Raw genomic sequence first — 106317 nt, 5'->3', positions numbered from 1 at the left:
AAAAAAGAATTTGCCCCCCTGAGGCCGCCCCCGGGCCTGCGGGACCCTCTTCCTCGCAGCCGCCCCCGGCGCTGGGGGCGTTGGCCGGGGCCGGACTCTGCCCCCTGAGGGGTCTCTCTGACTCTCGCTCCTCGACGGGCGTTTATTCCCCCGCCTCGCCCGGCCCTGGGGGTCGCGGGGCCCCCCCGCCGCCGCCCACCTACCGCCTCAAGATCCGGGAGGATTCGGGGGGCGCAGACGGCGGCCGAGCGCCCCCTGCCCGTCGGGGAACGGCTGTGGGCGCGGGGCGGCGCGCGGGGGGCGCGGCCGGGCGCGGGCCGCGGGGCCACAACCGTTAAACCGGCGGCTCGCGACCCCCGGGCTGTGGGGGCGCCTGTGCGAGGGGCTGCGCGGGCGGCGGCGGCGGCGCTCCAGGCAGCGTCTGTGAGCGCGGCGGCGTCTGTGAGCGCGGCCCGCGTCACCTCGGCGCCCGCCACACGCGGCCCCGGCGCGCCCCTTCGCCGCCGCCTCCCGTCAGCCCCCAGCCCGCGACCCCCGCGACGGCCGGGGGGCTGCAGGGTTCCGCCCCGACGGCACTAGGCTTAGCCCACCCTGCCCGGCGAGGACCCCTGGAGGGACCCCTGCAAGGGCACCTGCAAAGACCCCTGAGAGGACCCCTGTGAGGACCCCTAAAGGGACCCCTGCGAGGACTCTGAGAGGACCCCTGAGAGGACCGCTGTGAGGACCCCTGTGAGGACCCTGAGAGGACCCCTGAGAAGACCCCTGAGAGAACCCCTGCGAGGATCCCTGCGAGGACCCCTGAGAGGACCCCTGTGAGGACTTCTGCCAGGACCCCGAGAGAACCCCTGTGAGGACCCCTGAGATGACCCCTGTGAGGACCCCTGAAGGGACCCCCTGCGAGGACCCTGATGGGGCCCCTGAGAAGACCCCTGAGAGAACCCCTGAGAGAACCCCTGCGAGGATCCCTGGGAGGACCCCTGTGAGGATCCCTGAGAGGATCCCAGAAAGGACCCCTGGAGGGATCCCTAGGAAGACCCCTGAGAAGGACCCCTGAGAGGATCCCTGCGAGGATCCCTGAGAGGACCCCTGAGAGGACCCCTCTAAAGCCAGGACTGACCCCAGGACCTCTGATGTCGGCCTTTCCCGGCTGCTGGTGTGGTGGGGTGAAGAAACTGCGTCCAGGGCAGACTCCTTGGGAATAACTGGGCACGGGAAGCCAAAAACAAAGACAAACCAACAGCAGAAAACGGAAGGAACCCGATGTTTTCCGATCTTTCTGCAGAAAGGTAAACGGGAACCCAATGTTCAGTTTTGCTCGCACTTGCCTTTCCAGTGAAATATGTTTCGCATGAGGAAATTCAAACAAGATAACGAGATGCGGACATTGAATGTTTGAAAGGGGGCTTGTGCGGGGCCAGGTGGGTAGACTGTGGCAGGAGAAAGGGAGGCAGACACGGCCAGAGGCTGAGACTGCAATTTGTGTGGGGACACTTTCAGGTGTGACTGCCCCACCCCCCACCCCCAAGAAGGGCTCAGTAGCAGCAAGAGGCCCTCGCCTGCACTCATTTGCAATAACTCCTGGACAAGCGGGAAGCAATAGGCTACCGAGTTTGGGTGGAAGCATGAATGAGTAAATGAGATCTAATAAATGAGTTTTTGTGGTGTGTACTAGTGAATTAGTGGTGCTGACATAAGGTAGGAAACAGCAAACGGGGGGAGGGGAACGATTTTAGACTGGGAGTACAAGTAAAAGATGATTAGTGGGGCTGGAGCGATAGCACAGTGGGGAAGGCATTTGTTTTGCACCGGGCAGCCGACCCAGGTTCGATTCCCAGCATCCCATATGGTCCCCTGAGCACCGCCAGGAGTAATCCTGAGTGTAGAGCCAGGAGTAACCCCTATGCATCACCAGGTGTGATCCAAAAAGCAAAAAAAAAAAAAAAAAAGATGATCAGTTAAGGTGTACACACACACACACACACAAATATATATATATATATACCAGTATATGTATGTATAGTGTACACAAGCATATCATATACACACATACATATGGCAGACATAAATTGGAAAATTAGAGGATACCAATTAGGAAAACTTAACTCCTTCCAGAATAGCAGAGAATGTGAAAATGGGAAGCTGTGCCAAGGAAAACATTCATCTAAAATGGGGTTATTGAAGAAATGCTTCTTGGGAGAAGGGAAAAAAAGGGGATCATATAAGCCAGGAAGTATCTAGGTAAAGAGAATTCTAGGAAATGACATATCAGGGTGAGAAAAAAGTTTAAGTTCTTCCAGAAACTGGTGTCTGACCAGTAGGACTGGACTATAGACTACAGGAAGAGAATGTGGAAGGTGAGCTTGGAGATACAGAAAGAGGCCACATCTCCTTCTTCCAGTTCAAAATCAAATTTTCTTGGCTCTAGGGAGGATTGAATTTTATGTTTGAAAAATTTAAGGGTTTAAATAAGGTGATAATCTGAAAGGCGTGGAATCTCACAAGCTCTTCCATGCAGTCAAGTTATTTAGCAGTTTAGACATAGGTTCCCAAGACACACTTATCATGGAGACTCAGCTGGCAATAAGAGATGGGAAGCACAGAGTGAGGTGTTATGAGTGGGTAGTGCACTTGCACGGCAGACCCGGGTTTGGTCCCTAGCATGGCATATGGTCCCCCAAGGTCTGCCAGGAGTGATCCCTGAGCACAGTGTAGAGTAAGCCCTGAGTACATCAGTGGTCGCCCCCCCCAAAAAAAATGTCCTGTAATATGAGGCACCAGAAGTCAGCAAAAGCCAATTCCCCAATGTAGAAAATTTTCTATGTAAGATTCAATTTTCACCAGTCAAGTACAGTTTTTCCCCAAGGGAGAAATAAGCTCTTTCCCTCCCTTCCCAGGAGCACCACAGTATCTTCAGGTGCAATCAGGAGTGAAGCTCCTGTTTGTTTTCTTTTTCTGAAATTAAATTCCAGCGTTTATTATTATCATTACCCTCATCCTCATTAAGCCACTAGCTATTTGTAGTTGGGTTTTAGGTATGCACCAGTCCCACCAAGTGTCAGCTTCCCTCCACCATTGTCCCTAGGTTTTCTTCCACCACACCCAACCTCTAGCCTGTCTGTGTTCTCTTAAAGGTGGTAAGCAGGGAACCAAAGCAATAGTGACGATATTAGCCTGGAAGACTCAATCAGCAATTTTGAGCTGTATAAACTCTCTGAAAAGGAATTTAGAGAGGAATTGTTGAGGATACATAGGGAGCTCAAACAAACAATGGAATAGACCACCAGTAAAGCACAAGAGGATGCGAGGGCAGAAATGAGGAAAATGCAAACAAATGACCAATCTGGAAAACTTGGTAAGTGAAATTAAAAACTAAATAGAAGACCGGGGCTGGAGCGATAGCACAGAGGGTAGGGCATTTGCCTTGCATGCGGCCGACCCGAGTTCGATTCCCAGCATCCCATATGGTCCCCTGAGCACTGCCAGGGGTAATTCCAGAGTGCAGAGCCAGGAGTAACCCCTGTGCATTTCAAGGTGTGACCCCCAAAACAAAACAAAACAAAACTCAATAGAAGACCTCAAAGCAGAATAACGGCTGCTGAGGACAGAATCATGAGCTGCAAGATGAGGTGAAGAAAATGTCCAGACAACAGCTGAAGATGGAAAAAAAAGGCTGCAAAAAAAACCTAACGATAATAAGAGAACTTTGGGATGAATGGGAAGAGGAACAACATAAGACTTACCGGGGTACCAGAGAGGTAGGCAGACAACCCTGATGAAGAAGCAACTGTCGAAGCCATCATTGCCGAGAAGATCCCAGAGCTGAAGAGCTTATGCACCAAGATTTAGGAGGCCCAAAGGGTACCAGCTAAAAGAAATCCAAAACAAAAACCTCCAAGACATATCTTAATCAGAATGAGAAAATTAAAGATAGAATACTGAAAGTAGCAAGATCAAAGAAGGAACTTATATACAAAAGAATGTCCTTAATAAGGTTTACAGCAGAATGATCAGATGAAACTCCCTAGACTTGAAGACTGTGGTGGGATATAGTGAAAAAAATCAATAAATGAATACCTCATCAAGAGTACTTAACCTAGCTGGAGTCTCATTCAGATATGAAGTAACAACACACAACTACACAAATAAACAACTCAGAAACTTAATGGACTCAAAACCATTGTTACAAGAAGAGCTAAACGTGCTACTTTATGACAAGCTACACAAATGCACCAAAGTCCTGCAAAGATGGCACAAAACTCGGTAACTATAATCTCTCTCAATGTCAGTTGTCTAAATGCATCAATTAAAAGACAGTGGCAGGATAGATTAGAAAATGGAACCCATCGGGGCCGGAGCGATAGCACAGCGGGTAGGGCATTTGCCTTGCACGAGGCCGACCCGGGTTTGATCCCCAGCATCCCATATGGTCCCCCAAGCACCGCCAGGAGTAATTCCTGAGTGCAAAGCCAGGAGTAACCCCTGAGCATCGCTGGGTGTGACCCAAAAAGAAAAAAAAGAAAAGAAAAAAGAAAATGGAACCCATCACACTGTGAGAAACACATTTAAACAGTCAGAGCAAGCACAGACTCAGAGTCAAAAGTTGGAAGACAATTCTTTAAACAACCTCCTCAAAAAGTTCGTGGTGGCCATACTAGTATCAGATGACATTGACTTCAGGCTGAGAAAGGTTAGACAGTGAAGGTCATTACCGTTCAAGGTTATATGTACATCAAGAAGAACTCACATTCCTAAATGCTTATGCACCTAATGACGGACAAACAAAATACTTAAAAAATACAATTGCTAATAGACTTGAAAAAGACACTGACAGCAACAGAATAGTAGTTGGAGAATGTATTTGGCCTTTTGAGGATGAAAGGTTTTATGTATATGTGTATGTATATGTATGTGTATATGTCCATGTATACTAACCCACTCTCCTATTCAAATAAAGTATTTCTTTGTTGAGCTGTTATAGTCTAGTTCATCTATCAAAATGGGACAAAGCAAAGCGGTCACCATAACACTGAAGCTAAAGGTGTCTTCAAGGATGAAACACCACTGACTAATCAAGTGGAAGCAAAGATAAATAAATAAATAAGGATATCCTGTGCTTATCCTCCTTCTTCTGGCTTACTTCATTTAACATATCTTTCAGTTCCATCTATGTTGCAGCAGATTGCATGATTTCATTATTCCTTACTGCTGTATAATATTCCTTTGTGTATATACACCTCTTATAGCCTAGTTCTCCCTCTCGGAGAACCTAACAAGGTACCGAGAGCATCCTGCCCGTACGGCAGAGCCTGGCAAGCTCTACATGGCATATTTGACATGCAAAACACAATAACAATGATGTGTCTCATTTCCCTTACCCTGAAAGAGTCTCCAATGTGGCACCGCTGGGAAGAACGAACAGAGAGGCTGCTAAAATCTCAGGACTAGGACAACTGGAGACGTTACTGGCATCTGCTCAAGCAAATTGATGATCAATGAGATGACATTAAGAAGCTTCTGTACGTCAAAGCAAATCATGAACAGAATAGAAAGACAGCCCACAGAATGAGAAAAATTATTAAACCAACACCCATGTAGTAAGAGGTTAATGTTCAAGGTATATGGTAGAACTACAAGAAAAAAAAATCCAATCCCATCAAATAATGGGGGAGAAGAGATAAACAGAAACTTCCTCAAAGAATTACAAATGGCCAAAAGGCACATGAAAAAGTGCTCTATATTACTAATTATCTGGGAGGTACAAATCAAAAGAATAATGAGATTTCATCCCATGCCACAGAGATTGGCACATATCAAAGAAAGAAACCAGTGCTGGTGTGGATACAGAAAGAAAAGAACCATTCACTGCTAGTGAAAATGCTGATTGGTCCAGCCTGTCTGGAAAATAATATCAACATTCTCCAAAAAACTAGAGATTGAGCTTCCATATGATCCAGCAATGCCACTCCTGGGAATATTCTTTAGTGGCCCAAAAACACACATCAGAAAACCTATCTTCAGTCTTGTATTTGTTGCTGCATTATTCACAACAGCCAGAATCTAGGAACAATCCAAGTACCTGAGAAAGATGAATGGATAGAGAAATTATGGTATGTCTATACAATGGAATACTATGCAGTTGCTAGGGAAAAATGGAGTCATGAAATTTGCTTATATATGGAGGACATGGAGAGTATCATGCTGAGTGAAATCAGAGGGAAAGTAACAAATAATGGTTTCACTCATTTTCAGGATATAAGAAAAAACACATAGCATGTGAATAATACTCAAGACAGTAGGTCTGGCCAAAAGGACTGGTCTATGGTAGGAAACTTGCCACAAAGGGTGAGGGGCAGGGCAATTAGGACAGGAAAGGGGACAGTATGACAATGATAGTAGAAAATGAACACTGAACAAAAACTGAGTGCTGAAAGGAAGTAAAGTGATATGCAAGATACCCTTTCAGTAATAGTATTACAAACCACACTGCCTAAAAGGAAAATGAGTGGGGGGTGGGGGAGGAGTGTCTGCCATAGAGGTGGGCTGCAGAAGCAGGAAGAGGGAGAACATGGGAGGGAAACTAGGGATATTGGTGGTGGGAAATGTGCGTTGGAGTAGGGATGGGTGCTGAAACATTGTATGATTGAAACCCAATCCTGAACAACTTTGTAGCTATATATCTTACGATGTTTCAGTTTAAAAAAATTATTAAAAATAATTTGGCCTTTCTACAGAAACCCCAGTGCAAAATACCAGATGAAGAGACAATAAAAAATATAATGCTATTATAAATGGGTGCTGAGTGATAATGGGAATAATTTAATAATTGGACTAGATAAAATATTAATAGTTAAATGTGTTCATGCCTGGATTTAAACTTTTGACAAAATTTTTTCAATTTTTTTTTTTTTTGCTTTTTGGGTCACACCCGGCAATGCACAGGAGTTACTCTTGGCTCTGCACTCAGGAATTACTCCTGGCGGTGCTCAGGGGACCATATGGGATGCTGGGAATCGAACCCGGGTTGGCTGCCTGCAAGGCAAATGCCCTACTCGTTGTGCTCTGGCTCCAGTCCCAAATTTTTTCAATTTTTAAACGATCATTTTTTTTCTTCCTTTTTGGGTCACAACCGGCAATGCACAGGGGTCACTCCTGGCTCATGCACTCAGGAATTACCCCTGGTGGTGCTCAGGGGACCATATGGGATACTAGGAATCAAACTCGGGTTAGCCTAGTGCAAGGCAAACGCCGTACCCGCTGTGCTGAACCTGTACATTGCCATTTGCAAGGCAAGCATTTTACCCTGTACTATCTCTCTTTCATTCTACATATTTATTTTGGTTCAACAAATAAAAGTTTAGAGAATTGATGAAAAAGGAAGCAAGAGCAGAAATATAAGTCTCGAAAGATAATGTCCTATTGTAAGCTTTTATTTACAATTATATCTTATATCTAATTTAACTTTACCTTCACAATTCTTCCATTTCAGTTAATAAAATGCTTGGTGCTAGTATCACACAAGCTACCAGCTTTCTTCAAATGTGCAGTCTGGTAAGGTTGCAGATACACAGACAATGCCAAGTCAATGATTGTGGTATGTCCGGAAGTACAATGGAAATCCTGCAGAGCTATCAAATGATCTTAGCAACCCCTTCCAGTAGTCTGCCTCTAACATATCCACAGGTACTACACTTGATCTTAGCCAAAAGGCCGAGAAGCGATCTAACATATCCACAGGTTAACAAACATTTGTAAAACTTCTATGGAAGATGTATCACACCCTCACACACAGGGCATGCACAGGTCATTACTATGGTAATTAATATATATGAATTATGTGATTCTATTCAGCTCTGGTGAAAGGAAAAATGTTTTTAGTGACTATTATAAGACAGACGTTAAGGATGCAAAGACAAGAACAAACAGGCTTATATGACTGATGCACAGTTTGCAAGAAAGAATGACAATCTAATGAGTAACAAGTAGGTTATATATCACATATACTTACATAATCATACTATAAAATTATAGAACCTATTTAGTTCTATTTATATACAATTTACTTCCACTTACATACAAATAAATATATTACTTACTATATACTCCTATATGTGTGTATATATGCAGTGTATATTTAACCTTCGTTTTTTGGTATATATCTTCCTGAATTTATATACTACTGCACACATACACACACACACACACACACACACATACACACACACGAGTTAGAAATAATTACATGAAATAGAAGTTGTACAAAATAATTCTAAGAGTTTGGAGGGTGAGAGAAAATGGACAATGGGAGAATTCTCAGAGGAGCTAAGAACTAAGCAAGGTTCTCAGGAATAAATTCATTTAGGGGCCAGAGAGCAAGTGCAGAAGGTCAGGTGCTTGATTGCATGCAGAACCCCTGATGCAGTTTTCTTTGTAAAGGTCTTTTACTTCCTTGGTTAAGCTGATTCCGAGGTACCTGATTTTCTGGGGCACGATTGTGAATGGGATTGCTTTTTTCATGTCCCTTTCCTCTGCCTCATTGTTTGCATATATGAAGGCCATGGATTTTTGGGTATTGATTTTGTAGCCTGCAACTTTACTGTATAAGTCTATTGTTTCTAAGAGTTTCTTAGTAGAGGTTTTAGGCTTCTCTAGATATAGTATCATGTCGTCTGCAAATAGTGAGAGTTTGATTTCTTCCCTTCCTATCTGGATGCCCTTAATCTCTTTTTCTTGTCTAATAGCTATCGCAAGTACTTCCAGTACTATATTGAAGAGGAGTGGTGAGAGTGGGCATCCTTGTCTTGTGCCTGATCTCAGAGGAAAGGCCCTTAGTTTTTCCCCGTTGAGGATAATGCTTGCCGTAGGCTTGTGATAGATGGCTTCGACTATCTTGAGGAAAGTTCCTCCAAACCCCATTTTGGCGAGGGTTTTCATCATGAAAGGATGTTGGATCTTGTCAAATGCTTTCTCTGCATCTATTGATATGATCATATGGTTTTTATCTTTACTTTTGTTGATATGCTGGATTATGTTGATTGATTTCCGAATGTTAAACCATCCTTGCATCCCTGGGATGAATCCCACTTGGTCGTGATGTATGATCTTTTTGATGAGTTGTTGGATCCTATTTGCTAGTATTTTGTTGAGGATCTTCGCATCGGTGTTCATCAGGGAAATTGGTCTGTAATTTTCTTTCTCATCAGAGAGATGCAGATCAAAACAACTTTGAGATACCACCTCACACCACAGAGACTAGCACACATCCAAAAGAACAAAAGCAACCGCTGTTGGAGAGGATGTGGGGAGAAAGAGACCCTTCTTCACTGCTGGTGGGAATGCCGACTGGTTCAGCCCTTCTGGAAAACAATATGGACGACTCTCAAAAAATTAGATATTGAATTCCCATTTGACCCAGCAATACCACTGCTGGGAATATATCCCAGAGAGGCAAAAAAGTACAATCGAAACAACATCTGCACATGTATGTTCATCGCAGCACTGTTTACAATAGCCAGAATCTGGAAAAAACCCGAATGCCCCAGAATGGATGACTGGTTGAGGAAACTTTGGTACATCTATACAATGGAATACTATGCAGCTGTTAGAAAAAAGGAGGTCAAGAATTTTGTAGTTAAGTGGATGGGCATGAAAAGTTTCATGCTGAGTGAAATGAGTCAGAAAGAGAGAGACAGACATAGAAAGATTGCACTCATCTATGGTATATAGAATAACAGAGTGGGAGACTAACACCCAAGAACTGTAGAAATAAGTACCAGGAGGTTGACTCCATGGCTTCGAGGCTGGCCTCACGTTCCGGGGAAAGGTCAACTCAGAGAAGCGATCACCAACTACATTGTAGTCAAAGGCCATGTGGGGGAAGGGAGTTGCGGGCTGAATGAGGGCTAGAGACTGAGCACAGCGGCCACTCAACACCTTTATTGCAAACCACAACAGCTAATTAGAGAGAGAAAACAGAAGGGAATGCCTTGCCACAGTGGCAGGGTGGGGTGGGGGGGAGATGGGATTGGGGAGGGTGGGAGGGACACTGGGTTTACGGGTGGTGGAGAATGGGCACTGGTGAAGGGATGGGTTCCCAAACTTTGTATGAGGGAAGTATAAGCACAAAAGTGTATAAATCTGTAACTGTACCCTCACGGTGATTCTCTAATTAAAAATAAATAAATTTAAAAAAAAAAAAAAAAAAAAGAACCCCTGATGCTAACATTGCATTCCCAGCACTGGTCTCTAGAGCACCACCAGGGGTCTCTCCTGAGCACAAAGTCAGGAATAGCCCCAGGGTTGGCCCAAATCCCTCCCGACAAAAATTTATGTTTAGAAAAGAATATCCCTTGCAGGCAGAAGAAAAAACTCAAGACATACAGAAATAAAACTGCATCAGAACAACACAGTAGTAAGAGTACTGCAGAAACAAAATACACTCAGCATTTAGCAAAAGAAGTATGAATTTTTTGTCTTCTCTATTAAATGACAGAGACACTGACAGATTTTAGATAGGGTATAATAATATACATGGGGACGAGGCAATTAAGTGACAATGTGGAAAATGAGGAAAGTGGTATGCAGCAGACAATGAGACAAAACCTAGAGGACCAGTTCATAGGGCTTTTAGAGCAAGCAGCCTAAAAACACTGTTTCTGTTGCTTGTTTTTTGTTGCTGTTTGTTTTGTTTTGAGGCAGTGTCCAGCGTCCAGCGGTGCTTAGTGCTAAATCCTAGCTCTGCACTCGGGGATCACTCCTGGCAGGCTCAGGGGACCATATGGTGTGCTGGGGATTGAACCTGGGTCTGCAAGCTCTGCCCCTTACCCTCTGTACTATCTCTCCAAGCCATTCTCTTTGTTTTTAAATAAGGTGGGTAGATACCTTGATGACCTCTCAGCCCATATATTTGAGATATAAGGGAGAAGTGATTGTAGAGGCTGTGAGAATGAGGTGAGAATAGGGACAATGCCAGATAGGCACGTAGGCAGTCCTCAAAAATGAGGGGAGGAATTGTTAAGTCCCATGAGAGGTAGAGGGAATGCAAGGGATGTAGAGTGAAGGTAGTGGGAAGGGACAAAAGTCAGAACAGGTCAGATGATACATTATTCTAGGTAGGTAGTTGACTGTGAAAGCTTGCCAAGGATCCTAAGGACTTGAATCAAAGGGTATCCTGTGGAATTTGCAGAATCCTAGAGACAGGTAAACAATTTTGAGGAACAGGTGAAGGTGAACAAAATTCATAGCGGTGTTAATTCATGAGGTTAAAGAATTCACATTCTAGAAGGAGATTATACTAGAAAAAACATCAAGAAACAGTTTTGAAGATGAATAAAAAATAGTGTTACAGATTTCTTACTAAATTTTGTAGAGGAGCAGATATACACTCTAAATAGATTTGCAAATATTCGAGGTTAGAGATGGACTGGTTTCACTACAGAAGTGAATAGCAGAAGTAGAATAAGGGAAGGCCACTAGAGTTGAGGGAATTGAACTGTGAGTCCAGACCAGATTATTAGACCATTCACACTGATTTTTAAAGATTTTAAAATTTTAAAAGATTTTAAAATATTAAGATAAAAATGAAATCCAGGTACTGAAATCTGCACTGATTTGGGGGAATTATAGAAAGCCTATGAATGCAATAGGTGCTAGAGAAAATCTTTATAAGGACGGAGTGTGAGAGGTAGATAAAAAGAAGCAAAAAAAATATTAAGCTAAAGAATTTGCTATAAATACCCTAAGTGCTTACTAAATGCTTGATATATAATTTCTAAAACATCAGTATTTTTTTCCAAGACTAGTTAAATGTCCAGTGGTATACCAAATATACCTTTGGCATCTGCAGATGCCAAAGGTATATTTGATGTTGAAAGATCATACATGTTGTAAGATTTCCTAGAAAAAAAAAGTTAACTTGAATATTGTGAATCTTCACTGACTATGTACTCTTATTAGTACCTAGCTGTATGTATAAGTCACTCAGGGTATTTAAAATTTTGGAGCAGAACACTCTGTATAGCAACATTCTTTTACTGAATTACTTTAAATGATTTAACTTACACTGGGGTCAGCCACGTGCAAGGCAAACGCCCTCCCCGCTGTGCTATCACTCCAGCCTTTTAACATAGAAATACTCTAAAATCAAATTTGGGATAATATTAAAATTTATAGAAACAATTTTCAAACTAGAATATTCTAAGGCTCGAGAGATAGTACAGCAGGTAAAGTGTTTGCCAGGAGAATCCTGAGCACAGAGTCAGGAGTAAGCCCTAAACTCTGCCACATGGAGCCCCAAAACAAAAATCGAAAGCAAAGCAAATTAAAAGAAAAAACACCCAGAAGAGTCTATTCTTTGTGAAATGAATAGGGAAAATATTTTCTAATTTTCTTTCCACAGATAAATTCCAGATAAGTTCCAGGCAGTGAACTGCAGGGGGCACCAACTTGAGCTTCTACAAAGCACAATACAATGTCATGCACGAATGGAAAACAGACCCACTTTGGAAGCATCCAGGCAGATCTCAACCGGCTGCATCACAGAATAAGTATAATGGATTTTATCTAATTTCTCAGCCTCTGCATTTCTTCAATGGTAAAATTATAGCTGGTAGATTAAATGTTAACCTGTGTAAGGCAGATTAAACACTATGTTCTTCAGTGTTTACATGCACATCAAAAACATCAATAAATGCAGATTTAGATTTTATAATCTGCAAGAGCACAAATATGGAATTATCTTAGCATATAAGCACAGGCACTGGTCAAAAAAAATAGAAAAATGGTAGTAATTACTCAAATATCAAAACATTTCCTATACAAAAGTAAAATAACATGTTAGTATATTATAAAATAGTTTCTCAGAGTATAATCCAAAAGAAGTCTACATCAGAATCATCTGTGAATGTTGCAAACATCTAACTATATATATATATATATACACACACACATACACACACATATATATATCACATATATATATATATTTGTTCTCTTGCCCATAACATTCCAAGAGAGAATTACCGTGCATGCATGTGTGCATGTGTATGTTTATGTGTGTGTGTGTGTGTGTGTGTGTGTGTGTGTGTGTGTGTGTGTGTGTGTAGGTGTGTGTGCACTACTGGGCTAGACAGCAGCTCAGAATGCTGAAGCACATGCTCTGCATGCTGGAGCCCCAAGTCTGTCCTTGCCACTTTGTGGGGCTCTGAACAATGTCACACATGACCCCAGAGGACCCAGGCAAAGGTAGCCCCCAACACCACCTAGTGTGTCCCCCAAACGAAATAGGATATTCTTTTTCTTCTTTGTTCATATAGTAGGTGAAAAAAGTCTCTTTTCGCGTTGATGTGAGTTGAAAAAAATTTATGTTTGTTAATTTTGTGTTTGTTTTCATCTATGAATTCCTTTCTCATTTCTTTCACTCTTTCCTATATTAACTCTTTGTCCTATTTTGAAAATATCTTCAGCAGTTTTCTTTACTCGTATAAGATATCCATTGTTTCATCGATAATTTCTGCTTTTGAATTCTACTTGAAAGTTTTCCCTTACCACAAGATGTTAAATAAACATTTACCTATGCACTTTGGAACAAAATATAAAATCCAAGTGCATAAAACCTATTTATTCATCCATGACACAAATACCAAATCTCCCCTGCTCAAGGCATTGTCCTAAAATGCTGGAGATAAAGCAAGCAGCAAGATCACCAAGGTTCCTGCTGGCATGGAGTAATATTCGAAAAGGAATATGATAATGTAGCATATAATTTAATATGGGATTTTCAATAAAAAGAATTATTTAATAATGTTATTATAAGTAAGTAAACCTTTAAAATATATTCTTACTTCATGCCTAAAATAAAGTATTTTAAATGAATTTAAAATGTATTTTGGTTTTGTTTTATTTTCTGGGCCACACCCAGCTGTGCTCTTGGCTCTGTTCTGAGATCACTCCTGGCAGGGCTTGGGGGACTATAAATGATAAACATGAATTTTTTTCAACTCACTAATGTCATAGAACCCAGGCCAGCTGTACCATCTCTCTGGACCCTAAAATGTATTTTTAAGATGAAATCATGAAAATAATTTTTAAATTACATAAAAGAGAAATTTAAATAAATTCTTAAAAGATTAAAGCTCATTAGGATAAGACCTCAAGGCAAGTTTGGAAATGTTTTAAAAATGGAATAGAACAAGTAATTTTGAACAATAATCTTTATTAGTTTACTTTCAAAGGTACATACAGTCCTGAGCTATTGCATTTATACATTTATCATTTACTTTTTGAAGTCTACATATATTTTGCTCCAAAGTCTCTGGTGAGTACATTTCATACAAATTAGGTACATAATCATTTCAAATATTATTCTTATCCCTGATATAACAATTGATTCAGATCATCTCACCTAATTCTAATACATTAAAGGCTTTAGGATATTTCTTCTCAAGTTAGCAATATCTTTTTCAAAACGGCAAAGATGGGCAGTGCAAGAGCTGACTCCTTAAATCCAAGTGAAACCTTAGAAAACTATGTTGATTTTTGTTGTTGATTTATTTTCTTGATCAGGTAATTGGGTAATTATCTGACCAACTATATTTGAGAAGAATAGTAAGAGTAACTATCTCTAATCTCAACATTTTAGCTATTGTAAAATGTCTTCATTTACATATAAGTAGTCCATAGTTATACCGATAAGAAAAATTTACCTTGATCTAATGAAAAAGAGGACAACCCAATGTAAATATATCTGTTTAAATGGATAAGTATTATAAAGCATGTGAAACAGTTCCTCCAGACTCTCCGAAGGAAAACACACAGCTGATAAACATTAAATTTATATTACCTAGACAGAAACGTTTATCACTGACAAATTAAAAAAGACAAAAATTAAAGACAAAGGTCCTGTGATCTTTGAGAAAAAAAAAAAAACATTTATCCAACATTATTTCCAACTGTGGACAATAAATACTTTCATTCCTGTATTTTAAATTACTACCAAAATATTGTATCTTTCTACAAACAACAAGAAACAGGCATACAGTGTCTAAAAATGGTTTTTATCTAACAAGAATGTCAAGTCTTTGAAGGTACACTCAAACTTTTTTTTCCTGAATAAGGTCACTATGATCTTAGGTTAAAATTACAGTAAGCAGTTCAAGCTAATGGTATATTGCTTAGATTTGAAAGCAAGCAATTTTGATCATGTTTAAAATGTAAGTATAAATGTGAAGCTATGTTAGAAACAGTTATGAACACTTCTTGAGAACACTCACAAGCTAACAAGTAATGCAATAACTGATTTACAAATAATGAAAGGCCAATGTTACAGGTAATGTTTGGTAAAAACCCAAAAAACATCATTAAGATATACAAAAGAATATGATGATACTGGCATTATTATTTGGAACTTGAAAACCTAGCAGCGAAACAAATTGTTTGCATATAGTGTAGTGCAATGAGCATTAGTTCATAGGACTCCCCAGATCTTAAACTTTTATACATAAACTAGCATGGAATCCATTAGCATGAGTGATTTAAAGATGTCCAGAGAAGCTTATCAAGAACTGCTGGATGTTATCACCCGCATCGCTGACTCGTAAACAGGCTCATGCAAAAGTGTGTTCTGGATAACTCACTCTTATGGCGCCCCAGTAACAAGCTCGGATAAGGCAAATCAAACCTAAGAGATAAGCAATGGCCCAAGAAACATAGGTTGCATGAAATCGTCTTGCAAAATCTTGGGTGCCAACCTAAAATAAAAACAAAGGTAAGAAAATTTGAAAATATATCTACTTAGTAGATTCATGTTGGCTGACATGAGATTTTTTTATGCAATATATCCTTGAGGCCACAATGTCCCTATAAAATACTGAGTTGGTATATCTGCTGACTATACTGACAGATTACGATTTGTAAATGAGCACTTACCACCAATTTTATGAACTAAATAAAAACATCCTCTAAAGCAATGCAGAAAAGTTGAAGAAGGCTGGTCTAAGATATCAAATCGCCAAAAGGAATCTTTGTAATACCTTAGTATTGGGGGGGAGAGTTTGTACAGCCTGTAAGGTGCCTGCCTTGCAAGCTGATGGCTGACCTGGGTTCCATCCCCAGTGATGATTCCCGAGCATAGAACTAGGAGCAAGCTCTGAGCATCACCAGGTGTGCCCCCAAAACGCAATAAATAAATAAATAAATAATGCTGGAAAGGCTTAATATTGTGTGACCCAAGGGGAACATTGCTAGTGATGTGGAGGTAAGTAAAACAAAGGTACTTGGAGTTGCCAGTGAGATACTACAGCAGGGCTAGTGCTTGCCTTGCATGCAGCCAACCCGGATTTGTTCCCTGGCATCCCATTAGGGTCCCTAAATGCCATCAGAGTAATTCCTGAGTGCAGAACCAAGAGTAATCCCTGAGCATCAATGGTGTCACCCCAAAACAAAACAAAAAAAGGTATATAGAAAGTAAAGGGCAACAAAAGAGATGAATCCCTCGCTCCTCTTCTGGAATAATCCCCTATTCCACTATCTTTCAGTTTAGTCTCCTCTAAAAAGAAGCCATTCTCCTGTTTAAAATAATCTCTAAACTTGAATAAAGAATGATGGCTTTTCAGACCTCTGTGAATGAATGTTGCTTTGGTTCTCACCGTGGCAAAATTGGTACTGACTACATAAAAACAAATGGACTTTTTTGTTAAGTGGATGATAAATTTCCCAATGTCCAGGACCTTCAGAGAGATCCAAGATATCATATAACTTGTAAAGGCAAGATCCACTGGATCTTGCAAAAAATAAATAAATGCAAAAGGTGGTGGTGGGGAAATGGGATATGATCCATGATCCAAATGACACAGCATGTGCCAAGGATATTCGAGGCCCCGAGTTCAATGACCAAGCATCACTACATAACCGGAGTGACCTCATCATTACTACTATTAAAGAAGTTAAAAGTGTCCAAACAGCAAGGAGTGTAATACTCACTGTTAATCCAACGCCAATGAAAATACAAATCATTCCAATGGTGATATATGCGCAGCAGCGTCTCCGGGGAAGTGCACTGCCCACAGACGAGCTGCAAATTCATGGAGGGAAAAAATGAGGATTGACATAATATTCCTTGTTGAACCGCTGTGACTATTTACATATGGCTTTCATCACCAATACTGTCACTTATTTCTTCTAACTTTGAGAACATGCAAACTTAAGTCATGTAAATTTACTGAGATGAAAAGGGAAACCGGATCCAGGGACATGCCCCTGTCCTGTCCTTGGAACCACATGGATTCCCAAGCCTGCCCAAAGTGGCCACCAAATTAGCACTGCACTGTAGCACTGTTGTCCCATTGTTCATCAATTTGCTGGAGTGGGCACCAGTAACATCTCCATTGTGAGACTTGTTGTTACTGTTTTTGGCATATCGAATGTGCCACGGGTAGCTTGCCAGGCTCTGCCGTGCTGGCAAGATACTCTCAGTAGCTTGCTGGGCTCTACAAGAGGGACAGAGGAATTGAACCCGGGTCAGCTGCATCCACGGCAAACACCCTACCCACTGTGCTATGGGAAGATGATAAGAGGGAAATTGGTAATATGTTACTGTGACTCCAAAGTTCCATCCTTGGTCTTTAATAATATTCAAGAAAATCACTGGGGCTGAAGCAATAGCACAGCGGGTAGGGCGTTTGCCTTGCACGTGGCCGACCCGGGTTCGATTCCCAGCATCCCATATGGTCCTCTGAGCACCGCCAGGGGTTATTCCTGAGTGCAGAGCCAGGAGTAACCGCTCTGCATTGCCAGGTGTGACCCAAAAAGCAAAAAAAAAAAAAAAAAAAAGTCACTGCCATCCCGTTGCTCATCGAGTTGTTCGAGCGGGCACCAGTAACATCTCTTATTGTGAAACTTATTGTCACTGTTTTTGGCATATCCAATACACCACAGGTAGCTTGCCAGGCTCTGCTGTGCAGGCGCGATACTCTCGGTAGCTTGCTGAGCTCTCCGAGAGGGGCGGAGGAATCGAACACGGGTCAGCCGCGTGAAAGGCAAATGCCCTACCGCTGTGCTATCGCTCCAGCCAAAAAAAAAAAAGAAAATCACTGTAGTTAATGTGGCCTTCTGCCAGGAACCAATGCCTGGGAACGGCCAGAAACTTATGCCTGGGAACCAATATGTCAGTACAGACTGACCTGTAACTAAGGAACAGCTGCTTCTTGGGAAAGGTTGCAGAACAATGCCCAGGGAAACTGCCACCAGGGCCCACATCCAGTTTAGTTAAATGTTTGCATTCTTTGCTATTCTCCCATTCTGCCCACTTCCTCATATAATCAATTATAAGAGACTAGCTTAGGAGAAATAAAGTTGAAGCTTGCTCCCATTCTTGTGTCTGCCTGTGGCTGGCTCTTTCTTCTTGTGTCCGTCTCCTTTTCACTCTCACACCCTCTCCCGGTTACCCATGTTGATCAAGTCCCGTGGGTCCGGATGGCCTTCCAAGTTAAAAATGTTCTTTGCAGGGAAGAATACAGTACATGGGTTCAAGTACATGCCTGGCCTGTGGCCGGCCCTGGCTGGGTCCTCAGCACCACGTGATCCCCAGCACTGTGCATCTGCTGAGCCCCGGCGCTGCATCTTCAGGGCCTCCGCATTGAACCACACCTGGCCTGTTGCCAAGGGTCACGGGGAGCGCCCAGTGGACCTCATGAGCACCATTTAGGAGATACACCACAAGATAAATCCCCCCCTCCAAAAAAACATCCATTCCATGGAAATGGAAAGATAACAATTCTACTTTATAAATCACTGTATCACTGCATCACTGTCATCCCGTTGTTTGTCGATTTACTCAAGTGGGCACCAGTAAAGTCTCTATTACACTCAGTCCTGAGATTTTAGCAGCCTCTCCTTACTCTTTCCCAATGATTGTAGGCTCTTTCAGGGTCAGGAGAATGAGACTTATCATTACTGTTTTTGACATTGAGTATGCCACTTTATAAATACCATTTGATTTTTAAAAAAATGTGTAGATTAGTATCCAGTATAAAAAAATGGGAAAAATAAGAGTGAAAACAACGAAGAGAAAGCAACCCATGAAACCTTGGATCTCACTGTTACCAGCCAAGCCTTGAGCCTTGAGCCATAGCCCAGCCTGAGCTTTATATGATCTTTGCTTGACTGGTTTTAATTTGGGGGTCAGACCCATTTCTGTGCTCAGGGGACCATGAAGTGTCCAGAACTGAACCCAGGCCTCAGGCAAAAGAGCTCTCTGTGTCCTGATTTGTGATTTTTAATGCCTCAGAAATTTTTACTTTTGCCATAAAAATATTTATATTTGTATGTATTAAAAATGTATCTCTTAAGCTCTCTCTCTTTCTCCCTTCCTCCCTCCCTTCCTCTCCTCCCAGACAGTGCTTCGGAGGCCTGGAGAAACCTCCTGGTGATTCTGTGCCAACCAGCTTCAATGTAGGCATCCCAGAGCATAGCCCTGTCCCCATAGAGTTGCCTGAGCCCACCAGGAGTGATCCCTGAGTGCAGAACCAAAGGGAAGCTAGCCCTGAGCACAGACACGTGAGTCTTCTCCCCAGAAAGAATGTGATGCTGCTTATACCCTGCAGTGCCAGGAACTACCCAGGTCACACCCGGCAGTGCTCGGGAGTCTTCAGGCTATACTCGGTGATGCTCGGGATCGTGTGGCACCAGGAGTCACATCGGGGTTGGTCCCATACAAGGCATGTGCATTAACCCAGGATTGCCCAAATTGTTCTTATTGCTTTTTTTTTTTTTTTTGGTTTTTGGGTCACACCCGGCAATGCACAGGGGTTACTCCTGGCTCTGCACTCAGGAGTTACCCCTGGCGGTGCTCAGGGGACCATATGGGATGCTGGGATTTGAACCTGGGTCAGCCGCGTGCAAGGCAAACGCCCTATCCGCTTTGCTATTCCTCCAGCCCCGAATTGTTCTTTTTGGACAAAATTTATGTCATTTATAAGAGCATAGTTCACATATCACGTAATTTTTCATGTTTTGAAGTTATATTATTTGGTGCACATAGTTCAGAATTTTTCTCTCATGAAATAACCATAGTAATCATCATTCTTTTTATTTTTAAGCCTATGAGAGAAGTAAAGACTAAAAAGCTGTCATGGAACAGTACCTTCAAGGTCAGTTTGTTTGGGGGAGGATAGTCGGGGTTTAATGGCACCTGACTCACACATGGCTGATCCCGTTTGGTCCCAGGGACGGCAGCAGTCATCCCTGAGCTAGGTCAGGAGTCAGCCCAGAGCACCATCAGGTGTAGCCCAAATACAAACACAAAGAAGTATTCATGTCCTTGTACGTAAGAAATATTGCATGGAAACAAAATGATAGACAGCTCTGATCCCTGATGGGCTGCTACTGCCAGGGTCAAGTTGAAGACACAAATCTTACTGCAGATGACTTTCCCAACTCACAGATGAGGAAGAAAATCAAGGAAGCCATTACAGCTTGAAGGGGAGTATCAGGAAGCTATGCTCAGATTTTTTTTTTTGCATAGCCACTGACGCTAACTTAAACACAGAGCCATGAGAGAGGCTGGAAAGTAAGTTAATTTCCCTAATTTTTATTTCCAAAGGTCTTATTTTTTTTCTAAATCTACTAGTTATTATTTGTTAATTAAACTTATTTGAGAGCCGGAGAGACAGCACAAGGTAGGGCATCTGCTTTGCATGTGGCTGATCCATATTCGATCCTCAGCACCCAACATATTCCCCCAAACACTGTCCGGAGGGATCCCTGAGCACAGAGTCAGGAGTAAGCCCTGAGCATTGCTGGGTGTGGCTCCAAAAGAAGCAAACAAAAATTTATTTGGGGATAATTGTAGACTCATAGATCTTGTCTCCAATGTCTCCCATTAGTAACTTGAGGGAGGCTGGCAAGCATACGTTCCACATGATGCTGTGACTTCTGGTTTAAATGTAATCATTTGGGCTTATAATTTCATTCAATTTGGGTATGTCCATAGATCCAAATTTTCACCATCCCAGTCAGGACAGAGAATAGGGGCCAGAGAGGGCTCAGCGGGGTGAGTGTGTGCCCGGCCTCCAGGAGGCCCAGGCGAGACACCCAGCACCATCACGTGGTCCCTTAAGAACACAGAAGATGCTGTAAGCACTGAGCCTGGAGTAGCTCTCAGGATGCCAGATGCGACCGACCCCTTCATGCCCAAGGAAGGCACAGAATAAATCTATCCTTACAAGGATCCTGCTTTTGTTTTTCATTTTTACTTACTTAATTTTTTTTAGTGAAGCAAGATCATTTTAATTAAATAAAATTTACTTAGACATAAAGGGAGAGAAAGAGAGAAAATAAGTGTTTTAGGGAGAATATGGACTTCTCAGGAGTGAAAACACAGGGCAAGGAGATAAGCTAGAGGCTGGAGCAATAGCACTGTGGGTAGGGCGTTTGCCTTGCACGCAGCCAACCCGGGTTCAACTGCCAGCATCCCATATGGTTCTCCAAGCACTGCCAGGAGTAATTCCTGAATGCAGAGCCAGAAGTAACCCCTGAGCATACTGGATGTGATGCAAAATAAAGAAAAAACAAGAGACAAGTTAATGAGACAGCATGGCTGTGGGAGAACATGGTCTCAAAGAGCAAGGCACAGGTGGATGCTTTTATAACCTCATTCTACCTGTATTGCCCACAGGTTACTAAACTGTTCATTTCTAAAAATTTGACAACTGAATAGTATTTTCTCTTCATTCTTCATCCAAGCACTAAAATGAGGGTTTGAGGTGTCTGGTATTAGAAAGCCTACTTGCCATTTCCTCTTTCTTTCTGGTACCCAGGGATTCTTTATGATGAGATTCACTAATACAAAAAGGAGTGTTTGTTATGGAAACTATAACATACTCATATTTTTATATGATGGGATGTGAAAAGCAAGAGTTTTAATACACAAAAACATGGACAGTGAATCCCCAAAAGGAAAAGATGATGTAGTGTTGCTCAAACTACTCTTCAAATATTTTACTTCCCTCTTATACCACTCGCTCATAAAACACTAATATTATGAAGAGGACCTGGAAAATAAAGGTGTCAAGCTACAATATTTGCAGTCATTTTTTTTTTTTTAACAAAGACAGACAGAGAAGGCTTTTTTAGATGGGAGTTAAGGACAGTATAAGACGTCATTTTACTGATAACAGTAAGCTGTTCAAATATGAAAATATAAACATTTTGCTCAAAAAATAAGCATCAGAATAACCTTTCTGACAGAGGAGGGTCTTGTTGGTTGGTAGCAGAAACAAGGCACGCCTCAATTCACACTGTAATGCTAAGCAGATGTTTTCCAGGGAGATGGGAAAATGAAAGGAGCTAGTCGGGTCATGCCAGACTTAGAGGAGTAAGGTTAAGGAAACAATCAAGAAACTGTTTTGTATATTTGTGGAAGCAGAATTTATTAAGAGTAGGACCTAGAGGTGTGTGTCTGGAGGTGAAAGAAAACATTAGCAATATGTCACTAGGCAAAGTAGGCAGATACCGAAACCAGAAGGAAGCCAGGAGTAACTCCTGTGCATCGCCAGGTGTGACCCAAAAAAGCAAAAAAAAAAAAAAAAAAAAAAAAGACAGATTGCTAGGTCTTGTTATCATTTGGAATGGAATAAACATATTCTCAGATTAATGACTTGGTTGCCTGAACAAACGGGAGGAGATAAATATATTCATCAATACATAGGAGTGAGGTGGGGAAGTGGATTTATTGTCTTTGAGGAACATATGGACACGTAGGTTGAAATAAATATAAGAAAATATACAGACTGTATGTAATTTGTTTACACTTGAAGCATCAATAAGATCTGTAATTGAATGGGATACAATCAACACAAAAATGTGGAATAAAGTACATATACAATGTGATCAAATTCAAACTCTTGAGAATAACAATATTCTACCACTTGGAAAAGAAAGCAAAGTCAGAAAAAGATTTCACAAAGAAAAATTCTGAGAGTGGGAAAAAATATATAAAGTGGTATTAAAAACAAAAGAATGAATGTTGGGGCCGGAGCGATAGCACAGCGGGTAGGGCGTTTGCCTTGCACGCGGCCGACCCGGGTTCGATCCCCGGCATCCCATATGGTCCCCCAAGCACTGCCAGGAGTAATTCCTGAGTGCAAAGCCAGGAGTAAGCCCTGAGCATCGCTGGGTGTGACCCAAAAAGCAAAATAAACAAAAAAAAAAAAAAAAAAAAAAGAATGAATGTTGGGGCTGGAACAATAATACAGCATGGAGGGTATTTGCCTTGTAAGCAGCCAACCCAGGTTTAATCCCTGGCACCCCATGTTGTTCCCTGAGCACTGTCAGGCGTGATCAAGAACAGAGAAACAGTGACTCCATAGAGAAGATAAATACCTCCCTGATGACATTTGGAAGGTTGCTTGGCGTATGAAAATTGTTCTTTGAAATTTATCAGGGGAATGCAAGCCTTCATTCACTGCTGACAGGCCAGTGTGTAGTTCACTTGCTACAGTAAACAGAGCGGAGATTCCTCAGACAACAAGAATAGAGCTTCTAAATGATTCAATAGCTCCACTTCTCAGCACCTAGCCCTCCAAACACAATAACATTCCTTTGGAAAGATATATGTGCACCTCTGTTCACTGCACTGCTTAGCACGATCGGCAAGATATGGAAACAACTCAAATGCCCATGGAGAGACGAATGGATAAGAGGCTGTGGCATGTCTGCACAATGGAAGCCATGAAGCTGTAAGGAAAGATGAGATCTTACAATTCACTGCAGCATGGATGAAACTGGAAGGTATCAGGTTCAGTAAATAAGTCAGAGAGAGAAGGACAAATACTGGATGATCTCACTCATCTATGACATAGAGAGAGACAAAGCAAGAGAGGAGACATTATGGAATGATGACAAACCTTTGACTGTGAACAACAAAACAGAGAACCCAAACAGCACAGGGGCAAGGTGTGTGGAGAGGCAAACTGGAAGGACAGAGGGCATTTGGGGGAGCTTTGAGGTACAATGTCTACATAAACATTAGCACTGTTATAAACAAGTTGCTCTTAACTATAATAATTTTTAAAAATTTTTAACTTATTTACAAAGAGCTAGAGAGGAGAGATTGTACAGTGGTTTAAGGCTCTTGCCTGACTGACCCAGGTTAGATCTTCCAAATCCCCTAAGTAACTCTGAGAGTGAGCCCTGAGCATTGAGCCAGAAATAATTGCTGAGCACTTTTGGGTGTGCCCCCAAACAAACAAAAAAATTAATCAATATAGAACTTTTCCGGTACCGTTACTTTGGCAAAGTAAGGGAGAGGTCAAGGCCATATTGATCCGAAGTGAATCTTGATAAGTAAATAGATGGAGCCAAACTTCATAGGAAAAAGGCTCAGCTAACCCTACCAACCAAAAGTCTCTCTTTCTATATAGAATATTCGCAACAAACTTATGATCTGTCAGACATTTCACCAAGGTCACGCATTTGCTATCTTACTGACTGGCTGCACAGCCTCTCAGCGAGAAGGACATCCTGAGCCCCAATCCCTCTTCCTCGTCCCTTCACAGTCCTACCTGTTTCCTTAACAGCACGTCTCACAGTTCTATTCCACTGTGCCTTCGCACGGGTGGTTCCTTCTACAAAGTACCCTGAAAGCAAGTTTATAGCTTGGATGTAAGCCCCTGACATAGCACAGTACTGTTTATTGAATTAAAGAGAAATTATAAAAGAACGCCCCATAAAGCAAAATAAAAGGACGAAATTGAAGAGGGAAAAAATATCTGATGTGGTGGGAGAATATTCTGAGTAAGACAACAACGAGGAGGAAGACGGTACACAAAGGAATAATGACAATGGATTAAATTGCCATCACAAAGAGTTTTCGACCCAGTACAGCCTTTGTGTTGAAGTACAGTCTGAGCTGTGTTTCAGAATGCTACCTTGGTGGAGGTCAGTTTCCCGAAGGAGGGCCACATGGACCCTTAGGGGTGCTGGAATTATGGGGAGAGCTGGGAGCCTCTTGTATACTTGGGTGCTTTCTATTGGCTCACTTTTAAAAAGCTGATTTCCAGTGAAGTTGTTGAGTGATTTTTTATTTTCTCAACAGGAGATAATAAGGGACTTAAGTGGGTAAGAGTACTTGCCTTGCACAAGTTCAACTCGGATTCAATCCCCATTACTGCACAGGGTCCCCTGAGCTCCACCGGGAGTGATTCCTGAGTGTAGAGCCAGGATGATCCCAGAACAAATCACTGTATCACTGTCATCCCATTGCTCATCAATATGCTTGAGCGGGCACCAGTAAAGTCTCCACTATGAGACTCATTGTTACTAATTTTGGCAGATCGAATACACCAAGGGGAGCTTGCGAGGCTCTGTCGTGCGGGTGGGATACTCTCGGTAGTTTGACAGGCTCTCTGAGAGGGATGGAGGAATCAGAACAAAACCAAATAAAATACCCCCTGGTACAGACACACAGGTGCTGGTCTCCAGTCAGGCAGTAGCCACGGAAGCACAAGTGAAGAGAAATGAGAAACTTCATCTTCAGCTACAATAGCAGCACTGACTGCAGACGTCAAAACAACACAGTGACATGAGGGGCAGAAAGATAGCTCAGTGGGACAAGCCCCAAACACTGGGCTGGATGTAGCCCCAAAACTTAAAATAAAGAAAACAATGAAATGAGAACATGCATTTTGGACTCCTTTGCCTCGGGTGGGGGGAGATCACCCTAATACAGATTATGAGATAAATGTGTTCCAGACAGTTTCATGGTCACTTCATAACTCTGAAACCTGAAAAAATAACTTTAGGATATTGTACACTGTGTTTAAAGAAATAGAATTCATCCCCAAATGCTCCATAGATAGCTCACCATTTTATGAAAAAGAAAACCAAGAGAAAAGAAATTGAGATATAACCCGTGCATGCTCATCTGATAGTCACTTCTTTGCTCGGGTTGATAATGAGTGGCCTGATTCTCTCCATAGGCATGTGATTCCAATTCCATGAGCTTTATTCCCAGACTGACATCTGTGCCGACTTATTCCGTGTGAATTCCTATGTTGTTTTCTAAGAAACTGATACAAATTCTCCACATTACTACACTGTCTTGTGATATTTAAACTCGTCGTGGAATATCTAGAGATTCAAGACTTCTTTATTATTAGCAAAATATCGACACTGTTTTTACGGAACCAAGAAAATTCCTTGAACAAAATCCTCCACCCTTTTAAAACAAATCCTAGTCTGTCAAATGAGAACAATCGCAGCCCTCCGGGATTGTGAAGATTACAGCTAGTATGGAAGTGGACACACAGCAACCATCACTGTTCTTAAAGTACAGTCTGATCATCACAGAAAGTTCATTTTTTTTGTTCTCTATAAGATTTTTAATGTTACTGGTGAAAATATAATTTCTCTTCTTTTTTTCTGTGAAAATACAAATAAAGTGCAGAAATATGGATGAAACATGCATATATCTATTAAGAGTAATTATTTTTTATATTTTCATAGACTTTCAGTGTATACTTTGCTTTTCAATGTACAGACTTCTGCTGGATTCCAGAAAATTAAGAGTTTAAATAATTGGCCCAGGGAGATGGTTCAGAGTCAGGGGCTCAGGCTAGGCTTGCACCAGGACCCAAGTTCAAGCCCCGGCACCTCACATCTTCCCCCACTGCCCCCAGCTATGCCAGAGGGGCACAGCCCTGGGGACCCCACAGCACCATGGGCTGTGTCCTGAGGGGACCCCAGCTCTGCGACTTGGGGTCCTGGCATTGAACCACGGGGTTCCCTTTGCCGAGTAACACTGGAAGTCACCCCTGAGCACTGCTTGGGAGCACTCTACTCCCCACATAAAGGAAAGTAAACAATTTCACAAATAAAATTTGAAAATACCTGTTCACCTGAAGCTAAAAATAGGCTGTAAAGAAGTTATATGAGTTGGAATCAGACCTAGCACCGATAAATGTAGACCTATATGTATCTACACATATATGTATGTTAACACATTGTTAACACATGTACACACACGTCAGACACTTTTCAACTCTTTTCTCCTAGAAACCATTCTCTCCAGATTTCTTACTATGAGATATTTGCATCATATTAGTGATCGTCATAATTAAATTATCGTCATAATTAAACAAATTAAACAAAGAGATATTTGCATCATATTAGTGATCGTCATAATTAAATCGTCATAATTAAAAATGTTTTCCATTTTTAACATTGAAATGTCAGAACACTCTAGTTAGGTTTCTGGATTTGATTCCAGATTAAGTTTTTTTTTTTTGTTTTTTTTTTGCTTTTTGGGTCACACCTGGAGATGCACAGGGGTTACTCCTGTCTCTGCACTCAGGAATTTTTCTTTTTTTTTTTTTCTTTTTGGGTTACAACCTGACGATGCTCAGGGGTTACTCCTGGCTCTGCACTTAGGAATTACTCCTGGCAGTGCTCGGAGGACCAAATGGGATGCTGGGAATCGAACCCGGGTGGGCCGCATGCAAAGCAAACACCCTTCCCGCTGTGCTGTCGCCCCAGCCCCAGGAAGGCCCACTTTCAAGGTTGGTCCTGGGTGGGCACCTGGAGGCTTAGGAGTCTAGAAAGTTCCATCAATCTGGCTTTCTGTGCCTCCTCTGTGCCAACACTGTGATTCATGCTAAGCACCTGCTTTCCCTCCGGGAGCATAAGAGTCAGGAATGCACTAGGGGGATCTGTGTGACCATGTCTAACTGAGCCTTTGCATTCTGAGTGACAATGCTGCTAGTGCTCACAGTTCCTATGCGCATAAGTCAGGAGAAATGGAACTCCTGGGAGAGAAGTTTCCACATGGCCCACGACATCCTGACTATGTGTTGGGTACTTTGACTCCAATCTATCAAAGCCAACACAACTCTCATTCCTAGAAAATCCCAGAATCCTGTTGACATTTGGTGTCACAGAGGTCCTAACACATTGTTAACTAAAATACCTTCAATTTTTCTCACTTGTATAATGCCTTTTATTCTTTTCCTTTACAGCCATCATATAGAAATAAATAGACTGCAGGGTTAATGCAATAGAACAAGATTTGTCATCAGTGATTTTATTAAATAGAAGATGACAAAATTAACAGATACCTAATCATACATTCCCATTTTTATCATTCTCCAATATTACAGCTCAATTTTTCATTGCAGATTTTACATTATTTGCAATATTGGAACACCTTAGGACATTGGAAAATCCTTACCAGATTCCTTTTTTAGTAATTTCACAGCCTTAGTAACTGATTTCTTATTAGAAAATCATTTTCATTTTAAGATAATGATTTAAGAAATGCATTAATGGGTTTAAAAATGCCCTTTCTTTTCATCTTTGAAAGTGTAAATGTAAGTTTGCATTAATTCCCCAGCAAATCTTAGAGTCAAAGTCTATTGAAATGATAATTCTAAATGATTTAACATTGTTCTCAAGTAATTCCCAATGGTACCTGCAGTGGTCGAAAACTTACATTTTTTTGCAGTGTGGGCATTTTGCCAGAGTGTTGAACCTCAGTTCCATCCACTGTAAAATAAATAGAGAGGGATTGAAAAGGAAAAAAAACAACAACCGAAAAAAACGATTCAATCTGATAAGATATTTCTTCCAGGCCAAATGTTATCAGGCATCACAACAAAAGCAATAAACTTCCCATGGTTCTATGAGCTTTTTTCCCTCCAGCATAACACCCCAACCCTTAAATAAAGTTTGGGATCCCCCTCTGAAACTGTTCCCATGATTTTTTTCCAAGGTTCTGACGCAATTTAAGTTCACTTCCAATGAGACTCAAACATAATGCTGTAATCAGGGTCATTTCTTTTAGCTTCATGTCTCAATTCACTCCCAAGGAATAAAAACACATTTCCTGCTTCACTGGCTCCTCTAAATAAAAGCAAGTTGCCTGCTTAAGGAAAGTAAGGGCTCTTCGTGTATTTTTTTTAATCTCTAAGACTAACCTTTGGAATATCCAAATATTTAAGTCCATGACTACAATGCAACCACTCATTCTGTGTTCCGCCCCCCACCAGGTAAACTCACAAAATAAACAAATTAAATGCAGGTTGAACTGAAGTCCAAAAACTTTTTCTTTTGTGTGTAACAAAAACTTGCTTCCAAAGCACAAATCGCCCTATTCTTCCCTGTTGCTGTTGTAGTAGAGTAAGGTCTTTCCCACGTAGGGCTGCTGCTGAGGTGTCTGCAGAGGTTTACTGCAGTAGGTCAAAATTTTTGAAAGAGTGTGCAATATAAACTAAGTCATGAGGAGAATGACAAACACCAGATGATCATAACCCCAGACGTGGAATATGAAAACAGCGAGCCAGAGAACAGATAAAGCCAAACCAAATAAGCCTTGGATTCTGCCCTCAGAACTGAGGTTACGAGAGGAGGTGTGGGAGAGCAAGGAGGAAGGGCCCTGTCTGACATTTGGGTAGTGTGTGTACTGTGCTGACATACTTCGAAGAGGTGTGAAGTTGCCCTTCTAAAACATCTAAAACACATAGTATTGAGAACATTGCCACAATAAAAAAAAATTAAACATTAATCAACAGCAACCATCTTTACCACAAAAACTACTTCTTAAAATGCCTTTCTCGAGGCTGGAGCAATAGCACAGTGGGTAGGGCGTTTGCCTTGCACGCAGCCGACCCGGGTTCGATTCCCAGCATCCCATATAGTCCCCTGAGCACTGCCAGGAGTGATTCTGAGTGCAGAGCCAGGAGTAACCCCTGAGCATCGCCGGGTGTGACCCAAAAAGCAAAAAAAAAAAAAAAAAGCCTTTTTCACCATTCAGCCTCTTTGCTTTTCTACTAAATCCTTATAAATCACCTCTTTTCTTTATAGTTTTAGAATTCCATCGAGTAATCTTAACATTTTTTCACCAAATCTTTCAGTAAAACTAATTTTCAGGCCATCCATTCCTCCTTTTCTAATTCTCGAATTCAAGAGTTAGTTAGGCTTCAGTAAATTATGTACAGGCAAATGTTTTCCACACAAGAGATAACTCAGGAAGTGTCTGAGGGTGTGTGTGTGTGTGTGTGTGTGTGTGTGTGTGTGTCTGTGTGTATGTGTGTGTGTGTGTTTTAATCAGTTTACGATAAATATCACATAAAACAAAAAGTCTGCCTCAATGAAAAAAGTCAGAAGAATATAGTTCTGCTTTCAGTCAGGATCAAAAGTAGAAACTTCACATTAACAAAACCTCAGTTGAGAGCCTAGAGAGATAGTACAGAAGATAGGGTGCTTGCCTTGCACGGGACAACCCAGGTTCAATTTTTGACACCATATATGGTCTCCTAAATCCCCTCAGGAGAGAACCTTGAGCACTTCTGGGTGTGCCCTCCCCTGCCCTTCAAAAAACAGGGAAGAAAAACCCTCAGTAGAAAGATAATTTATAAGATAACATTCTTAGTATGACAGCTCTAACATAAATTGTGATTAAATATTTTCCATGCAAGTTCAATGGCAGAAAGGCTGGGTTCTGATGGCTTATATTTTCTTTAAATGTCTCCTAAAACACTAACTTGGAGGATATGCTTATAAATCTGCTTTATCTGGAGTCGGTTGTATGTACGTCCATATTTATGTCACTCTCATGCTTCCGCTGCCCACCTACTTAATTGAGCAGCTGTTAAGTAGGTAATTGTGACTCTCCTCACTTCCTCTCTCACCCATTATTCAGTCTGAATGTACGACACTGTACACAGTGGTCTCCTCATCTGCCAGAAGTGATCATCTCTACTACTAGCAGCGTCATAATCATACAAAACCCAGGGCTTCCGATGGTCCCTGTTCTCTGTGAGGTCAGTGATGCTGGAGAGAGAACCGGTTACTAAGCCACTTGTTTTAGTAAAGGCTGAAGAACCGACCAATTTTTTTCGATTTGTTTTGGGAGCCACACCTTACCTTGCTCACAGCTTACTCCTGGCTCTGTGCTCAGGGATCACCACTGGTGGGCTCTTAGGACCATATGGGGGTCTAGGATTGACCCTGGTGTCTGCCGAGTGCCAAGCCGGTGCTCTCACCACTGTACTATCTCTCTGGCCCCAGAACCAGCCACATTTGATGAAGCAGATGGTACAGGTGCCGCTGAGGGTAGCACAGTTCTCTTTTTACATTTTTTTTTTTAAATTGATTCCCCTTCCCGTATTATTGCTGTGATGGCTGAAGTTAGTGCACAGGTGGCCGTGGTGCCGGGAGCCCCAAACAGCTGTGCCTCCAGGATCCCACCCAGGGAACCATGCAGGAGTGACAGGCAGGGCCTCACGGCAGGGCAGGGGCGGCACCAGGGAACTACACCTAGAGCACGTGTGGCTACTTTCATTTGAAATGTTTAAGCAATTAGCTCCAAAGATAAATAAATAAATAAGAGGTAGCCTGAACTCCACCTTCTTTTTTTTTTTTTTTTTTTTGCTTTTTGGGTCACACCCGGCGATGCACAGGGGTCACTCCTGGCTCATGCACTCAGGAATCACCCCTGGCGGTGCTCAGGGGACCATATGGGATGCTGGGATTCGAACCTGGGTCGGCCACGTGCAAGGCAAATGCGCTACCCGCTGTGCTATCGCTCCAGCCCCTCTACCTTCATTTTTATTTCAGACCTCATGAATGCAATTCACCGTGAAAGGATCGCTGCTACATAAACATCAGAGAGACCTGAAATCAAACTGACAGGGAGTATGTTCGCTGTCGTGAATGAATTCCTTTCCAGGGCCGGAACGATAGTACAGCAGGTAGGGTGGATGGGTGGTTGCCTGGGTCAAGCCAGGTTTGATCCCTGCACTCTAAGCCCCACCTGGGGTGATCTCTGAGCACAGAGCCAAGAGTAAGCCCTGAGCACGGCTGGGTTTGGCCAAAAGCAAAAATATTAGTAGTGATTCCTTTCCAACATTTGGGAATGCTAAGCCAAGAAGCTTCTTTCAAACAGGACATTTTTGGCAAGAAAATTTTGTATTGATAGTAAAAGTACTGCAAGAATTAAAGTTCCTAGGGGCTGGAGTGATAGCACAGTGGGTAGGGCATTCGCCTTGCATGCAGCTGACCTGGGTTCGAGTCCCAGCATCCCATATGGTCCCCCAAGCAACCGCCAGGAGCAGTTCCTGAGTGCATGAACCAGGAGTAACCCCTGTGCATTGCGGGGTATAACCCAAAAAGCAAATAAATAAATAAATAAATAAATAAATAAATAAAATTTTTTTTTAAAAAAGAAAGTACTAAATAGTTGTGGAGAGAGCTATAGAAACTGGCACAGAATTAAAAAGTGAGGAAAACAACAGACCTCTTTGACTTTTTTTAATGGCTTGGTAATTTGTTTTAGGATCTCTGTACAACTTGTTAGAGCATTCCAATGTTTATTTTTGTGATAAGAAAATTGAGTATTGTATAGTTGAAAGAAGCAAGGGAGTTTGGGAAGCAATTTGGGAACCCTTGAGTCAAGAGCCACCCAAAACTCCACGTCTGAAAGCTGCTCTGGGGGCACTGAGATGGTACAATTGTAGAAAACCAACCTCGGGAAATGATTAATTCTATATTATCATTTTCCAATTTCTTTATTTTAGTACAGCTCCGTGCTCATCATGCCAAGATAATCTCCTGGCTAAGCCCCAAAGAAAGGGCCCTGTTCCCCATTAGCCTGCCCCCGAGTTCCCTTTCAGCAACTGAACCAATCCGAGGATGTATCTCAGCTAACTCACAAAAGATGCAGTATATATGAGCTACACCTCTGCCGAACTATCTTCCATAACAAGGCTCTATTTTAGTGTTTTGATGCAATGGCCTCTGGAGTATACTACAGAACCCTGAACGGTGGTCAAAACTTGATAATCATGCTTGACATTTACAGAGTGACCTTCTTAAGACACACATCTGATTGCTTACCAGGAATGTGTTTCCACAGTGCCCACACACGACCCTGGTTCCTTCGGGCTGGATTGGCAATGCAGGTTGAGCCGGCTGCTCTTCAGAAATAAGCATCACCGGGCCCAGGTTAATTATGCGTCTACTGTGGAGAGGGAGAAAGCAACTTCATTTTCCCAAACCTGGACCGAGGGCGAAATCCTCAACAGACTGCCCCAAACATACCCTACAGCATTGAAAACTCCATTCATTTTGACAAAGGTAAACCCCACATCTCATTTTGGGTCAAATCATAGGAAACAGAAATAGTCAACTGTGTAATCACAAAAAAGAAGATGATCCTGGGGGGGGGGCTGCCGCTGCTGCTGGACACCTGTGTGCGTTCGGTAGCCCTGAGCTGCCTCCCCACCTCCCCAGGGCCCCCCAACAGAGACACAGAGAGACGGGGAGACCAGGAGGCTGGGAACCACAGTCAGATGGTGAAAATGGCCCGTTTAATGCAGGGTTGCTAGCACACTTATAGAACATCTGAAGGGGGGTTGAGGTAAGCACAGGTGTTGTGGTCATTTACATAGAAACATTTGGCAGAGGAAATTCTTTTAGGGAGATCAACTCAAGGAGACACACTGTCTCCCAGGGGCAACTGTGTTGTTTTTATGTTTCCCTCTAATTGTGTAAGTTATCGATACTAGCAGTTGTTTGGATAAACACAGTAAGAGACAAAGATCCCAACACTTAGTTCTCTGGGCTGAGAGCAAACAAGGCTTTAAACACTTGGTTGTCTGGGCTCTGAGTGCAAGCAAGGCTTTTTCCGTAAATCCCAGACTAAGCCCTCAAGGCCAGTTCAGCTAGTCCTTCCCCAGGGGTGTCCTGTCTCTAAAGTTGTAACAGTTTGCATGAAAACCATGCATTTATGCTTTCTAGAATGTCCCATTTTGCTGCCAGGTAGTTTTGCCACTCACCCCCGGTCCATCCCAGTCCCACGGCGGGACCTCCCCTTTGGGGTGTCAGGAACTACAGAAACTGAAGCCTGAGTCAAGTAGTTATGACCAAGTAATTATGCCCAGGAGCAGATATATTTCAGAGTCAGTCAACTCCCAAATATTAGGAGCATAGCAATAATGGTCTTTCTGTGTTTAACCAAAGAACATTGCTCTACGGTAACGTATAAAAAGGCTATACGGGAAACAGAAAAGCAAGTACAAATAAACAGCACTTCAAATACAAAGCAGTATCAGTACAAGTTCAGAATTACCAGAAAGTTTTGTTTTACAAGCAATAGAGATTGACATAGGGGACTGTGACAATGGAGGTAAAATACAAGGGAAAGATTACAAATAAACTTTAACTAAGTTAGGGATGCTAACAAGGGTTAATTCCTCTAGGAGGCGGAAAGGAGATAATACACTGATTAAGCTTAAAGCACCTAGGGTTAATATCCAACACAAAGGGGAGGTTGAAGATAGACTCTGGCTAAATTAAGGATGTTAGCAAGGGCATGGTAAGCTTCTTTGGGAGGAGGAAAGGGGCAATTCACTGATAAAGCCTAAAGCACTTAGGGTTGATATCCAACAGTCAACATTTCAAAGCAAAAAGTTATTTTGTTTGTTATGCTTGTGATAGAAGTCATATATTATGGTATTGTAGCACTGGAGCGATAGCACATCGGGGAGGGCATTTGCCTTGCACACTGCCGACCCGGGTTTGATTCCTCTGTCCCTCTCAGATAGCCCGCCATGCTACCGAGAGGATCCCGCCCACACGGCAGAGCCTGGCAAGCTACCCATGGCATATTCGATATGCCAAAAACAGTAACAACAAGTCTCACAATGGAGATATTATTGGTGCCTGCTCGAGCAAATTGATGAACAATGAGACGACAGTGCTATAGTGCTACATAGTAGCATAATACATGTTAAATCAAAAGTGATTTAAGGATTTTAAGGAGGCATAATATACAGTTAAATCATAAATGATGCAACTCTGTCATTTTCAAGTTTTTATTAATTAAATCATCATATATGTTTAAATCAGAAAATATAATTTCCTCACTAGAAAAACAAATTGAGTTTGCTAGACCAACTAAGTCCATATATTCTACATCAACAAGAAAGCACCAAAGTGTTGAGTCACAATCAAAATTCTCTGGGCAGGACTTGTTTGACGCCCATTTAATCAGATCGGAACAGAAAAGAAAATGAGAGGATCCTTTACATTCTGTTCTCTAGCCTAGCTTCCGAGGGGTCTTCACATGCTCCATATCATGGTCAGAAGGCTAGAGATCATAACGAAAAACAGCTAAGACGCTGATCTCTTCCTGAGCATATCCATAATGTCATTACACCTGGGCAAATAACTCCAGAATTCACTGCATAGATTATTGCATAGATTACAGAGACCAGCATTGCATATTGTAGGGTTCATAATAACAATCAACGCACTTCCAGGTCAAGTTGAAGTTTATAAAGTAAATCAATTGGCCTCCCAGCAGTGCCGAGGAGGCCGGCGGCCACTCCCAGCAATGGCCAACTCCTCACTGCAAGCCGGACAAGCTCAGTTCATGGTCTGGTGATAGGGGGTGATGTGCCCCAGAAAACCCGCTTACCTTCGCCAGACAGTGCTCTGGGCGTGGAGGGAGAAGTTCTGTAACAGAGACTGAACTAAAGGCTCTCAGCGTGCATCTCCCCAGACCTCAGTTGGGTATTTTTTTTTTTTTGGTTTTTGGGTCACACCCGGTGATGCACAGGGGTCACTCCTGGCTCATGCACTCAGGAATTACTCCTGGCGGGGCTCGGGGGACCAGGTGGTATGCTGGGAATCGAACTCAGGTCGGCCGCATACAAGGCAAACACCCTACCCACTGTGCTATCACTCCAGCCCTCAATTGGGTATTTTTAAATAAGGTTAATGAGCCATTGATCTACTACAGTATACAACATGCTTACATAACATCAAGGAAACCTTGGTTGGGTGCTAGAGTATATAGTTTACCCAAACCTCTGATGCTCAGGCTAAGCATTTCGTTCTTTTAATAAGGAATAAGTTCTGTGACTGCTTTGCAGACAAAGACTAGAACAAACCCTGCTTATTATCATTCTTTCATAAACTCTCATGAAATGAACAAATGGAAGAAGGATTGTATTTTCTTACCAGTTGGGTCTCGGACATCCTATTCGCCGGGATGTGTCCTTACAAATGAGGAGACAATTACAAGGGCATCTAACATATTTCTTTCCTGTTGGAGGGTTTTTTATTGGCTGGATAAGGGAAAATGCAAAGACAGCATATTAACCAAAGTACAGACTGCCAAAGTTTGTTTGTGATTTCAAAGAAAACCATTTCTTAAAAACTAAGGCTTCTCATTACTAGCACCAAAGTACAATCTATGGAAAAATGCACCTAACGGAGTTTTCAATAGCTCAGTTGTGGGCAAACACTCTGAAGTTTGGAGATTTGTAGAGATTTGAGTATGGAGGGCATATCTGAAAATTAGCTTCTAGTGACCTTTTAAAATTGAAAGCATATTTAGTGTCCATCTAGAGTTGTTATCACTTTTATAGTTCACAAGACAAGGGCATCTGTCTATCTGCACAGGTGCATTTGTGGAAAAATCTTGCATCTGTCTGAGAAAATCAGCTCAATCAGAAGAAAAGGAAAGAAAAATCCATGACAAATTGGAACATTTCTTAAACCTCACTCAGTATATTTGACTGAATTTATAATCTCCTTTAACAACCAAAAAAAAAAAATTCCTTCTAGTAGCTCTCAATATCTTGCTTTTTTGTTTTCTTTTTGGGTCACACCTGGCGATGCACAGGGGTCACTCCTGGCTCATGCATTCAGGAATTACTCCTGGCGGTGCTCAGGGGACCATATGGGATGCTGGGAATCAAACCTGGGTTGGCTTCGTGCAAGGCAAATGCCCTACCTGCTGTGCTATCGCTCTAGCCCCCAAGACCTTGCATTTTTTTTTAAGTTTTTAAAGCAATTTTAAAAGCAAGAATAAATAACACCAAAGATAACACTCAACACTAGAACTTAAAATCCCCATCATGCACTGAGAGGAATAATCTAAATCTAAACCCAAAACTGATGGTTATTCAAAAAGATATCTAAAATTCACAAATATAAGACTTTAAGTATTTTATATAGCATATCAAGTGAAACAGAATTCGGGACCATTCTTATATATCCCAAGGTGAGCATTAAGTAAATGTGTGTTTGCTGTATGACAGATTTGTTTTTATATTTTCTTCTCTCCTAACTCCTAGACCTCAGTTGAATCCTTTGTAAAGCAAAGCAATTAAACTAGATTTCAAGCTCTGCTTCTCAGCTTTAGTCCACCCTGACATGTGGTCTGCAGTGAAATGGAGGGCAGGAAGGGGGCAGGAGGGTGGGAGGAAGAGCACTGTCTCTATGCACAAGTTTTCATAATCTCAGCAAAATAAACACATGGATGTCAGGCAACATGCACTTTAACCACGAAAATCGAAAATCACAACAAAATCCTCTGAGGATTTTTATGTAATGTTACTGTAACCGTCACAGGAGGAAGCCACGGTTTAGAGACGTTTCCAAGGATATACAGCTACTAGAGAGTAGAGCAAGGGTTCGGTCCCTGGAGAGTGATCAGTCTCCATAGTCTCCCTGTCTCACACTCATAGCTATGCATCAAAAAGCCGTACTGCTTCCTCAGGGGTTCTCCTATATTCTTTTAATTTGCTCTGGAAATCAATCTCTTTCAGCCTTAAATTCTATGTTCTAAGTCAAGGTAAAATATTGTTCATACTTTCTCTCTCTCTCTCTCTCTCTCTCTCTCTCACACACACACACACACACACACACTCTCTCTCTCTCTCTCTCTCTCTCTCTCTCTCTCACACACACACACACACACACACACACACACACACATACACACACACACCCCTTCACCTCTCTTCCCAATTCTTTCTTCTGAAATAAAAAAAGGACTTCTATTACCTTGAACATTTTGATCTTGTTTTGTTTTTGCATTATTTCACTGATCTACACAAGAATATCAAGTTCCAGTCAGGAGAGGCTGCCCAGAAGTTAGATATGCTGATGCCCTATTTCTAGTGACGTGAGGACTGAGTCCAGCTGAATGGGGAGAATGGTAGCAATCATAAAGGAATGTTCTCTTGGGCTCTTGTCCACTTCGTCCGTTCAACCTCTACAGAGGAGCTCCCAGTTGTCTAACACCTCTTCACTGATAAACACAAGATTGAGTTACAGTGCAAACATTAGTAAGTCCTAGCTTACAGAAGCCCTGAAGTACAGTTTTGTGCTTTTTCCTCCACCGTAATGTCAATAATTCTATAAAAAGCAATCAGGAAGATACAACTCACATTTTCTAGAATATTCACAATAGTTTCTACTTATTTAATAGGAGTAGTAATGATATAAAATTTCAGCACAGTTTTATTTATATCTAAAATAGTTTATTTATAACCAAACCCTTACTGATGCTGTGTGAACTCAATACTTCTACATGATAAGATTGAGGCTGTTGGCAAAATACATAGTCTGTTGAGATTTGCGCAAAACCAAACTAGTTTGCTCTCTTTCATTTCAAATGCAAGTACAAACTTTGAAACTCACCTGGTGTGGATGGAGAAATAAGAGAATAAAACTCAAATTAAAAACTTTAAAAGAATCAACTATAGCATCCAATCCAAGGAAACTTGCATGCCCTTGTGTTTTTATAATTTGCTATTGATGTCTGACAACTCTTATCTACTTGTGAACTATCAAAAGTGAACAGTAAAAATTTTTTCCTTTGTTTTTTGGTGGGGGTGGGGGTCACACCCGGCTATGCACAGTGGTTACTCCTGGCTCTGCACTCAGGAATTATTCCTGGCAGTGTTCAGGGGACCATATAGGATCCTGGAAATCGAACCCAGGTCAGCCTCATGCAAGACAAACGCCCTACCTGCTGTATTATCGCCCGTCCACACCCCCACTTGATACAGGACAGTTTACAGTCGCCAGGGCAACCCCAGGAAGTGACCAAACACAGTTACAATCTGGGTGGCAGCTTGACTCAGGATATCACCCCAAAACCTCCACTTTCTCTGAAATATCACAAATCTCCCATCCCTTATTAATTGAGCTCATTTCTATATCTCTATAAATTGGCATTTGGTACAGAAATGGCTCTCCTTGGGGCTGGAGCAATAGCACAGCGGGTAGGGCGTTTGCCTTGCACGCAGCTGGCCCGAATTCAATTCTCAGCATCCCATAGGGTCCCCTGAGCACCGCTAAGAACGATTCCTGAGTGCAGAGCCAGGAGTAACCCCTGTGCATTTGCCGGGTGTGACCCAAAAAGCAAAAAAAAAAAAAAAAAAGAAATGGCTCTGCTCTGTGGAGAATGCTCTCTGCGCCTCTGTGGGTAGGCTTGCTTGGAATAAATGATTGTATGCCTGCATGCTGATCCTTACATGTATACTATCCTTTAAATCACCTTTTTATAGTCTTTCTTTTTTCGGACTGGCACTGGAATTCTTTCCCGTGCAGGTCAAAATAGCCGACACCCTGAACAGGCCTTGCCTCTACCACCACATCAGTATCCAGCCCACATCGACGCTTAAGCAACATTACTGGAATCCCTGCTGGAGCGAGTGGGTGTCGAATAACGATTTATGCTTTCATTAATGGAAATATGCACTTACTGTAGCTTCGTTGCAGACCGTGCACTTCACCACGTGCTGGTGCAGCTTGCCATCCAGATTGATGAGAGACTGGCACACCCGGCAGTTGATTACTGGAATCCCACTGGCATCCGGACTGGCGATGGCCGTGTACGGAGGGGGGAGTTCCGCTGAAAAGACAGCAGGCCCTGAGTCAGACCCCGAGGCGCAACGGCTTCTTTCGACAGCAGAAGGAGAAGAAGCAAAGCAGAAACTCAAAAAATCACCCCCAACTTACGCAGGCAAACCTAAGTCTGTTGATCCTAGTTTCAGAGTTTCAATACATCTGGGACCCTTTTGAGAAGTAGAAGGATTCTTAGCTCTGGGAAAACCCAAATCACGGTGCCTTCACTTACCTCCAGCAGTCCCTACTCAACATACACACCTTGTAAGTGAAAAGTGGTGATTTGCCTATTATAAAAAATAATCTCACTTCATGATTTGGCCTCTTAGAAGAAAAATAACCAATGATAGCAAAGGTTTGCTGAAGTTGTTGCTGTTGTTTTTGGGAGGACAGTATTTTTTGGCTTTGGGGGGTCACACCCAGTTTGGTGCACAAGAAACCCTGAGAACCAAAGCCAGGGCAAGGCAAGAAGCCTACCACTGAGCCATACTGCCCACTGGCCAAAGAGCAAAGTTTCAAATTAAACAGACCTATAAGGGGCTGGAGTGATAGCACAGCGGGTAGGGCGTTTGCCTTGCACGCGGCCGACCCAGGTTCTATTCCCAGCATCCCATGTGGCCCCCTGAGCACCGCCAGGGGTAATTCCTGAGTGCAGAGCCAGGAGTGACCCCTGTGCACCGCCGGGTGTGACCCAAAAAGCAAAAAAAATTAAAAAATAAAAAATAAATAAACAGACCTATAAATTGTATATCAGTTGTGTTAGTCACTCTGTTGTGTTATTTATATTGTCATGTAGCTGTCGGGTTATTTCTACTGCATGCAATAGATGGGGATAAGATCAAACTAGGGCATGTGGTTTTGGTTTGGGGGCTTCACCTTGTGAAAGTCAGGAAAGCTCCTGGCAATGTTTGGGGAGACCATGCAGGGTCAAGGTCAGGCTGGAGCTTCCACATGCATGTAGCAAGCTTGCCGGGCCTTTGGCCTGTCGCCCGAGTCCCACAATAAGGGCCAGTGAAGAAGAAAAAAGAAAACCAATGAATTAAGACTAAATTTGTGAGTACCAGCCTGCTGATTTCTGTCACAACACAAAAGTTAATTTACTCTAATTTTTACTTCATATCAAAAAGACATGTAGCGTTTTACGTTAAAAATATGTCTGGCACTACAGAGAGAATTGAAGGGGTTAAGCGCAGATTCTGCATGCTGGAGCCCTGAGCTTCACCCACGACACAGAATATGGTCCCCTGAACACTGCCAGGAGCTACTCCTGAGCACTTCTGCAGGAACAGCCCCTGAGCACCATCAGGTGAACCTTCTCATTAAAAAAAAAAATGACATCTGAAATTTAATTTCAGTGCTCCAAGAAAAAAAAGAAAGAAAACATGTAATGAAATTAGCAAAATATTGATGACTGATTCACCTGACATAAAACGTCTCTTAGTTCTTACTACTTTGGGTTGAAAATTCCTAGCAAAGGGACCCCAGGGCTGACTCAATCCTTGCAAGGGGGACTTCATCCCCCTGCAAGCATGAGGCACTGAGTAGGACTCTTGGCGCCCTCCACTGTGCTGTGCTTGGTCCAGAGGGTCAGTCTAGGACTCGGCAGCAACAGTGCTCTCTCCTCAGGACACAACAGATAAGTTTGAGCCACCCAAGTAAAATGTGTGGCCCACCCCCGTGAGCCAATGAGCCCAGTTACCGCAAAGGCGTGTGACCCAGGGGCAGGACTGCGACCTGCAGTGCACATGCCAGAGAGCAGCACGGCAGCTGACCGCCTGTCTCCGTGAGCACAACAGCCAGAGCCTGTGTGTGACACCCATCCGGTGCCTGTGCAGGTCCCTTCCACAACAACCTAGCACGTGACCTGGTCACATACAGCAGCAAAGGAGGGAGAGAGGGAAAAAAAGCAGCAAACTACAAAAAATAAGAAAACACCTAGAAAGTACACACACATACACGTAGTTTTGAAAAGCTTGTTTGTTTATTTGCTGGTTTGGGGCACTCACCCGGCAGTGCTCAGGGTTTACTCCTGGCTCTGGTGTCAGGATCAGTCCTTGGGAGGGACCATGTGGGGTGCTCGGGGTCCAAACCGGATCCTCTCCATGCAAGGCAAAGGCATTGCCTGTTGTATCATTGCTCCGGCCCCACTCAATTCACCCATGACAAGTAGATATTTGTTAGAAAAATGTAAAAAACAATAATCTAGATGCAATGCCAATCATGAAAAGAGCTAGCTTTTGACATTGTTTCATCTACCCACTATCAATTCTGAACTCTGTAGTATTTTAAGTTGAATTAGAACATAGCACATTGTAGGGCTGGAGCAATAGTACAGCGGGGAGGGCGTTTGCCTTGCACGCGGCTAACCCAGGTTCGATTCCCAGCATCCCATATGGTCCCCTGAGCACCACCAGGGGTAATTCCTGAGTGCAGAGCCAGGAGTCAGCCCTGAGGATCACCGGGTGTGACCCCCCCCCCAAAAAAAAAAGTGATAACTGAACACAGAGCCAGGAGTAAGCCCTGAGCACAGCCAGGGGTGACCAAACGCCCCCCAACCCCCCCCCCACACACACACAGACAAATTAGCACCTGGAATCCTTGGACTTTATTTTGTGTTTTTTTTTCAGACTTTCAAAGAATTAATTAGTGTTATTCATGCCTTAATTCATAATAAGCCAAGTTCATGCCGCAGCCAAGGTCCTGACAGAAGCCACTGTGAAATGGCAGATGAACAAGCTCAGGGCTTAAATCAGAAAACTGCCAAACTCGGAATTTGGAAATGAGCTCTAGAGGCCTTAAATCATAAAATGAGTCTTTCTCAGCACAGCACTGGGGGCCTCGGGGGAGGGTGGTGGGTACGCTGGTGAAGGGTGTGGTTTTGGAATTACGTGCACATGAAACCCTCATTAACAGGTTTATGAATCACAGCAATGATTCAATTAAGCCCATCAATTAAAAATAAATATAAGGAAATAAACAAAACATTTTTAAAAAAATAGCCTAAAGCTTTGGAAGAATCTGAGGCTGATCCACAATGACCTGTAATGTAATGTATTAGTCCAAAGATAAAAACAGGTCAAAGGGGGCAAAAAAATGAATCAATAATTGGTCTTTGCAATTGGCAGATTCCTTACCAGATCTCAGTAAAGAAAATTATTATCCTGGGGGCAAGAATGCACTCTTCACTAGAAATTTAAGACGCACTTCCTGACAAATGCTGTTTTCAAGCGTTCTTCAAAATAGCATTAATAAAGTCTCGTTTCCCCTCTTGCCTTTTCCTTGAGCCATCAAATAACAGGAAGTGGTTCTCTCAGAATCTCCATCTAACACAGCCTGATGGAATATAAGGCCAAGACAATGTAGTTTCACAGAGACAAAAAGGGATCGGGTGCAGCAGGCAGGCCACACCAGGTCACTGCCTAAAAAGACAATCCACTCCGGGTCAGAGCAGCGCTCCAGGACTGTCTCCCTGGATGACCTTTCCAAGTGTCTGACTTGCATCAGAGCCACGGAAGCTCTGTGAAGTCTTGCTCTACAATTTGCATTACAATTCATAATCTGTCCCCTCAAACGTCATCAATGACAAAATACATACTTGACTGTTCTTGTGGAGCTTTGAAAAGAGGAGGGAGGAAAAGAATAATGAATGCAGATTAGAAGCTTAACATAGGAGAGACCGAGAGATGACAGAGCAGGTAAGAACCAGCTCCCATCCTAGGATCCTACTGGTCCAGGTGATATCTGAGTGCAGAGCCAGGAGTAAACCCTGAGTGACGCCAAGTAGTGTTTCCCACCCCAGTTCTGCTCCCTACTCCACCCCCCCCCATCAACTCATCCACTCACACACCCACAAATCAAAAGAAGTCTGGGGAGACTCCACAAAATACCAATCATGGCAGACTGATTCTGCCACACTTACAAAGGACCTGGTCTGTAATAGCTGTTCACTAAATATTTGTTGAATGGGCCAATTCATGAATTCAGTGAATCACTGGGTTTTACTTGACATATTTATTTCTCTTGGGACAAGACACTAATTACGACTGTTCTTGCAAGAATGGCTGTGTCCTGGCTGGGCCGTGAGGCTTGAGTGATCAAAGGTGGTCTTCTATACAGAGCATGTCTGGGGGGGGGGGCACTTGTGTGTCACACTCCATAAAGGGGATTCAGTTGGAGAGGGCAATGGAATGACAGATGTTGAGCCTAATTGCTTCTCTAAACAGTGCTCTCAGGCTTACGATGGAAGTCTCACTCCATTACTTCAGCCGTAAGATCTGCTTTTTGCTCTTTTCAGAAAATCTTCCTCTACAGCTGACCTCCTCTTGTAAAAGACCATAATTCCTAAACTATTCCACTGTTAAGAAACCTATAATCATCTGCAACTGCAACTATTCATTGTGTCTTTTTTTTTTCTTTACCCTTAAAACAGTTAAATCACCACTATCAGGCCTAGTTTAAATTTCTGTCCCATATAAAAAATCCAGTGTCGTCTCAGCAGCACTGGCCAGTCAGAGTCACAAGGACTTTTCATTGGTAAATGACTTGCTCTTAAGTTTATGAATTTTAAAACGTGTCATGTAAAACTGTATGGACTTCACCTTAACAAAAATAAAAATTTTCATCTATGTGAACAGTAGTTATGAGCACACAGCCCTCAATCCTGAAAAACTCCCTCAAAATTCTTCCACAAGGGAAAACTGGAGCCTAGCAACCACAGTGTTTGAAAAGACGTTGATACAGAACTTCAGTAAGCCAGGAGCTAACTCTTACTTCGGGAGTCTGCAGCAACGGTTGCCATTCTTAAAATGACAAGAATTTAATAATAAAAAAAGATATAAGAACTGCTGAGGATTCTATGGCAATTAAATCTGAATTAAAGGTAGAAGATTAAGAGAGGAGAAAAAGATAAATCGGGGGGGTGGGGGGAACGGGTGGGCTATATAAATAATACAACAGGTAGGGCATTTGCTTTGCATGTAGCCAATCCAGGTTCGATCCCTGGCACCCCATATTGTCCCCCTAACACTAACACCACCAGATGTACTTCCTAAGCGAAGAGCCAGGAGTAAGCTTTGAGCATCATCAGGTGTGGCCCCAAAACAATCAAAAAAAAATTCAAGAACAGGATACCCCAAAACAAGTTCTTTGTGATAATAAAATTGGTTCTGTGTAAATCCTAAGCTGATCAGATATACGGCACATTATCAAATCATAATACGGCACATTAACAATCACAAGACACATATAATTGTCTTCCTAGGATGCTAAAAGGGACCATTATTATTCTATAAACCCAAGTAAACCAGTTATATTTCCCCATCACAAATATCTACCAAGTTTTTCTTTTCCTTTTCCTTTTTCTCTTGGTTTGTGGTACCTGGCAGTGCTGGGAATCCCCCCAGAGACCAAGAACAAACGAAGCCTTTTTGCATGCGTAGCATCACTCCAGCCCAGTGACTGATCTCCCCTCATTTCCCCATTTTACACCACATGTTCGTTCTGTCCTGCTAATTCATCCTAGCATATTCGTCCATCCTTCGCTTTGTCTCCCAGATACACTCTCCGGCACTTTGAAGATATTGGCTAGGTCGCTTCACCTTATTGTATTGTCTCAGCAATTTCTGTGGAAGTCTCCTCAATGGGAATATTTTCGAGTTGAATTCACGGACTCCATTAATATACTTTCCATTCAGTCCGTGGAACCCTGGACAAAGCTGTACCAGAATGGAAAGGGCATCAGGCTTAATCCAAACGCACAGACCAAACTGAGAAAGAGTCTCAAAAATAAAACAAGAGAAAGAGACAGAGATTTGAGGCTACTCTGATTACCGGACAAACAGGAAAATACAAAGGGTCAACCCGTGAGGAAAAACACTTGTCTTCTTGAGATTTGGGTGGCGTCTAGGAGCCAGGGACAGAATGAGACGTGTTTTCTCGCCGGGGAAGACCTCCATGCAGTGACTTCTAAGGAACAGAGCAGGATGCTGAGGCTCCTCCCCTCCAACCCAGACCCCACGTCTCTGGGAGAACTGCAGAGAGCGGGCCGTTGGCTGCTCTGGGGTGATTCTAGTTTTATGACCGAAGAGATGGGAGCTAAGGTCCCCGCACGAGCTCTGAGGTCAGGGAAGGTCGGAAGGCCTCCATCTGGCGTCAGCTCCAACGCAGCAGCCAGCCCGGATGCACAACGCTTAGGCGTCAGCAATCCGTCCACCACACGCACTGGGGGCGTTTGCACTGGACCAGGCACTGCGGGGCATTCCTGTCAGGGATTCTGGGGAGAATGACGCGCACTCCTGGGCCGTCAGGAACTGACGCTCATACATGCAGAAAGGCAGTGAAACGCAAGTCATCATTTGGTGCAATCAGTTCCCTGCCTTGCACGCAGGGGACTTCGGGAGTCGAGAAGAGGCTAATCTAAATCAAAGGCAGAGGGAGCTGGAGCGATAGCACAGTGGGTAGGGCGTTTGCCTTGCACGCGGCCAACCCGGCTTCAAATCCCAGCATCCCATATGGTCCCCCAAGCACCGCCAGGAGTAACTCCTGAGTGCATGAGCCAGGAGTAACTCCTGAGCATCTCGCTGAGTGTGACCCAAAAAGCCGAAAAAAAAAAAAAAAAACAACCCTAAATCAAAGGCAGAGGGTATGGCAGGGATAAAGAGAAGGAGATAAAAGCGGAGGGTGGGCAGAATCACCCCAGGACTAGTCAATGTTCTCTCCACACACCCATAGTTTCGTTTCCTTCATCTTTCTTACAAACAAAGGAGTCTTCCTCCTAGGCTAGTTTTCAGCTTGTCTGTTCACTTTAGCAATATATATTGGCCATCGTTCCGTGATGGTTAACGGCTTCCTTACTTTTCTCCCCACCCCAGTTTGTGGATCTACTGTGGATTTGTCAGGTTGCTCTGCCACGTTCTCTGACACTCTCCTCATTAGAAGATAAAGCTTAAGTTCTTTCATCTTGAGTGCAACTGGTTTACAACTACTTTGATCAGCAGATTGAGAGAAAAATTTCAGTCACCCGGAATTCAGCTATGTCTGAGAGCTTTAATAAGGACCGATACTCGATAGTACAGCGGGTAGGGCGTTTGCCTTGGTCGCCGTCGACCCGAGTTCGATTCCTCCGCCCCTCTCGGAGAGCCTGGCAAGCTACCGAGAGTATGGAGCCCGCACGGCAGAGCCTGGCAAGCTCTCCATTGCGAATTCCTTATGCCAAAAACAGTAACAACAAGTCTTACAATGGAGACACTACTGGTGCCCGCTCAAGCAAATCAATGAACAACAGGATGACGGTGATGACAGTGATAGAGTGATACTGTACGCCCATAAGTAGCAACTCCCAACAGCTCTTGTTGAGCACAGCAAAGCATTTTATGTAAATACCCAGAACACTCTTTCTGAATCCTGTAAATTTGGGAAATGTTTAAAATAATTTAGTGTTCATTGGTACAATCCATATAGCTCAACAGAAATCAGGTTTATTTGGGGTACTAAATATAACCTAAAATAAAAACAAAGATTATCTACGAATGTCTTCTTTAAATCCATTTAGCAACTCTTGTACTCTTTGTCTAGCTCAGCATTTCTCAACGGGGCAGTACAGTTAGAGAAATGTAAAGGAGTCACAGGAAGCAAACTGGGGGGCTGGCGGGGGAGCACAGAGGGTGGGACACTTGCCTTGCACACAGCTGACCCAGGTTCTGTCTCCAGCACCACACAGGGTCTCCTGAGTCCCCTGTGAAATGAGCCCTGAGCACAGAACCAGGAGTAAGTCCTGAGCACTGCAGGATGTGGTCCTAAGCCCCAAAAAATAAATATAAGAAATGAGAGAAAATGAAAACAATCTTATGAATTCTACCAAGTTTAAGTGTTTCAGCTTAAAATATGGGAGGGTGGAAGACTGATTGCTGACTGTGAAATATCTGATTTGAATAAAGTAACTGATTGTGTGGCGCATATGAATACATATTACAAAAGAATCAGTTCTAAAGGAGCAGCTCAACCGACTTATTCTCTGGCACCACATGGTCCCCAGGCATCACCCGGGAACTGGAAGTGACCCCTCAAGCGTCACCAGGGCACCCCTCGCCATTCTTTGGGCACCCCAAAGAATCAGTATTATAAGCTTGCTAAAGAGCTGTGTAACTGTTCCTTCATGTTCAATATACTGTAGTCCAGTTTCGAAATAGGTACTAGAAGAATAAGAATCTAAGTAAAAGAAGAACATCAGAAATAAAAGAGTGATAAGAAAAATAATAACCATCGATACTATGTAATTAAGGTTACATTCTCTTCGATTTATCCAGATTCCTTACTAAGAAAAACTGTATCATAGAATAGAGAAGCAAAGACAAAAACTACAGAACTCAGCAGAAATTCTAAGGCCCAGATACGCAAATGTTCCAAAGTCAACAGCTATTAATGAGCAGAAAGAACTCAAGTCTCCGATAAGCCTGGCCAGGCTGCACAGGATGACAAACTCTGAGATGCAAAGGAATTTAGTTATGCAACTCATGAGCTGTTCACCGAAAGGCTAAGAAGAGCTATGCTTTCCATCCTGCTTCGCATATTTAACTCTTAGCAGAGAAATTAAAGATAAAAGAAATTGGCTTTATAATCACAGCAGGGAAAGAAAGGGTCTAGATAAGTTCCAAAGAACACAAACTCCACTGCATCTGAACTCTACCCCAATCAAGGAAGGAAAGAAGGAAGGAAAGGAGGGAGGGAGGAAAGGAGGGAGGGAGGAAGGGAGGGAAGGAGGGAGGGAAGGACGGAAGGATGGAGGGAAGGAAGGAAGGAAGGAAGGAAGGAAGGAAGGAAGGAAGGAAGGAAGGAAGGAAGGAAGGAAGGAAGGAAGAGGAGGGAGGAAAGGAGGGAGGGAGGGAGGGAGGGAGGGAAGGAAGGAAGGAAGGAAAGGGAGGGAGGAAAGGAGGGAGGGAGGAAGGGAGGGAAGGAGGGAGGGAAGGACGGAAGGATGGAGGGAAGGAAGGACGGAAGGAAGGAAAGAAGGAAGGAAGGAAGGAAGGAAGGAAGGAAGGAAGGAAGGAAGGAAGGAAGGAAGGAAGGAAAGGGAGGGAGGGAGGGAGGGAGGGAGGGAGGAAGGGAGGGAAGGAGGGAAGGAAGGAAGGAAGGAAGGAAGGAAGGAAGGAAGGAAGGAAGGAAGGAAGGAAGGAAGGAAGGAAGGAAGGAAAGGGAGGGAGGAAAGGAGGGAGGGAGGGAGGGAGGGAGGGAAGGAGGGAAGGAAGGAGGGAGGGAAGGAGGGAAGGAAGGAGGGAGGGAAGGACCGAGGGAAGGAAGGAAGGAAGGAAGGAAGGAAGGAAGGAAGGAAGGAAGGAAGGAAGGAAGGAAGGAAGGAAGGAAGGAAGGAAGGAAGGAAGGAAGGAAGAGAGGGAGGGAGAGAAGAGGGAGGGAGGGAAGGAGGGAGGAAGGAAGTAGAGAAAAAAAGAAAGAAGAAATAAAAAAAGAAAAGAGAAGAAATGAAAGGAAAAGAAAAAGAAAAGAAAAGAGCACAGAGGCCCTCTCAGAAAGAAATAGTAGAAAAGTAGAAAGAACACATTCCCTACAAGGCTCTATTAAAGTACGTCCTCCATGTCTGCACGTTCTTCCCAGCTTATTGTATCTCTCCATCCTGCTAAAAATGAAACACAAAACAGCTGAGCAACAAAAGCTATACCTGGGGTTTCTGCTCTCCCCAAGTGGGAAGGATTAGGGTTTCCATTTGGATCATTTCCAGAAAATTGCCTATTGTCCTCAAAGGGGCTTAAGAATACCCAACCTGTTTACTCTCCCCGTGGCCTAACTTCTTGAAATCTTAGAAGGTCTTGACAGAACGTTCTACTTTACTGGCCAGGGATGGCTTTAATGCCACTGAGCCTGGTTTGGTGCTCTCCTCCGCCTGGTCCCCTGAGCACTGCCAGAGAGAGCTCTGGCAGCCCACGAGCACCTGTGCACTGGCCTGGGGCATCCCCGGCACCCAGAGCCCAGAGCATCACCCTATCTTTGGGCTGTTGAATTGAACCACCAGCCAAGAAAGCTGAGGAGAGGTTCCTGGGTGTGAGTCTCCTGATGACCTCTTGGGAACTCCCTACCGCACCCTGCCACCACAAAAAAGCAGAAGAAAAGCAATATGCTCTACCTTAAGGGGTCCTGAAAAGATTGCAGAGTCCTTGGAACGAAAAAGGACACAGGGACCAGAGCGATAGTACAGCGGGTAGGGTGTTCGCCTTGCACGAGGCCAACCCAGGTTCGATCCCTGGCATCCCATATGGTCCCCCAAGCACCGCCAGGAGTAACTCCTGAGTGCAGAGCCAGGAGGAACCCCTGAATATTGCTGGGCGTGACCCAAAAAGCAAAAATACAAAAAGAACAACAACAACAACAACAAAAGAGGACATAGCCAGCCTCATCTCCCACACGATTGAGTATTATCACACACTCACAAATAAATGTTGAATGGAACTCACTCCAACCTCATCTCCTCCGACTCCACACCTGACATCTAACTGCCTACTCAACATTTCTGTTTGAATGAAGAGATAGAGTATTTCAAACTCAACTGGTCTAAAATTAGATAAAATTAGAACATGGATGTCCCTCTCCAACCCTAAAACCCACTCACAGACTCAGCAATCTCCTCCTTCTGTGAGCCCACCTTAGAGGAAAATCCTTCTACCGAATCAGTCTGTTTTGGAGATTTGGGACCCCTCTCTTCGTAGTATCAGAATATCGGCAAATTCTGCAGTTCTTGGTTTAAGCCTGAATCCAATCATATCTCACTGCTTCCATTCCCTTTGCCCCGAATCAGACCAGGTCACCTTTTGCCTGTTCTGCTCCCCCTCCCGAAGGAAACAAAAGGAAACATTACAGGGGTCAAGGAGATGACTCATGGGCTTGGAACCCAAGTTTTCAGGATGGAGCCAGGGCCCACCCCCAGCCCGGCCAGGTCGGCCCTGCCCCAGGCTGCCCGGAGACCCTGGGGCCCCACTCGGAGTGTGGCATCCAAAACAAACAGTGGGAATCTTCAACATGCCTCTCAGGACACAGCCCTGAGTGCGATTCCAGACACCGCATGGCCCTCAGCGCCTCTGGGGATAGCCCTGGGGGACCCCAAGCAACAGCAAACTGAACTACAGAGCTGAGCACACACACACACACACACACACACTGAAGAAGGGGCCCCGCACCTCTGAGCACAGCTGAGTGTGGCCTCTATAATAAAAAAAGTCAAATGATGAAAATAAGTCAAACGTTTTCTGTCTCCTCTGGCTTCACCCTCTCCCCAGCTTCCTGTTATCGTCACAGTGAAGTTCCACCTCTGACCCTGGCCAGCAAAACTCTTCTGGTCAGCCCTAGTCTAGTTCTCTCACCCAGGGACTCTCAGCCAGGGGCCTTATGGCCACCAGGAACCCAGGATAGCCAAGGGGGGGTCACAGATGAAAATCATGGACATGGGGTACCACTAGGAGACCCGGGGACCAATCTAGTCCCCTAGGACAAGGTTGGCAGTAAGAAGACAAGCAGATGAGACATTTCTCTGACCCACTCCATCACACTTCCGCCTAAGTCAGCAGCTTCAACTCACAGCCCTCCTTGGTTTGGAAATCACCTGTTGTAGGGGCCAGAGGGACTGTCCAAGGGTCAAGGCACTTGCATGCACAGGAGCACGCGCGCGCACACACACACACACACACACACACACACACACTCACACACATACCACTACCACCAACACTACCACCACCATCACGACCAACACTATCACAAAAATAAAGGATTTGGAATCAAACATAAACAAACAACTCTTACTACAGTCACGCTGATCTCCAGGGCATTGTGTTGCTCAGGGGACCGTGAGGTACAGGGAGCAAGCCCAGGGTTCCGACATACAGAGCAGGCACTCCCAACTTTTGAGCCAGCTCCCTGACCCAGAAAGGATATTTTTCAAAGTCCTTACCTATTGCTCTTTCTTTTTTTGGGGGGTGGGGGGCACACCTGGCGATGCACAGGGGTTACTCCTGGCTTTGCACTCAGGAATTACTCCTGGCGGTGCTCAGGGGACCATATGGGATGCTGGGAATCAAACCCAAGTCTGCCGCATGCAAGACAAATGCCCTACCCGCTGTGCTATCACTCCAAGCCCCCTATAGCTCTTTCTGGTGGAACTTGGTGAATTTAACTGTTGCTTTCTTGAAGTGTTTTCTTCCCCTTGACTCTCTAATATTCTCCTAGCTTTTCTTCTACCTCTTTGGAAGCTACTTATCAGAATTTTTTTTTTTTTTTTTTTGCTTTTTGGGTCACACCCAGCGATGCTCAGGGGTTACTCCTGGCTTTGCACTCAGGAATTACTCCTGGCGGTGCTTGGGGGACCATATGGGATGCCAGGGATTGAACCCAGGTCGGCCGCGTGCAAGGCAAACGCCCTACCCACTGTGCTATCGCTCCGGCCCCCACTACTTATCAGAATTTTTATAGGTTAGTCTTCCTCTCATCAGTCATTGAAAATGAGAGTTGGGGGTGGAGCGATAGCACAGCGGGTAGGACGTTTGCCTTTCGTGCGGTCAACCCGGGTTCGATTCCCAGCATTACATATGATCCCTGAGCACTGCCAGGAGTAATTCCTGAGTGCAGAGCCAGGAGTAAGCCCTGTGCATTGCCGTGTGTGACCCAAAAAGCAAATAAATAAATAAATAAATAAAAATAATAGGAAAAAACCCTAAAAATAAAAACAGGAAAGAAAAAGAAAATGAAAGATTCTGGGGCAAAGTCCTAGGATTGCAGTTACTAGTAGGTTCAGACAGGACATACTTTAGTGCTTTCACAGAGCCAAGAAGATGAGATGTCAATATAAGTATAGTGCTAAGATCCGAGTCCTGGCTGAAATATAAAATATGTTCTTTGCATGTTGGTGGTAGCTAAATACACAGGAGAATCCACAATTTCCCAGGGCCCACCCAGCGTGCCCTGGGATATGCTGAGACAGACACGGTTATTTCAGGGTCCAGATTATCCACAGTTCTTAGCGCCCTCTCTCCAGCTGAATGTCTCTACCGAGATTATTACTTTCTCCGTGTAACAAAATCTGAAAGTTTGGGAAGCTCCATGTAGGAGGAAGAATGAAGTTAAAGAGGGGCTGGAGAGATAGCACAGCGGATAGGGCGTTTGCCTTGCACGCGGCCGACCCGGGTTCAAATCCCAGCATCCCATATGGTCCCCTGAGCACGGCCAGGGGTAATTCCTGAGTGCAGAGCCAGGAGTAACCCCTGTGCATCGCCAGGTGTGACCCAAAAAGCAAAAATTAAAAAAAATCAAGTTAAAGATGGAGAGAACATAGACCTAAGATAAATTTTAGGAGAGACTCCCATTTTACTTATGAATTTATTTGGGGGTTTGGAGCCACATCGGGCGGTATTCAGCCCCTGCTCTTGGATCTGTGCTCAGGCATCACTCCGAGAGGGCTTAGAGGACCACAAGGGTTGCCAGGACATATGACCATATGAAACCAGGTTAGCTACATGCAAGGCAAGTGCCCTATTCACTGTGCTGTTGCTCTGGCCCCTATTCTGGGTCAGCTAGAGATTTCTGAACACACTGTTTTATTTGCCTAGAATGTTTCCTTAACACCTCCTCCATAGTTGCCTCTCCTGCTCAACTTTCAAGTCTCAGAGGAGTTGTCCTGGCTTCCCTAATCTGGTCAAGTCTTTTCCTTATATTTCCTTATATATTTTAGTATGTCATTATTTTTAATTTTTTTTTTTTGGTTTTTGGGTCACACGTGGCGATGAACAGGGGTTCCTCCTGGCTCATGCACTCAGGAATTACTACTGGTGGTGCTCAGGGGACCATATGGGATGCTGGGAATCGAACCCGGGTCGGCCATGTGCAAGGCAAACGCCCTACCCGCTGTACTATCACTCTAGCCCCCGTTATATATTTTAATATTTTAATGGTATTGGATACATTTTCAGCGCTGCTCTCACCCCCACTGCATTGTGTACTTGCTTGTGTGATTATTTCATTTACTTCTCTTCCCACTAAACTGGAAGACAAGCAATGTCTGTTTTTCCTGCCTACCACCAAATTATTATTCAAATCTATAGCAGTTAAGTGAATAGCAAAAATTAAGTAAGCAAATTGAACTACCTGTCCCAGTAAAACAAAGCACTCTTTCCCATTTAGATTTATAGTAAAGGATATCATCATATTTTCATATTCAATACCTAATGACCCAATCCCAAATTGCTCGCAGAAGATATCTTAAGCATCATAGTTCTTGTCACAGACTGCCCATACAATTAGCAAATGTATAAAGAAGTCAATTAAGTATATCCAAATGGTGCACGTGTCATGCTATTTCTTCCAAAGTGTTGAAATGAGCCAAAGTCTGGATTTTTTACTACCTTAATAACAAAGCCTTCACAAGAGCTGAAAAACATATTAAGCATTTTCATGGAGGAGTCAGGGGTTTCTGTTCTCTGCAGGAATTCAGTGGTAAAATCCATTGATTGGACAATCCTGGTAGACTCACAGAGACCACACTCTTAATTCTCACTGTGCTAAAACTAGACAGAAAATACTAATTGCTCCCAAATACATAATTAATAACTTGCCCAAAAGTTAACACCCCACTGAAGGGTACCACTTGTGGATTATTTTGGTGGAGGAAACCGACACCCAGCAAAGCCAACAGCTCCCCTTTAACTGCCTACAAAGTCATTCCGAGAGGAGGTTTTTACCTAGAATAAAAACTTTTACCAGAGACACATTTTTTTTTTAACCTGAATGACTTAACTCTAAGGCAGGTGAAACATTTCGTTAGCCATCATCTGTTTTTCTTAGGATCCTACGATCCTGCGAGTTCCCTAAAGGCCCACGCTCATACCTAACCCTTAGCTCAGAATCGTATAAGAAGCTTTAATTGCCCAAGTTGTCCTCGAGTTCCTAAGTAATTAAAAACTTTCTTCATTAACCTCTAAAGTGTTGATATGACTATTAGACCAGACGGAGAACCTGAAGAGAGGAGAAAGAATTGGACAGGAGCTCCCCTACTTTCAACTTGGAACAGAATATTTCATCTTGGGGCAGAAGTTAGTCCTGTTCTAAGCTGGTGACACCAACAGCAAAACGTAAAGTGGAAAAATCACACACTGGTGATGGATTTTAATCTCTTTTTGAAAAATCAAGTTTGGGGCAAGAATAGAGCAGGTAAGGCATTTGTCTTGCCTGGCCGACCCTGGTTCAATCCCCGGAAGCCCATATGGTCCCCCAAGCCCACAAGTGGAAGATCTAGTATAAGTGTAAAGGCGCTTTGCTTGCAGGTAGTTACGGTGGCCTGGATCCCAGTTCGAATCCCTGCACTATGCACGGTCCCCTGAGTACTTCTGAGGTCACTTCTGAGCACAGAGCCAGGAAGAGTCACCAAGCACTGCCAGGTGTGGCCCAAACACTCCCTCCTCCAAGATTCATTATAATATCATACAATACATATATTATAATATCATACAATTAAGCCCAATACCATAGAATACACCTCTATTCTTTTCAAATCCCAGCTTCAATTCTAATTGTTGACAACTCCTGAAGCACCTAGAGCAGTGACAAATGTCCATTACCTTCAGGACAATTCAGTCATATGTTTAGGTATGCTTTCTCCCTCTCCACCTGAGTTCCCTGAGGAAGGTGTTGGTTGAGTTTGCTGGGTCCTGGTGCTGCCCAGAGACTTTGGAATAAACAGCTCTGGCTCCTCGAATTAGATTCTGCATCATACCAAAAATATTTATGAAAATACTGATTTGCTGTTGAAGATACTCTATCGCAAAGACAAAACACGTTTACTATTTACTTACACATTTTGCTTACTAGGTATTAAGTCATATGAAATGAGTGCTTCTCCTTTTCTAAACTGTCTCATCAACCAGTTGGCTTAAAAAAAAAAAAGCAGGAAAAGCTTTTTGTCAACTCATTAAATTTTCTGAGTTTTCAAAAGTTTTCTGAAATGAAATTTCTTTTTCTCAGTGGTTGAACTAGAATTTGCACTTTATGTATACATCAAGGAGTTAGATTGGAAATATGACATGATTTTATAAAAATATCTACAAACAAGTAAATGATTGTGTGATCATTTCTTAAAAATAATTTAGCTACTAGTCAACCAAGGGTACAAAACACAGATACAAGATAGAAGGCATGAAAATTGGTTATAGGAGAGTTGCTTAGACTCAAACTTTTTTCTCTCTTCCTCCCTTTTCTCCTTTCCCCCCTTCCTTCCTTCCTTCCTTTCTTCCTTCCTTCCTTCCTTCCTTCCTTCCTTCCTCCCTCCCTCCCTCCCTCCCTCCCTTCCTTCCTTCCTTCCTCTTACATTACTGGGAATAAAGGTGTATTTTACGACTTTTTTCTTTTTGGGTCACACTCAACGATACACAGGGGTTACTCCTGGCTCATGCACTCAGGAATTACTCCTGACAGTGCTCGGCAAACCATATGGGATGCTGGGAATTGAACCCCGGTTGGCCGCATGCAAGGCAAATGCCCTACCTGCTGTGCTATCGCTCCAGCCCAAAGGTATATTTTATCTACAATTTTTAATTTAAGAACTGATTTACAACACTACTGATAGTTGAGTTTTAGACATATAACATTTCAAAGGTGGAGCGAATAGCACAGCGGTAGGGTGTTTGCCTTACATGCAGCCTACCAGGGTTCGATTCCTCCATCCCTCTCGGAGAGCCCGGCAAGCTATCGAGAGTATCTCACCCACACAGCAGAGCCTGGCAAGCTCCCTGTGGTGTATTCAATATGCCAAAAACAGTAACAACAAGTCTCACAATGGAGACGTTATTGGTGCCCACTCGAGCAAACAACGAGATGACAGTGCGATAGTGCTATATTTGGTGGGTAAGCATACTGAATATTTCAAAAACAGTCCAACCCTCCCCTCACCACCAGTGTCAACAACTTCCCCTCACCCCAGAAACCCCACACTACATTCCTCGCCCAGCATCCCTCCCCTTGCCACCTTGCCAGGCATGTCACAATGTTTTTTGGTTGCGGTTTAGATCTCACGCTTTCCCTGTTGTTGAGTCTGTGTTCTGCCACAACCATCTCACTCATCACCACTGCCGACAGAGCTGAAGACCCAACCACCGTTGGCTCATCATTTCCCTTTCTCATCTCCCTTCTCGCCCCCTGGATTTTTTTCTTTCCTACTCTGTCCTTCTCCTGAAGGTGTCTTTTTTTTCTCCTGTGTTTTAACTATGACTTATTTATTTGAAGGTCCTTTCCTTTTGCTGCTGCTTTTGTTGTAACATCTGGGCATCACACATCTGGTTGTGATGTCCAGGAGGGGTGTTCCAACATTTTTTTTTCTTTTTTGGGTCACACCTGGTGATGCACAGGGATTACTCTTGGCCCTGCACTCAGAAATTACTCCTGGCGGTGCTCAGGGGACCATATGGGATGCTGGGACTCGAACCCGGGTCGGCCGCACACAAGGCAAACGCCCTACCCGCTGTGCTATGGCTCCAGCCCAACATTTTTAACTGTGGTGCTTGCACAGGTGCCTACGTGAGAGTCTGTAATGCAACTGTGATGCGCGCACACACACAGCAGGGCACCCCACACATCCTCACAGGGGGTCACTCACTCATGGTCACCGTGCTGGCTCATGTTTTTGTTTCTATAGTTGCTAGTAGGGTAATAACACAGGTTCATGGCACCCGCTGGAGCTGCCTCTCTTGGATGCAGTGCTGGGATCCAAGGAAGCCGGAGCTGAGAACACGCTCAGGTGGCCCTGGGGACCGGAAGGCGCTTCAGGCTAGCAATGCGTTCAGCCACTCGGCCATTCTCAAGACCCACACCCCTCAAAAACAGAACACAAATTGTTTCTTAATAAACTTGATAGTGACTTGATGAAATGAACACACCCACTGAGGAACGGAGGAGGCAGTTGCAAGGACTGGATGGCCCCCTTTGCAGGGGGGCGGGGGGAGTCCCAGGCTTATTCCCTGGTACCGCAGGTCCCCCAAGCATTGCTGCAGCAACCCCCAGGCGCCAAGCTGAGAGAAGCCCCGGAGCACTGCCAAAATCAAACCATAAACCGAATTGATAAGTATATTAACTTACTCTACACCAGGACTTTTTCCACTTTAACCCCTGAGGAGTTTTCAGAGGACATTTTATAGAATGAACATTCATAGAAAGTGAGCACTCACTGAAAATAAATAAAACCTGGTTTTTATTTTAAAATAAATGTCTAAAAAGCAAAAATTAAAAAAGAACGTGGTGGCAATCATGCAATCTACGGGGGCATGAGACCAGATCATTTTGATGGTTAAATATTAATATCTAATGTTCAGGATAAAGGGCATCCCCTATCCACTGTTTTCGGACCAAGTTAAAGCTGGGCCATGAAGATGACGTGGGTTTTCTGTGGGGGGAGTCTCAGCACCATATTTCTCCGCTCATTGATCACCCTGCACTATTCACAACTCCGTGTCTTTCTTTGTCCCTTCCCAGCAAGTGCAGTATAGATTAAGATCTGCGCTGTTGCTTTTCAAGGCATAATGCACTGAGAAATTTTAAATCCCAGACAAGTTCAACCTGCTCTACAGCCGCCCCAGCTCCAGCTCTGAACTCCAAAGATGCCCACGAGAAATATGACCTGTCTGTACTTTCAGAAGCATGAACTTTAGCTTTCTTGGGCTTTTAAACTTCCCTCATATTCAGCCCAAATTAGAGAGGCGCCCTTCATTTTCCCCTGCCACCGCCAGAACCGACCCACCTTTCACTCCCCTGGTTTCTCAGAGTCATGCCTTCCATTTTCTAGAATTCCTGGCCCCACCTTACCTTACTTCTTTTATCAGAATCAAGGAAAGGGCCTAGAACAAAGATTGACCTTTGAGTAACATGAATAGTTTGGAAAGGAGATCCCACCTTTCTTTCTGCGTACCCCACTTCCACGACGTGTTTTTTGTTTTCAGTCTATCTTGAGAAGAAAGAGAAATCGAAATACACTCAAAATACACGCAGCATGAAGTCGCGCTACTTTCTTGTAAGTTCATTTCCATCTTACGCAGATGGCCCTCGGAAATATCCCAGCATCCCCCTCGTCCGCTTCATTCACCACTAAAGCTTTTCAGAAGCAGGTGGGCAAGGGCAGGCGGTTCAGACATATTAAGAATATTGATTCTCTTCCTTCTCCTGCGTTACAATATGCTGGGTGAATAACAAAAGCCGCCTCTTTCCCAGGCGAACCCCTCTCAAGGACAGAATGCCAAGGTGAGCGCAGCCCAACTCGGGGTTTCTCTGCAACCTGAATGGATCTGTGGGTGATTGTGAAAGATTTGCAGCACCTCCCCGCAGCGCTTAGCGACAGCTGGGAAATTGCAAAGCTCCGTTCGGGAAATTCATGTCACATCTTGCAGCCCTGGTTAAGAAGTAGGTGACACACACACACACACATACACACACAAACACGCACACACACATTATATCACAATTTGTACCCTTGGTTGAGAAGGTGCGCACACACAGACACACACACACACATCACATCACAGCACATTTTGCACCCCTGGCTGAGTCGGTGCACACACACACACACACACACACACACACACACAAACCCGTCACATTATGCACTCTTGGCTGAGTCAGTGCACACACACACACACACACACACACACACACAGGCGCGCGCACGAACACACACACACACATCACATTTTGCACCCTTGGCTGAGTCGGTGCACGCACACATACAGAGACACACACACACACACGCACACACGCACCCCCTGCACCCACCCGGCTCACAGCGCGTGCTGGCAGGGCGTTGGGCGTCCCGGGGGGTCGGGCGCGGGCTTACCTCGGGGGCTGCCCTCCTGCAGGTACGGCGGGGCGCTGGGGGTGACGGGGCCCGGGCGCGGGGCGGCCAGCAGGGGCGAGCGCTCATCCACGCCGTCGGCTGCCATGACTGCGGCGGCCGCGGGCCCGGGAGGCCCCGGGATGTGTCACCAGGCGGGCGGCGGGGGCAGGGCCGCATGGGTGGGGGAGGGGAGCGGAGAAAGGAAGAGCGGGCGGGGGGCGGGGCGGGGCGGGGCTGCCGCGCGGGGAGCACTGTGGGCGGAGTAGGGCCGGGGCTGGCCGCCCGGCCGTCCGCTCCTCGTCTGCTTCCCTCTAGGTCTTGGGCGGGGGGCAGCCAGGAAGGGGCGCGGGGAGAGAGCCCGGCGCTGCTCGCCTGGAGGGTGCTCCCGGGAGGAGGAGCAGGAGGAGGAGGGGAGGAAGAGGGGGAGGAGGGTCTCGGCTGTCGGAGCCGGCGCGATGTACGCCCCGAGCCCCTCCTGCGGGCGGCGTCCTTTGTTCAGGGCATCCTTCCTGCAGCACCCGCCGGTCCCGGCCCGCTCGCACCCGCGGCCCCGCCCGCGCCGCGCGCTCCCCGCGCGCCTGCAGCGACGGCCCGAGCCCGGCTGGGCCTCTGCAGGCCCGGGCGCCGCTCCCGAGCTGCGGCCGGCCGACTGCAGGGGGTGGTCCGGCTTCCGTGACGTTGATTGATGCTGCAGCGCCAGGCATTGAGTTTGCCGGCTTCTTCACCTCTCTCAGGCTGAGGAGCTTTTGTCCTGTTTCGCTTGAAAGCTATACACAGTTCCTGACTTGCTTTCTGATCCGTTAATTTTTTTTCTTTGCCTTTGAGTTGATTTTGCTAAAGTGCTCCCCAGGATATAAATGGGGCGGGGTCGATGTGGCAGTACCTGGTGCAGTGACTTTGGGCATCAGTACCAGAACTCAACACTATTTTCACCCTGTAACCTGAACTATAATAAATACAAGGACTGGGGCTGTAGCATAGCCGGTAAGACCCCGGCCATGCACGTGATAGACTGGGGGTTGGTCCCTGGCGCTACTACATATGGTCCTGACTGTGCCCCCATCAACAGTGACCCCTGAGCGCACAGCCGGGAGTGAGCCCCGAGCACTGCTGGTTATGGTCTTAAAACCATAAAATAATCATAATACAACTTTTTGAAAAACCAAAGTTTTAAAAACACAATTGAGAAATAGTCATATCCTCTATCGTTCGTCTGCAATGGATCTTTGAGTTTTCAAGTACCAATTGATAGCTGCTTACAGGCGTGGCTAGGTCTTTATGATGCCTGAGAGGTAGCAGAGTCAAAAACAAACCCCAAACAAGGCTAGAAATCCCAGCCGGAGACTTCAGGGGGCAGAAGGGAAAGCTCTCCCTGGCAATCTGATCCTGCTCATGAGATTATATTAAGAAGAATATAGAGGGCAAAAATAGTAACCTCTTTTAATGCATTAAAATGTAGTTTTTAAAAGGCCTTTATTTTGCTCTCTGAAGATATACTCTTCTAGAAAATCCATTTAGACATCAGCTGGGATTCCTAAAGGAGAATTTAAAATCCAAGAGTGATGGCATCTTTTTTGCTGCCTGTTTTGTAGTGTTCAAGGAGAACCGTTAATCCAGATGTGGTCAACAGCTAGCCCAGACAAGGAAGGAATCAAAAACCTCTGCATTCCTGGCAAGATTTTCCTTTGTGAAGGGGCTCGAGCAATAGCACAGCGGGTAGGGCGTTTGCCTTGCACGCGGCCAGCCCGGGTTCCATTCCCAACATCCCATATGGTCCCCTGAGCACCGCCAGGGTGATTCCTGAGTGCAAAGCCAGGAGTGACCCCTGTGCATTGCCGGATGTGACCAAAAAGAAAAAAAAAGAAAAAAAATTGTCCATTGTGAAGACTTTGTGAAATTTAACAACTACAAGACGGTTACAGCTCTCCTCTGACGCCCCCCGCCCCCCAAACACACACACAAAGATATCCAGCAAATATCTTTGTGCTGGTAACTATTGTGGAGGGACTAGTAGCTATTGTGCCCTGTCCTTTAACCTGTTAACATCATGCACCCACTCTCATCTTTGATCACATTTCTCTTGCATAGCCACAGATAATGCTGGGAAGCTTAATGTGCTTCTACCAAATGAATTAATAAACTATAGATGCTAAATGTCACATAGGTGAGGACAATGAGATCTCAGGCTCTCCGGCCCTGAATAACAGATTGGTGCAAAGAAAATTCAAGGTGGAGGACCAAGAAGTTGACCTCTGGGTGGTCTTCAGCTGCATTCCACATTCTTGTTCACGTTTTTTGCAAGGTGAAAGTTACTCCCCACCCCACCCCCACACACACACACCACCACCACCACCACCACCATCACATTGTACAATTATCACAGAGCTTCTAGGAAGTAGCAGCTCATTGTTAGAATCTGAGTTACTTCTTGACTCTGGGAAATCATCAACCCTAAACCCATCCTTCCTCTTCTCTGGAATGTCACGCGAATATTGCACCACTTATTCATTTACCCCACTTCTATACCTCAGTAACCTAGAAACGTGTGAATCAGTGGCACTCGTCTGCCTGGCCTGCTTGTACTCTGCATTTGCGGACTGTTTCTTGCACAAAGTCTTAGAAACAACCTGGCCTGTTCTTGGAGCACATAGGCATTCTGGTTTTTAAGTGAATACCATTTAAGTGAATACTATTCTCTAATAATCCTTTTTAAATGCTTTATTTCTCAGACTCGTGTTGAATTCTCACCTGCACAAGTTAAACAAAAATTAAATTACTCTCAGCTGTATAACCATATTTAAAACTTGATGGGGTGTAAAGTAAAAGGCAACCAATCTTGAGGAAAAATCTCTCTCTCTCTCTGTCTCTCTCTCTCTCTATGTGTGTGTGTGTGTGTGTGTGTGTGTGTGTGTGTGTGTGTGTGTGTATAAAAGCACACAGGCTCAACCTGTTAGTAATCTTTATGAAAGGGCTTAATGGCTCCAGGATGAGATAAGACAGTCTTCTGGGGCTGGAGCCATAGCACAGCAGGTAGGGCGTTTGCCTTGCACGCAGCCGACCCAGGTTCTAATCCCAGCATCCCATATGGTCCCCTGAGCACCGCCAGGGGTAATTCCTGAGTGAAGAGCCAGGAGTAACCCCTGTGCATTGCCGGGTGTGACCCCCCCCCCAAAAAGACAATCTTCCAATCTTCACACACTTTCCTTTAAATTAATTTTTGAATCATATTTAGCAGATTATTTATAATAAGCAATACAAAATAAATGACTTAGGTCCACTTTGGGGGTAGGGTTTGGGGGTCTGGGTGGAAATATTTGAAATATCGTGGTGGGAAGGAGTAATGGTAGGAAGGAGTAATGGTGGTGGGATTGCTATTGGAATATTAACTCTAATAAATTATTGTGAACAACTTTATAAAAATAAAGTAAAATAAGAAATAAATAAATAAAGAGTCTAGCCCTCACTGGACACCTCCTACACAATCCAATAGCGCAGAACAAGGATTCCCATGCCAAGGGCATCAGCAGTCACCAGGAGTCTGAACATTTGGGGTCCAGACACAGCAAAGTGCCCCAAATTTCCAGAATGAACATTGTTTTTCTGTAGTTGTCACCTGAAACCTTCTGATCTGTCCCTGCTTCCCTTCCCTTTGTCGCTGTTGCAATGACTAGGAGTTGCACGGCCTTGAGTTGTGGTGTTTCCACACTTTGTTGGGGTTCTTGGGGCTGTGGTATGTAGGGGATGTTCTCAGACCCTGAGAACAAGGCAGGTGCTCTGCCACTGAGTTGCAGCCCACGGCCAAGGTAAAGGGCATTTTGACCTCAAGAAAATCAAAGTGCAGGGGGCTGGAGCGATAGCACAGCGGGTAGGGTGTTTGCCTTACACGCGGCCGACCTGGGTTCAAATCCCAGCATCCCATATGGTCCCCTGAGCATTGCCAGAAGTAATTCCTGAGTGCAGAGCCAGGAGTAACCCCTGTGCATTGCCAGGTGTGACCCAAAAAAGCAAAATAAAGAATAAATAAATTAATTAATTAAAAAAGAAAAGAAAATCAAAGTGCTACAGAGCTCACACTGCTAGCTCACACTGTAGCTCACACTCGGCTAACAGTACACTTATGTCTCCACCCCACCCACCCACCCTCTGCCCCAAGTGACTCTGTGGAATGAAACTTGTTTCATTCACTTTTATATCTTCAGTGTCTAACATATGTCTGGTATATTAATAAGTGATCAATACAAAGAAGTAAATGAACCACTTCTAAATTTTTTTAGAATTTTACAAAACCAAATTGTCAAAACAAAATGCACAAAAAAATGTCATTTGTTTTTAGTTTTTTGAGGAAGAGGAGAGTTTCACCATTTGATAGAACAGTGCTTTTATCCATTATTGTTTCATACTTTAGCTTGGGCTCCTTTATTATCTATGTGATGATAAGCTTAAAGGGATTCTGTCACCATTTATTTGGCTTTTTCAGTCTCTTCAGAACACATTTGAAGGTGATACCCCAGGTGAAAATTACTCTCCTCTTACACTGAAAACTGGTGGGTAAACAGAGGCTGTAACTGAATCCACATCAATATCAAGTTCCACAAAAATAAACTCTTATTAAATGAGTAACATTATTACTTAAATCACATCCTGCCTCACCACCCTCCCCTACACACACACACACACACACACACACACACACACACACACATGCGCACATGCACACACCACCAGTTTGAAAATAATGCTATAGCTTACAGTTATATTACAGATATCTACATATGTATCAGTAGATAATATATAATACTGATCCAATACACTTTATGATCATGAAGATATGTCATTTATAGTCATAAGATGAACTAACCTGCCCTCTAAAATAAAATGTACAGTATAAACAGAATATATGTGATTGAAAAGTCTCACCATTTCCTTAGCTTCTTAAGCTCTTCTCTCAGGACAAGGAGGAGGAGGAGGAAGAGGAAGAGGAGGAAGAGAAGGAGGAAGAGGAGGAGGAGGAGGAGGAGAAAGAGGAGGAGGAGGAAGAAGAGGAGGTGGAGGAAGAGGAGGAGGTGGAGGAAGAAGAGGAGGTGGAGGAAGAGGAGGAGGTGGAGGAAGAGGAGGAGGAAGAGGAGGAACAGGAGGAGGAAGAAGAGGAGGAGGAGGAGGAGGAGGAGGAGGAGGAGGACGGCAGTTTTGTGTCAGTCACAGGGTAGGCCCCAGAGCTGAGCCAGGGCACACAGGCAGTGGGCGTCCCTTGGCTCTGGAGGGCCACCTTAACTCTCCAACTCTAGGCGCTTGCTCCAGCTCCCTGCTTGCCTTTGGTTAGCTCTATGCAAGCGTCACACGGGGCTCTCGGCACCCAGTGCTCTGCCGTGGCTTGGGTGGGTGGAGGATAGGAATATGCCCTCAGAATATTTCTTTATGTTTTTTCTTTTGGCTTTTCGGGCCACAACCTGGCTGTGCTCAGGGCTGACTCCTGGCTCTGTGCTCAAACTCGCTCGTGGCGGGGCTCAGGGGGCGGTATGTGGTGGTGGGGATTGAAGCCTGGTGGGCAGCGTGCGGGTGGCGGGCAAGGCCCCGGCCTGCTGTGCTATTGCTGTCAGGGTCTTCCTGCTGCTAAGGGAAGGCAAAGGTGGCAGGTCCCAGCCTAGAGGCAAGACGTCACCCGGTGAACAAATCCTGCAGCTGCGTCAGACCTGTGCGTCTGCTGGTCTCTGACTTTCTGCTCTGGCATTGTAAGAGAATTACAGGCCTGGGGTGCTGGGTTTCAGCTTAAATCACACCCAGCCTCACCACCCTCCCCCCACACACACACTCATGCACACACCACACATACACACACACGCGCGCATGCACACACCACACACACACACACACACACACACACACACACACACACACACACATTGATCACGGAAACCTTGAAGTGCTTTTGCACCTTAGAGAACTTTCCCATGTTCCCAAGTATCGTGGCCGCTGCTCCTCCCCGAGCTGTTTGCCACTGTCCCTCTGCACATTATCCCTCTCCTGCGGACGCGTCCCTGGAGAAGACATCTCTATTTCTGTATCTGATACGGCCTCAACAGCAGTGCATATTTACCCCACTTTGGGGGCGGATGGTGCCGGGATCGCACAGCTCACCACCATACCATTTAGGCCCCGCCCTCCTTCACTCGCCAGGATTTCTCTGGGGCGGCGTTGAGACCCAGGTATTTCACAGGCACTTGTCCGTGCCGAGACGTGTCTGAGGCTCTCCAGATCCATAGGAGCTTTTTTGCTAGGTAAGAAAGTCTCTAAGCCACTGCCTTGGGTATTTCAGAGGTTAGGAAGTCAGACGCCCCCACGAGAGGGGACTTACACGCATCTCATTGACGTGATCCTATGAGCCCACTTTCTTACACTGAAATTGTTTTTGTGGGATGAAGGACTGACCTGCATCCTCTGTATTTCCCCCAAATTAGAGCGCGCTACCAGGGTCCTGGAGCTACCCAGGGGGTTGGAGAAGCTTCAGAGGGAGGGGGGCGGGGGCTTGAAGGAGGCTCCTCTTGGCATTAAGGCGGTAAGTTAACCAGGAGCCACTGAACAACTTCTGCAAAGGGGCTGGAGGCTCTTAACTGGGGCAACTTCCGCGCTGACCCTCCAGTGGAAAGAGCGCGGCTGACGCCTGGCTCCTCCGCGGGAGAGCTGGTGGACTTCTGACCTAGGAACTCTTTCAGCCAAACAAATGGACAGCAGGCTTGAAAACCCCTCCAGGGGCAAAACCCTCTGAGCCCAGTGAATGTTTCAGGAATATCAGAGAAAGTTCACTTAGGTTACCTTCCCGCAACTATGTAGGAAGTTGAGATAATCAATATTTGACAATACCTGGAAATCCCCATGCAGTAGTCTTTGTGCAGGTTAAACAGCTTTTTCATTGCCAATGGATAAGCCACCTGAGCTTTATCTCATTGTTTGATTTGAAGACTCCCAGTTTATGAATCTAGGTATTCATACACATTCAGACACACTGAAAGGGCTTTAAAAAAACTCTTAACATTGGGCTGGAGCAACTGCACAGCAGGTAGGGCGTTTGCCTTGCACCCGGCCAACCTGGGTTCAACTTCAGCATCCCATTTGGCCTCCCGAACACCACCAGGAGTAATTCCTGAGTGCATGAGCCAGGAATAACCCTTGTGCAATGCCAGGTGTAACCCAAAAGGCAAAAAAAATGAAAAATAAAAACCTGTTAATATGGTTATAATTGTGCGACTCTTTATGATCTTTGTGTCCAAAGTTGACTCACCTCCACCATCATCAAAGGGTCACAGACTCTCCAGCATCCTCCTGCTGTCACCTCTAGTCTGCATCTGCGTTTTCCATTCCCAGACCCTCTCCCCACAATGCCTGGCTAGCTTTAGTTCTTTATTCAAAGTCCAAAGTTTCAGTTTATGATCAATGAATACTGTACATTTCCTTGTTTGTTACTTCAAATCACACAAATAACACAAAACTGGACTTTGTTTTCCCTCTGACTTATTTCACATAACACGAGTAAGTTACAGAAAAAGGCAGAATTCCATTGTTATTTATAATGGAGTAGTATTCTTTTATGTAGATGCAGATTCTTTAACATAGCATAATTTCATTAACCACTCCTCTGCTCTTGGACCCATATTTTGTTCCAGATCTTGGCTATTGTGAACAGAACTGCATTGAACATAGGAGGGTGAAAGAAAACCTTTTGAATTAATGTTTTTATGCTCTTGGTGTCGAAGCCCAGTGGAATCACTAGGTCATGTGATTTCAAGTCATAATTTCCTGAAAGTCTCCCTAATGCTTTCCCGGGGTAATTCCCTAATGCTTTCTACTGAGGTAGCTGAGAATGCTTGTTCACAGCCCTACAAGCCCTGGTAGCTTGCATTCTCTTTGACATAGGCCATCCTCACTGGAGTGAAGTGGTAACTCCTTATTTGGATTCACACTTCCCTGTTAATAGATAGTGAATGGACATTTTCCACAAGCTTACTGGCACCTGTATGTTTTATGTATAGATGTGTCTGATCATCTCTCATTTTTTTTTTTTTGGCTTTTAGGGTCACACCTGGCGATGCTCAGGGCTGACTCCTGGCTCTGCACTCAGGAATCACTCCTTTTCAGTGCTCGGAGGAACATATGGGATGCTGGGAATCAAACCCGGGTCAGCCACGTGCAAGGCAAACTCCCTACTTGCCATACTATCACTCCAACCCCACATCTCTCATTTTTGATGGGGTTATTCGTACTCTTCTTTTACATAAACAGGAGTAAAAAATAAATCATCTGATTCATGAAACACTGACTTAAGACATACTATTTGGTTTTCCTGAGCCCATTTTTTTTCTCAAAATTTCAACTTAGAAGGCAAAGAGTCCTGCAAAATCTGGAGATGTCTGCATAAAACTGAAACTAAGGGCTAAAGACCTAGTTGGCTGAGCACAAACTTAACATTTTGATGACACTTCATGGTGGCCAACCATAGGGCTAGTACAAACCCTTGCCAACCACCTAGTGTGACGCTAATACTATTATCTAAATAAAATAAGAGGAAGAGAGTCAGCACCTCAATGTCTACTTGTACATCAAATTAGGGGATAGGCTAGTTGATCTTCCCAAAGTGTAGATGACCAGGAAAGCTGGAGAATGATGGTAGAGGGGAAAGATTTCTACTGTAGCTTAGCTATCACTTCTGCTTGGATGAGAACATGCGAGCAACTAGTAGGTCAGTGAGTACTACAAAAGTAGTGGGAAAATCATAGCAATGCATGTGCTTATCAGGAAACTAGGTCCAAATACATAACCTAACTGCTCATCTTAAGATATTAGAAAAATAATAATAAGACTTTCCAAAGAAAGCTCAAAGGAAAAATTAAAATTAGAGTAACATCAATGATATAGAAACAAACAAAAATAATGCAAAGAATTAATGGAATTAAGAGTTATTTTCCCTCCCCCAAATAAAAGAGATCAATAATTACTTAGCTTTGCTCACAAAGAAGAGGAAAAACTAGGGGCTAGAGCGATAGTACAGCGGGTAGGGCATTTGTCTTGCATGCGGCTGTCCCAGGTTCGATTCCCAGCATCTCGTATGGTCCCCCGAGCAATGCCAGGAGTAATTTCTGAGTGCAAAGCCAGGAGTAACCCCTGTGCATTGCTGGGTGTGACCAATAAGCAAAAAGAAAAAAAAAAAGAGGAAGAACTCTCATTTTTACCAGAAATGAAAGAGAAGTTACAAGAAATGTAAAAAGAAATTTACAAAGAAGCTAAATGAAATGTAAAAAATAATCTGAGAATACTATGCACAACTTGATACTACAAAATTAGAGAATCTAAAGGAAAATTTTGATTGGATAAACGTTTGAAATCTTATTACCTCCCATGAACCAATCAGGATGAAGTATGAAAGGCCAATTATCAACAAAAGTCAAAGAAACAGAAATTTGGCTCCGCCCACTAGGTGAGAGAAAGAGCATCTTTGCACAGTCCTTGGAAAGCACCCGTTTTTCCCCAAACTGTGTGCCAACGCAGACTGAGCCACCGCCTGGTCCGACCACACTCCTCCTGGCCATGGTGGGCATATGCCGGGATTCCCCTGAACTTTCACTCGGGAGCAGCGTGACAACCTTCCACCACATCATGCTGATAGGAACTTGATCCCACTTCTAGTCACCCACTCCCACTAATTCCCATGAAGGGAGCAGGGATAGTCAGGAATCTGGAATGCTAAATTATAGCCCAGGACTGGCAGGTCCAATGGCACTGAAGGCCTTCCTGGAACCGCACAGGAAACTGTAACGAGGTATTAGGAACAAATCTGGTTGGGATTGCTCCCACAGGGAAGGAAGAGAGCAACACCAGCTGTTTCCTCCAGAGAGCTTGGCAGGGCAAATTAAAAAGACTCACATCCAGGAAATAGCACAGCAGGTAGGGCATCTGCCTTGCACCTGGCTGAGCCGGGTTTGTCCCTGACATCCATTCAGTTCCCAGGCACAGCCAGGGGTAATTCCTGAGTGCTGAGCCAGGAGGAAGCCCTGAGCACCTCTGAGTGTGGTCCAAAAACAAACAAACAAACAAACAAAAAGAGACCCCTTAAATAAATAAAATATAAGGAGCCCAAAGCAAGCACAAGTAAGGAAATAATAGAATTTAGAACAGAAATTCACGAAATTGAATTTTTCAAAACTCCGAAATATCAGGGAAGCCAAGAGCTAGTTCTTTGAAAAAATAAACTAGATCAGCAAACCATTAGGAAGACTCACAAAGAAAGAAAAAGAAGCCTAGCAAAACAAATCAAAATTTAAAGGGGAACACATCACAGCAGATACTACAGAAATTCAAAGGATCATCAGGGATAACTTCAAAAATATTTCGGCTATGAAATGGAGAACCTAGAAGAAAAAGAACAAACTTCTAAATGCCGATAAGCTCCCAAGTTTGAGGCAGAAATAAATGGCGCATACGAACAGGGCCATTACTATCAAGGAAACGAAAATGGTGGTTAGAAGTCTCCCCCAACAAAAGCCCAGGCCCACATGAGTTGACCAGTAACTTCTTCCAAATCTTTAAAGATGACCTATTCCCAATCCTTTTCAGGTTCTTTCAGTACTGGAAAGGGTTAAGCATGGCCAAGTGCAAGACAAGTGCCTTAACTCCTCTGATACCTCTCTAGCCCTGAAACTGGAGTTTTAGACTTAACGGGTTTTTAGGGTGGTAGTGATTTGGACCACCCAGCAGTGCTTGGGGGTCACTCCCTGTAGGCTCAGGGGACCATGTGGTGCTGGTCAGCTGTATGCACGAACTTTAACCCCTGTACTCTCTCTCCAGCCCTAGACATAATAGATTTTTGATTACTAAAACTTGACCAGGAAATTATACAATCAACTTTATGAGTGATGATATATTAAATTATGTAGCCGGAAGCAAAGGGATTTAAAGTGCCACTAGTATGGCCAAAGGCAACATAATGGCAACATGGAAAGTTGGTCTACAGAACTGAACTTACATAGTAGAGGGAGTGCCCACGGAACACTGGTGGAAGGAAGTAGGCACTCTGCTGGTGGTTACAGTACTGAAACAATGTATGCACGAAAGGGTTGTTAACAGTATTGTAAATCACTGCTATAAAAATAGAGGCAGTATTGGGGACTGGAGCAATAGTATAGTGGGGAGGTCGTTTGTCTTGCATGCGTCCCATCCAAGTTCGATTCCCAGCATCCCATACGGTCCCCTGAGCACCACCAGTAGTAATTACTGAGTGCAGAGCCAGAAGTAACCCCTGTGCATCGCCGGGTGTGACCCAAAAAGCAATAAAATAAAATAAAATAAAAAATAGAGTCAGTATTGTAAATATCACTATAAAAATGGGGGGAAAGAAAGAAATTGGGCTGGAGAGATAGTATAGAGAATAAACTGCTTGCCTTGCATGTGGAAGGCTCCAATTCAATTCCTGGCACCGAGGAAGACTCCAGTTCAATCCCTGGCATCACTTCTGGCACGCTGAATACTGCCAGGAGAGATCCCTGAGCACAGAGCCAGAAATAAGCCCCAAGCATAGCTGGGTGTGGCCCATCCCTCCCCAATTAAAATAAATGGATATTTTTAAATTTCACAAATATTCATAAATAAAATGTCACTGTCAGACAATATTATTTTTTTTTGGGTGGGGGTGTATGCAGATTTGGGCCACAGCTATGGATGATTAGGGCTTATGCCTGGCTCTTCACTGAGGTTCACTCCAGGTCATGCTCAGAGAATCATATGGAGTGCCAGGGATTGAACCCAGATGCACACAAGGCAAGCGCTGACCCATGGTACTATCTTGCCGGCCCATGTCAGGCAATATTTAAAGGAAATTATAACCATCTCTTATCCTAACCTCACCATTTTCAGTTTAGTAACCTGGATAAATAGAATGATAATAGATTACATAGAAATACAGATTGCCATAATTCAGAATTTATGCTTTCCTCGACTCAAGCATTTTTTATATAAATACTGTAATTTATTACCAAAGAACAGGACTAAATGGATGGAATGGGCATTAAGAGTAAGAGTAAATGAGGGGCTGGAGCGATAGCACAGCGGGTAGGGTGTTTGTCTTGCACATGGCTGACCCGGGTTCGATTCCCAGCATCCCATATGGTCCCCTGAGCACCACCAGGGGTAATTCCTGAGCGCAGAGCCAGGAGTAACCCCAGAGCATCTCCGGGTGTGACTTAAAAAAAGCAAAAGAAAAAAAGAGTAAGAGTAAATGAGATCATTATTAGATAAGGTCATAAAGGATTGTTCTAAGCATAAGAAGAGACATCAGAGAGCTAATCCTCTCCCCTCTCTCCCCTCTCTGGACGAGTAAGAGATATGAGGGGGCCAACCTCATGGGTCAGCCACATGAAAGCGCAGTAAAAAGATGGTCGGTCATCTGTAAGCCAGGAAGAATCCTCACCAGAAATCAGACCCTGTGGGATTTTAATCTTTTAGCCTTTAGAACTGTGAGAAAATTAACTTCTGATTCCTAAACCATACTGTGTCATTTTGTTGTGGCATATTGGGCAAATACAGCTAATACAACTGCGAAGAATAAAGCTGCTTAGAAAAAATCCTTTTAGCCTTAGAGACACACATATACATAAGCACACACACACATTAAAAAGAGAAACTTATTTGCGATCATATAAGCAGTTGATAAATATAAAAATACATTCGATATTGAGAAACTTCCTTTTTCTATGGTTTCAGTTACCAGTTGGGTAACATTTTTATTTCTTTATACTTTCTGTTACCTCTCTAGAAATTGATAATACTAGCATTTCCTCCTTTGAGATACAGAATTATATTTTAGTAGTACACTCTGAAATCCTAAGCTTTTAATTCTGTTATCTTACTTTCTCATCCTTAAGCACTTCATCCCACTATATTTAATCAGTCTCTCTTTTCTAATGTTTCAGAATATTTGTGTTACTTTACCATTAATTCAGTAAAGATTTATTGAAAACTTTCTATGTACCAAGTCTTGTTCAGATGGTTAAAAATCCCTGGCCTGACTTCATTAGAACTGAAGATTGATACATATATATGTGTATATATATATAGTTTATATATATGTATATGTACATATATATGTACACCCAGTTAATATATGCGTGTATATACATACGTATGTGTGTATGTACATAACACTACATACAGAATGGTAGTGAATGTTGTGGAATTTAAGGCAGAGTAAGGGAAAATTGGAAAGTCAGAATTTTGATTGAAGGGAATACGTTGCTTTTTTATAGCAAAGAACTCGGGTTGGATTAGTTGACGTTTGAATAGACATGTGGGAAGTGCCCAAAAAGGACTGAGGAAAGAATACAAATGGCCTAATGCAAGGTCAGTAAGGAAGCGAGTGTTACCTGAAGAAATAGAGGGGCAGGAAAACGAGGTGAGGATGTGGCAGAAGGAAAAGAAGGAGGTCGGAAGGCTGGAGATTGCGTTCAGTGGTAGGCTGTCTGACGTGCATGTAACGCACCCAGATTCCATCCCAACACCCAAAGGGTCCCCTGAGCCAAGAGTGATCACTGAACATAGTATTTGAGATTGTCCATTTCTCCACAGGCTAGGAAAGTAACAAGGGCTATTTCTGTCACTATGGATGGCTAGCAGAGGGAATATTGCCCTTGTATGTGCAGTAATGAAACATAAAATACCTTCACTTTGGTTTTGTAACTACATCTGACTGTGCTCGAGGATTACTCCTGACTTACTCCTGACTTACAATGATTCACCTGTGACCACTCGTGGCGGAGCTCGGGGGACCCCTAAGTGGTGTTGGGATTGATGACCCCAGTTCGTTCTAGCAAGGCGGAGCGCCTCACCTCCTTACTATCTCTCTGGCAACCAAATACCCTAACTGAATACCCTAACTTTAAACAGACCTGTTTTAGTTTCTTCTCCCACCAATTTTTTAAAATATAGATATTTAATTTTTTAAAATCATATAGCTTATCTAAATGTAAATCAGTGGAGTAACTTTAGCTTCTCTTACTCATTTGGTTTGCTGAATATTAACAGTACTGACAACTGGGGCTGGAGCGATAGCACAGCGGGTAGGGCGTTTGCCTTGCAAGCGGCCGACTCGGGTTCTAATCCCAGCATCCCATATGGTCCCCTGAGCACCGCCAGGGGTAATTCCTGAGTGAAGAGCCAGGAGTAACCCTTGTACACCAACGGGTGTGACCTAAAAACCAAAAAATAAAATAAAAACAGTACTGACAACTAAAAGAAAGCATATTAGCTGAAATGGAAAACAGGAAAACTTTTACATTCCTATAAATCAGGTAACCTCTTAATTTCTGGATTTATGATTCTATTTGTCAAAGCTCCCGAAAGAGAGTGATGCAGAATCTCGCATGGCATGGCAGAGCCTGGCAAGCTACCCACGGCGTATTTGATACGCCAAAAACTGTAACTATAATGGGCCTCATTCCCCTGACCCTGAACGAAACAGGGATGAATGGAGACATTACTGGCGCCCGCTTGAGCAAATTGGTAAGCAATGGGACAACAGTGATGCAGTGATACTATAAACTATTTTCAATATTGATAGTTTCATAGGAATTTTTATAATTAACTTAATATTTAGTTTTTAACAGTCTTTGTTGTCATTGGTCATTTTTTTCACAGGAGAGCTCATTTTGTTATCATTTTAAATTTTATTTATGTGTATCTGACTATAATTCAATTAATAATACTAGATTTAAAAATAAAGTTTATGAATCTTATTTAAAATTGTATCCATTGATGAATAAATTTTCTTTTGTTCCTACATACAAATATAGTAAATTACATTTCCTCGTCATTCTTTCCTTAGGGGCAGCCAAGTGTCCTGCTTGCGGCCCAGAGGAGATAAACAGATGTGATGCAGAAGACAGTTCAACTGCTGGCCTAGAGATTGAGTGGGCCCAGTCCCCAGCTTCTCGAGCGAGAGTTCAAAATCTCCTTTACACGGTCCTCCTCCACATTCTTTTCTTTCTAAGAAAGATGTAAGATGTCCGGAGATGGCCCCAAGGAGAATGAGTCACACATTGGAAACGACTCAATAAGGAAGAACCTTGAAACAATAAATCACCCCTTGGAGAACACATTCCCCAAAACTGTTTTGTGAGCAAAATTACTTTATTGTGTACACTGACCTCGGTACTCCTTGGTGCTGAGAACTGATTCTCATCTCTTTCTTCTTTGGGTTAGCAAGTCCAAAACATGATACAGGGACACACTCGACTGAAAAAAACCTCAAAGAAAAAGGTCTTCATCACATACACACACACACACACACACACACACACACACACACACACACACGTGTGTGTACATGGTTGCTTTATTAGATACTCTACCACTTTTGTTTCTCTATGGTAAGTTTTATATGACATGCCATATATAAAACTCCCTTTGTTGTCCAAGAAACTCCTTTTGGATATTTTTCTTGTAGCTGCCTGAATAAAGTACCCCAAATCTGGGTCTTTTCAAAGTTAGATACCTAAAGCATATAAGAAAAATATTTCTCTTACTTTATTTCTTTTGATTTTACCTACGTTAAAGGTATATTTTAATGACTAATTTTTCCACTGTTATTTTTGCACATGGTCTTTATACTCTCTGTAACTTTTAGCCCATGAAACCTAGATCTCAAAAACTATTTTCTTTTGCTGCTAAAACTCATGCCTCATTTTTTCTCTGTTCTCATTAATCCCAGAAGACTAAGAGAGCAGAGAACTATTTCCGGCCTTGTTCCTCTCATATCTTCTTGGGCACTTACTTTCACGCCCACTTTCCCTTTTGGTCATATATTATTCCTGGCAGGGTTCGGGGACCATATGGGATGCCAGGGACCAAAACCAGGTCACCATATGCAAGGTAAATGCCCTCCCCGCTATACTATTGCACTGGCCCCTCTGATTCTTTAGCCTTCTCTCATTATCCTTCTGTATATTCATATCGAAAATGTAGGGGAATCAGCCCATTTCAATAAGTATAACTTAATAGCCTCTGCACAACCCCAATGGCCTAGCTTTTGTTTTGTTTTAGGACCACACTCTAGTGTGCTCTGGGTTTACTCCTGGCTCTTGGCTTAGGATAACTCCTGGCAGTGCCTGGGTACCATATGTAGTGCTGGAGATCCAACTAGTATCAGCCACATGCAAGGCAAATGCCTTAACTCCTGTACTACCTCTTCAGTCAGTCCTCACTTGCTTTGCAATGTAACATAAGGACAAGTTCTGGGGCTGAGTGTATGGACCAACATCTTGGTTGAGCCATGATTTGACCAAGACAGAATATTTCAACACCAGAATATAAAGGTAAGCCCTGTGTGCTTCCTCCTGGCCCTTAAATTATGTCTAATTTTCCTCAGTCTGTGCAGTAGTACAGGGGTTAGGACTTCCTTGCACTAACCCAGGTTCCACCCTGAGCATCACTGGCTGTGACTTTGGTGGTCCACTCCCTGGCAGTGAGCACAGGGCTCCCTGAGCACTTGAGAGTCCCTCCCCCAAGAGAATTATTATTTTTTTCTTTTTGGGTCACACCTAGTGATGCTCAGAGGTTACTCCTGGCTCTGCACTCAGGAATCACTCCTGGTGGTACTAGGAGGACCATGCCGGGGGTTGAACCTGGGTCAGCCATGTGCATGGCAAATGCCATTCCTGCTGTATTACGGCTCCAGCCTGAGAATGATCTGTACTTATATATGACTTTGTTTCTAAAAAATTAAAAATATCTTGAAGATAAGGCCGCATGACATCTTATAGCCTACTTCTCCCTCTGGGAGAATCTGGCAAGCTACTGAGAGTTTCCTGCCCACATGGGAGACTGGCAAACTCCCCATGGTGAATTCATATGCCAAAACCAGTAACAAGCTGGGTCTCATTCCCCTGACTCTGAAAGAGCCTCCAATGTGGCAGCATTGGGAAGGACGAGTAAAGAGAGACTTCTAAAATCTCAGGGCTAGGACAAATGGAGACTTAACTGAGACCGCTCGAGAAATTCGACGATCAACAGGATGATGATGATGATGAATATTCCAGTAAGGGAAAATTAAAACACAGAAACTCTAAATAAATATTTCTACCACTGTTTTCTTTTTTTTTTTTTTCTTTTTGGGTCACACCTGGCAATGCACTGGGATCACTCCTGGCTCTGCACTCAGGAATTACCCCTGGCAGTGCTCATGGGACCATATGGGATGCTGAGAATCAACCCGGGTCGGCCACGTGCAAGGCAAATGCCCTCCCCACTGTGCTATCGCTCCAGCCCCTGTTTTCTCTTATTTCTAATAAATCAAGGAATCAGAGACACTAAATGCTTCCCAGGATCAGACATTATAATAATAAAATTTTTTCAATGTTTGCAAGATTACTGCAATATCACAGTTTCAAATTCAATCATTGTCTCCCTCTTTTAAACATAAAATTTACTTATTGATCACTAATCTTGTACCAAGTACTATTGTAAGTGTGGTGACATAAAATTATTAAATGGCTGGAAAGATAGTACAACAGGTAATGCATTTGCCTTGTGCACAGCTGACCCAGGCTCGATCCGAAGCATCTCACATGACCCCCTGAGCACCACCAGGAGTAATTTCTGAGTGCAGCCAGAGTAACCCCTGAGCATCTCTGATTGCGACTCAAAAAATTTAAAAAAAAAAAAGCATTAATTTTCCAGAGACATAGTACCCAGTGAAGCCATTAACCCTGCAGTCTGCTGATCCCTTTCTATCCCCTGCACCCCAGGGGAACGCTGAGCACTGTCAGGAGTGACCCCCTGAGCACAGTTCCCAGAGTAGCACCTAATAATTACGGCCCTATGCCCTCCCCCAACGAAAGCGTTTTTGTCCTAATGACTATGAGAAAAAATTACAGTCACATAGTTAAGGGATTCAAATTCCCAAGCAAACACAGCTTTCAAAATAATGCACATATTCTCAGCCAGAAATGTGTTTAATGAAAAGATAAGAGAACAATAATTAGAATGGATGAAGAAATATTTGGGGAAGAAGAATGATTTGTGGGTTCAGATTCCACTAAAATTATTGCTCAATACTGAGTTTTTTAATACTAATCTTTTGTCCTTGAGGAAGGTAAATTGCCTTTTTGAGCCATGCATATTTTATATTCCAGATGGCTTTTACTTCCTAACAATCTAGCTGAATAGAATTGCTTGACTGAATTAAAATTCTACATTTAATTTGAAAAAATAAATAAACGACCAATTGGGAAAATAATATACAGGTAGTTTCATGTTTACCTTCTACATTTTGCTAAGGCATTTCTAGGCAAAAATGTTCCTTTTAATTACACTTGCATTATTACACAGAAGCATTTAAGAGCTACATTGAAACAAAATACTTTCCAGAAGCTTATACTTGTACTGGTAAAAAGCTACATTGTTATTGGAAGAACTATATCTGCTGTTATGAAGACCTTATGAAGTATACTAAGAGACTGCAGCATGTATCACTATAACAATAATTAAGTAACCCACAGCAAATGTGATAGAAACCTGGAGGAAACTCAGTTAAGGAGAGTAAAGGCAGATGAGAGACATATAGACGAGAGAGACAGACAGACAGACAGTTTCCAAGGGCTAGCCGTGCAGGCAGATGGCTTCCCCTGCACAAGTCCAAGCCCACCTTGTGATCCCCACGCAGAGAGCCAGGAGTAAATCCCGAGCGCGTCCCGGTTTGGCCCGAAACAAAAGTACAACTTCTTAATGAAGGAGTTCAACTGAGGAGAGGAATGTGAGGGGTCAAGCCCCCTGTTCCCGGCTGTGGGAAGCTGCAGCCGCCGCCCCCACACTGCGGAGCCCAGCCGGGGAACCGGAGCCGCCGCGGGCAGATGGCTGCACCTGGACTCCCATAATCCCTGCCTGGTCACTGTGACCGCAGAATGTGCTCAGTGTTCTTGAAGTGGTCCAGCCCTGCTTTGCAAAATGATCTGCTGGGGAATTTCTGCTTCTGTGCTCCCCACAATGCCTGCAAACACCCACCCCCACCAGATATTCTTTAAAACGGAGTTCTGCCTTTGTTCAGGGCCAATCTCTTAAAAAATGTCGGTCCCCAAATAGAGACATGGGTGCTTAAGCATTTTCATAAATATATTCTGTATTTCTCCCGACTTGTTTTTATCTATCATTTTCTTTAAGCAATTTCTACATATCAGCCTATATGGATGTTGCATTCTCTTTAGATTTCCATCTATTTCCAGCGCGAGCACATATCCAAACCTCCACTGGCCTCCTCCTATCATGAATGCTTGTTATTTAATGATGCAAAGTAATTTTTATTGAAAGAAATTTAGAGATGTGTGGGAGAGAGAGGGAAGGGGGAGGGGAGAGAAACACAGGCTTACCAGCTTTATTATCTTTCTGGTTCCCTAAATATTGTCTTTATTCTGTAAATTTTAGTTCTTCTATTTTTACCTTTTAATTAAAAAAGAAAATTGGGGAATGCGAGCTCCCAAGCAGTGACCAGAGGTCCAGAGGCCACTCCCTGTGAACCTGCCACACTTGGGGTTCAATGTACAGGTCCCTAGGATGTACTGCTGGTTAGCCCCAGAGGCCTCATGGATGCTCAAGGTCACAATCAGCAGTGCTGGGGGAGGGGCACTGTGGTACCACATGCTGAGGACTGAGACTGCTGCACTCTCAAAACATTTTACACTTTTTTGTTACAAACGAAGACACACACACTTTAGGTTCCCACAGCAGTTGTACAGTATCACTCACAATACCTGTTTTCCACCTCCATGCTTTGTCCAGTGGGAGGGTCCTCTGAAGCTGTTTCCTACAGCTATTCAACACTCACTTTCACTTGTACACCAACAATTTTTGAATTGTTTAAGCCACCAAGAGCAGCCGTACTTTCAACTTCATAGCGGGCCACACCCAGAGATGTTCAGAGGTTACTTCTGGCTGTGCACTCAGGAATTACTCCTGGCTGTACTTGGGGGACCATATGGGATGCCGGGGGTTGAACCTGGGCAAGCTGTGTGAAAGGCAAACACCCTACCTGCTGTACTATCACTCTGGTCTCAAGTATATACTTTTGTCTCAGGTCTTCAAGATGTATTACAACAAGTTTTTCATGGAGCTGGAGAGTATAACTGGTAAGCAGCTCTTAGCACTGCCAGGAGTGCTCCCTGAGCACAAACCCAGGAGTAATCCTTGAGATGTAGCCAAAAACGAACAAAAAGCAGAACAGTTTTGCCAAATCAGTTACTACATTCAACAAATACTTTAATAGTTTGTATCATTTTGCTCTTATTCTTCAGGACTGTAACTACTGGAAGAACAGAGCATACCTTACTAGCACTGATTTTCTCCTTTAAAAAAAATCCAGAATCACTATATTTTTAGTTTATTTCCAGGTCAGTCACTTGACTTGGTCTCTGGCAATATTAACAAGACATTCCGTACCCTTCGAAGCAATGAAGAAAAAACAAATGAAATTAAATCAAGCTCAGAGGAAAATGATATAAAGAAATGAAATAAGCATGAGACTATTGCCAGTGGGGGAAAAAATGCTCATCCATCTCATGATGAACACTAGACACTGTCAACAGGCAGTAAATTTGGGGGCCATGGTCATATATATATATATATATATGAATGATATATATATATGACCCCGATCTACTTACTGGGAGTAGATAAGATCAGAAAGAAACTCAGAATTGGTTTTGGTGGTACTCAGTATTAATTTCCTGGCTCTGCACACAGGGAACACTACTGGCAGGCTTGGATGACAATACGGGGCTGCCAGCAATCGAACCCAGATTGGCCACATGCAAGTCTAGCACCCTTCATGCTGTATCATTTCTGCAGCTCTGGATCCCCTTATCCTTGAGCCACAGCTAGCACTGCTTGAGGGTCACAACTGGCAGTGCTGGGATGCGAACCAAGGCAGCAGCTGCGCTGTCTGCTAGGCAAGCACCTTAATCCCTGCATTATCTCTGTCCCACTGACCCACCAATGCGGCCTCATGCCTGGACTTAGTGGCAGAAGGCATCCTATGCATGTTAAGTAAGGCATCTCTGAAACATGAATTATGACTCAAATGATAAAATTTTGTATTTCTTGTCACAAAATTTGAGTGATCAAATTCCTACATCTGTAAACACGCAGAAAAATACTGCGGCAGAAGCAGCTTAGCTTTTTCAAAAACAAAGGATCAAGAAGGAACCTCTGAGGCTGGGAGTAGATAGGATCAGAAATAAAAGCAGAGTAAGAAAATGTGGCATTTAGAGATACAACAAAAACAAAAGCCCTGGTAATTACATGTTATTCAAAAAAGGAAAAAACACTGAAACAAATAAAACCCCAGAGAACAAATTTGGGTAAGATGATGAGGTCAGCTTAAGTACATTAAGAACCCTTTAGAACTAGCCAAGTGAAACCAAGCCAAAGATTAGTTACCCTTATAAAGAGAATAGAGAGTTCTCTTTCTACCAAATGAGGACACAATAAAATCTGCAAGTCAGGCGTGAGACCTAATCACAAATAGTACTGGCCACCTGGATCTTGGACTGCCCAAAACAGAGAAATAAATCTGTTAGTGTCCTACCAGCTGTGATATCTCGAAGCCGCACCCCCCCCCAACTGATGAAAAAGCTTGTACATACGGAATACTTCTGATCAACAAATTCCATGTTGCTATTAGTCTTACATTGCATTTACAACAAGCTCCCAGACACAGCCATCATTGTGAGGACTGAGCTTTTCAATAAAAACATGACAGAGCAGTTGCTATTATATGGTGGTCTGAGAAGGCGAGATGAAAAGTAGAGGCACAATCTGATTTTTTTTTCTGAGTTAACAGGCTGCCAGCTGGTTGACTCTATCTTACCTTAACTTTTTTCATTTAGTTAAACCACTTAAAGTCCAACATGTTTTTTCTAAATAACGCTTTATTTGAAGGATAACTTTATTAAGTACACAAAATGAGCTTATTCTAAGTGCGTAACATTTCAAAACTTAAAACTACCACCCACATCCAGATATCAACTGTGTAACATGAACATTATTTGCAACATTGTCTCTTACATGGCACATCTTTGTATGCGGTTTTAAAATTGTACTTTTAACAGTTTTAAAATCAGAATTGCAATGAAAACTTTCTTATTTCCATGACTTATGACTGCCGCTGTCCTTAAATCCCAAATGTTTATGCAAACATGAGTATCCAGGTTGAAGGCATATATGTATGCCGAACATAAAGCTTTCTTGCTTTTTAGTGTTTTTTCACTTCCATCCAGAAATATGTGGTAGTTCTATTTTTAACCTGCGTTGTCACAATATAAAATTGGCTTACAATAAACTAGTACACAAAACAGTAACTACGGATTTTCCCTAGGTTCAAATACACATAAAACAGTGTTATATTCAGTATCCCCCAACAAGTGCTGTGAAAAAAGAAAAAGAAAAAGTCCACGCTATCAGTATTAAGATACACACATGGTATCACTTACCCCTCAATATTTAAAATAGGGAAAATGAAACGACTGGTCTGATGCCTGAAAAGGCCATCGTGTTTTCAAGAACATGCGCACCTTTAAACCACATGCCAAATACAAAAGCAATCCCCCCAGCACCGAACTTCCAACGTGCCTTCCGGCTACAAAGAAACTTTGTAACTTCCTGCTTAGCTCGTTACAAGCCTTTCTGGAACTCTGCAGAGCATCGAGCAGGTTTTAATGCTTATCGCTCGGCCCCGTCCCGTCCTGCCCCCCCTCACCCAGTGGCCCCCTCTCCTGCCTAACTCTCGTTCTCCAGGGGCGGCAACACCCCTTCCAGCAACTCCGCCAGGAGCGGGGTGCGGGCCACCAGCTTCCTCAAGGCGTGCACGTCGGGGACGATCGTGCGCTCGCCGCCGCTCACGAAGGCCAGGCGGGCAGGGTAGAGGATGCGGGGCTCCAGGCCGCGCTCCTGCAGGGCGCGGTAGACGCCGCTCCACTGCCGCCGGGCCTTGAGCACGGCCGGGGAGAAATCCGAGGCCAGCCGGACGGCCAGCCCCGCGTAGGTCACCTCCTTCCGCTGCCGGGCCAGCTGCACGACCCGCTCCTTGTCGCCCAGCCGGCGGAAGGTCACCAGGATGTGCCGCGGGGTGCCCCTCTTGTCGCTGAACTTGGCGGGCACGCGCTGCGCCCTCTCGAGGGGCAGCCCCGCCGCCGCCTCCTGCTGCAGCTCGGGGAAGTTCTCCCGCAGCAGCGCCTGCACCAGCGCGTGCGCGTCGTTGGCGTGGTCCTCCGCCTCGGGGACGCCGATGAGGCGCAGGTTGTACCTGCGGGGCCGCCTCTCCCCGCCGGCCCGGGCCCGCCCGCGGCCCTGGCCCTCGGCCGGCGCCCCCGAGCCGCCGGGCTCGGCGGGCGCGCGCGGCTCCGGGGCCGGGAAGGGGGCGGCGGCGGCGGCGGCGTCGCGGAACTCGCGGCTCCGCAGGCGCGCCGACATCAGCCGCTTGATCATGGCGCACAGGCCGCGCAGCTCCTGCGACATATGGCTGTCGAAGCGGACGCGCTCGAAGCTCTCCGCCACCGTCTCCGTCTCCAGCGGCGGCATGGTCCCGGCTCCCGAACCGACCCCGGCGACTGCGGCTGTGAAAACACAACACCACGCGGGACGCTGGAGCGCCGCCGCGCCGGGGAACGGGCTCGGCCTCACCCAGGCAGGACCCCCGGGGTGTGCCCGACACAGGGGCGCGGGGCGTTTCCTTACCTTTCGGACGGCGATTCTTCAAGCAGCGAGCGCAGCACACAAGTGAGCCCGACTCGCCTCGCCGCCACGAACACACTAAAGAAGCCGGAGTCAAGATGGCAGCTATTACGTCATCTTCGCGCGCCTCGCGTCTGAGCCAATCGCACGGGCTGGAGGGGAAAGCCACGCCCCCGCGCCCCCTCGGGCTCCTCCCCCTCTACGCCTCCCCCCGCTCCCCGCGTGGGAGACCGCGCATGCGCAGTATCTGGCGCTGGCCCCCGGCTTCAATGACTCCGCTGAGATCCGGTACCGCCCCGGAGGCGGGCCTGGGGCGGCGCGTCAGCCAATGGCGCGGCGGGTGAGAGTTGAGGGGTGGAAGGTGCCGGCTCGCCGGGGCTGCAGGTTGCTCCCGGCGCGTGGACAGCCGGCTGCGTGGGCAACATGGAGGCGATCGTGAGCGAGGAGCTGGATGAGGAGGAGCAGCTGGTGAGGAGGCACCGGAAGGAGAAGAAGGAGTTGCAAGGTGATGGGGGGAGCCCAGGGGATTGAGGGTCATCCTGGATCTGGGCAGGGGCGCCAGGCGGGCAGTGCCCTGGGCAGTCTGCAGCTATGAATCGGGACCTGCCTGGACTCTCTGCCTTCGCCCAGGGGCCCTCCCATCCCTCCCGGCGCCCCTTCATCGCCTTCGGAGACGCCTCGAGTTTGAGGAGAACGTCGCCCAGCCTTTCTTTCCCACCCCCACCCTAGTGACCTGCCTGGTGGTGTTTTCAAAATACCTCCCCGAGGCTCAGAAAGAATTCTCAAGGCACGTCATTTCCAGCTTGCATTTTGCTTTTGCCTCCTCACCCCCCGCCCCGAAACTAAACTCCGGATTGGTTTGTGCTTATGTGCATTGTAGGGGTCTCAGCTGCAGCTGGACTCTCATCTGCAGTGAGGACCCAGATCTCTAGAATGACGCCAGCTCTCTCACAATCACGTGTTCCTCTCTGCCACCTTCTCCCCCTTCCCCTTATAGTTCCCCCCCTTTTTTTTTTCTTAAACCTTGGAGTTTTGACTTCATGAATTTGGTGTTTTTCCAGCCAGAATTCAGGGTATGAAGAACGCCGTTCCCAAGAATGACAAAAAGAGGAGGAAGCAGCTCACTGAAGATGTTGCCAAGCTGGAAGCAGAGATGGAGCAGAAGCATAAGGAGGAGCTGGAGCAATTGAAGATGGCATCTAAGGAGAAGGAGAGTAAGGTAGTGGAAGTGCTTTTGCCTATAGCATTTGTCAGCCGTTGTCCATTTGTGAACTGCTTATTATAGGAAGTTATAAAACTGGAGGGAAATGATCGCTTAATTTGCATATGCATCGGTTTGCATTAATGATTTGGGTGATAATGGGGCTGGAGTGCTTCAGCAGGTAGGGTGCCTGCCTTGCAAGCTCTCACCCAGGTTTGTTCCCCCGTATATCTTATGGTCCCTAGATCCCCCCAGGAATGGGCCCTGGACTCAGCCGGAAGTAAGCCCTGAGCATCACAGAACATGATCCCAAACAAAACAGAACAAAAATTTAGTGACTAGGTTTACATGATTACATGGTTTGCATGCTTTTTGTAAGGGAGATCAGCAAACAAGTAGATTTCATTATTTACTTGTCCCAAAAGTAATTTTATAGAGTGCAGAAACAATAGGAAAGCTAACTACAGTCAAAGACCAGACTTCGAGACCTAGAATTGCCATAAAATACCTAGGATTGGAACATGAATAAATTTATAAACTTACTGGGCATAAATTTCTCCATATAAAATACAAATGCTTCTTTTAACACAAGGGTTTTCAATAATTAAGTGTACTGTTCCAGTTTTAAGTTATAAAAGTGCTTTGTGAACAAGTTGTAATGAAAGAAATTTACTGATGTTTCCTGGGCAAATTGGAACATGCTGTCACTTTAACTATTTTACCAGTACAGCTAATATGTGTTTTGGGTCAAGCACTTTAACATATTATATGAGTTACCTCAGACAATTCCTGTAGTCACACAGAGAGACATTAATGAAGTAAGTAAAACAGTCACAGATTAAAAGTTTTGTTCTGGGTTCCTGATAGCTATTGGGGTCTGTCCTAGCTCCCTGATAGCTATTAAAATCCAATGCCAAAATTAAAAATCAGAGCTCTGTAGATACTGAATCACGATGCAATGTTGTATAGCATGGTAGTTTATTGGCGAGATTTTAGATAACAATCATAGACTCCAGAATCTCACTCTAATTTTGGTGCTTAGAAAGTTCTTATGTTTGTTTTGTTTTGTTTTGTTTTTTGCTTTTTGGGTCACACCCGGTGATACACAGGGGTTACTCCTGGCTCTGCACTCAGGAATTACTCCTAGCGGTGCTCAGGGGACCATATGGGATGCTGGGAATCGAACCCGTGTCGACCCGAGTGCAAAGCAAACACCCTACCCGCTGTGCTATTGCTCCAGCCCCGAAAGTTCATTTTACTCACCTAATTCTAATTTCACAAAACACTTAAGTAACTAACCACTCCTTGAGGTCTTAATCTGATTTTGATATTTTGATCATTATTACTGGATTTGTTATTTTAGACCCTGATATGTTCTATGTGTCATTTCCACAATTTTGTTAGCTGATAGTTACACTAATAGAATACTATCTAATAATCCCAATAGTTAAATGTCTGTCATCATTTATAGTAAACAAACATCTAGTACACATTTGATTAAGACTGGTTTCACCCACAACAGTAATCACATTGGATTTTATCAGTGGGGAAGGATTGAAAAGCTCAAGTTGTTACATGTGCTGGTAATTTTTGCCTGATTAATATCCAGAAAGATCCCTGCTACCTCATTGGCAGGTAGGAAGTTAATCATGAGCTGAATCATCAACATAGGCTTTTATATCTTTCATAATCTTCCATAAGTCCTGGCAGTGTTGGAAAGGGAAGGGTAGTTGGGCTGTTGAGTTGCAGTTACAGAAAATGCTTAGATTAATTACTGTGCTTTCCTAGAGTGGAGCAAAGGGGATGAACATTATCTTCGAAGAGCTGTAAGGAAAGTTCTCGAGGGGCTGGAGGTAGAGTACAGTGGGTAGGAAGCATCTGGCCCACCAAGGTTTGATCCCTCACACCCCATCTGGTGCCCTAAACACTACCAGGAGTGGGTTCCAAGTGCATAGCCAGGAGTAACCTCTGAGCACCACTGGGTTGGCAGCCCTCTCTCTCTCTTCCCCTTGGGAATCTAACAAATTCTGCTTTGAAAATTGAGAAAAAGAACCCAAACAAAGCATGTCATCTACTGCAGTATCCAGGGCTGTTACTCAAATATTGGCAGAGAGGGGTTTGAGCCATACTCCCAAGAACGTACTTAGGGGAGCTGCTCCCAGCTTTGTGCTCAGGATTGCTCAAATGTTGGGGCAGTGCTCGTGTTGACCTTGGCCCGGAGCTCACGTTAAGCCCCGTACTATCTCCCCTGCCCTCATAGTTGTAGGGGCACACATATTTGTAATTTTCTGAAATATAATCATCTACTGCTTTAAGTAGTAATTTAAAAAGTATTTTTCATTAACTTCTTAATGGTTTTTGTTTCCTCCAGGAAGATTCCGTTGCTGTTGACATTTCAAACTTGGTTCTTGAGAATCATGCTCCTCGGATATCTAAAGCACAGAAGAGACGGGTACGAAAGTCAAGTCATCAAATGTTTATGTCCCGGCTGTGTGCGTAGTACTGTTTAGGTATTGTATCTGAAGAAAGTGGGCACAGCAAAGTGATGGCAAAGTTTCTTGTCGTAAGAACTTGCACTTATTTTCTGTGTTTCAGTTACTGTGAAAAATGTGTAGATCGTAGGAAATCTCATTTAACCTGCATATTCTATGAAGTAGCGCTGCCGTCCCATTGTTCATCGATTTGCTTGAGCGGGCACCAGTAACGTCTCCACTGTGAGACTTGCTACTATTTTTGGCATTTCAAATACGCCACGGGTAGCTTGCCAGGCTCTGCTGTGTGGGCGGGGCACTGTTGGTAGCTTGCCGGGCTCTCCCAGAGGGACAGAAGAATCGAACCTGGGTTGGCCGCATGCAAGGCAAACCCCTACCCGCTGTGGCTGACCAGCGTAAAATTTCTGGCACCCCCTATGGCTCCCTAAACCGGGTTCAGGAGTAAGCCTTGAGAACCCCCGGGTGTGTCCCATTTCCCGTCCCCAAATTTTAGTCTTAGAGCAGTGGTTTTTCTGTTTGAAAATTGAGTAAGTGATGGATAGTCAAATATTTCTCATAACCTGTATGCAACTTTATTCTCGAATACATGTTATAATTGTGAATTAAGTTTTTAGGGTAACTTGGAGGTTATATGGTTTAACTGTTTAACATGCTTGAAGGCTTTATAATTGTCATCTAGTTTGGATAGATAAAAACAAAGGACAAAGTTTCCTTGGGAATAGCATAATAAGGTATTTATTAAAATTGCCTCTACTTAGTAACTTATACATCTTGGTAGCACTGCACTGTAGCACTGTCGTCCTGTTCATCGATTTGCTCCAGCGGGGACAAGTAACATCTCCATTGTGAGATTTGTTGTTACTGTTTTTGGCATATCAAATACACCACCGGTAGCTTGCCAGGCTCTGCCTTGTGGGCGAGATACTCTCCATAGCTTGCCGGGCTCTCCGAGAGGGATGGAGGAATTGAACCCGGATAGGGCATTTGCCTTGCACACGCCCTATCCGCTGTGCTATCGCTCCAGTCCATACATCTTAGTAGCCTATTGAATTCTGTTTCGATTTTGTGCCACTCAGCTGTGCTCAGGGTTCACTCGTGTTGTGGCTCAGGGAACCAGATGTGGTGTTGGGAATTGAACCTGGGTCCGAAAGCCCAGATTTACCTGCTACACTCTTCTTGCCAGTCCCAATTTAATTCTTTATTAAGTTAAAAAAAAAAATTGTTTGTATTTTTCTAGGCCGAGAGGGAAATGGCTAGAGAAATACTTGCTACCCAGTCATCTCGCCCGGCCATGTCTTATTTATTGTCCCAAACTTTCATTGCCAGCCCCAATTTAATTCTAAGAAAAAGATGTTGGAGTAGTAACTTGGTCTTGCATCTTAAGAAACTAAGAAGAGCAAATTAAACTGAAAATAAGTAGAAGAAATGTACTAAGGTGTGAAAAAAATCTGATGGGGGGGCAGGTAGGGGGAGTCCTGGTGGCTCTCATGGCCAGCCAGAGCTGCCCAGGCCATGGGGCAGACAGAGGAACCTAGGACCAAGCCGGTTGATTGCTCAGTTGCCCTTTATTCCATTCTCTCCACGCCCCTGTCCCAGTCTTTCTGAGCTCCCCATTTCTCCTTTCTTCTCTCTCTCCCCCAGCACTCTTCCTCCCTAGCTCCTTACTCCTCCATCCCGCTCTCTCATCCTCTTTTCTCTCTATCCCCCTTCACTAATCTCTCCCCCTCCTTGTCTCTCTCCACCTTGCCCTCTAGGCTACACACAGCCAGGTAGCAAAATCAGCATAAGAAAGCCCTTCCTGAGGGCTGTCAGGTTCAAAGGGAACCTCACCTAGGGGCATTCCAAAGCCCTTCCTGACTGCCAGCAGGCAAAATGCCTCTTAAGGTATTTATCTCCTTTCTTAATCCAAACACTCATTAACATCTTAATACTAGTTATTTTTGTGTGGACACAGTGAGAGGTACATTGAGGGCAGCTCTCCTGGGAACATCTTGCCACAGACTCAGACTGCAGAGCTCAGGTCAGATTAATCATTCCTAATCTAGTTATTACTTTGCATTTGTCCATGGTTAAGCTCTTATTTACAGTTAAGCATTAGGCACTTTGGCCAGGCCCATCTCAGTGCCAGGGTAGCACACAACTCACTGCTTGCCCTGGGTCCTTCCCATCCCTCAACGTGCTTTTGGGGGTGCTAGGAAGTAAGGGCAGCTGAGGCTTAGGTAGAACAGATGCCCAGGAGGAAAATGTAGAGTCAGATGACTCCCAGGTTACAAAAGCATAGCATTTGCTATAGTCTTCCTATGCCCATACAAAAGGACATGGCTCTGAATAAACTATGCAAAGGACTCAAGAGAAAAGCAATATTTACAAGTCAACAGAACACAAAGAAAGAAGTTACAAATAAACACAGGGGAATGGGGGCACTGTGATAGAAGGAACCCAATAAACCTAAACTACCTGAGGCTATGTTATCCTACACTAAGGTAGTGAAAAGAATTGACATAGTGGCCAGTAAAAATAGAGAGAACAAGGACTCAGCTCCTTCTTGTGTTTATCAAAATTGATTCATTTCTACCTGGATAATTAGGCAACAAGAGAAAGAGATGGCATAGGTGCAATAACTGCCTTTCTGAGCCAGACTCAAAACTTTTAGTGTTGTTTATGGTTAATGACATTAACGCTTGGTAGAGAACGCCCCCTGGAAATAGTATCCAAAGTAATACTACAGTCATAGAATTCTAAAATAGAAAACAGTAAAAGCTCATAAGAAAATTAAGCCAGAAAATAGGATGAAGCACTGGATGACAGACTGTTTCAAACCTTTCTTCTTTTGCTGAATACACAGCCATTGAAAAGGAAATAAACTATCAGCTCCACACGCTAACCAACCAAGCTGACTGGCCAGATGGAATCCAGCTAATTTATACGGTCATCAGGAACCATGCTGGCCTCTGCTACCAGCATGTCCAAACTTTATGAACATTCACATATTAGCATTTCTCTGCAGTATTGTAGAGAAAATATGTTCTTATCTAGAAAAACATTGTAATTTCTTTTAAATTAAATTCATATAACTTAAGTGGAAGCTCTTTGATATGGTGGAAAGAAGTGAAGGTAGAATTTAACAGAACTGGCTTCCAAAAAAATAAAATGTAAGAGTTGGAATGAGGTTTAATTTCTTTGGTGTCATGGCTTTATACCAGCGTGGATCAACATGGCTCCAGTTTTACTGACAATATACATGCTTATAAGTTAATATATTATTTTTCATCCTGCCTATATTTCCAGTGGACTTCGTTCGTGCCACTCTATGTCCAGTCCTTTGGTTCTAGAAACCAACCAGCCCGATGCTGTTGGAGGGAAATACATTCCAGGTTGGGGAAAAGATGCAGTAGATTTTCCGCTAGCAGCCTGCATAGGAAACTTGCTTCCTAATATTCAGGCAGAGCAGGCTGGAGGGAAAGGGTATGATGGGGGTGGTACTGTAGAGCCTTGAGTGATGTTGCTGACGGTATGAAGTGCCACTCCCAGTAACTAGTACCCGATCACAGTAGCGGAGTTCACTGTGGCTCCCGGTAAGGTAAGGAGCTCTCTCAGCTGTGCCGGGTCAGTGCTTGGCTCTGGCCGGATGTCCGGCTTTGAAAGGCTTTCTATGTGCTCTTTCCTCAGAAGCGGGAAACAAGGGTTTTGGAGTTAGATGCTCCCCAAGATGCTGCTTGTCTTTCTCCCCTTTGAAGTTGCTTTTCAGCCTTTTATAAAGTAATAGTGCCATCTTGTGTTTCAAGAATTTTATGTAGCTCTCATCCACAGACGTAGGTATGCAGCTCAATAAATAGGTTCATGTTTCTCTGTCCTGGCTCGGGAGAAATAAATTAACAAGCCATTTTATTAGGGGAAATAATAACGGTTTTGCTTCAGGGAATTGAGAAATGATTTTAGGTCCATCTGCCGTGGCATGTTATAGGCATATATTACAACATGTGATATTAAGTTAAACTGAAAATTCCCTTCCCATTCCCTCTGCCCCAAGGAGGCGTTAAGAGCTAGGAAATGAAAAGCTTTCTATTTTCCTGTTCTTTTCTTCAGTTCAACAAGTATTTTATGGTAATTTGTTTAACTATTTTCTTTTTGTCTTTCAGTTTAACTATTTTTGTTCTCTTAAATTGAAAATCACTTTTCCCCTTGAGTATACAAGTTTTTCTGCTCCCATTAGAGAAATAGAAGCGTACACGAAAGAAAGCATCTACATGTGTACACACACAGACACTTAATCTTATTTTGTAATCCTACTCTCTAGAGAGAAGCCCTTTAACTATTTTGTATGTATCCTTTGCTTTGTGACACTATATACACATGCACATATATATATACATTTTGGTTTGGGGGCCACAAATACTTGTGCTTGGGGCTCATTCTCTGCTCTGTGCTCAGGCATCACTCTGGCAGGACTCAGGTGTGTTGGGGATTGAACCTGGGTTGTACGGCCAGTGCCTTACCCTCTATGCTATCTCGTTGGCCTTATTTTAGTGCACTGAAAATATCACAACAGATCTTTGGAGCTATTACTGAGCTTGATAGTGATTCTTCAGGGGAACTCAAGTATGTAATATTTAAATTTTTATAAAGAAGGTTGTTTTCACTAGCTTTAATTCAGAGGGCGTCTTCTTACATACACATTTTTCATTGAAGGTAGAGTTCCTGTCCCATCCTAAGGATTTTTGCATATTTATTAATGTCTCCTCAGTGATTTAGCATATTAATGTAGAGTAATAAACTGAAAAGCTAAGATTAGCTCGGAATTACATATTACCTGATGTGTTTATTAAAGCCTAAGACAACTCTGTTTTTGAAAATGACTAAGATCTTGAGAAATGTGACATGTTGCTTCCAAATAGACATCAAAGAAAAACTTGAAGTTTCAGGAGAGTTAGGTATCATACACACACAGATAAGATTATTTCCCCTTTAAAGCAGTTCACAGAATAGAACATTCTACAAGTCCCGAGGTCATCAATATGATCGGGTTTGTGGAGGAAGGAGGAAAGCTGGCAAAAAGTTTTTGAGAATGCAAGAGTTTTAATTCCTTGATAAGTTTCCCTTCGTCCTAATTTTTATGAATCAACTTTCCTACCTCTCAGGACAAAAAAGCTGCCTTGCAGAAGGAACGGGAAGAGAGAATAGCAGAAGCTGAAATTGAAAACTTAACTGGAGCCAGACACATCGAAAGTGAGAAGCTTGCAGAAATACTAGCTTCTAGACAATTGGAGATCAAACAGATTCAGTCTGACGGTCACTGTATGTATCGAGCGATTGAAGATCAGCTGAAAGAACAAGAGTGCCCACTGACTGTGGCCGCCTTGCGAAGCCAGACTGCAGAGTACATGCAGAGCCACGCGCAGGACTTTCTGCCGTTTTTAACAAATCCCAACACGGGAGACATGTATACTCCAGGTAGGTTGTTTGGGGGGACGTCGGGGCTGGGGTGGGGAAGGGAGGTAGGGGTGGGTTCAGCTGTGCTCGGGGCTATTCCTGGTATGAGCTCAGGAGTGACCCCCAGCAGTGCTCAGGGACCATACATGATGTCTGGGAGGAAACACGAGGCCAGTGGGATGCAAGGCGGGCTCCTTAAGCCCTGTGCTGTCTGTGGCTTAGTTTCATTTTCTGTCCTGTGTCTTGTCATTGTTGTTGAACTGGTGAGTATTGCTAAATAAAGTGTTTTCTGCGACTGAGATTCTAAGAAATAGTCACACAGACCTTAACGGTAAAGAGAACTTTAGACTTGGTGAATGGTTTTCTATAATTTTAGCAAATACTATTACATTTTGTTTTAATACTTAACCGTTTTGTAGTGAAAATACATTTTTATGTAAGATAGAATTTAAAATAGGATTCAGTCCTTTTATAAAAAAAAAAGTTCCCAAGTTGATGTTTCATAAAGCTAAACATAGGAGGAGTTAAGCTTTCACTAATTTCTGGAAGCGGAGACCATAATGAGAGACTGAACGAATCCTGACTGGAAAATGGATGTAGAAAAGGAATCCTTGTTTTGCCCCAGTACTTCGTGAGACATATATACGTGTGTGTGTGTGTGTGTATTGTCATTGTCACTGTCATTGTCATCCCATTGCTCATCGATTTGTTCGAGCGGGCACCAGTAACATCTCTCATTGTGAGACTTATTGTTACTGTTTTTGGCATATCTAATACGCCACAGATAGCTTGCCAGGCTCTACTGTGCGGGCTCGATACTCTCGGTAGCTTGCCGGGCTCTCCGAGGGGGGCGAAGGAATCGAACCCGGGTCGACCGCATGAAAGATGAATGCCTTACCGCTATACTATCGCTCCATATGTATATATGTATATAGGAAGGGTATTTGTTCCCAATTTTGACTTTTTATGTGAAAGTGTATATGCTCAAGATATGCTATTAGACTGTTCTTAGATCTTTCACCTCCTAAGGGCTGATCTGGGAAACCTTCTTTGCCTAAAATTGACACTGGTATAAATAAAGTCAATACTTCCAAAATAACAAGTGGAGGTACTTTTTGATGTTTCCGCTGGTCACAGTGAATCAGCTTATTTGTACTTTTTCGTGAGGTTCGGGGACCCTGAGCTTCAAACATGTCAGACAGGCACAGCACCGTTGGTGGATGTGGCCCAGGGCCGTCCTCTGCACTATTTTTTGTTACATTTTGGGCTATACCCAGTAGTGCTCAGGGACCACTCCCAACTCTGTGCTCAGGAGTAGCTCCTGGGAGTGTTCACAGGGTCATAGATTGTTTGGGAATCAGACTAGACTTGGCTGCAGCACCCTAGGGGAAAGGGTGCTGTCCCTCTGGCCCTCGCTGCTACTTGCACCATGATTCTCTTTGCTCATTTTTATAGGGAACCTGCTTTTATAGGGATAGTGTTCTGTGTTCTAGTTTTCCTTTGTGGTATTTTGGGCATTACGTAGTCTTGTGCTGAAGGAAGGAAGTAGAAATGGATTGCTTTGCTCCTGGAAAATGTTCAAGTTTGAAACAGTTAAAATTTGGATCTGGAGAGTGAATTAAATTAGGGAAAGAGCACTTACAGAAGGAGGGAGTTCATAAATTGGCCAGTGTCGCCAGGGATTGTGGGAGCTACAAATGGGATTTTTGTAACATGAGTTATGAAAAATATTAAACGTCGTGATGTGTTTTATCTATTCTCTGTAGAGGAGTTTGGAAAGTACTGTGAGGATATTGTAAACACAGCTGCGTGGGGAGGTCAGCTGGAGGTAAGTCTGTAATTATTCATGGTGTTTGCGAATCGTTCGACTATTTCTAAATCCCGCCTGTAGGTTTTGGACACATTTGTGAGATGATTCCAGTTTCTCTTTGATGATTACATTTTACAAAAAATGTATTTGATTTTTCTTATTTGGGAAGCAGGGCTCATTTCCAGTGGGCTTGGGGGACCCTATGGGGTGAGGATCATACCTGGGTCAGCCACATGCAAGGCGATTGCCCTGCCCCGCCGTGCTATCTCTCTGGCCCCCTCTATATACTCCCTCTGACAGGGCATTGGAGTGGGGCGTTAATTTAGGTGTTTGATTGAAGTGTGTATTTTGGGGCGGTGAAACAGGTTGTTTTTTTGTTTTTGTTTTTGTTTTGTTTTGGTTTTTTTTGCTTTTTGGGTCACACCCGGCGATGCACAGGGGTTACTCCTGGCTCTACAATCAGGAGTTACTCCTGTCGGTGCTCAGGGGACCGTATGGGATGCTGGGAATCAACCCGGGTTGGCCGTGTGCAAGGCAAACGCCCTACCCGCTGTGCTATCGCTTCAGTCCCAACAGTATTTTTTAATAGCAGAGCACTTGATCTGTGGTGGCAAACCTTTGCCTCAGTGATTTTATTTCTGATGCTGCTACTGAAAAGCTATTTGATTTTTCTGGACGTTTCATGTTCTGGCGAGCATTTTGCTCTAGTAAAATTCCCTGCCTTCATCACTGTGGGAAGAGCAAGATCTCTGTTTATCCAAAATAGAAAATGGGTCTCGGAGAGCGAATCCAGCGCACTGTGCATGCAGGAGCCTGGGGTTAAGCCCTGCCCCCTCGCGTTCTCCTGAGCACATCTGGGAGTGGGCACTCAACCCCGAGTCCATCCCCCGCTCACCCGAACCAACTGTAACCTCCAGGCATAGGTGTAGCACAAAGACAGGAAATAATATTTTACGTGAAATTTCCCATCACGTCCTGCCAAGGGCGTCTGTTACAGTTGCCATCAGTTCCCAGTTTGGTCTCGGACGGACTAGGAAGCAGTGTTGGATGCGCCAAAGTTCACGTGTTGGGAAACGAGATGTTCAGAAATGCGGTAGGGAGTGAGCCAGGGGTTTTTTTTTTTTGGGTCACACCCGGCGATGCACAGGGGTTACTTCTGCCTCTTCACTCAGGAATTATCCCTGGCGGTGCTCAGGGGACCATATGGGATGCTGGGATTAGAACCCGGGTCGGCCGCGTGCAAGGCAAACGCCCTACCGCTGTGCTATCTCTCCAGCCCCGAGCCAGGGTTTTTTTTTTTTTTTTTTTTTTTTTGCTTTTTGGGTCACACCCAGCGATGCTCAGGGGTTATTCCTGGCTTTGCACTCAGGAATTACTCCTGGCGGTGCTTGGGGGACCATATGGGATGCCGGGGATCGAACCCGGGTCAGCCGCGTGCAAGGCAAACGCCCTACCCGCTGTGCTATCACTCCAGCCCCTACCAGGTTTTTTTTTTTTAACGCTCTAGTGATGTTTCATCCTGATGGCTCTATTTCCTCTAAAACTCCTAAGTGGTGCCTCTGTTGCAAGTAGCCTGACGGATTGGGAAGTTGGGGATAAGAGCAAGCTGAGTTTTGGGTTCTGTCTTTTCCTTCCTCTTGGCCTTTTCATGATCCTGGGGAAGTTCACACACCCCCGTGTCTGAGCTTCTTCACTACTGAGTGACGGTCATAAGCGCCTGAACCCGAGGGTGTGGGCAGTAGCTAAGGCCGGGAGCCCAAGACTCAGAGATGGAGGTTGGTAAGAGGAGGACCGGGTGGATGAGTCCAAGATGATGCTGATTCTTGTCGTGGCTCTCTTGTCCATCACTTCGAGAGCGCTTTGTTCAGAGGTTTGCCACCAGTGCTTCTAAGCGCGTGTTTCTTAGCGTCTCTGTATTTGTACTCTCTGCGCCACCAGAGGGAACTGTGTCCATTCCTTACATACGCTTCTACTTGTGTCTCTGAAACTCGAAGTAATTTTCATAGTGACTTTGGGACCATATAATTAAAGTTGCTTAAACTTCTTATAGGAATCACATATTAGAGAACTAGTTGAGGTGTTGTTTTTTTTTAATTAAGGAAACCCATTTAAAGTTGGACATTTACTCCTTAGTTGTTGATCTTTGAATTCATTTAAAATTCAAAGAGTTGAGAGTTGCAGCTTTTGTGGGCTAATTGAATTCTTAAAAAGAAAAATCTTCATGTGATTTATGAAAACTTAGAAGAGATGTTAAGCTTTCTAGAATTTGTTCCAGACCCTCCATTGCATGCTTTTAAAATACATTATATTGGGCTGAAGAGGTAGTGCAGCTGGTTGGGCACTTGCCTTGCACACACCCAGCCCCGGGTGAATCCTGGGCAGCACCAGGAGTGATTTCTGACCGTGGAGCCAGGCTTAAGCTCTGAGCTGAGTACAGCTGACTGTGCTCCCCAAACCAAATAAATTTATAGACATTGTTTTTGCCTATAAAGTGCCTGAAGGTAGCACAGTGTGGTACAGTGTGTGGGATTATATTAAATTAAAGCAGTGCGCGACTTGCTTATGTATTCCTGAAGTAACTTAAAAAATAATTTTTAATTTTCTTTTCAGTGCTGGGGATTGAACATGTAAGCGCTATACATGCAAACCTAGTGCTTTTCTACAGACCTGTGTGCCTGGCCTCCCCTACAGTAACTTATTACCCCCTCACCCCCCCATTTCTTTGTACCCCGTCTGGCGGTGCCCGGGCAGCCATGCAGTGCCAGGGATAGAAAGCCTGTGTTCAGCCTGTGGAACAATCTCTCAGCCCCTAAGGGAATTCACGTTTGTTAAAAACCAGGGATGTAGCTCAGTGGCAGTGGGTGTGCCTTGCACCTGACGTCCTGGGTTCAAGTGCTAGCCCTGCAAAAAGCAGAAAAATCAAAATATCCCCAGAGGACCAGGTGTGAGAGGGCAAGCACTTCAGGAGTGACTGTGCTTATAGATAAGGTCATTCGTGATGTGATGTGATGTGATGTGATGTGATACACGGTCACCTAAGCTCGGAGACTGGTAAACGGACTGATTTGGGGGGGAATGTGGGTTGAAGATTCAGACTTCCTCAGCTGAGGTCATTTTCTTGCCTCGTGTTTGACGTGTTTGATGTCAGGTAGGCATTTGGCTTTATTCATCCTCAGATTTTCGGTCTGAGAAGAAGCAGAAGAGTAGATTACACTTAAGATTCTTATGAGGCTCGAGGGAATTAAGTGAGCATACATAGTAAGTCCCCCCAAAACGTTGTTTAGCCTTGAGCCGTGTTTCTACAACACGGGATTGTCCTCGCTGGTGCTCAGGTGGTGGTCGTCATTGAGAGCTGGGGACTGGAGAGCAAGTGGCCGAACTCAGAAAGGATTTGGACGGGACAGAAATGCAGAAAGCCCCCAGATTATGGGTGTGTGGGGGGCAGGAGGGTGGTCCTTCCTGAGGAAGGATTGCAGAGAAAGGCAGAAGCCTTTGCCCTTTTATGCCTTTGGAACAGAGGGCGAGTCGGGAGCCTTTCCTTACTGTTTTCCAAGAATGTGGGTCGTGAGAGCAAGGAAGAGGCTGCTGAGATGATTCTCTCTGGGTCAGGTCCAGGTCATCTAGGTTATCAGGCACCACCTGGACACATGTGACATTTTACGTGATGATTCCCTTTCTACAGGGCCATATTCCTAACCCCACCTTGAGTATGCCATTAAAATTTGCATATTTATCAAATGAAAATTTCTTGAAAAAGCAAATTCCCTATATATAGTGGGGATATATATTGTGTGTGTGTGTGTGTGTGTGTGTGTGTGCGCGTGTGTATATATAAGAATATACAAATATTCTGTCTGTAATCAGTCTTAAATGACAGCAGTGGTTTTCATCATTAACTAGACATTAGAACATAGCTTCTTGGTTCCTTGGTTTGTTTGTTTGTTTTGGGGCCACACTGGCGGTGCTCAGAGTTTACTCCTGGCTCTGTTCTCAGGAATCACTTTTGGAGGGGCTCAGGAACCATATGGAGTGTCAGGAATTGAACTTGGGTCTGCAGCGTGCAAGGCAAGCAAGCACCTTCCCCAACTGGTATCTCTTTGGGTCCCTAGAACCTAGTTCCTGAAACTGGTTTTGCTGAATGTGGGGGGTCCTGAAAATTTTTGTTTTAATATTTATGATTTATTCTTGGTCAGTGTTTAATTTATACACCTATTTTATATGTCTCGGTCACTTAAAAAATTTCTCAGAGGTAGCGGGGAAAGGTGTCATGAATAGAAAAAAATTTCAAGAAGCCCTGCATTGCAAACAGCTTAAAAACTCGTGAAAAACAGGCTTCCTCTTTTGCCTTGCGCCCTTTCTTTCTTCTTTCCTCCCTCCCCCTTCTCAGTTGTGCTGGAGACAATCTTGTTGCTAACCAATACTATTTTAAAAACTCCTTAGGATGGGAAATTTCAAGTGCATTCAGAAGTCAGCTGGTTCCCAAATTCATTTGGCCTATTGCCCCCCTTTCAGAATGAAATCAGTCACTCAGCAGCTCCCCTGGAAGTTGACCTTTTTGTAGTGAACAGACGGGTAATTAATTTGTCCTCCTGTGACACCTCAGTTCCTCTGTCGGCACTCCCCCTCCTCCCTCCCTGATTGCTGCTAGTGCTCCTGTGTCTTCTATTTTGGGGCACCCTGGCCTGGTGTCCACTGGTCACGAAGCCAAGCTGGGTCTCCATCCCCTGGCACAGGGTGCTGATCGCTCCCCAAAGCTGAGGTACTGCCAGGGTTTGAATATTGTCCGCTCAGTTTCATAGATATTGTATTCGTTTGCGTATTCCACAGAGCGCTAAGAAGGCCTCGTGGTCTGTGATTTCTGCTCTGGTCTCTTGTCCTTCTCATGGGTGCCCTAGGAGTTTGGGACTGGAGTCACATAGGCCTGCTTTTTTTTTTATTTAGGTCTTATTGTTTTCTTGGCTAATACATTTTCTTTCTTACAGCTAAGAGCGCTGTCTCATATTTTACAAACGCCGATTGAGATAATACAGGCTGATTCTCCCCCGATTGTGGTTGGTGAAGAATATACCAAAAAGCCATTGATGCTTGTGTAAGTACCTAGAAATTTCTACCACTAGGTTTTTCATCATTAAGACAAAGAAGTTTTAATTAATCAAAAATTATTTTTATTGAAAAAATCGTGATTTACAAAGCCACTCATTATGCAGTCATTTCAGGTATTGGGTGCTCCAACACCAGCCGTGTGACCTTCCCTCGGCCATTGTCCCCATCTTCCCTCCCATCCCCAACCTGCCTCTTTAGGCACGTGACAGATTTACTTGATGTTTCTTGTTCCAACAAAACTTTGAGAATTGGAATATAGAATGATCAGAAAATAAATCAGTAAGAGCCAATTTGTTATTGTTATATGATTTTAACCCCTGTTGCACTGTATCACTGCCATCCCGTTGTTCATCGATTTGCTCGAGCGGGCACCAGTAACGTCTCCATTGTGAGACTTGTTACTGTTTTTGGCATAGTGAATACACCACGGGTAGCTTGCCAGGCTCTGCTGTGTGAGCGGGATACTCTCGGTAGCTTTCCAGGCTCTCCAAGAGGGACGGAGGAATCGAACTCAGGTCGGCCGCATGTAAGGCAAATGCCCTACCCGCTGTAAACAAGGAAAGTAAAACCCTTTAATACAGTATAATAAAGTGCTTCTCCTTTACATAAGTAAGTTTTTAACTCTGGAATCTAAAATATATTGCATTAAATTTATTTTATAGTTGGGTCTCATGATAATCATGTCTTACCTGTCATTAATGAAATTTTAAAAAATTCTGTGGTAATATATTTTGGGGTTTACATAAAAAAGGTAAGGCCTGCTTATGTGAATTTTCCCCCCTACATTTTATATTAACACTGGTTTGCAGACTTGTTCATGTGGATTTATTATAGGCATTCAGTATTCCAACACCAATCTTACCACCATGACAAAGAATTTTAACGTTGTATAGGATGATTAATAGAAAATTGATCCATAACTGTATAAAATTATGATTATGTTGTAGGCAGATTATAGAATTTGCTTGTCAGAATATGTGATGCATAATTTTAAGCATCTAGTTATTCTCGTGCTTAAGAATAAAGTGATTTTTGATTTTTGGACCACACCCAGCAGTGCTCGGGGCTCACTCCAGGATCTGTGCTCAGGGATTTTTCCTGTTGGGGCTTCAAAGACCATCTGGGATGCTGGGGGTCAAAGCCACATGCGAGACAAGCTCTCTGCCTGCTGTACTATCACTCTAGCCCCGGAAGAACAAACTAATTTCCCAAGGCCACAAAGTTTTAGAATTAGCTTGTTTATTTTCCCTGTTTGATATTAATGATGCTGAAACTTTGAATAAATTAAAATATCTTCATGTGGCTTATTTGTTCCTTAGGGTTTCTTTTTATTTTATTGTAAGGATATTTTTTCCTGATTAAAAAAAAAATCATAGAAATCCAGTTTGGGTTACATAAGGTACATTATGCAAAATAAAAGGTGGTGGTGAAGTACCACTTTGCCAGAGTTTGACCCCAGGGCCCAGCACATGAAAGGCTTATGCTCTATACTACGGAAGCCACATCTTGCACCCTTTATGGAAATTCCATTTACTTGTCTCAGTGTGAGATTGAGCATTTGTTCATATTTAAATGTCATCTTTATAGGGGTCAGAGTAATAGTGCAGGCAGCAGGAAGGGCATTTGCCTTGCATGCTGTTGACCTGGGTTCTATCCCTGGCACCCCATATGATCCCTTGAGTACTGCCATCAGTAAGCCCTGAGCACAGCTGGCTATGGCCCCAAACCAAACATTAATTAATTAATAAACTTTTTTTTCATTCATGAGTTGTCATTATATCTTTGTATTATTTTATGAATTATCTGTTCATATCTTTTGCCTTTTGGGCTGGAGCGATAGCACAGAGGGTGGGTGCTTGCCTTGCATGCAGCCGACCTGGGTTCGATTCCTCCGCCACTCTCAGAAAGCCTGGCAAGCTACCGAGAGTATCCTGCCCACACGGCAGAGCCTGGCAAGCTACCCGTGGCATATTCGATATGCCAAAACCAGTAACAACAAGTCTCACGATGGAGACGTTACTGGTTCCCGCTTGAGCAAATTGATGAGCAACGGGATGACAGTAGAGTTTTTCACTAAACTCTAAACGTGCTTTGTAAGCAGTCGGTTTTTCCTTTTTCCCCTCCCGTGATGACTTACCTGCCTCACCACTCTGCTGACATAGTTACTCCGTCAATTTTTCCTGATCCCTGATGCTTCTCAAACGGAGTTGAAGTTCTAAGATGTCCACGTTGTCTACTGAATGTTGATTCATTCAGAGCACTGGGTTTTATACGTCTAATAAACATCTAGATCCTGTGAATTACAATCATCATTTCTCCTTTTTTTCGTTTCAGATACATGAGGCATGCATATGGCCTAGGAGAACATTACAATTCTGTTACACGGCTGGTGAGCACAGCTACTGAGAGTTGCAGCTAGTTTGGAAACTGTTGCACGATTATGTTTTAGCACAGTGTGCTGATGGGAGCCTTCACACCAAGGCTGGATTATTGGAAAACGTTACTGAAAAGTGGAACTACCTTAAATCAATTTTATGGCAACACTTGCTAACAGGTTTTTAAAAAAATATGTCAGAAAAACTCTAAAGTGTCCTTTAGTGATATTTAAAAAAAAACTTTTCCAGTCCTTTGTGGTGAATGTCCTTCATAAACCAAGATGGTACCTTAATTCAATGATTTTCTTTTTTTAATCAGTATAAGTTTCTGATCATTTTGTTCTGTATTAAAATAAAGTTGAAATGTCTTTTCCTTCTCATTACTTTCCGTGACCAATATAATTTTTTTTTAAGAAATAAAATGACTCAGTCTCTTTATCATTGCAATAATGTTATAGTGATGGCAAATTTAATTAATGCTTAGAAAAGGAACTTGATTACAATTTCCTTAGTATTGACAGGATTAAAGGCCTGAAGCTTTTAAAATAACTCCATTGAATTACAGTTTAGAAACTTGCTTCAATAGGTTAGAATTTTAAATATTCAGATGGGATCAGCTGTTAGATTTTTTAAAAAGACTTATTGAAAGGCAAATGGGTCTTCCTTGTCTGATTTAAGCCTCTAAGGAATTTCACATTATTCTTTGTGTGTAATTTTTAAAAAGACCCAATAGATTACTATCTTTGTAATTCCTTTGTTATTACTTGCTTTTTTTTTTTTCCTTTTCTGTTTTTGGTTTTTGGGGCTTACTCCTGGCTTTTGACTGGAGGGAGCGATAGCACAGCAGATAGGGCCTTTGCCTTGCACGATGTTGAACCAGGTTCTGTTCCTCTGTCCCTCTCAGAGAGCCCAGCAAGCTACTGAGAGTACAGCAGAGCCTGGCAAACTCCCCGTGGCATATTTGATATGCCAAAAACAGTAACAAGTCTCACGATGGAGACGTTACTGGTGCCCACTTGAGCAAATCGATGAGCAATGGGATGACAGTGATACAGTGATACTCCTGGCTTTATGCTCAGGGATCACTCCTGGCAGGCTCGGAGGCCCTGTGGGTTGCTGAAGTCCAACCCAGGTCAGCCACATACAAGGCATCCCTGCTCTGCTATCCAGCCTCCTTCATGGTTTCTTAAACTTAAGACTGGAAAAATTTTCTTGACTATCCTTACAAGTTTTCCGGTATGCTTGTGTTTTCTCTAACGCTTCTCGGCCACTTTGCTTCCATCGCAACTTTTCCATTAAGACGGTTGATGTCTGTCTTAGCCTGTGATTCGTACAGGTTGAAGAAGTAGTGATGGAAAACGGTTCCTGGCCAGATTCACTTCAAATTCTTCCTCTGTTTCTATCCTTTCTCTCACCTTCTGTTTTAGAATTTTTTTCTAGGATTAGAAGGATGTTATTTGTTATTTTCTTAATGCCCTCTTTCCTGTAATTTAGGTATTTGGGAATTGTTCTGTTGCATGTATGAGTATAGTTGAAAGCTAGATGTCTGGGAGCTAAGACCATTGTGAAACTCAGTATACGGTAGTTTTTTTTTTTTTATTAGCATGTGTGTTTTATTATTAGCATGAATGTTTTATTGAGCTCAGATTTCAGGTTACCCCTACCAGTATTCTTCCAAGATACTGCCCATGTACAGATGACAATTTATTCTCTAAGGAAGGCTTTTTGTTGTTGTTTTGGGTCATACCTGGCTCTCTGCTCATATCAGGCTCGGCACTGAGTCTGGCTCTCTTGGTCCTGAGAGAATTTGTCAGATCTTATTCCCACTGCGAAGCACTCAGTCTGTTGAGTGAGTAGGAAGTGTTATGAAAACGAGATCTTTCAGTTTGAGATTTTTCTTTCCAAGTCAGAAATATAAATAACTATATGAAGTTTGTCATACTTGAAGTTTTATTCCCTGAAATGCAGTTCATTTGGGGATTTGGTTTTTTGCTTTGGTTTGGCTTTTGGATGACATCCAGTGATGCTCAGGGCTTACCCCTGGCTCTACGCTCTAGGGTCACGCCTCGGGGGGCTCAGGGACCTTACGGGATGCTGAGGATTGAGCCCAGGTCACCCGCACGCAGGGCAAGCGCCCTGCCTGCCGTGCTGTCCCTCTGGCCCCAAGAAATGCAGCTAATTTTTGTAAGCAAAGATTGAGTTTAATCTGTTGAAGATGGGGGAATGTTTTTGCCATGGACCTAGCAGAGAGCGGTGTGGGGAACTAGTCGAGAGCTAGTACTGCACTGAAGGTGCCCTAACGCCAGAGACCCAAACGTGGACCTCAGTTCCAGTTCAGCAGGTACTTGGCTTGATTCTTCAACATTCTAGTCTTTAGACCCACGCCCCGCCAGGGACCACTGAGCACAGAGCCAGGTGTCGCCCAGAAACAAAGCAAAAGATCAAAATCCGTTTTCCTGTAGGCAAAATATATTACTAACTTTGTCTCTTTTTAGATCCATAATCTCACTTTTTTTTGGAGGGTTCGGGGAGGGAAGTGGTTTGATTTTTATAAAAGAATGAAATTATGAAATACTAACCAACACGTTGGCATTATTTTGGCATTATTTTGAAGTAAACTTACCTCAAGGCTAAATGATCAACAGTAAGTAGTAAGGCAGTATATTGTGAAACTTAGTTATTATAAATTCCATCTATGTTTAAAATATTCTAAAATAATTTATTGGTAGCTGTTTATTATTATTATTATTATTATTTTTATCCCCTAACAGGCTGAGTGGGATTTTGTGATTATAGGTTTTAAAACTTTTTTATTACTTTTTATTTTTAAGTGATCATTATAGTTAGGAAGTTTATGTGATCAGCTTCTGTTCTTTCATGAAACATCAGATAAAAATCATTTTAGCTAGCTCTTAATTTTGAGGTCTTTTAAAAAATGGCAGATGTTATTTTAAAGCAGTCTGTTCTAATTTAGTATTTCTGTTGATGGCCTAATGAAAGTTTTATAAGCTTTCTTTTTCCCTAACTCAGAAACTATTTGTCAGAGTTCTGGAATATGACATTAATTTTAGCCATTTAAATATGTTTACAACCTGTTAAAGCAAAAGGAATGTGTATGTGACTTGTAGTAAGCAATATAGCTTTGCTCATATCTGATATTTGCCAAAAGATTAAAACAAAATTGATGAAATCAGTGCTTGTTTGTTCAGATTGTTATTCTTTAACAATGTAGAATTGTTTAGACATAGATAAAAACTTATTTTTTTGAAAATTTCATCCGTCCCATATTTTGTCCTCAAATAATTGAGAATAAGACAATAACAGATTTCCTGCCTCTGAGATCTGAAAAAAAATAGGTGAACATAGATAGCGTTATGCTCCCAAGAGACCACTCCACTGTAGCACTGTCGTCCCATTGTTCATCTATTTGCTCGAGTGGGCACCAGTAATGTCTCCATTGTGAGACTTGTTACTGTTTTTGGCATATCGAATACGTCACAGCAGCTTGCCTGGCTCTCTGAGAGGGACAGAGGAATCGAACCTGGGTCAGCCGCCCTACCCACTGTGCTATCGCTCCAATCCTCTCCTGAGAAAAGGGAGAATAAAACAATCACTGTGAGCATTGACTCTTAGGAAGCAGGTTGAGACGTGGAACCTTTTAGAATAACGAGAGTTTATTTGGAGAAAATAATTAGAAAAATAAGACTTATGGGAAGACTTATGGGAAAATTATACAAAAAAAATAATCTGTGTATAAGATTATTCAGAAGTAGTAAGAGGGAAGTTTGCACACATAAATGAGTCTACACAGGTGGTTACAAACCAGTGGGTGGAGGAGGTTCTTTTTCTGAGTATTTTATTGGTAATGCCATAGAAATTAATTAATTGAATCTTTCTCCCTTTGTGTCTGTCTCTATTTGGTTTCCTTTTGGGTTTTTTTTTGTTGTTGTTGTTGTTTTTGTTTTTGTTTTTTGCTTTTTGGGACACACCTGGCAATGCACAGGGGTTACTCCTGGCTCTGCACTCAGGAGTTACCCCTGGCGGTGCTCAGGGGACCATATGGGATGCTAGGATTCGAACCCGGGTCGGCCTCGTGCAAGGCAAACGCCCTACCCGCTGTGCTATTGCTCCAGCCCCTGGTTTCCTTTTGGGCCACACACATTACATGGAATGTAGTGATGCCTGAGCGTTATTCCTGGCCGTGCACTCGGGGGATCACTCCTGGCCATGCTCAAGGGGCCAGAGTGGGATGCCGGGGACCAAACTCGGGTGTGTGCAAGGCCAGCGCCTACCTACTGCACTATCGCTTCAGACCTTCTTTCTCCCTTTCTTAAATCTTTAAAATGCTCTTTTCATCTCATGGGGGATGAGGGGGTGAGAGGGGATGTGGAAGAACAAAATTCATAAGGTTGCTAATTCAGTTACATGAATTGATTCTTCTTTTCTTTTTGCGGTGTCATGAATCCAATCCAGAGCTTTACACACTCAAGCAAGTGCTCGACCACTGGGTTACACACCCTGCTAATAGTCTTACAAGTTAAATTTCAGGAGCACCTGTTCTTTCTCTCTCCGACTGGGGGTAGCTCCTCCTGGTGGTGCCT

The 106317-nt window shown here is 43.8% G+C and overlaps 2 protein-coding genes, 1 long non-coding RNA gene and 1 pseudogene across 3 annotated transcripts; 2 read left to right on the top strand and 2 right to left on the bottom strand.

The window, feature by feature from the left end:
• Positions 1 to 7580: 7580 nt before the first annotated feature.
• Positions 7581 to 7719, bottom strand: LOC129402688 (U2 spliceosomal RNA; annotated as a pseudogene).
• A 6470-nt stretch (positions 7720 to 14189) lies between these two features.
• Positions 14190 to 60179, bottom strand: PIP4P2 (phosphatidylinositol-4,5-bisphosphate 4-phosphatase 2). Its single transcript, XM_055128263.1, has 7 exons — positions 59552 to 60179; positions 39552 to 39700; positions 36010 to 36116; positions 32881 to 33004; positions 28478 to 28530; positions 16975 to 17065; positions 14190 to 15743 (listed from the first exon to the last, which is right to left on the bottom strand). Exons 1-7 carry the CDS (start codon positions 59655 to 59657, stop codon positions 15600 to 15602), a joined length of 774 nt encoding a protein of 257 aa, XP_054984238.1. The 5' UTR covers positions 59658 to 60179; the 3' UTR covers positions 14190 to 15599.
• LOC129402296 (uncharacterized) lies at positions 58581 to 74798 on the top strand. Its single transcript, XR_008628621.1, has 3 exons — positions 58581 to 58962; positions 73921 to 74089; positions 74412 to 74798. It is a non-coding gene; the product is annotated as an uncharacterized LOC129402296 (long non-coding RNA).
• Positions 74799 to 83619: 8821 nt separating this feature from the next.
• Positions 83620 to 104909, top strand: OTUD6B (OTU deubiquitinase 6B). The gene is made up of 7 exons (XM_004602352.3): positions 83620 to 83810; positions 84367 to 84524; positions 86878 to 86958; positions 92137 to 92449; positions 94195 to 94256; positions 99221 to 99327; positions 101676 to 104909. The coding sequence occupies exons 1-7, from the start codon at positions 83729 to 83731 to the stop codon at positions 101758 to 101760; spliced, it is 888 nt and encodes a 295-aa protein (XP_004602409.2). The 5' UTR covers positions 83620 to 83728; the 3' UTR covers positions 101761 to 104909.
• The last annotated feature ends 1408 nt before the right edge of the window (positions 104910 to 106317 follow it).

This window comes from Sorex araneus, chromosome 2 (genome assembly GCF_027595985.1).
Source record: "Sorex araneus isolate mSorAra2 chromosome 2, mSorAra2.pri, whole genome shotgun sequence".
Classification (NCBI taxonomy): domain Eukaryota; kingdom Metazoa; phylum Chordata; class Mammalia; order Eulipotyphla; family Soricidae; genus Sorex; species Sorex araneus.
This window is presented reverse-complemented; position numbering and strand designations above follow the sequence as displayed.

Excerpts from the sequence above, each read along its gene's own strand:
- PIP4P2 (XM_055128263.1), bottom strand. The coding sequence starts at position 59,657 with ATGGCAGCCGACGGCGTGGATGAGCGCTCGCCCCTGCTGGCCGCCCCG. Across the intron at positions 39,701-59,551 it reads GCAGGAGGGCAGCCCCCGAG|CGGAACTCCCCCCTCCGTAC; the intron begins GTAAGCCCGCGC and ends CTGTCTTTTCAG. Across the intron at positions 17,066-28,477 it reads TGCCCACACTGCAAAAAAAT|CTCGTCTGTGGGCAGTGCAC; the intron begins GTAAGTTTTCGA and ends ATGAATTTGCAG.
- OTUD6B (XM_004602352.3), top strand. The coding sequence starts at position 83,729 with ATGGAGGCGATCGTGAGCGAGGAGCTGGATGAGGAGGAGCAGCTGGTG. Across the intron at positions 94,257-99,220 it reads CGTGGGGAGGTCAGCTGGAG|CTAAGAGCGCTGTCTCATAT; the intron begins GTAAGTCTGTAA and ends TCTTTCTTACAG. Across the intron at positions 99,328-101,675 it reads AAAAAGCCATTGATGCTTGT|ATACATGAGGCATGCATATG; the intron begins GTAAGTACCTAG and ends TTTTCGTTTCAG.